Genomic DNA, 130,044 nt, shown 5'->3' on the forward strand with positions numbered 1-130,044 from the left:
ATGCTGAATCCTGGCCTCACGAGCTGACCATCTAGTGGGAGATATGCCAACTAAATAAACCTATTAAAGGAAGTATCTCGTAAGGTTCTCATTTTAGAAATTACAGCTTCACAGGTTGAGGAAGGGAAGGGAGAGCATCTTAAAATCAAAGAGCGATGGAGTGGTTTTGTCTCTAAGAATTTCTCAGGTGACACCCCTTTGGGCTTTTAGTAGACCTGGGGCCTCTGACTTCATGTCCTCAGGAAGAGTAGGTATGAGGATGTGGCCTTTACAACTCTTGGCTGTAGCTGGAGATAACAAACTTGCCTCTCATAAGGTGCCCGATCAAGAATAGTACCGTTCTGGGGCCGGCCCTGTGGCTCAGTGGTTAAGTTCATGCATTCCACTTCGGCGGCCCGGGGTGTCACTGGCTCAGATCCTGGGCGCAGACATGGCACCGCTCGTCGGGCCATGTTGAGGCAGCGTCCCACATGCCACAACTAGAAGGACCCACAACTAAAATATACAACTATGTACTGGGGGGGGATTTGGGGAGAAAAAGCAGGAAAAAAAAGATTGGCAGCAGTTGTCAGCTCAGGTGCCTGTCTTTAAAAAAAAAAAAAAAGACTAGTACCATTCAGATTGCCGCTGTTGAGGTAGAGAGCATTTTGAGGGGTATTACGGGGGCTACTGATGATTGATCTACCCTCAGGATAATCCACAGGCCAACAGAAGTGGCCTACTGTTTTAGAGGTGATCAGGAACCTAGTGACAGTTTCAGGGGTGGAGCAGAAACTTGTTCTTCCTGGGCCATTCTGACTGTGGGCTCTGAAAGGTATGCAGGTGTTGATTCATCTGTGAGCTGTTTGGATCACAGTACTTTCAGTTGCTGATCCTAGGAGCTCAAGACACAGTTTGCTGCGTTAGTATGTAGACTACTCGAGTGGCACATGAATGCTACTCACAAGTCGGGTTGAAACACAGAGGCTCACCATCTCCCAGCAAGTGCTGGCTGGACCATGTGGTAGTGGAACCTTAAAACCACCTGAAGCTTAACTAGGAGGCCCCAGAGGTGGTTGGGGCAGGCGTCTGTTACTGACCCCCTCCATCTGTGTGCAGGAGCAGTTCCTGGTCCCGGACCACACGATCAAAGACATCAGTGGTGCTTCCTTTGCCGGGTTCTACTACATCTGCTTCCAGAGGTCGGCAGCCTCCATAGAGGGCTACTATTACCACAGGAGCTCAGAATGGTATGGACCCCGAGGCCGCCGCCGAGGCTGGCTGGCCCGGCTCTCCCTCCCTCACCAAATCCAAAAGAAAATCTCCCCACCTGTCTCTGCGTAGATTTCCTGCTCTATTTGGAGAGGACTTCTTTAAATGATCTCGGTTCTTCCTGCTAGGGACTCATCCCTAGCCACAGAGCAGAGTAAACAGGGTGAAAATGGAGTACCAGATAAGGGAACTCACTGCCACGTGCTTTCAAGCAGTGCTAGACTGTCAATGATGTTTATCTCAGTCTTGCTGGTTTTGTATTTATTTCTCCCAAATTTATTCAGTAACTAAAATGTAAGATCTGTGGCAGTGAATGTTGCTGTCAGCAGCCTTTTTAATTTTGGGGTCATATTCCTCAGACGCTGGTCCCACATGTACTTGATTTCAGTCTGCTGGCCTAGGGGCTCATGGGAGCTGACAGTTGTCCCCTTTGTCTCACCAGAGGTGGAGGACTGTGTGCCACCTCAGGTGCTAGCTGTTGTCACCTTCTGGCATTCTCCTGCCCCCTCGCTGCTTGTGTGATCACCTTGCTTTACCTGAAGCGCAAACCATATCGTAAAACACCTGATTTCCTCTCTGAACGCAGAAACACTTGATTTTCTTTCAAATTTTCACACTTTGGTGACTTGTGAATGATGCTACTCTGGGCTGGCTCAAATTCCTTGTTCAGTGGCCGCAAAATGACACCCACAAGCAAATGCCCTGGGCCTCCATGTGGTCTCGGCTCCTTGAGAGCCACTTGTTAGGTTTCAGTAGCTGTTCTGTTCTCAGATGAGGTTTTAAACTTTTCATATCCTTTTTTAAATAACTTTATTGAGATATAATTCACATACCATAAAGGTCACTGATTTAAAGTGTACAAGTCAGTGAGCTTTAGTCGATTCACAGAGTTTTGCAGCCATCCCCACAATCGATTGTAGAACATTTTCATCGCCCCAAAAAGGAACCCTGTCACCCCCACCTCCCCATGCCCTCTCAGCCCTAGGCATCCACAGGTCTACTTTCTCCGTGTGTGGATTTGCCTGTTCTGGATATTTTGTGTAAGGGGAGTCGTACACTATAGGCCTTTGTGTCTGGCTTCTGTCACATGGCATAGTGCTTTGCAGGTTATGCTGGGAGAATTAGGATCCGGCTGTGTTGGCCATGGGGCTCTGAGGCTCTCACAACCTGACATTGCAGAAGGAGCTGTGATGCTGGACGGTGGGCAGACGAAGGGCGGGGTGGGCAGGGCTTCAGGAAGCTGCGTCCTGCTCCAGAGCTTGCGCAGCCTCTGCTCTAGAAGACGCCCTGTGATTGCTTCGTGGAGAGAGCAGAGGCCTGAAAGCAGCTCATCTGCTGTGTAGTTCAGGAGGAATAACCAAAGAAAGAGAAATAAACCCAAACTCAGTTCACCTGAGGCAGCCTGAGATGGATTTGCATTCCACTCTAAGAGTGTGGTGTGTCGGGAGCGCCGGTGGAGGCGGGGGGGAGTTTTCTGACACCCTCGTTGGGTCCAGGCTGCTTAGGCGACTGCCTCCCGTCTGTCTCCCGCATTGCAGGTATCAGTCTCTCAACCTAACGCATGTTCCCGAGCACAGCGCACCCATCTATGAGTTCCGGTGACAGCGGTTCAGAAGCAGCCAAATAAAACTGAACTTGGCAAAAAAGAACTTTGCCAAGAAAATTGTGTACCTGCCGGAACGGAGGACGTGTGTTCCTGTTTCTCCATGAGCAGACTCGCATCAGAAGCATGAATGTCAACCTACAGAATCCCAGGAGCATGGCCGCCCAGCAGGGCGGGGGAAGGGGGCGGCCTCCGCTCTCCCTCCCTCTCTGTGGCAGTTCGGGCTTCATCTGTTTTTCAGCTACCTTAAATGCACTTTTCCGTCCTGCACAGCTAACTTGCGTCACTGAAATGCCCCTTCCTTCCTCCAGCCGAGTAGAAGGTCAGAGCCTCGGTCACCCTCAGCCTTGGTGCTCAGTGGTCCCCACTCAGGCCCCAGGCCCCCTCGCTTCCCCAGCTGCTTAGTCTGGTAGCTCAAGAGAAGGCAGAGCCCCAGCACGTGTGTGCCCCGCAGAGCTCTGTGCAGGGATTGGCGGGCTGCAGCGGCACCTGCCAATGAGACGTGAGGCGGAGGCTAATTCCTTCACAGGGTCAGCTGGCGCTGCCTAGCCCTGTGATGTTCACGCCAAGCTAGTCAGCGGCTGGCAGGTTCCCTGGGCCTGCCGTCAGGGATCCTTAAATTTAAGGCTTCCAGATCCCTGGCAGGAACAGATTCCAGTCATGCTTACTCAGCACGTTTGCTCCAAACTTTTGAACTTGAGGGCAATACTAAACTTTAAAAAAAAAAAAAAAAAGAGTTTTTTTATTACAAAATTATTTTTATGGTTCCTTTAACAAGGACCCTATGGCAAATGCAGTTATTCAGAATTACATTTTATCGTTTTCACATTGAAAACAGCAAATGTTGACTTAGTAATTTTTATATCTATATCTATATGTAAATGTATATTTAATCAACCAGCAGTTTGAAACTCGTCATCCTGGTACAAAAGTTTTGCAGCATTGCGTAAATTATAGTGCTAAACGTGAGAACTGTTTTTGGGGCCAGTTTAGCATTTGTACCTCCTCCTTTTGCTACTCAAAACAGCAGTGCTTCACGGTGGGTGACCTTTTCCATCAGGCAGAAGGGGCCGCTCTCCTGAGATGGCGACTCGGAAATGTTGGGACGGGGAGCGGTGGGAACATGAACACGCTCAGATCACGCAAGGCTCACGTGCCAAAGTGTGTGTGTGTGGTTTTTTGTTTTGTTTTTGTTTTTTTAAAAATGTTTAAAAAGCTTAATAGGTTGGCATCGGTTGTAGCCCACAGATATGGGCAGGGTTTTCGGGGGGGGGGGGCGCGTGGCATTTTCTGGTGGTTTACGAGATTTACTCAGATACAAGAGGGAAAGCTTTAACAACAAGACAGCGTTGTAACCCACAGGAGCAAAACAAGCTGAAGGTTGCCAATCCATGGGCTTGTAAGAAAACAAAACTCTGGTCTAGATGATGGTGGGGATATCTTTTATTCTTAAAAAGTGACTTTCCTTTTAATGGCATGTACTGTGTGTTACTGAGATCGAGTGTTAGGGGACGGCTTAAAGGAGAAAGATTTAGGGAAGTAGTCAGTGGGCGTTGGGACAGCCAGGATGTGTAGTCAGGAGGCTTTGTGCAGAGGTGCAGCCTCTAGTTAGACCCTTCTAGTCAGGTCAAGGCCCTGGAACCCTAAGAAGTTGCCCTAGTGACTGCAGTGGGAATGATTCCATTCTGAGACGAGGCAGAAATGTTTTCTTGATTCTAAAACTCTGAAAGGCAACAGAATGGCTGGCTCTGGTCAAACCCAGCTGATCGCACAGTAATGAGATGACACTTGCCAGAGCTTCCCTTTAGCTGATGGGCGTCACCTAAGAGTAGAGGATTCAGTGGCACCGTGCCGGCTCTCTCTAGGCAGCACATGCCGTTTCATTTCACCTCAGTCCTCCTCTCACGCCTGCTCGTAAATATCCGCGTTTTGCAAATTCCCTGAAGGATGCGGGCCCCACTCAGAGCGCTGAGGGGTGAAGTCACCCACAGGAGCTTGTCGGGTCCTCGTGTGGCTCTGAGAGGTCGGTTGGTCAGTCCGGTGGGCAGGGAAGGACATTTGCAAATGTTGCCGGTGTTCAGCTAGCCAGATGGGCCAGGTTCTCTTGTGGGATTTCCTCCTTCCTTTTTCAGCTAGGTAATGAAGTGCACCGGTTGTATGGGGGGAGATGAGGAAGTGGTACCTTTACTGGATCTTTTGGACACATCTTGTGATGAAGATGTTCGTGTAAAAATCTGCCCATTGAGGATAGGGAAGGGATCATTTCTGCACCTCTTAGTAACTCCCAAACGATCAACATCGACTCCATTGCTTTCTCTTAGTTCCCAAAGGAACTTTGGGGATCATCCCACCTGTGGTTATCCTTTCCTGAACCTTCTCAGGGGTTTACATGCCTCTGGTACTATGTGCAATATTTTTGGTCGACACTTGTACTCATCATTAAGAAATGAGTGCAGATTGCAGATCGTCTGCTGTCTTCCTCCAGCCCAAACAAACCTGCCATGAGGAGGGGCCCTAGGGATCGGGCTCTCCTTACTCCACTGCTCACAAAGCTTCCATGCTGCAGTCCCAGGCTCATCTCTCTTCTGTGCTGGAATTTTCCCTTCCCACCCACCCATCCTTTTAAACTTTACAGCGTTTCAGCTGCAGTCCAAAAGTAACTAGGCAATGCCTCATCTGAAGTAGAGAGTCCATCTGTGTGCTGATTCTGTCGGTAACGTGGAAATCACAAACTCCAGGGGAGCAAAGGGGCTTCTCAATGTCTTTTGCTTTCAGAAACAGGGAATTTATATTCTCTATAAGGCCTTGAATTGATTTTTTTCCCTCATAAAATAGTCTGATAAGTTAATTTTTGAAAAGAAATGCCATTAAGTATGTTGCATTGTGGTTTAAAATTACTAACGAGTTCTGGGAAAGGAAAGTAATATTTGATTTTGAATCTTACCTGTTTTTAAAAATTAGATTTGAATGGGTGCAAAGTATGAATATATTGTTTCTTTAGGGAGGACATGTGGTAAGGGTTTGAGGGTTCGAGATGGGAGAAGTATTTTGCAGAGCTATCAGTGTCCAAATAATTTTTAAAAAATAATAAAGGTATTTAAGCAGTGAGTTTGTCCTATTTCTAAATCAAACCATTCTATTGGAAGAAACCAGCCCTCTCTCTGGCCTTGTGTCTATGGCGGTTTCCGGGCCGCCTGAGACCCTGAGACCCCTGTTGGCTGTGAACGGGCGAGGCCTGATTCAGTGCCATGTCCTTGCTCCCTCCTTGTTCCAGATGTTGTCAGCCACTCAACACTTATACTTGAGCTCCATTTTGTTAATTTCTGTATTCAGACGTGGAAGCATATTTTTGCATGTGTGCAGTATTTATACCTTTTTTTAACACAGAAAAAATGCAAACGGAGCTATAGGTTCACTGCCTGCTTGGTGGTCTGGTGCCGGCACAGGTGATGCGGACAGAGACTGGTCCTTGGAGGAAATGCCCGAACCCCACAGCGACTCGGCTCTGGAGCAGCTGCACCAGCAACATCCTGAAGGCGACGTCAGTGGCAAGTTCTGGCCCTTGGTTTCTCTGCACCTTGTGGCCAAGGGCCGTAACCCAGCCTGGTACGCTTGATTTTGATTTTTGACAACCGCTCTGACTAGTGTGCCAGAACACCCTGCACTCTTGTTACAGTGCTAAGTTCAGATGCCACCTCCCTAGGCAGCACCAAGGAACAGGGCTGGAAACACCATTTGAATTTTTGAGGAAATATTTTTAGTGTTGAAAAGGTTGAAATTTTAAGCAAGTTGAAATGCTAAGGGAACTTGTATCAACGACAGGGCAAAGTGGCCCCGTGTATAAACTATCATCTGATCTCACGTCATTTGAACAGTGATACTAAACTCTGTTCTCCCGAGATGTGGTGTCAATCACATCTCAAAGGAATAGACCGTTCACACTGCTGGATTTTTATGACTGAAGACACCATTTACTGGTGGTTCTGTGGAGGGGAAGGAGCTGTGGATGCCTGGGTTCTCGCTCCCAGATCCACCTCTAAGTCCTAACATGACTTCTGTGCATCAGCCAAACTCTCTGAGCCCATTTCCTCACCTGGAAAGTGGAGAGAACGACCTCTACTTGGGCAGAGAGTTGTTGAGGATTCAACGGGGTTCCGCTTGAAAGCATTTTATTAACTGGAAAAATCCTCCACACCTACAGAATGTTATTCTTGCTTGACAATACTACAAAATATTTACTATGTGTAGTGTGCCATACTAGGTGTTGGGAGTAATGCAGAAACAAGCCATGCTCCCGGCCCTGCAGGAACTAACAGTCTGGGATAGAATGGAAATTGGCATTTTCTGGTCCCCACAGCTAGCAAACCCCCCTTTCATATCTCAATTCTTAGATCCCCAGTTTTTACCATTAGCTTGCTTTTAAGCCATCCATAGAAATGGTAGAAAATGTGTAGATTATGTTAATTGTGAAACCCACTGCAAGACAGGACAAAGGGGAAATTATAAATATCAGTGCTGTCTCCATTGATGTGAACTGCACCAAGGAAAGCATTAAAATGGCTCAGTAATGACACAGGCAGGCTGGCTCTGACACAGAAAAAAGTGCCTGAAAATTGGATTCCAATTGAGCAGCTTTTCCCTCCAGATTTTTCTTCCAAAACATCTAAGGACTGAAATTCCCTATTTGTACATAGCAGGAAAAACATGTAAGGTTTTTCCTTTGTAGGGAAGCATATGCTAAAATTCAAGGTTATTTTGTCACTTTTTTCCTTCTGGTTTTTCAGCTGGCCTCATCATTCCCTACGTTTGGTCATCATTCCTCTCCAGAACTGTTCAGTTGAGGCCCCGTGCACCCATGTACCTTCTCCAGCTGGCACTGACTTGGAGCGGTGCCTCTCACACTTGGTTGTACATTCAAATCACCTGGGGGGTTATTTAAAGCTCTTCTGTCTGAGCACCCCAGACCAGTTCTATCACAACCTCCCTGTGCCTTCAAGTTCCCAGGTGACTTCAGTATGCAGGAGAGTTTGAGTGATGAAGTGAGCCTTCCCTAGCGAGATGAGAGGAAGGCTTCCAGCAACACTTTTAGCCTTAATGTTCCTACGTGACATCTGTAGTGTTACATCAAAATAGCAATGCCAGCCTGCTACACTTGGCTTGTGTGTGGACAGAGCCAGTAGAAACTTTCACCCTTTCTAGAACTTCAAGGCCTTGGAAAATAAGGAGAAAGAACAGCCGTGTCCCCTCACACGTCAGTGCTTCTCTTTATCAGGGCTTTCATTCATTCAGCAGATAGCTCTGAGCACTTACTGTGTGCTCATTGCTGTTCTGTGTTCCCGGGATGCATCCTTGCACAACAGATCCCGAGAATGGCCTGTGTTCTTGCCGGCAGGGCTGGGTAGGGTGGGTGCTGGTATGGGGATCATAACAATAGACATAATAAAGAATTCATATAATGTTAGATGTCATGTTAAGTGATAAGCATTACAGGAAAAGAAGCAGAGCCAGGGAGATGAGGAGTGCCAGACTGGGGCAGGGTGCCAGTTGCAATTGGTAAAAAGATGATCAGGCTGGGCCTCATTAAGCAGGTGACATTTGAGCAAAGACCTGGAGGTGGGGGAGTGAGCCAAGCAGATGTGTGGGGATGAGCATTCTAGGCAGAGGGGACAGCCCATGCAGAAGTCCTGAGGGAGTGAGCCAGCTGTGCTAAAGGAACAGCAAGGAGGCGAGTAGTAGTAGTTGATGACAGCATTGGGGGTATGTAGGAAAGTCAGACCCTTGTTGGTCATGATGAGGACTTTGGCTTTTACTCAGAGAGACATGAGTCATTGGAGGATGTGAGCAGAGGAGGGACATGATCTGATTTTGGTTTTACGGGATCTTGCTGGATGGGGAATAGATTGAAAGGGGCAAGTGCGCACAGGCCAGTGAGGAGGCCACGGCAAACCCAGAGAGAGGCGATGGGCACAGCAGAGAACTGAGCAGCAGTCCTCGTCTGCATGTGTTTTGAAGATAGAGCCAAGAGGATTTGCCGATGGACTAGATAGGAAGTGTAACAGCAAGAGAGTTCACAGCAATTCCAAGGTTTTTGGAAGGATGGTGTAGCCACTGTGTTAGTTAAGCTGACTGTCTCATTTGTGGAATTTTAATTTATGGAAGTGACTGAGTGAAGACACAGAGAGGCCAATGCCATTGAAAGATTTTTATTATGTAGATTTCCCAAGAGGAGGGTGCATGCCAGGCCATACAGGGCCACAGGAGGAGCGCCAGGTTTTGGCCAGGAGGTAGAAGGAGTGAGAGGAAAGCCAAGCAGAGTCTTTCCTGGGGTTCCTGAGGGGGAGGCCAGGTAGGGCAGGGCAAACAGTTTAGGATTGGCTAGTTTGAATAATTCCTTTGGGCCTTGGGGCATGAGGCTGTCCCCAGTTGTCTGGTCCCTGCTGTGGGTTGATCAGGGCAGGGAGGTGTTGGCTTGGTGTGTGTTTGATAAGGAGGTGGCTAAGGTGTGGGCTCTTGATTGGTTATTTGCATATGAAAGGCATACTGGAGAGTAGGGAGCCCTTTGCTATCTCTAAGAATTGGCTGGCTCTGGGAGGGGCAATGTCTCCCCAGTCAGGAGAGCCACAAATGCCAGGGCATCAGGAATACAGAAAATAAGAAAATAGAGTTAATATAATTGGCTCTGTGATGACTGGATGCCTAATAGACAAATCCAGAATCTAAGACAGCACAGAACAGTTATGTACACCAACTGCTAGAAAGATCCACTCTCAACTCTCAGAGGCTTGACCTAACAAGTTTATTGCTCGTTCACATCCAGTCCCGCTGGCACAAGCTGGGCTGGGGGTTCTGCTCTGCCAGTCGTGAGGGGCTCAGCTGGCGGAGGCTGCGCCATCTTTAACCCGTGTTTTCCACAACTGCCCTGAGTGGGTGGAGGATCAAGTGGTAGTTTTCTGTGGGCCAAGTCTGGAAGGAGTGACATTGCTTCTGCCCATTCACATAGCCACACCCAACTGCAAGAGGGAAATGTGGCCTAGCTGGGGGCCCAGAAGCACAGGGAGGCACATTTGGTGAACAGTGGGTCAGTGCGAGGTGCAATAGCCATGGATGGCACCAGTCTATGGGAAGAGCGGGAGCTCAGTTTCGGACATGTTAAGTCTGAGATAAATACGCATTGGACTTCTAAGTGGTGATGGATATATGGATCTGAAATTCAGGAGAAAGGCCTGGACTGGAGATAATGTGAGAGCTGTCGGCATGTAGATGGGCTATTTAAAACCATGAGATGGGATGGATCACCAAAGGAGTGAGGGTAGAGGGGCCCTCCCCAGTGAAAAGCTCATGGACAAGAAGAGGAATCAGCAACGGAGACAGAAGGAACAACCAGTGAGGCCAGAGGCAAGCCAGCAAGCTGGTGTCCTGGAAGCCCCATGATGGCAGTGCCTTCAGAAGGAGGGACCAACTGTGTCGATGACACTTAGGGTTGACCATGGGGTACAGCTATGTGAAGGTCACTTCTGACCTTGACGAGAGTGGCTTCCATGGAATGGCAGGGGCAAATCGGGATCAGAGTGGGCTTAGGAGCGAAGGGTAGAGAAAGCAGAGCCGTGAGAACAGGCAGCTTACAGTTTTTGCTGCACAGGGACAGCAAATACAGTAGGAAGTCACTGCAAGGGAAAGTGGTCGAAAGGTTTGGGGGTTTCTTTGGGTAAACTATTTTATAGGATCACATGTAATTTTTTTTAATTGTGGTAAAATATACATAATATAAAATTTACCACTAAGTGTACAATTCAGTGGCATTAGGTACATCACAATGTTGTGCCACCACCACCACTAGCCATCTTCAGAACTTTTTCATGATCCCAAACAGAAATTCTGTACTCATTAAACACTGACTCCTCCCCTCACCCCCTGGTAACCTCTAGTCTGCTTTCTGTCTCTATGAATTTGACGATTCTGGGTATCTCATATAAGTGGAATCATACAGTATTTGTCCTTTTGTGACTGGCTAGTTTCACTTAATACCCCGTGTTGTTCATCTGCTCATCTGTCTGTGGACAGCTGTGTTCATAGACCCCATGTTGTTCATCCGCTCACTTGTCTGTGGACAGTTGGGTTGCTCCCACCTTTTGGCTACTGTGAATAATGCTATGAACACGGGTGTGCAAATACCTCTTCAAGACCCTACTTTCAGTTCCTTTGGATATCTATCCAGAAGTGGAATTGCCACATCATATGGTAATTCTATTTTTAATTTTTTGAGGAACCTCCGTACTCCCTTCCATGGTGGCTGCACCATTTTCCATCCCCATCAGCAGTGCACGAGGTTCCAATTTCTCCACATCCTCACCAACGCTTGTTCTTTTCTGGGTTATTTGTTTGTTTTTATAATAGCCATCCTAATGTGTGTGATGTGGTATCTCATTGTGGTTTTGATTTGCATTTCCATAATGACTAGTGATGTGGAGCATCTCTTCATGTGCTTGTTGTCCACTTGTAACATCTTCTTTGGAGAAATGTCTATTCAAGTCCTTCATACATTTTTAAATTTGGGTTGTTTGTTTTCTTGTTATCGTCTTGTGGAACTTCTTTATAGATTTGGGATATTAACCCCTTATTAGATATATGATTTGCAAATAATTTCTCCATTCCATGGGTTGCGTTTTCACTCTGCAGATAGTATCTTTGGATGCACAAATCAAGTATTTTTACAGTTCCAGTATCAGCCTCTCCAGAAGTTTGTAAATTCTACCTGAAAGTATCCTTGGGCAAAATGAACAAGCAAGGTTCACAGTTGGTTTCTCGGGTCTGGGTTTGGAGGACCCAGACTTCCCAAGCAGGAGAGCTGACTGCCTAGAGAGCGTTGATGCGTGGGTTGTCTCCTTTGACCCTTGAAGTAGGCAGGAGTCTTATGTTATTTACAAACAAATGGAGGCCCACGGGATTGCGACTGGAGCAGACACAACAGCAGAGATGCCAGGACTCTTGGAAGGTGAGTCATATTTCAGAACATTTCTGTTTCCCCAAATGTAAACTGGAAGGGAACACACCTCCGTGGGCACAAGTGTGGTGGTAAATGAAGCCAAGGGAGCCACAAAGGAGAAATGACGTAACGGTGGCTCTGGTATTGAAGGAGAACTTCGGAGCAAGCAAACGATGTGCCAGGTGCTCAACACTGACTTCATTTTCATAGCGACCATATTATTCCCATTTTTAGGATGTAGAAACAGGTTCAGAAAGGTTAAGAAATTTAACCAAGCGCACACAGTTATGAACCTCAGATTTGAACACAAATAGTGTAATTTCAAAGGATCTGCTCCTCACCCACAACTTTTTATTAAAAACATACAGAGGGGCCGGGTGGTTGAATTTGTGTGCTCCACTCCAGTGGCCCAGGGTTTCTCTGGTTCGGCTCCTGGATGCGAGCCCGGCACCACTCATCAGGCCATGGTGAGGAGGCGTCCCACATAGCAGAGCCAGAAGGACCTACAGCTAGAAGGTGCAACTATGTACTGGGGGGCTTTGGGGGGCAGAAGAAGAAAAAAAAGACGATGACTGGCAACAGATGTTGGCTGAGGAGCCAATCTTTAAATAAATAAATAACACCATACAGAAAAGTTGAAAGAACAATTCAGTACCCACCCACATACCATCCCCCAGGTCCAACAGCTGTTAACACATCCCACATTTGCTGCAGCATGCTGTCTCTAAAGGTATACACATTTCCAACTGCTCGAAAGTAAGACGCAGACCTCATAACCTTTCACCCCTGTTAGGGACTGAACGTTTGTGTACCCCCAAATCCTTACGGTGAAGCCCTAACCCCTAACATGATGGTGTTTGGAGATGGGCCTGTGGGAGGTTATCAGGGTCAGACAGGGTGCGGAGAGGGCAGTTCTCGCAGGGGGATCAGCGCCCTCCCAGGAAGAGACACCACCGAGCCCCCCGCTGCCCTGGCCCGCTCCCCGCGCCCCCGGCCCCCCCGCTCCCAGCTCCCCCGCTGCCCCGGCCCCCCGCTCCTAGCTCCCCAGCTCCCCCGGCTCCCGGCTCCCCCGGCCCCCCGCCCCCAGCTCCCAGCTCCCCCGCTCCCCCTGCCGGCACACGCCACGCAAAGGCCCGGAGGCCAAGCAAGCAGCGCCGCCCGCCGGCAGTAACGGGGTCTCCGGGACCCAGCGGCGCCGGCGCCCCCATCCCGGGCCTCCAGCCTCCGGAGCTGGGAGCAAATTGAACGCCGCTGCCTCGGGGCGGCCGCGCAGCCCGAGACGAGCCCCGAACGCCGCGGGCCGGCTACCGTCACCCCAAGGAAATCCGACCAGCTTTCGACCAGCGTCCAGCACGGCCCACACGTTACACCCCTTTTCACCCGGAACACCCCCAGGGAGCACTGTGAGGCGCCCGGGCCACCCGGCTCGTAAAAGCGCCCCTCTCCAGGTCTGCCCGAGGTGTGCTCGTGCGCGCAGGGCAGGAGTCCCGGCGGGAGACGCCCGGGACCCCCACCGTCTTCCGCGCCTGGCGGCCCGGCCCGGCCCGGCCCGTTGTGGCGGCCTTCGCGCCCGCCGGCCCAGGGTGCGGAACCAATAGTGTCTGGCACTCCGCTCGACGTCGCCCGCCCGGACTCTGAATCCCGGAACGCCGAGCGCCAGAGGACGCAGTTCTCCGTGGGCTTCCGCCGCCGCCAAGCCGGAGTTCGCGGTGCCGCCGCGCTCTGTCGGTGCGCCCAGTTCGGCCGCCGCCATGGGGATCCTGGAGAAGATCTCTGAGATCGAGAAGGAGATCGCTCGGACGCAGAAGAACAAGGGTGAGGGTCAGCCCGGCGGGGCTCAGTTCTGCGGTAGAGCGGGAGCCGCGGAGCGGGGCCGGAGCGGTGACCAGGCGGCCCAGCGCGCCCGCGGCAGGGGGCGCCGGACGGGCCCAGGGCCCCACGCCCCGGGCTGATTGCGGGCGGCCCCTGAGGGATCTGGCCAGGCCAGGTGACCGAGTAGAGAGGCCAGCTCACAGCTAGCGTCTGACCCGCAGCGAGGCAGGGTCGGGCTTCGAACCCGGCCTCCTGGCGGCCGGGCTGGGGCGTTGGTGCGCTCCCCTTTTGTGCTGAGAAGTCCGGCGGGAGACCTCTCCCAGGTGCAGCCTCACCCAGCAGCCCGGAGCCCGCAGGTGGCGCGCAGGCAGTCGGGACTCCGGAGGCTGGCGGACTGGGCTTTGAACCCTGGCTCCACCGCTCCCTGCTGTGAAAGCTGGGAAAGTCACTTCGCCCCTTGGAGCCTCAGTGTCCTCATCTGCAAATGAGAAGAAGAATCCCCTGTCCCATCTCAGCTCACAGCTAAGTTAAACTAGGTAGTGTTTGCAAAGAACTTGGCACATGGTGAGCACTCAGTACAGAAAGCAAAGCCCCGGTGTAAACAGCACATAAGGAAGCAGTGAATCCAGACTTCAGATGGTGAGGGCTAGAGGAGCTCAGAGAAGGGCCTGGAGGAGAGGAGGCTTCCTGGAGGAACTGGGACTTGAGCTGGTTGAGGGGAGGGTATTCCAGCTGAGGGGCGCTGCTGGGGCAAAGGCAGGGGAGTCGAGGTGAGCATAGTGCATTCGTGGGACAGTGAGAACAGTCTAGACAGGAGGAATACTGGGAGATGCACTTGGCCAAGGTGGATGAGACCCGGTGCCTGGCCAGTCCTGCCGTAGGCTTGCAGGAGCCAGGAACTCGAAGTGGCTGGTCTCAGTGTCTGTCCTCCCTTGAGTCCATCTAGTTCTGAAGGCTGAGGAGTTGGGGGACTTCTTCCTTTCATTCATTCTGTAAACCTTCACTGAGCTCACACTTTGTGCTAGGCGCTGTGGTTAAAGCAGCGAACACAGCAGGCACGTCCCTGCCCTCATGGACTGACCTTCCAGTGGACGGTTTGTAAACTAGTAACCAAGTAAACAAGATAATTTCAGCCAGTGATAAATGCTGTGAAGACAAAGCAAGGTGATATAGTAAGAGTATCAGGGGTGAGGGCTGGGCCTACGAAGGTACAGTGATCAGAGAAGGCCACTGTGAGATGGGGACATTTGAGCTGAGACCAGAATGAGAAGAAGGAACCAGCTGTGCAAGGATCTGGTGGAACTGTTCCTGGTAGAGGAAACAGCTGGTGCAAAGGCCCTGAGGCAGGAACAAACTTGGCTTGTTCAGGAATTTGAAGGTCCGGGGCTGGAGTGCAGTGATGGGAAAGGAGAGGGCCAGTCACGTAGGGCCTTGTAGGTCATGGAAAACAGTCTGAGTTGTGTTCTAAGGACAGTGGGAGCTAGTGGAGGGTGTTAAGCAGTGGGGACCAGAGCTGTTTCTAATTGGCTTATAGCGAATCTAATTGTTATAGCGAAGGTTTTGTAACACCCCCTTTTCTGTCCTGAAATGCAGCTCCCCATCAACAGTGTAACTTTTTACACACAATTCAGAAAAAAATCAGCATAATACCCTAATGATCATATAAAGGAAGAGAAAAAGGGGAGTAACTTATAATTGAAATAGTGTGTGTTCCAGTGTGTAACGCGGGGGCACAGCCAAGGTGTAACGAAGGTGCAGTGCGAGGTGGGAGGCCTGCGCTCTGGGCAGAGGCCCTGGGCACGTGGCAGCCGCGGTGCAGACTGATACAGGGGCGTTGTGTTGGTGACTCAGGTACCCTACAAGAGTCGTCACTGTTGGCAGCTGGGATCCCAAGATGGTAAGCACGTCTAGGTAAAGTTTCAAACGAAACGTGTTATAGTCTTTCCTTCACACACACGCTAGTTGCGTTCCTGGAAATTTCAGTGTTTATTGACACTGCAAAAAATGCCCTGTGTTTACATGTGAAACAGAGCTGGGCTCTAGGCCCAGGTGATCCTAACCCGGGCCATCCCTCTGTGGATGTCCGGGATGTGAGGAGTCACCTGGGATGCGTGAGCCGCGCTGACTCACGCCTTGTAGGGCAGCTGGCTTCCCTGGACCCTGCTTGGTGAGTGCCAGTGAGGACTTCGCCATCACAGTGACAACAAAAAGCACCCCTGAAGCCCCGGGGAGCGGCGCTGCCTCTGCTGGGAGCTGCTGACTTGGGGTCATGAGGTCTTAGTAAGGAGACTAGCTTTTATTCTAAATGAAGTCAGAAGCCAAACGGGCATTTTAAGCAGGGAAGTGGTTTTTTCTTTCCTGGTCTCCTTGACAACGATTGCTGTCTGGTTCTGGTGTTCTGCGCCAGCGTTTGGTTATATGGAGAGGCCTGCCTGACCCACGGGGCTTGGGTACCCTGGACACTTACCCTCTGTCTTGCTTTATGTCCTTTAGCCACCGAGTATCACCTGGGCCTGCTGAAAGCAAAACTTGCCAAGTACCGGGCCCAGCTGTTGGAACCGTCCAAATCGGCCTCGTCCAAAGGGGAGGGCTTCGATGTCATGAAGTCGGGCGACGCCCGCGTGGCGCTGATTGGATTTCCCTCTGTGGGTAAGGTCAGTGATGGTCAGTGTGGGCCTTGAGGAAGGCAGGTCGTCTCCTCTCAAACATGACACTGTGCCTCCTCTCACTGCCTTTCTGAATTAGCTCCAGGGACTGAGAAGACCTGCCTCTCTAGGATCAGGGCCTACCCCTTTGTTTTCCTGACTTAGCGAACGTTGTTTCCTCTCGTCAGAAGTGGCTCCACTCGGTCTCTGACTCATCCCTCGGGCACACACCTTTGCTGGAGGCACAGCAGGGAACAGGACAGTTCTGAGCCTGCCCACACAGAACCTCCGTTCTTGGGGGAGGAGAGACATCAGCAAGTGGAGTAAAAGATGAGGTGTCTCAGGGCGAGGACTGCTCCGGATGGTGTGCGGGTTGAGGGCTGTGGTCTTGCCATTTTATGTCGTGGGTTCAGGAAGGCTGCTCTGGTGAGCAGATATTTGAGCAGAGGCCTGAAGGAAGTGTGGGAGTTTGCAGAGCCCTCGGGAGAGAACATTCTAGGCAGAGGGAATGGCGAGTGCAAAGGCCCATAAGTGGGAGCTCACTTGGTGTGTTCACGGGGGCCCAGGGCACGTGGGTCTGACTGAGCAGCGGGAAGGGCAGTAGGAGATGGGGTAGGGAGAGTGGGTGGCCTTGTGGGCTGCCATACAACTTTGGCTTTGAGTGAAGAATGAAGTGGGAGCCACTACACTTTTCTAGAAGGTTTCTTCTGTAAGCTTAATTTAGTGTAAAATCCATGTTTAATTTTTATGTGAGGAGTTAAGATAAATATCATTGCAGAGTTTTGAGCAGCAAAGGGACTGAACTGACTGGCTTTTTTTTTGTAATATACTTTACATTTTAGAATAGTCTTGGATTTACAGAAAAATTACAAAGATGGTAGAGAGAGTTCCCATGTACCCACGTCTGGTTTCCTCTACTGTTACATCTTGTACTGGGAGAATGTACTTGTTGCCGCTAATGAGTCAATAGAGACCTGTTATCATTAACTAAAGTCCATACTTTATTCAGATTTCCTTAGTCTTCCCCTAATGTCATTTTTCAGTCCCAGCATCCCACCCAGGATCCCACATTACTTTCAGTTGTCATGTCTCCTTAGGCTCCTCTAGACCTTTTCTTGGACTTGCTTTGATTTGAGGACTTTGACACTTTTGAGAAGTGCCTGTAGGCGTTTTGCAGAACACCCCCCAACTGGGATTTGTCTGATGTTTTTCTCATCGCTAGACTGGGTTGTGGGCTTTTGGGAGGAAGAGACAGAGGTGAAGCGACGTTTTTGTCACCTATCAAGGGTACATGCTCTCAACAGGACTCGTCCCTGTTGACATTGACCTTGAACGCAGGGCTGAGGTCGTGTTCCTCAGGTTTCTGCACTGTAAAGTCCCTGTTCTCCTCCCGTCCGTGCTGTCCTCTTAGGAGGAAAGTCGCTCTGGGCAGCTCACGCTTGAGGAGTGGGGAGTTAACGCCAGCCCCTCGCGGAGGGAGCAGCCGCACACGTTATTCAGGGTGTTCTGCACGGGGGATTTGTCTCTTGTCTCCCATTTGTTCTAGTCATTTACTTCTGTCAGTGTGGACTCCCAGGAGTTTATTTTGTACTTTGGGTTCTAAATGCATGCTGTGTTACTTTGTTACTCAGCTCTGGGGCTATTTCAGATGGCTTCTTTGACATGCTCCTGTTGTGTTTGTAGCGCTTCCTTACTTTCTGATACTGCATGCTTTAGCCTCGGCTTGTATATTCCTTGCCCCAGCCCTGGAATTGGCTGTTTCCCCGAGGAGCTCTGTTCTTAGTATTGGAGAATGGTATGTAGAGACCAAGATCCTGGGTGCTGACAGGCTGTGTCGCAGAGCCCCTCTGGCTGCCGTGGGAGGAGAGGCTGAGGCAAGGGTGGGGGCAGCAGGCCAGTGAAGAGGCTGCTCGGATAGAGGCCGAGTGAGCAACAGCCAAGAGGCTTCGACCAGGTGCCGGAGGAGTAGCCTTTAAATCAATTCAGCTAAAAATGTGTCTGCCCTGTTACTCTGGGCCACACGTGGGGGAGGTCGGCACCAGCCCCGTTTCTGGAGTGCTGGCTGCGGGCAGGGAGGATGCTCTGTGCCGTCCGCGCTTCCTTCCCTTTGTTCTCCCCTCTGCCTGTGGAACGGGGATGGAGTTGGTCTGCTCCCTGACTCCCTTCACACACGCGCACACAGTGAAACTGGGATCATATCTGCACTTGCCACTGGCATTTTCATTTCACCGTGGATATCTGTCATGTTCACACGTCAGAGTTCCCTCGTCTCTAAGGGCTGCCTGGAAACCGACGCTGTGGTCCTATGTCATTACCGACAGTCCGTTCCTTCCCTCCCCTGCTGATGGTAGCTCAGTAGTCCCCAGACTTTTGTCCGACCTCTCAGGGCTGCGGTGACTGTCCTGTGCTGGGACCTTTGTCCCCTGGAGCTGGGGTTTCTGGAAGAAGCACTCCTGGAAGGGAGCATGGTATTTCCCTGGTTTGTGGGTTTTAAAAATGGCCACCAGCACTGCTGGTTGCCCTCCACAGAAGCTCTGGCTGAGTCCATTTGGGGATAGTTAGGAACGTCTCCTGGTGCCTGGTCACGCACCCCCATGTGGTGCTGTGTCAGAGCGGGGCTGTGTGCTGGGGCAGGCGCAGACTGCAGTCAGACTAGTCTCTGCTTCGAGATCTGCAGGGTTCCTTCTTGATGGCATTTAAGTGCTTCTTAATCTTCGGAAACACTCACCCCAGTTGGATTTTGTTCCCAGTACCTAGCTGCAAGCTGCATCCTTGTCCTCCCTTGGGGTGGGCTCAGGAAATACTGCGACACTTTAGTTATCATCTGAGCCAGGTGGACTGAGGAAGGGAAGTCGCTGTGGAGGAAGGTTACAGAACACACTGGAAACCTGTCACTGAGCCCCTGTAGCTCCTGCTCCTCCAGGCCGCTTGCAGTCCCTCCAGCCTGTCCCTTTCACCCTTCCATAGAACGTGAGCACCCCCTTTACCTGAGGTTTCCTGACCTGAGCTCAAACACCTTTAGTCACGGGGTGCTCATGACTCCCCAACTCCACAAAAGCTGGACACAGAGTGGCTCACGGGCCTCCTGCTTCAGCCCCTCAGGAGGAGCTGCCACCCCCACTGCAGGAGCCCCTTCAGCTGAAGAGGGCTGGGACTGCCCCCAAGCGTGCCCTCTGCTGGCTGACCCCCTCACAGTCTTCAGTCCTGGTGTGGTGTCCAGATCCCTCTCTGCCTTTTTGGTCCTTTCTCATTTTTCCCAATTTTGTATAATAAAAATTTCCAAACCTGCAGAAGAGGTGGAAGAATGAGTATGATACACCCCCTATCGAGATGCATTGATTACTGGCATTTTGCCGTATTGCACTCTCTCTTTATATTTGCGTGTATGTGTGTAGGGGTTTGTTTTTGTTTTGACTGAACCATTTGAGAATAAATTGCAGACGTCATGCTTCATCACCCTTTACCCCTAAATATTTAAGCATGTATCTCCAAAGAATAAGGACATTTTCCTATTTAGCCGCAAACTGTAATATCACACCAAATAAAATGAACAGTAATCCAGTCATCATCTAGAGCCTGGGCCGTATTCTGATTTCAGCAGTTACCCCAAAAGGACTTCTGCAGCTGGTCTGTCCAAACCAGGGTCCATTCTGGGACCATGTACGGCCCCTGTGTGTTGTCTGTTTTAATCTAGACCTTTGTCAAGACCCTGGCTCTCTGAGAGACCAGAGCAGTCATCCTACAGAAGGCCCGTGCTCTGGAGTCGTCTGCTTGCTTCCTGGTGGGTGCTTTGGCTTGTTCGTCTCTTCGTTGTACTTCCTGTGAACCAAAAGTCAGATGGAGGGCCAGGTCTGTGTTGGCCGGGTTCCATGTCGGAGGTGGTGCGTACCTCATTTTCCACCATGCCAGAACCCCTGATAGCTGGTTGCATTTCCAGAACCCCTGGGTTGAAGGGAAGAACACTCTGTACCCTCTTCGTGTGGTTACCTTACCCGACCCCCTAGCGACCGGAAAGCCACCTGTAGGGAGTTACTGTGGTGGCTCACTGAACTCAGGCCCTGTCGGTGTCCTTTTAGTGACTTTGACACCAGTGATCGTGCCTGCCGGCGGTTCTTATTAGTGGTTGTAAAATGTCAATTTTCTAGTTCTCTTGTTCCTTCCTCACTTATCAGCTGACATTCCTCTGTCGAGTAGCACTTCTCTCATCACTGTGGGCTGTTTGGTTACCCTGAAAGAGTTGCATCTGGAAAGGCAGGACACATGCTTGTGTGTTGCCCTGAAATGACCAAGCAAGGTGGTGGGTTCAGAGCTGCCCGCGGGTGACAGGTGAGTATTTTCAGGCTTTAACTCTTCCGGTGTTATTATGAACTCATTAGTTTTGGCCTTTTCTTTTGATTTTACTTTCCAGCCTGCCAAGGGCTTTTTTCCCCAGGTGAAAAGCCCAGGCTGGGAGAAGCTGCTCTAGTTACCAAGGGCTATGCTCCTGGGGTCTGGACCCTGTGGCCAGATCCCACCACCCTTTTGGGAGTCTGTGCTCTCTGACCGTGGGAAGGCCCAGGCCTCTGTCCTGCAGAGGCCAGACAGCATCAGGGTGTCCTCCGGGTTGGCTTCTAGTAACTGTTGCTCAGTGTCTTGGCAGCCATTACCCTGGGGGCCCTGCGTCCACCCCACCAGGTTTCATCCTCCCTCAAGATGCCAGGAGCTCCCCAGGGCAGAGGGTCTCGACTTGAGGCCTCTGTCTCCTTCGCATGCCCATTCTGGGTTTCAGAGGCCTGAGGGGGTGTGAGTGAGACGTGCCCCCAGCCTTCCTGCTTGCCACTGAGGGGGCAGGGTCCGGATGGCACTGGCCCCTTGCCACTGCATCTCAGACTTCCTGTTCCAGGTGCCCTGCTGACTAGGATGGGGGTAGGAGGCCAGGGCTGGGTTTCTTTCCCTCCTGGCGCTGCCCACTGCTTTGCTGGCCTCTGGGCCCCAGTGTCCATCACTGTGGTCTTGCTGTGCTCTAGCTGTAGTGCACCACATCCCGTAGCATCTCCTTGAACCCCCATGCGGCCCTGTGAGGTAGGGACCAGGTGGATGGCCAGTCTACATCTGAGGACTCTGAGGTCAGAGGATGAAGTTTCTTGCCCACGGTGCCCCAGCAGAGGCAGGATCCAAGGCAGGGTCTCTCTAACTTCCGGCCAGGTCACAGCCCCATTCCCACAGGGAACTCTGATGCAAGTGTTCGCATCCAGATCCTTCCTGGCTCACTTCTCGGTTCCTTGGCAGCACATTCTTCCACATCTGGCTCCGTCTCAGACTGTAAGGTCGATACCTCCTTGCACATCTCCTTACCCCTCCCTGGGTGAGCAGCAACTTCCAGTGCCATGGGGCTATCTCTGGGGCCCAGGAGGGTCTGGAGGGTGTGTGGAGCTAGGGGAGGGCCCCTGATTTACTTGGGGAACCCACTTAGAAACCAGGTTCCTGTGTCCACCGAGACAGGCCTTGAGGCCTCCAAGGAACAGAGGGGCCTTCTGCTGCCTGAACCCCCCAGGCATGGCCAGAGGCGCCTTTTCCAGCTATTCTCTTCACACCCATCCAAATTACCAAGCCAAGTGGGGGAGACCTCTCTGCTGCCTGCACCGGTAGGCTCCTAGCCTGTGGGGAACCTCCGAAGGGGCTGGGACTGGACTTCTCACTGCAACGACCATCTGTTTCTCCTAGTCCACCTTCTTGAGTCTGATGACCTCCACAGCCAGCGAAGCTGCGTCCTATGAGTTCACAACCCTGACATGTATCCCTGGGGTCATTGAAGTGAGTTGGTGTTTACTGGGTCCAGGGGGAGGGGTGTGAGCTGGTGTCTGTGATTGTGTGTGTGTATGTTGTCTTTGGGTGTCCCTTGTGGGGAAGGCTCTAAACTGAGCTGCTTGGCCCTCAAGCACTGGCACCTCTCGGGGTTCTGGCTGCTGGGACCCCAGGATGCCTGGGCTGTCCTGGAATCCTGACTGGTTCTGCAAGGCAGGCCAGCGTACGGCAGCTCTCCCTGGTGTCCCTTCATGCACTTCTGCCCCACACCACCCCACCTCGGGTTATTCATTGCTGGTTGTCTGGATCCTTCCTTTTCCCGTGAGGCTTTGGCGCCTGTGGCAGCTGGGGTCCTGTGGCCTTGAGCCTCTCACAGTGAAGTGATTCATCTGCGAAGAGCTGTCACCATCAGTGATGCGCGTGTGGGGTTGTAAAAGCTCAAGAGCTTCCCCAGGTGGCTCTCAGCCCGCAGGCTGTGCCGGGCTGGCGCAGTGACAAGGCTTAGGCTTGACCCTGGAGGCTCACCCTGGGCTTCCCACTGCCCCTGAACCACAGGCTGTTGTAGGTGTTCTGGGTTTAGGCAGGCCCTTCCCAGCACTGACCCATCCTCACTCTACCTTCTCTTCTGCTTCCTAGTACAAAGGAGCCAACATCCAGCTCCTGGACCTTCCTGGAATCATTGAAGGCGCAGCACAAGGTGGGAGGCGGGAGCAGGTGGGGGAGACAGGGTGGAGCTCAGCGCCCAGGCGCCCTCTTCCACAGGGTCTTGGGCGTACTGGCCTCACTGTTAAAATTGGGTGTGGCTATGGAGGGTTGCTGGGTAGGGGTAGGCTTACAGCCCCTCACACTGCTCAGTGCTCTGTGCTTAAGGGACTCTGGCCTCCTATGTTCCTGGGAGGCCCCATCTCGAATCTGAGGAAACTGAGGCCCAGTGAGGTGAAATGACTTGCCAAAGGTCACACAGCTCACCAGACAGGTTTGAATTCCCACATCCGCTCTATGTGCTCCACCATGCCGCTGAGCAGACCCCTGAGAGGAATGGATACTTGTTAGCTGGCCAGCTCAGACCACACTGCTGGTCCTAGAGCCGTGTCCTTTGTTGTTTTGTCTTTGAGATGGGAACATGCCTGTGGCTTCTGGTGGCAGGTGGCCGCCTGCAGCATTTGCAGAGACGGTTACCAGCTGATGGTTATCCAGCACTTGTAAGTGCCGGGCTGGTGCTGACCGTTATCTCGCTTACTCCTCAGATAGCCCTGTGACTTAGGAAGTGTCATTATTTCCTTTTCATAGCCAGGAGGGACCTTGGGGACAGAAAGATAAAGAGTCTGCCCCACACGACTATCCACCTGCAAGTGCTGGAGCTGAGGCTGGAGCCTGCCTCTCTGGTTCCACAGCCCTGCCCTGCTGGCCTCCTCCCTAGGAGTCTCTGCCATCTCTCCTCTGTGCCCTCCCATGCCCCACTACCTCATCAGGGTGAGGTCCTGCTGCTTAAATAGGGATGGGGGGAATGGTAATGGTCCTCAGGAACCTGCTGTCTCAGTCAGCACCATAGGGCCTGGAGGTGGTCTGGCCCCTGCTGGGGAAATACACTGGTGAGAATCAGGGGCAGCTGGCCCAGAGAGATCACTTGGTCCAACCCCTTGATTCTCAGAAGGGGAGGCAGGTCACGGTTGGAACCCACAGTGTTTAGATCTGGTGTTGTGACCTCAGTCAGAACTTGCTGCGTGACCTTGGCAAGGTACCTGACTACCCTGATAATAACAGGGTCTGATCTTTGTGTGGCAGTTCCTAAAGCACCTCCTCCTGTGTTGTCTCATGTGATCCTTTCTGTAGCCCCAGGTGGGTGGGTGCTATCACCCCATTTTCCAGAAAGGGGAGACAAGTTCAGATCCTGGTACCATGCTAGCTTTGTGATCTTGGGCAAGTGACTGATTAACTCTAAGCCAAGCCTCAGTTTTCTCATCTGTAAGATGGACATGATAACACCGATGATACAGGATAGTTCTGAGGATTAAGTGAGGCAGTGTTCACGAAGCACTTAGCAGGGGCCTGCTGCACAGCAGGGGCAGGGGGAGGAAGGAACTCCTCCTAAGCTGGTGATGTCGGAGTTCCTTCTAAAACAAGTCTCCATGAGGGAAACAGCATGTGGATTAAAGAAAAATGCCAAAGAAATCACAGCCCAAGGGATGGCACATAGCAGGTCTGTAAAGGGCAGGAGTCTGGGGCGCTGGAGGCTGGGTAGGTGCCACATGGGTCTTGTCTGTGTCACTGTGTAACCATATCCCTTCCCCCTGTCCAGGGAAAGGCCGTGGCCGGCAGGTGATTGCTGTGGCACGCACAGCTGACGTTGTCATCATGATGCTGGACGCCACCAAGGGAGAGGTGCAGAGGTCCGCAGAGTGGGACAGGGGCAAGCTGGCATGTCTGGGGAGGCCCCTCAGTGCGGCAGCAGGACACTGGCTCCAGCTGATGTCTCTGAGCTCGTGGTGGACAGTCCGAGGGGCCTTGGCCCTCTCTCATGTGGGAGTAGTGGCGGGACTGTCTACAGGCTGAACGCAATGTAGTCAGCTGGAACATGCTCCCAAGGGGCTTGCGTCCAGCTCAGAGGTGTCTGGAGGCTGGGGACTGTGGCGTACCATGCCAGCTGAAGCCTGTCCTGGATGCTCCTTGACAGCACAGGCTATGCCGGCTCCGGCCCCTGCCTGCAGAGGCCTGGGTGCCCCAGTCACTGCCCATAACCTGCCAGGAGCCCAGCCTCAAGCAACCAAAGCCTTGTTCCTTCCTTGGCCTGCTGGCTGATTGGCACATCGGCCACAGACCCAGCCAGTCCCCCCTTAGACTAGGCACAGGGTCCAGAGGCTCTGTCTCATCAGCCTTGACTTGTTGAGAAGGAATGTTCTGGGTTCCTGGTGGATGGGAGGGGAGGACGTTGGTCTGTGTTTGGGTGGGCAGGGGCTTCCTGTGTAATGCAGAAGCTGCACAGCCTGCCTCTGGGCATCTCTGAAGGCTTGTGGGGGCTCTGCCCAGGTCTCTGCTGGAGAAGGAGCTGGAGTCGGTTGGCATCCGCCTCAACAAGCACAAGCCCAACATCTACTTCAAGGTGAGGCCCCTCACTAAGCAGGTTTGGGACTGCCTCTGCAGGCCGCTGAGGCGTGGGAGTGAATGCAGCTGCCCCTTTGTCAGCAGCTCTCCCTCTCTCCTCCTGCAGCCCAGGAAAGGTGGCGGCGTCTCCTTTAATTCGACAGTCACGCTGACCCAGTGCTCGGAAAAGCTGGTGCAACTGATCCTGCACGAATACAGTATCCTTCCCTAAGGAGCAGCGGCGGCGGAGGGCCTGGAGCCCACAGGGCAGGGGAGGGGCAGCCTGAGACAGGAGGCCCGTGGCCCAGGGTGACAGCACACCAACCCAAGTCGCCTCATATCCATCTGAGCAGCCTCCAGGAAAGCTGCCGCCAGCTGACACCAGGCGCTTCCTGTCCTCTGTGCCTCTGTGCTCACCAGGCTCCAGGCTGGCAGGGCTGCAGCCACGCACTCAACAGTGGCTTCCTGGCACTGTGTCAGGCAGTCACATCTGGAAAGAAGATGAGGTGGTGAGGTGGGGCTGAGGGAGACAGCCCCAGAGGACCATGGATTCCTGGCCTGGAGAAGCCTGTGTGCATACCACTGAAGTATTATCGAGGAGCTGGGTGAATCCTAGTGCCCTGGAAACCAGGGCAGGGCCCCAGGGACAGAGTCGAGCTCAGCATAGGCAGAACTCATGGTGGAACAGGCTGTGTAGCTAGGTGATGAGGCCCTCGTCACTAGGTGTGTGCACAGATGCAGGATGGCCCCAGAGGAGATTCCCACGTGGGGAAGCTGGGTCAGAACCGTGCTTCCCGCCAGTGCTCCTAGCACTGGACCTGGGCTTCCACTGAGCTGCTCTGGGGATTCTGGCAAGTGTGTTTTTTTTTCTTACTTAACAGTGAAGATTTAAACCATTGATTGAAACCTTTCCATATTGTGGTTCCTTTTGAAGAAAAATGAGGGAGCTCCCCAGACTTTAAAATCTTATGAAACCTCAAAAGCAGATAACTTCCAAGGTACCTTTGAGCATCGTATTTCCTGATGGGGGCACGAGGGGCTGCTGGCACACAGGTTGCCCTTAATCTGAGCTCCTCAGAGATCTTTAATGCAGAAGTGCTCTTCCGAGAAGACTGCTCCCCAGATGAGTTCATCGATGTCATCGTGGGCAACCGCGTGTACATGCCCTGCTTGTATGTAAGTGGTGCCAACCCTCCAGGGTGTCCCTGCATGCGGGGAGCTCTTGTCCCAGGCTGGCCCAGATGGGAGACAGCCTTCTGAGAGGAGCAGAAAGAGCCTGGAGCCATCTCCCCCCTCACCTCCCCTCTACCCCAGTGGCTGTTTGAGTCTTGCAGATGTGGTTAGCTTGACACAGGGGTTCTAGCCCAGCCTTTCCTTCTAGGGGCCAGTGGCCTCAGGCCCCTTCAGCCTTGCCCCATCCTTATGGTAGACACTTAGCATCAGCCCCCTCCCCTTGTGCCTCGGAATGCAGTGGGAGGAGCCCTGGGTAGGCCGTGGCTGCCTGGGGCCCTGTTCCTACACTGCTTTGTTCCTTTCCTTCTCTATCACCTTTTCAATCCCAGGTTTATAACAAAATCGACCAGATCTCAATGGAAGAAGTGGACCGCCTGGCCCGGAAACCCAACAGTGTGGTCATCAGGTGAGGCTCCCAGCCTCCTGCTGCCCTGCTCTCCTCTCTGTGCATGTGAGCCCGGCAGTCAGGCCTCCCAACCGTCTCGGCCAGGCAAAGCCTCCACTCACAGCCCAGGGAAGACAGTCCTGATGGCTGCTGGTCACCTTGGCCTGGTCCCACGCTGAGTTGGCCTGGGCAGGGGGGGTGATGTCGGGTGGACTCTGGTTAAGAAAATAGAAGGATTTCGTCCACCAAGGTAAATGGGTAAGAATTATTAAAAAGCTTAGTAGTTAACTGCAGACCCCCTGAAAGCCCCAGAGTGTGAGCCAGCTGCTCCTGGTGCTCTGGAAGATGTGCCTTCTGTCACTACAGTGGGAAGGGAAAAGGGAACTGAAGTCCTCAGGCAGGCAGGGCTGTCCTTGGCGGCCGTTTCCCTGCCCTTCTTTGAGGCTGTGTCGTGAGGGTGTCGCCTGGCTCTGGCTGACACCTGTGTGCTCGCTTCCCACCATTGCTGCAGGCTTCTCTTTTGGGGTGGACTGACTGGGGTGCTCCACTCTGTTAGTTTCCTAGCTCAGACAAGGGCTCTGTGGCTTCACAGTGAGGCTTGGCTTATGGGGAGCGAGATGCTCGGGGACCAAGTAGGGGTGACTGGTGCACATGATGAGTGAGGGTCTTGGACCCAAGTGTGAGGACCATTTCCTGGGCATTGCCAACTGCCACAAAGAGCAGCAGAGAGTGAGTGTCCTTCCCACAGGACAGCTTCAGTTCCTCTCCTGCTGCTGCATCCCAGGCTCCCTCCGGGGCCTCCTGAGGGCCTGGCCGTCCTCAGGGTGTGAGAGCACCCGGACACCACACCGTTACCTGCTCAGGCTCACTGCAGCTCACGGGAGGAGAGGAGACCCGCTCAGGGTCATACTACTGCAGACTGTCGAGCCAAGGGCCATGCCGTCACTGAAATCCCTGCTAGGCTGCCCTGTGCGACTCGGCAGCCCCTCCTGCTTCTGGGAAGGGGTGAGCTCTGGATTGTCATCCTCTGCCCATAGTCCCATCAGAGCCCCTCGCCAGTCTTCTAATGGCAGGTGCCAGGAGGGAAGCCCAGCCTTGAGGCGCCCTGTGTCAGAGATGCCATGTGTCCTCCCCAGAGTGCAGCTCTGAGCCCCTGGAGAGACAGCTGAGCTTTGTTTGGCGTGATCGTGGTTGGTGACTAGAGGATTGGTGACAGCATCGGCAGCTGAAGTGTCAAGCTGCAGTCAGAACTATGGGCTTGGCTCCCCACTGGCACCAGCTGGGCCACACTGGCCTTGGTGCCCATGCCCAGCCACATGGAGGTTGTCCTCTGCAGCAGTGGGAAAGCAAAGACCCCAGCCCCTAAGCCCATGGGGCTCCTCTGACTGGCTGCCTTCCTCCCTGGTAGCTGTGGCATGAAGCTGAACCTCGACTACTTGCTGGAGATGCTTTGGGAGTACTTGGCCCTGACCTGCATCTACACCAAGAAGAGAGGACGTGAGTTGGGTGGCATGTGGCCTGAGAAACAGGCTGAGCCTCATTCTCCCTAGAGGGCTGCCAGGCTCTGTATGTGGTACCCAGAGGGCCCAGTGCTCTGGCCCAGCTGGTCTTGTACATGTCTCAGCCTTTCTCCCATCTCAGAGCCTGTACTGCTCTCTACCTCAGGCTCACAGAGACCTTGGCCCAAGCCCTTATAGCAAAGAATGCCAAGCTCTGGCGCCACTGGTCTCGAGGGTGCCCGGGTGGGCTGGGTGGGCAGTGGGATACAGGCTGTCCTGGAGTTCCCCACTGGCTACAGCAGTAATCCCCTCCCAACCTCCCCTAGCAGTGGCAGACCCCACATCAGGACTGTAGCCAACTGGAATACTCAGGAGCTTTCCCCATGACCCCACCCACCCATGTATGCACACCTCACACACCCTGGGAGCCAGTGGCTGAGTTTGCATCGACCTTGACCGTGTTGGCAAGGGAAGAGATGCAGCTGCCCCCGACTGGTTACCAGCAGCTGTCACGTCTTGCCAGTTCATTCCACATGCTTCACGTGGCTCGTCTCAGTCGGGCTCTCATGGCTGATTGGGTTGCAGGCAGTTTGAATCCTGGACTTAGATTTATTTAGATTTTCTGTGTTGAGGTCAAGGTCATAGGAGACTACATGGGGACATGGGAATCTATAGCAAGGGTGTGCCAAACAGTTGGGGGAATGTTAAGCCAAGGTGGGAGGCCGGAAGGGCCTCTGCACCCATATGGTAGGGAATCACAAAGCAGCATGGGGCCGTGACTGTGACTGACTGCCCCCTGCAACCTCCACCTATGCAGAGAGGCCAGACTTCACGGACGCCATCATCCTCCGGAAAGGGGCCTCCGTGGAGCATGTGGTGAGTTGACAATACCCGTCCAGACAAGGGTGTCAGGGAGCCCTGCATCCTGTGTGAGGGGCTCTGCCTGAGCTTCTCCCAGCCCTTGGCTGGCACGCTGCAGTGGCAGAGCGGCTGAGGGTGGGCTCTGGAGTTAGGGCGGGCTCTGGAGTTAGGCCTGGGTGCATCCTGACCCCCTTGCCAGCTGCACGTCCAGCCTCTGCACCTTTCCAGTGAGGCAGCTGCGCTGTTGCCTCCCTGAGGGGCCGTGCCCGAGGCTGAGCCTGTGGGCACTTGGCCTGCTGCCTGGTGCATGGGAGATGTCCAGGAAGTAGCAGCGTCCTCACCCTGTCACATCCTTGTGCTGCAGGGTCCTCAGGGCCACGCCATTGAGGTGTTCCGTCAAGGAGAGCTGCTGCTCTGGGCACTTCTGTATTGTTACTCCCCCTTGTGCTTCCCCAGGGCTGGCCTAGGGCTCAGGTTGCCACCTTGTGTGTCCTTGGTCCCTGCTGGCTTCCTGTCCCCCCTTCAGCCCCCAGCATGACCTGCCCCTCCCTACTCTCACATCCTGCCCCCTAGCCTGGGAATGGCTTTGAATGCTTTCTGCACTCAACACGTTTATTGAGCACCAACAGTAAACAAAATAGCCCCAGTTCCTGCCAGAATTGGGGTCCTTTGGGGTCAACAGATGTGAAACTGCCAGTGCCAGAGCTAAGCACTCGCACGTAAGGTGAGTGCAGTGAAGGAAGGGGATGGGGAGCAGCAAGGGGCGGCGCCAAATCTACACAGAGAAGCCAGGCCTTGGAGGAGGGGACCTGACGGCGACGAGTGGGGGTGGGGGAGCCCCAGGCAGGGGAGCAGGTGGACGAAAGCCCTGAGGTGGAGGGGCTCTGCACAGGCTCAGCGAGGGAGGCTGCATTTCTGTCTGGAGCTTTGTGACCCTGCGCCATCTTTTATGAAGATCGTCGGGCCCTGCAGGAGCAGGTGATGCCTGAGGACCTGGGCCCATGTTCCAGGTCACACACTTGTCTTCTTGGGCTTTTGTTTTCCTCGTTTTGTTTTCCTCCAGCTCGTTTCTTCTCGGGGTCTGTGCTGTGGACACTGGTTGCTGGGGCTGCAGTTTGGCTCATACATTCATTCATTTGGCAAGGCCAGCCTGAGACCTCTGCCAGCCTAGAGGTGCTGGTACAAATGGCAGGGCTTGGCCTTGAAGACTAGCATGCTGGGCAGAAGCCAAGGAGACCCCTCCCAGATCCCTTCAGTCGCTCACAAGGAGCTCCATGTGGGAGTCCCTGTCCCTGGGCCTGTTTCAGAACCCATGATTGCAGTGTCTTCTACTGGGGCCCAGCAGACTGTTGACACTGGTGCCCATGAGTACTGGCCCTCCCTGGGGTTACCCTGCACCTTCTGTGGCCACTTTCTTCAACCCTCTCAGGCCCTTGGCCACTTACCCAAGAAGATGTGGGGCTTCAGCCACGCCCAGGAAGAAAAGCAGGAGATTGCGGAAGAAGGGCCCTGCAGGCAGTGGGAATGACAGGTGCTGAGGCCCAGAGGCAGGAGTGAGTGTGAGGACTGCTGGCTGTCTGCTGTCAGCTGGCACCAGGGTGCTGGACCCAAGGGTGAGGAGGGGCCGGCAGGAGGGGAGGAGCTTTGGAGGCCTTGCTCCAGAGTCTGGACTTTGTCCCAGAGAGGCCTGGTCTTCGGTGGTTCCTGCGTGCCCTCCCCCGCAGGTGCCTCCCTCCCAGGACATCCAACTGTCCCAAGTGCTGCGGAGCATCCGTAAAGGCTGACCTGAATGCTGACACCAGGGACCCAAGGTAGATGAACCAGGTAGACATTGCAGCCAGGCAGACCTGGGGTCTTTGGGTTGCACTCAGCCCAGGCCCCTGGTACATATTTAGTGAGAGCCGACAAAGGCCTTGCCTCCAAAAGGGTCATGGGCCATAAGCCTCAGAGGCAGAGAGGACCGTGCAGGGCTCTCAGGAGAGTGAGCAGCACAGTGAACTCTGAGGAGCAATAATCTTCCCATCCCCAAACAGTATGCTGTCTCCCATATTGAAAAAGATCACCTTGGATGACCTTCCATTCTCCCTCATCGGTAGAGACACAAGTACAGAGAAATACTTCTCTCCTGCAAACTTGGTAGTAAATGGCTTCTACTGATAATGCTTGACCTTAGTGTCAGAGACGCTAGAGCATGGTGGGGCCTGTGGCAAACTGGAGAGTACACAGCCCATCTGCCTCAAGGGTGTGAGCACCGGCCCAGTGCTCCCAAAGCTCTCAGGGTCCTAGGAGAATGCTTGTGATTGTGTGATCCTGCATTGTAAACTTTGCCAGTGGGCTTAGTTCTTTTTATTGTTGGACAAGCTGCATAAAATGTAAAATGCATGTTTGCAGGCCAGAGCTGACTACTGGGCCATCAGATTTCATTCTCTGGTCTAGAAAACAGCAAGTGTTGGAATTGATTGTGTGGGTGTCTCTGCTTGTCACTGGCAGCATGGCAGCAGTGTCCTCTCTGCCGTGGCCACCCAGAGGAGGCCCAGATCAGGCTGGCTCCCTGTATGCACTGCGGAAATGTTCTTGCAGGCCTAGCGTCCCCACAGCAGCTGGGCTGAGGCACCTGCTCCTCTGACTAGGGCCTGGAGGGCTTGTGACACGTGCACGGAGAGGCACCACCGCACCGTCTTTGCCTCCCCTGCGCCCGCCTGCTGCCGTGCAGCCAGGGGTCCACATTCTCAGGGGAAGCGCTGGCTGCCCTTCCAAGGTCTCCTCCTGCCGGCCTCCTCAGTGCTCTGGGATTCCCGTGACCTCAGCCCTACCTGGGAGTGTGAAAGGATGTGGGCTGTCCTGGGGTGGGGGGTAGATGATGTGACATGCTGGAGGCTCCAGGTCACAGCTGCGGCCAGGAGACAGTGATGAGGTGTGGTGACTCCAGGCTGAAGTGAGGTTTCCTGAAAACCACTCTTGCCCATCTGAAGGAACATTGTCAGGGCTGTTGTTCAGGCAAGGCGGGCAGAGGGCCACCCACAGCCAGATCCTGGACCTTGCTCTGTGAAGAACAGTCCTACCCGGGCACCACAGCCCTTGGACAGACCTGGGAGTGGGGGCGTCAGAACAACCTGCAGCCGTGAATAGGAGCCGGCTTGTGGATCGAGCACGTGGTGCTCCTTGACTCAAGGCCAGTGCTTATTTGAGCATCTGCCTTGGAAATTGCTACTACTTGGCACGTGCCCCGGGCTTAGGTGTGTGGCTGAGCTCGATGTGGGGTTGGGCACAGCCTCATCTTGCTGTCTGACTCTCTCATCCTCTAGTGCCACCGCATCCACCGGTCGCTGGCCAGCCAGTTCAAGTACGCCCTGGTGTGGGTGAGTCTGGGTGGAAGGTGGCTGGAGTCATGCCCAACATAGCCCCTGGGTTAGGCAGGAGCAAGGTGTTCATGCTTGTGTGCACAGTGTCCCACTGCGTGGGGTGTGCCTGCTGACCCAGGCTGGACTCGGGCCTCTCCCACCTTGGGATCCAGGGGTGGTTAGACCACTGGGGATGTCCTCTTATCTGAGGCCTGTGGGGTTTGCCAGTGCCGGGTGTTCACACACCCCAGCACAGACATGCCTTCCTCCGTGATAGCTCCATCACCTTGGGCTTGGTCAGTACAAGGCTGATGTGGCCCCCTGCCCTGTTCCCCACCCAGGGTACCAGCACCAAGTACAGCCCACAGCGGGTGGGCCTGACCCACACCATGGAGCACGAGGATGTCATCCAGATCGTCAAGAAGTAGTGGCTCCTGCCAGGCCTCCCCCACCCCCACCCCATCTCCCTGGGGAGTCGGACCCAGTGGGACACACCAAAGCCCAAACAGGAAAAATACAAATACAACTCAGGAGGGGTCTCTTAAGTCTCTGCTGTTTCCAGAAGTTTCCTCAGTAGGCAGATGATGAAGAATGTGCTGTGGCAAAGGGATGGCTGAGGTTGGGGGACTTGGCTAGGGGGCATTTCCCATGAGACTGGTCCCTCAGTTCTGAGTTTGGAACCCTGGGCCTGTGCCCCACCCCTGGCCCCTTCAGGCACTAAGGGAGCAAGTTGTCCACCTGGCCCCGGTCAGGGCCTAAAGCAGATGGCTTGCTTTGGTGCTGGGCAGGGGGCCTGGCCTACCTGCGTCCCTGGAGGCAGTAGTTACTGTTGGGGCCCCTCAGCCCCTGCCAGCTTCTCTGGCACTCAGGGAGGGGGCCTCCCAGGATACAACTCCCTCACACTACCCTACTCAGAGCTGCCCCAAGGTGGAAATGAGAGGTCAGTGGCTTTAAAGGCCCAGCTCACGCCCTCCATAGCCTGAGGGATCCTGAAGTACCGCCCCCTCCCAGGGCAGCCCCTGCTCAGCACAGAACCCCAGGAGCTGGGCCCTGCACAGACACCTAGGGTGGGGACTTTGGAGTTTGGGTTCTGTGTTTTCTCTCAGGCCCCTGACATCTCAGATCTCCTTTCTGAAATAAAGGATGAAAACAGCTCCTGTTCTGACTGAGGACAATTTTATAAATTTACTGAACCTGGTTGTCAGGTTGGGTCGGGGGCAGCAATGAGCCTGGTGATCAGAGAGTGGGTAGAGCCTGGGCCCTGGGGGAGCAAGCCCAAGTCTGGGGTGCAAGGGAGAATGTGGGGTGTTCCAGGGTGGGCTCTGCCCTGCAGAGTTGGCCAGGGGCTCTAGGCCCCAAACGTGGCCCCTCCTGAAGCCAGGCCTGGCTGCCGAGCTGGGCAGCCTCCCTAGAAGGCCCACGGAACCCTTGGGGCAGCAGGGCGGCCAGGGATGTCTCCTGTTCCTCAGAAGCTGGGGTGGAGAAGCCTCGGGGTGGTGCCAGAGGGTGGCGCAGGGGTCCCTGAGCCCCACTGGCTGCAGCGTGTTCTCCAGGGCAGCAGCCTGCCCTGGGCCGCCCAGCTCGTAAGTGCAGAGCCAGGTCTGAACCACCGTCTGAGGCTTCGGGGCAGCGGTGGGGCTTCCTGCTGGAGGCGCACCTTTAGGGGTGAATGGTAACGAGTTTGTGAGGCTGCCAGGCACTGGGCCAGCGGGAGGGACAGAGGGCTCCCCTGGGGGTCTTCAGGCCGGGCTGGAGTATGGAGCAGGCCCACTGCAGCTTCCCAGGCTGCTCCCGGCTCCTCTGTCAGCTGCTCAGGCTCCTTTCTGCAGACAAAACAGGAATAATAGACATCATTAAATATACATGAGGCCCCAGGCGGTTGGCGTGGTGGGCTGGGCCTCCTGTCCCCACACCTGGAACTGCTCTGCTAGGCCAGCCGCACTCCTGGGGCCAGCCACAGGACCCCCATTCGGCAGCATGCAGGAAGGGAGCAGGCCACGGGACTCAGGTAAGGGCCCTGGGCCTTTGGGGTCTGTCACTAGCCCCCCAGGTTTCAGGGGGGAAGCGGGGAGAGAGCAGTAGCAGAACTGGGGCTTTGCCCCTAACTCATTGTGAGGTTGTTTTATCAGCCTCAGTTTCTTCACCTGTAAAATGGGCACGAGGATGCCCATGAAATGGCCCTCTCGGCAATGGTGGAATGCCAAGACAGGTATGTGCTCAGTGGCTTACCTCAGCCCCCCTCCCCACTGCCATGAGGCCTAGCCATGAGGTCCTAAGTGAGGGTGTCTACCTGGGGAATGGTCACTGCCACTTCCTTCCTTATAGTAGGAAAGGGCCCTGTGTTCACAGGGCTTCAGATCCAGGCCTATTCTGCCCCGCAAGCTGGCTGGGAAAGGGTGGTAGATGAGGCCGGAGGTCTGGGCGTCCTCAGGCAGTGCAGGCTCGGGGCAGGCAGCATCACGGGTTCCAGCCACCGAGCCACCATGTTGCTCACTGTGGAGGCTTGTTTCCTGGGCCCGGTCTGTCTCTGTGTTGAGTCCTTGGTTCTCTGGATCTGTGGTTGCCGTGGTTACACTATCTAGGCCTGCATGCGATCCAGAGGAGCCTCCAGCTGTGCAGGCCCAGGTCAGCGTGAACTGGCTGCTCGCGGTGCCTCGTGCCGGGGGAGGAGTCCTTGGGGCTGGAGAAGCCCCCTAAGTACCCACAAAGGTCCCTGCCCCACCCCACCAGGGTGAACTCCAGGGTTGGGCCAACTTGTTCCCATCACTCACCCTCCGTGGGTCTTCTGTGCAGGGAGCCTCTGGCCAGGGTGACCCAAAGGCCCTTCCTGCTCAGACAGCCTGTTGTCTTGTGGGTAACACCCACATCCTCAGCCAGGCCCAGACCGTGGGCCACAGGGCTGCACTCCCAGAGCGCCCAGCCTGCGGCTTTGCAAGACTTGGGTGCAGAAGGGTCCCGGGTGTGAGTGTTCATCCATGTCCGTGTGTTCATCTCCATGTCCCTTCCTCTCCAGTGTAGATTCCTCAGTTCCTCATTTCAGAAACCTCCTTTGGCAAGAAACTCTACGCTCCTCTGTCCCCCTCAAGATCCTATCTGGCCTGGCCCCAGGGGGGACTTGCCCCCCGCCCCTCAGTGGTCAAGCGTCTCCCCACAGCACTGTCTCCTCAGCAACTCTTCTAAACCTGCTCTGCTCCCTGGAACCGTGGCTAGAAACCTCATCTTCTCCAGACACCTCACACTTACCTGCACCCCTGCTCCCTCCGCAGTGGAGAGGCCATGTCCAGCCCGCCTCCCCCAGGGCCTTCACACTCCATGAGGAGTCAACATCCCTGCTTCTCAATATCCACCCCTCTCTCTCTCCCCCACTCTATCCATCCATCCATCCATCCACCCATCCATCCATCTCTCCTGGATCTGTCCCACTGATCAGCCCACTAATCTGTATGAGCTTGCTCAGGCTGCCATAACAAAGTACCACAGACTGAGTGGCGTAAACAACAAACATTTATTTCCTCACAGTCTGGAGGCTGGCAGTCCCAGATCACAGTGCGAGCAGGGCTGGTTTCTCCTGAGGCCTGCCTCCTTGGCTTGCAGCCTCCTTGCTGCCTCCCTCATTGAAAAAACTACGAGCCCCCGGATGCTTCATTCCCTTGGCCACTTCCTTTTCATGATTTAGCTTCTCCAAGTCCACCCCCCGTGTCAATTCCCTCTCCTTCCTCACCCATCAGCCCTCGCCAACATGCTGCCAAAACAGCCCCTGCCACGGCCTGATGCCAACACTGCTACCCAGCAACCACTTCTAACCACGCACCGGGCCCAGCAAGCTCGCGCAGCCGGCGCAGCCCCTCCTTGCAAAGCTCCTCCTCGCCTCCTTCCTGCACAGTCACTAAGGGCCGGAGTCGGAGGCTCCCCCTTCTTGCTCTGTCCCTCTCCTAGACAGGCTCACCCCTGCCTCTGTCTCACCTGACCCGTGTGTCTAAACAGCGTCCTTCACTCTCCACCTGATGTCCCACAATCACCCCAAACCCTCCGTCTCCGGACCAAACCTGTCAGATTCCCACCTCACCCCATCTCAGAGAATGAGTCCCCCATTTGTCCTGCTGCACCAAGCCAACCCCAGGGCCCCCCATGCAGCCCCTCACCCAGTGTGCCCACTGCACTCCATCACAGCTGTCCCGGGCCAAGCTGCTGTCCTCACTCTCCCTGCCTCTACTGTGTACCCCTCCCCATCCTTCTCGACACGGTGGCCCAAGCGCTTTCCTCCAGACCACTTTCCAAGAAGCAACGTGACGCAGTGGTTGAGAGCACCAGACGCTCGAGCTTGCACCCAGTTTCAAGCTGTTTGGCCTCAGGCAGTGTACGAGATAGACCTCACTGGGCCTGTTTGCCCATCTGTGAAGTTGGAAGGATAATAGTACCCACTTCCCAAGGTTGTAGTGAGGGTTGAATGAGTCCTGCGTGGCCTGGTAGTTCTCAGCACGCCTCATCCCTCCTTCGCTGTGGGCTCTCTGCTGACGGAGCCCTTCATCTATAAAATGGGAAGAGCACCTCCCACCTTATATATTGTGAATCTAGTGAGATATTATAGGAAAGCATTCAGGACCAGGCCTGGCACTTAGTGAAACTTGGCAATGTTGGTTATTGTTATTATTTTCAAAATGCACATCTAGTCGCAGCACTTCTGACAGCTTAAAACCCTGCCATTGCTCCCCACTACCTTAGGGATGGAGACCAAAATCCTGCCCCAACCTCTACAGTCTCATGGGGCTGGTCCCTCCTGCCATCCTGGCAGTTTCTCATTCCATATGCCCCGTATCACTCTGCCCTTCTCACCATTTGGCCTTGGCAGGTGCTGTTCCATCTGCCTGGAACACTGTTCCCTCTTCCATTTGATTAGCTCCCTCTCATTCTTCAGATCGCAGCTCAGTGTCACCATCTCAGGGCAAACTCCTAGACTTTCAATGCAGTGTTCACCCACCTGGGTTGTGGCCTGGCCTTCACAGCTCTTGTCATGGCTGCATTAGTGTGGCCCTTTGCTTAACGTCTGTGTCCCCGTGCCATGGGGAGCTAGCTCCATGAGGGCAGAGACCATGCTGGTCAGCTCGACTCTGTGACCCTCCAGAAGCCAGCACAGTGCCTGGCACATAGTAGGTACACAACCAATATTGAGGAATGAGGGAATACATGAGAGACTTGTTCCCCGACACCCCCTATGTGCCTGTTGCAGAGACTGGGGATCCGAAACCCACCAGAGAAAGGGTAACCCTGGTCGACTGGAGATACTGTCCCCACAGTCTGGGGAAAGCCTGGGCCCCAGAGCCCAGAAAGGGTCATGTGAGCAGGCCCTGCTGCCAGCAATCACCCAGACCTTCACAGAGCAGACCGGAGCAGTGACCTGTAATAACAATGATAATAATAACAGCAGTTTATTCCAGGCCAGGCACTGCCTGGCTCTATTTGTCTCATTTAGTGCTTCCGTCAGCCAGGAGTAGGAGGTGCTCTTAGTGCCCACAGTTATAGTTGAGGGGATCCGAGTGCAGGAGCTGCATGACATGCTGGGGTCAGAGCTTTGAGTCACTCGGCTCCTGCTCCTCTGGGCTCCTTCTCTGAGCATGTGGGCCCTCCTATGGCCGGGTTCACCTGTCAGAACTTCAGTCTCTTCATCTGGACAATGGGGCTTTGGAGCCCAAGGATGCCTTCCAAGGACCCCCAACTTGGGGCAGGCAGAGGGTGTGGCTCTGGGAGGTGTCTTTGAGCTCAAACCCTCCCTGCCACCGCCTCCTGCCCCTGTTTCCTCAAATGTCACATGGACCTGGGGCGAGGGTTTGGACTCTGCCATCTCAGGTCCTGACATTCTTTCGGGAGCTCCTCGAAAGGGGTATTTCTGCTCACTGTCTCCAATTCCTTTTTTTCCCATTTTCTCTTTCTAAATGTTCCTTTTTTTTTGCTTGAATCAGAAGTACATTCACATGGTTCAGATAGCAAACTGATATAGAAAGGTTTACAGCGAAATAACCATTTTCATCAATTTCCTGTGTATCTTTTCCAGTATTTCTACACGTAAAAGCAAATATGAAGTTATATTCTATGTCCCCCTCCCCCTTATTACAAGGGGAATGGCCTGGGCGCATGCTATAGACAACACTGCTCTACACCCTGCTCTGCTCATTGGCATCTCCTAGGGATCAGTCCCTGTCAGGGCACAGAGCTCTTCCACGTTCTTTGTTTATAGCTGTGTAGTACTCCATCATGGAATGGACCATAGTGTACATAGCAATGAGTAGCTTGGTGTCTATGCCCTTCCGTGTGCACAAGGGGCTCTGTAAGATAGAGTCCCAGCAGTGGGCTCCTCCCTCCTCCCTCTCTCTTCCTCCCTTTTTTTTTTTTTTTTTTGAGGAAGATTAGTCCTGAGCTAACAGCTGCTGCCAATCCTCCTCTTTTTGCTGAGGAAGGTTGGCCCTGAGCTAACATCTGTGCCCATCTTCCTCTACTTTATACTGGGACGCCCACCACAGCATGGCTTGCCAAGCGGTGCCATGTCCGCACCCGGGATCCGAACCGGTGAACCCCGGGCCGCCAAAGCGGAACATGCACACTTAACCGCTGCGCCACCAGGCTGGCCCCTCTTCCTTCCTTTTTTGTAAGAGCTTTATTGAGATATAATCCACACACCATAGGGTTCACCTGCTAACGTGTGTACAATGCAGTAGGTCCTGGTATGTTCACAGGCATGCATACCCTGTGACCACCACAGTCCTTTCTTCCTTGAACCCTCTCCCAGCAGGCTGTAACTGCCCTTGCACCCACCACTCCAGCGGGACCACCCTTGTAGCTCTACGCAGCTGCATCCAGTGGTCAGCTCTCTGTCCTGAACTAACCTGACCCATGTGCCTGTTTGCTGCAGCTGCCCTGCCCTCCTCCTCAGCCACTCGCCACCTCCTTGTCCCCAGACAGTGCAGCCCCAGGGCTCATTCCTTGGGTGTCTCCTCCATCTGTACTCTCTCCCTGATGTCATCCTCCAGAACTGTGGCTTCAACACCACCTACATGCCACTGCCTCCCTAACTGATGTCGTCAGCCCCGATCTCCACGATGTACCCACCCCCCAACTCCCCGGCAAAGCCCAACGGACATCTGAAACCAACACGTCCAAAGCTGATGCCTGGCCTTTCCTCCGCTACCCGCTCTGCCCACAGCCTTCCTCATCTCAGCTAACGGCCTCTCCTCCTCCCCCTTGTGCAGTAAGGAAAACTGGGAAGTGCTCGTGACTTGCCTGTAAATCCTGTTGGCTCTACCTGCAAAATATACCAGCACTCCACCATCCCTCTCCACCTCCACTGGTGCCGCTCACCAGACCACCATGGAGATTCCATACTAGCCTCCTGCTCTTGGACTCACCCCTTGCAGTTTGTCTTTCCCGAAGCAGCCAGGGGGATCCTGTGAAGACTGAGGACCAATCCCATCCCTTCTCTCCCAAAACTCTCTCATGGCTCTGACCTGACTCGTGGTCAAAGCCGAGTTGTCACCCCTGACCTCTGACTTCACCTCCCACCTTCGCCCCTCACTGCACTCCGGTCACCCCAGCCTCACTGTTCCTCCAGCACATCTGGACCCTCGTGCTTCCCCCAAGGCTCCCTCCCTCTCCTCCTGCAGCTCTCAGCCCCAGTGTCACTTCCCAGTGTCGCCTTCCCCAGGCCCCATTAAACGTCGCACACACCCGACTTCTCAGTGCCCCTCCCCTGCTTCATTGCAATCTATAGCACTTATCACCATCTGACCAATTCTATCTTTTACTTATTTGCTTTTTTTGTTGACAGTGCTCCCATGAGGCATTGTGTGTCAGCCCCGCAAGGGCAGGGTTTTATCTGGCTCCTCCTCAGTTCTGTTCTCAGTGCTCAGACAGTGCCTGGTGCACGGCAGGCTTTCAACAAACCCTTCTGAGTGAGTGAATGAAGGAACAAGCAAATCCATGCTGGCTACAGAGCCCTGAGGGGCGGGGCCCAGGCTGACTGAGGAATCCAGGTGGGGGTCCCAAGCAGGCACCCGACCCGGGCACCTCCATCGGCATGTCAGGGATGAGTGCCGTGGAGGCCTTGCTGAGTGTCTGGCTTGCCCAGTGGCTCATGCAGGGCCCTCAGCCCCAGGACTCCCAGAAGGCCTGAGGCTCTGGGGTCAGCTTGGTTAAGGCCCCACGTGCACCCAGTGTCCTGAGCTGCCCTCCTCCAGTATGGCAGCCCAAGCACCAGGAGCCTAGCGGGCAGGAGGGCCTAGGAAGGAAGGTGGCTCCGGACCCACCCAGGCATGCGGCTGAGCCGGGTTCCGCACTCCCAAGCTGGGTGACTTTGAGCAGGTCACTTCACGTCTCTGACTTTGTTTCCTCATCTGGAGAACGGGGATGATAGTCCTCACTCCACAGGCCTGTTGTGTGAATCTCATGAGATACGAGTGGCTGAGGCCTCAATTTGAAACAGGCTCCAGGAGGGGAAGGAGTAGGTGTCGGCATCTCTGGGCTCAGAAAGAATGAACCCCCTGCCCTTTGTTTTCCCTCAGGTGGACAGCAGCCACAGCCTAGAACAAGGTGGGAGAGTGGGCAGTGTAGGAGGCAATGGGGAGAGTAGACGTGCCCTCAAGACCCCACACTGCAGGAGGCCCAGTTCCTGCATGCCCCCCAGAAGCTCCCTGATTGCTCTGGTGTCCATCAAGCACCCCTTCCACTCCCTGGGGGGCACTGCAGCAGGTACCACCAGCCCCTGGCACAAAACCCCCAGAACTGTGTCACCTGACTGGCTCTCAGTCAGAGACAAGAGGAGGAAAGAGAAAAGGCAGAGCAGGTGAGGAAAGGGAGAGAGGCCGATGGGGAGGAGACTGCACCTTTGCCGCTCAGCTCCTCGCCCCTCGTCTGAGTAGGGCTTCTCACTGTCTCCATTTCCCAGCTGAGGAAGCTGAGGCTCTGAAGCCACCTGAGGGCGTGGAGTTGGCAAGTGGCAGAACCAGGACGGAAGCCTCTCTGCTCGCAGGTCTCCCATGCAAAAGCTTCAATGACCAAAGAATTCACTTTAGGACTTGAAAACTAAACAGAAGCTCAGTGAGCGAAGAGCCTGACATCAGTTGGAGACCTGCCTCCAACCACCCTGGGCCATGTATGTCCTGATCCTTGACGCTGGGGCAAAGAGGGGAGGGAAGGTTCCGAGGCCTCAGGTCCCAGAGCTGCGCCCTACCCCCTTTGGCCAACAAGCCACAGCCCCTACCTCTCACAGTGCAGATTCTCAAAAGTGGACTGGCCACCGGCCAGACAGTGCGCACATGGCCTTGGGTCAAGTGTTCACCCGGGAGCAATGAGCTGCAGCCAGAGAGGGCAGGGTCCACATGCCCACTGCCTTCTCAGCAAGGGCAGAAACTGGGAGGATGGCCAGGGCCACATGTGGCATCTCCAGCCACTGAGGCCACCCAGCAGCTTCATCAGGTCTTGCTTCCTCCTTGTTAAGGAGACAGAGCATGGCTTGTCACTCCCATCCTACAGCTGAGGAAACAGGCCCAGAGAGGACAAAAGGCTTTCCTGAGGCCACACAGCCAGTCAGTGGCAGAGCTGGGGATCACAGCCAGGCCTGACCCACCCTCTGTTTCTACTCCCCTAGCCCGCCCACATGCAGCCTCACAGGGCGCTGCTGGAGTTCCACTGAGACGACCCCATCTTACCCCGCCTTCTGAGCCCGCAGCCTGGCTCTCCCCAATGCATTATTCAGGCTCCTGAGAGCAAGCCAGCTCCAGTTACACTGACCACAGCCCTGGGCACCTGCCCTGCCCACTCACATCCTCCCTTGCCCAAGACCTAGAGGGTCCCAGTCTCCCCTCCAAGGCAACTTGGTGGGTTTGGAACCTCCCTCCCTGGCTCAGGAGGCGCAGCTCCTTCCACCCAGTGCAGACATGCTGGGTGGTTCAGGGCAGCCGGCTCCCCTCTCTGGGGCTCAGTGTCTTCTTCTGTGAGGTGGCAATGACCTAGCCTCTCACTTCAGTGGGCTGAGCTAGCTGAGGTACAGGGAGGGCCTGACCCATGTCAGCACAGTCATCTTCCTGGCGACTGTAAGGCCAAGATGGTCCCCCAGCACAGGCCGCGGCCATGATTCGGCTGCTCTGGGTAACAACATCCACACACTTTCCACCACGGCTCAAGGGTGAAACCCAAGGCGGCGTCTGGAGGAGATGAATTATGGATCTGGCCTCTTGGAATCCTGGTCCCGGCCAGAAGAAGCTTGACTGTCCCTCCTCAGGCTACCCAGGCCAGTCCCAGCTGCTCTGAGCAGAAGGAGGCTGCCTGTCCAGCCACGGGCAGGAGACTCGGCAGGTCCCCGTGTCTCCAAGAGCCTGAGCTTGTGACACCGGCCCCAGCCCAGTGGGGAGCAGACAGCCACCATGGCAAAGGAGGAAGAAGATGAGAAGAAAGCCAAGAAAGGGAAGAAGGGGAAGAAGGCGCCGGAGCCGGAGAAGCCCAAACGGAGCTTGAAGGGGACGTCGCGGCTGTTCATGGGCTTCCGCGACCGCACGCCCAAGATCTCCAAGAAGGGCCAATTCCGCAGCGCGTCGGCCTTCTTCTGGGGCCTCCACAAGGGCCCTCAGAAGACCAAACGCAAGAAGAAGGCGCGCACCGTGCTCAAGTCGACGTCGAAGCTCATGACACAGATGCGCATGGGCAAGAAGAAGCGCGCGATGAAGGGCAAGAAGCCATCCTTCATGGTGATCCGCTTCCCCGGGAGGCGCGGCTACGGCCGCCTACGGCCGCGCGCCCAGTCGCTCAGCAAGGCGTCCACAGCCATCAACTGGCTCACCAAGAAGTTCCTCATCAAGAAGGCCGAGGAGTCCGGCAGCGAGCAGGCCACGCTGGACGCCTGGCTGAACCGCTCCGGCTCCCGCACGGGCTCCCGCAAGCTGCCCTTCCCGTCGGGCGCCGAGATCCTGCGGCACGGAGGCCGCCTCCGGAGGTTCCCCCGCAGCCGCAGCATCTACGCGTCGGGCGAGCCCGTGGGCTTCCTGCCCTTTGAGGACGAGGCCCCGTTCCGGCCCTCGGGCTCCCGCAAGTCGCTGTACGGGCTCGAGGGCTTCCAAGACCTGGGCGAGTATTATGACTACCACCGCGAGGGCGACGACTACTACGACCAGCAGTCGCTCTACCAGTACGCGGAGGAGCAGGGGCCCTACCTGGCCGGCCATGACCCCTACGGCCCGGCCTGGCCGCCCTACGGAGACCACCCCTACGGGTACCCACCCGAGGACACCTACGGCTACTACCACCCGGACTATTATGGGGGCTCCTACCACCCCACATACACCTATGGCTACGGCTACGACGATTACGAGCCCCCCTACGCGCCCCCGTCGGGGTACGCATCTCCCTACAGCTACTACGACAGCTCAGAGAGCGAGACGTACCCGCACGGCTACTACCTGGATCCTTACGCACCTTATGAGGCGCCATACCCGCCCTATGACCTCGCCTATGACCTGCCGTACGACGGACCCTACTTCAATCCCTACCGGGTGCCCTATGGCGCCCCTTATGGCGCCCCCTACGCCGAAGGCATCTATGGTGATGGGGACCAGGCCATCTACCCCCCCGCAGAGCCCTATCTTTACCCGGAGGAGTCGGCCTTCGCGTACCCGTGGCTGCCGCCGCCCATCCTGTCGCCCCACAACCCTTACGCCCACCCCATGGATGACATCGCGGAGCTGGAGGAGCCGGAGGAGGCGGGCGGGGAGCGGCCGAGCACCTCCTTCCGCCTGCCCAGCGCCGCCTTCTTCGAGCAGCAAGGCATGGACAAGCCTGCCAGGTCCAAGCTGTCCCTCATCCGCAGGTTCCGCCTCTTCCCGCGGCCCCAGGTGAAGCTGTTTGGGAAGGAGAAGTTGGAGGTGCCCCTGCCCCCCTCCCTGGACATCCCTCTGCCTTTGGGGGATGCCGATGAAGACGAGGAAGAGGAGGAGGTGCCCCCGGTGCCATACGCTCACCCCTTCTGGGGCTTCCTCACCCCGCGCCAGCGCAACCTCCAGCGCGCCCTGTCGGCCTTCGGTGCCCACCGGGGCCTGGGCTTCAGCCCCGAGCTGGGCCGCCCCCCGCCTCGCCCGGCCACCTCGCTGGCGCGGTTCCTCAAAAAGACGCTGTCGGAGAAGAAGCCCCCCTCGCGGCTCAGGGCCAGCCAGAAGGCCCGGCTGGGAGGCCCAGCGGTCAGGGAGGCGGCCTACAAGCGCTTCGGCTACAAGCTGGCCGGCATGGACGCGGAGCGGCCCGGCACGCCCATCGTGCTGCGGCGGGCCCAGGCGCGGGCTCGCAACAACAACAACTCCCACCGCGCGCCCGCGCCCGCGCCGCCCTCCCGCTGGGGCGCGCTCGGCTCCCCGCCGGCCCCCCGCCGGCCCCCCAGCCCCGGCCCGCCGCCCGCCCCGGCCTTCGCCCCGGCCCTCTCGGGCCTGCCCCGGCCCGCCTCGCCCTACGGCTCCCTGCGCCGGCATCCGCCGCCCTGGGCCGCCCCCGCTCACGTGCCCCACATCCCCCAGGCAAGTTGGTGGGCCTTCGTGGAGCCCCCTCCGGGCAGCTCCGAGGCCCCCCCCGACCTAATGCCCTTCCCCGGCCCCCGGCCCTCCTTCAGGGGCTCCCGCGGGCGAGGGGCGGCCTTCGGCTTCCCGGGGCCGTCCCCGCGGGCGTCGCGGAGGAGGGCCTGGCCGCCCCTGCCCTCGCCCCAGCCCTCGCTCAGGAGCCTGCCCGGCCCGGGCTACCGCTCGCCCGTGGCGCCCGCGTCCCCCCAGCCGTCCGTCCGCGCCGCCCTCTTCCAGCCGCCCTTCTCGCCGCCGCCCCGCCGTCCCCGCTCGTGGCGGGAGCCCGCGTCCCCGCGCCGCGCCTCTGGGCGCCTGGGCCCCCAGCGCTCGCCCGCCCTGGGCGCCCCGCGGCCGCCCTCGCCGCCCCCTCTGCTGGGCTACAGCCCGCGGCGCCGCTCCCTCCACCTGCCCTCGTGCCTCCCGCACATGTGGCGCCGCCTCAGCGAACCGCCCACCGGGGCCGTGAAGCCCAGGGTGCGCCAGCCCTTCCACCGGCCTCCCAGCGCAGGGTCTTGGTCAGCCGCTGCGGCAGCCCCTGAGCTCCGGGAGAGCCCGCGGGAGCCCGAGGACTCGGAGACGCCCTGGATGGTGCCCCCGCTGGCCCCCAGCTGGGACGTGGACATGCCTCCCACCCAGCGCCCACCCTCGCCCTGGCCAGGAGGGGTGGGCAGTCGGTGCAGCTTTTCCAGCCCACACGCTGTACCCAAAAACCCCTTCCTCCAGCACGTGGGACCTGAGCCCTCCCTTGCCCCCCAGCTGGAGGGCCCAGCCTCTGACTCAACCAGTATCTTCCTGGGTAGACACTGCGACCCTGGGTCTGGACAGCTGGCCAAATCGGCTGGCCCGCCCCCTAACAAGCCTGGAGAAGAGGCCACCCCCCGGGACTCCCAGCCGCCAGCAGAGACTGAGCCCTTGACCTTGACACCCTCCAAGGATTCCTCTCCAGAGCAGAAGACACTAAGGCTTAGTCTCTCCCACCCACTGGCCGCTTGTGACAGGAAGAGGGCCACGTGGCCACCATGGCGCCGCTGGGGTACACTGCCCAGCATCCCAGCCCCCTTGGTGTCCACTGGGGCCTCAGGGCCCCTGCCCAAGGTGGGTGAGCGGTGCCAGGCAGGCCCTGGGCGTTTTGCCGTGGTCATGCCTCAGGTTCAAAAGCTGAGCTCTTTCCAGCGACTTGGTCTTGCCACCATGCAGCCCCCCAGCAAGCCAGCCCAGGACCCAGAGCCCCGCCCCAAACCAAGAGCCTGGAGTCTGCTCTGGTCACACCTCTGGCTGCCAGTGGAGGCCCACCAACCCTGGCCACGGGTACACACCCGCCACCTGTCCTGCTGTTCCCCTGGCCCTGGAGCTGCCTACCTGCCCCATGGGGGCCCCTGGGAAGAGGTTGGCCCCAAAAGCTGGTGGAAAAAGGTATGGAGTCACAGGTTAGAGGGAGGGCTTGGGGGTTCTGTTCTGGGAAGCAGGGCAGAAGTCAGCCTCAGGACCTCAGTGAGCTGCTGCCTGCTTGGGCCTCAGTCTTCTCATCTGTAGCTTGGGGAGGACAGGCTCAGGCTCCCAGAGCCTCTGGAGGATTGAACAAGGGGATGCCCAGCACAGGCAGGCACAGGACAGCGAAGCCAGAAAGTCCCCCCGCGTCACTTTGAGGAAGGGCTTTTCTCCCAGCCCGGGCTCTGCGCAGCCCTGTCCTGTTCCAGGCTGGATGGCATGTCCATCCCCAGCTGCCCCTCTGAGGTTTTGGCTGAGTATAACGCTGCAGTAGTTGCCTGTGCACCCTGTCCCACCCCCACATTTATGTCCATGCTGTTCCTCTTGCCTCCTACTGACCCTCCCCCAAATTGGAGTCTTCTCTCTCTTTGAGGTTCCTGCTTAAGGGCAGTCCCCTTGGCTGTAGGATTCTGGACTGAGGGTGAGGGGCTCAGAAACCAAACTTCCAGCCTCTGCATTGCACAATGGGGAAACCGAGGCCCAGGAGGTCACACAGGGGATCAAGGCTGAGCCAGCAGTTTTTCTGTGGCCCATTGTGGGATGCAGGGCAGGCAGCTTGTCTGAGGGGTGCCAAACCTGTGCCTGGCTGCCACAGTCGTGGTGGAACACGAGCTTGATGCCGAGTGGCCCTCAGCGGAGGGGGGTGGTCACCGGAGCCTCCCCCGGGATGCCAGGAGTGGGCGGGGCATGCAGGGGCGGCAGGCATTTCTCAGCTTCTGCAGAAGTGCCCCTGGGAGCGGGCAGCCAACCGGCCTGGCAATGGCGACCGGGGCAGCCTGGCTGCTGGGGGGGCCCTGGCCCCGGCGGCGGGTGCCCCGTGCGGTGTGGGCCGCAGCGTTGCGGGAGCGGGGCGCAGGGCGCCCAGGGGTGAGGGGCAAGGATGCCTGGGCCCTCCTCACCCTGGAATACGTGAGTGGCTGAATTATTTAGGGTTTGCAGCCACTGGCGCACATGGGCAGAGGGGTGGGCAGGAGGCCAGAGCCTCGAGGGTGATACTCGCTATGTCCTACTTAGCAGGCAGGGCTCCCTCCTGTGTCCCCTTTCCTTGCTTGCTCAGGGAAGGATGCAGGTCGGACCTGAGAGGCCAGAAAGGGTGCACATGTGTGCATGCAGTCATGTGGTCACACCAGGCCTGTGTGCCTGGGACGTGGGCATGCTACAGCCAAACAGGGAAAGTGTGTGCGCCTGCACCATGGTCTGAGCAGACACGGCATCTGTGGGGTCACACATATGCACATAGACGGGCACAGTGGAAATTCTGCAGCCCAAAAGTGGCATCAGGACTTTCGTCTTGAGATGAAAGTCCTGGGGACTTTGTGCCCAAGTGTGGGGACAGCCCCAGCTGTCAAATGGGTAAGAGTGTGTGCCTGCATGTGTGTGCCTCCAGCCAGGCACCGCAGGCCTGCGTGCATGTCCACAGACATCTTGCATCTGTGTGTGGGAGTTGTATGAGTTGCAAGTACTGTTGTGTATAGGTCTGTGCATGTGAGTATGCATGTCTGGGCACAGGGGTATGGTGCTGAAGGGGACAGTTTTAGTCTTTGCCCTCCTGGAGGCCCCATGCAATAAGATACGGACGTTCATCAAGTTGTCACATAAGAAAAGACTTGGGGTCCGCCCTGGGGAAGGGTGTCAGCACTGGGAGAGCATGAGGTTGGGGGTGCTTCCAGCAAGACAGAGGGAGCAGTGCCTGTGTGCATGTGCTCGTCCCCCGGGAAAGGGCCCTTGGGAACACATGGGAGCACCTGCCACAGGGAAAGCGTGCACAGAGGCAGGCAGGCGGTGCTCCTGTGAGTAATGCACGCAGGCTCCATGGGCCATGGCATTCCAAGGCAGGGAGGCCTGTAGGACCCACCTGGCCTGGCTTTTGGGTTCCCTCCTCCACAACAGGAACAGGTCCCAGTCTTGTCCAAGCCAGGGGGCCATGCGTGGACACCCTCCCACTGGGCTGACCACAGACTCTCTCTGGCAGATGCACTCCATCCGCAACCTGCCGTCCTCGAGGTTCCGAGAGCAGCACCGGGAGGATGGCGTGGAGGACATGACACAGCTGGAGTGAGTGGGTGGGCTGCGGGGTCAGTGAGGGGTTGCCCCGGGGTTGCCACGCTCCCGGCCAGAGCACCTGCTTTTACCAGGGATGCCTCACCTCCTGAAATGTTTTCAGAGCCTCATTTCCCTCCTCTGCAAAGTGAGGGTCATGCAGTGTGACAAAAGCCAAATGTGTGCATATCACAGCACTGCGAGTCACACGGGGCTGGGTTCAAATCCCAGCCCCACTACTTACCAGCTGGGTGACCTTGGGCGAATCACTTTGCCTCTCTGTGCCTCGGTTTCTCATCTACGATATGGGAGTGGCGTGGCTGTTGTGAGGGTGCTGGCACAGGACTGTGCTGACGGTAGTCGGTGAGGGCTGCGCTGGTCAATATCACTATCCAGTCACGGTGACTCAGCCCTCATGTCTGCTACCTAAGAGCATCCTCCAAGCCTGTGAGGTAGGAACAGTGATTATCATACACGTTGCACAGATGCAGAAAGTGAGGCACGGAGAGATTGTCACTTGCCCAAGGCCTCATGGTTGGTGTCAGAGAAAGGCTTGAGTTCAGGCTTTTCTGACGAAGGCCCTGCACCGAGGGGGACAGTGGGCCCTGACTGCCCTCTCCTTGTCCTCCCAGAGACCTCCAAGAGACAACCTTGCTGTCCAACCTCAAGACGAGATTTGAACGGAACCTCATCTACGTACGTCCTGGAGCGGGCTCTGCCCTGGGCTTGGGTCTGGAGGCAGCCGTCTCCTGCCTCCTGGGGCCACAGTGGGAAGCACAGATCTCTCCTGCTGGACCCCAGGCTTGTGGCCTCTGGTTCGAACTCGGGGGCTTCTGTTTGAGCATAACATATTAGAGCCTGGAGTTCTAAGATCTCAAGTACTAAAACACAGAATCTTGGAGTGGTGGATGCCAGGGGCAGAGGTCTGGAGACAGGGAGCCCAGAAATGTGTGACCCCACAGGAGACCCGATGGTAAAACTTCCAGAGTCTAGAATCCATAGACGTGGATCCCAGGATGGAGGTGGCTAGGGGGTGGAAGGGAGCTACTGGCCCCAGAGTAATAGAACAGAGGCACAGAACCACAGTGCAGGTGGCAGGGCCACCCCGAAGGGCTCTGGCCACCTCAGAGTCCCCTGGGCTCCCAGCTCCCTCCCCACAGCAAGCAGTTTGACCGTGAAGCAGAGGCTCCAGGAGCCTGGCCCTGATGGTGAGTAAATGAAGTATGCAGCAGCCAACATGACCACCTCTGCAGAGTCGTGGCTGTGGGGCTTTACTCCCTCCAGACGCCTCCCAGCCTCACCCTGGTACAGTGCCTGAAATTCGGCTCCCAGAGCAGATGACACAGGAAGCTGTTAGAGGGTCCGAGGTACAAACACCAAGGCCAGGCAGCCAGGGATCTGTCCCCGGAAATGGAATCCAGGCTCCCAGGAGCAGGGGAGGGAGGGACACAGAGGGCCATGAGGAGCCACAGGCACTGAGGCCACTGTCTGCCCAGCAGACATATATCGGCAGCATCCTGGTGTCAGTGAACCCATACCGAATGTTTGGAATCTACGGGCCGGAACAGGTGCAGCAGTACAGTGGGCGGGCCCTGGGAGAGAATCCCCCGTGAGTGTCTCTGGGGCTGGGGGAGGGGACTGCCCTGGGGTCTCCTGGGTCCCTGCCTGAGCTTGGCGAGTCCCTGGCTGCCCCTCAGCCGTGGTTCAGGGCAGCCCACCTGCTTGGCTCAATAGTTTCTCCCCAAGCCTGGCCATGGCTCCTTCTGGGTTGGAGGCCACTATGGCTCAGACCAGGATGGTGAGCGTTGCAGGGAGCATTCCCCGAGGGGGTGGGGGTAGTGTAGGATTGGCTGCTTGGCTGGACAGAGATGCCCCCCCACCCCATGGGAGGTTTGGGAGCATGGAGGCAGGGGCTGGCCCCAGTGATGCCTGTGGCCTGTCTCTCTAGGCACCTCTTTGCAATTGCAAATCTCGCCTTCGCCAAAATGCTTGATGCCACACAGGACCAGTGCATAATCATCAGGTGACCAGCGGGCAGGCCGGAGACCACGCTGTGTGTGCGCGGGGGCGTGGGGGCGTCTCAGGCATCAGGTCTGCCTCCGGCCAGACCTGCAGTGAGGCTGGGGAAGTCACTCGACCTCTGGAGTGGAGTGTCCTCTGAGTCACGGCGGGGTTGGGGGAACCCAGAGGAGGCAGTGAACAGATTGAAGCTCACTCTGCTCCTTTGCCTGGTCAGTGGAGAGAGCGGCTCTGGAAAAACTGAGGCCACAAAGCTGATTCTGCGCTACCTGGCCGCCATGAACCCAAAACGGGGTGTCATGCAGCAGGTGAGTCTGTCTGTGGCATGATCTGTCTCCCTTCCCAGAGCCCTCAGCCGAGTACCCCTTGTGCTCCCCAAGAGACAAGACTCCGTGGCCCCAGGTGGAGGATGGGGAGGCTGAGCCAGGGTTGCACAGAGGGCTCACGGGACTGGGGCTCCCTGGGCCCGGCCGGAGTGGAGGCCACATGGGCAAGGGGAGTCACTCCACTTCTCCCGCCTGGCCTCACCTTCCTGGTTATGGGTCCTGGACATGAAAGAGGCCTGAATGTGGTGGAGGTTCCTGGGGGTGCGGCAGTAGATGCTGGGGCCCAGCATCTGCAAGATTGGAGGTTTGCTAAGAGTGCTAAGTCCTCCAAACCTGGGATTGTTAGAACCTCAGTAAAGGATTCCTGAGGACCTCCTGGGTGCCAGGCCCAGGCTAGGCTCTGGGGAGGCAGGCAGCAGCAACACAGACTGACAAATGTTCCTACCCTCCTGGGAATTTCATTCTAGTGGAGGATCAGAATGAAAAATAATACAGAAGTAAATTACATATACGTGAAAGGGTGGTAAGTGGTGGAGAAAAAAAGTAGGGAGGCGGATGGGGAGCGTTGAGGGGTTGTAATCTGAAGTGTGGTTGTCAGGGTAGGCCCTACTGAGAAGGCAAGGGAGTGGGCCCTGAGGATGTCTAGGGGAAGAGCAAACAGGCAGAGGGAAGAGCAAGTGCAAAGATCCTGGGGTGCCAGCAGTCTGATGTGCTCAGGGAACAGCAGAGCAGCAGTGTGGAGTCCAGATGAGGCAGGACAGTGGCTTGGGCCAGGGAGGTGGCAATGGGGTTGGTGAGCACGTCTGGATCCTGGTACAGTTCAAAGGCCAGCAAACAACTTGCTGAGGGACCAGACAGGGGTTTGAGAGAGGGAGACGGTCCAAAGGCAACCCCACGCATTCAGCCTGAGCTACAGGCAGCACAGAGATGCCATCAGCTGAGCCGGCAGGGCTGCAGAAAGAAGACACCAGTGCCCTGGAGCTGTCTTCTGGGTGTTCACGCAGGGACTGGGGGGAGGCGGTGGATGTACCACGAGCCTGGAGCTCAGGGAAGGTGGGGCTGGAGGCGAAGGCTCACCAGCTCAGACTCCAGAACCTGACTCTCAGACTCCCTGCCCTGGGCCCTCGAACGTTTGCAAGTGGCCACAGTATCCTAGCCAATAGTGATCTTGGCACGTGATCCTGGGGGCATTGGGTGGGGGCTGCTCCGCCCTCAGGCAGGAGTGGGTCGACCCAGGCTCTGTGGTCAGGTGGGGTTACTTCCTGGCAGGCCCTCTCTGATGTCTGTCTTGGCCTGCCAGCCCCTCCCATTCCAGCTTGGGTCTCCTTACAGCCAACTGGACCATCCCTTTGCTCTAGGCAGGGTTTTCACAACCTCTAAGGTTAGACTTCTGGAAGGACTGACTAGGTAGGCAGGCAGATATGTGCATCAAGCCCTTCCTGTGTGCTGGGTGCCTCCAGTTATGTCATCACAGCAGAGCCTCATAGCAGTGTTGGGGCTGGTACATTTGTGTCCATTTACAGATGGGGAAACTGAGGCCTGGGAGGGGGGATGACTTGCCCAATGTCCCACAGTCAGGGAGTGGAGGAGCTGGGATCTGAAGTTCATAGCAGAGAGCTGTCTTGACGGGTCAGGGAGGACGGTCAGAACCATGCACGTGGCTGGCCTGGGAGTTTCTGTGCTGGGCACATAGTAGGTGTGAAGATGTGCTTGTCAGCTGGGACAACCGTGGGCTCATTTTCTAGCCACTGCCCAGCTCTGCTAGCGTAATCAGACAGTCTGATCTGTGGTCAGTTTTAGGCCTGTTTGGACCCAGGGTCTTAAACAATGTCCCTTGTCTTGGCTCCATCCTCCCCCATGTATGGGCGTCATTCTCAACTTGTCTCCCACTGGTCAGCAAGATGGTGCCACAGAACCACAACCCACACCAGGAAAAGTCTCTGGGCTCCCTCTCGTTGGGCTGTTTTTGGCCCTGTGTCCTCATGGGACCCAGTTGTGCCTTGACCAGCCGAGGCCTGGGCCACAGGCTCGGCCTCTAGGCTTGGATGTGACAAGGGTTCCCAGATGGGGAGTGGCTGGATGCTGCACAGCCCAAACCATAGGCACCACCCCCCCTGGGGGCCGGGCTGGTTGTCCCCACAGGGCCAGGTGTTCACCCGCCTGGCCCACCATTCCTTGCCCCAGCCCTGGGCTGTGTGACCCACCCTGTGCTGGACACCAGGAACAGAGAAACAGCCGACTCACCTCCAGGTGCCCTCAGGGGGCTCCCAGGCTAATGGATGGCACAGGCCAAACCTCAGGCAGACCCTGACTCATTGAGCAACCCCAGGCCAGCCCCTGCGCCTCTCTGGGCCTCAGGCTACTCTTCTGTTCAGTGGGCACAGTATTTCCTGGACAAAACAGGACCACGGGAGTGAGCAGATGGAGGGAACTGGCACCGTCCTCAAGGTAGCAGTTACTATTTCTGGAGAGACTGGACTTCCCCTGCTTCTCCCCTAAGAATTTGTCCTGAGGAAGTGACTCAGCCAGAGAAGCACCGTATGCATGACAGTGCACATGCTCGTCGCACTCCTGTGGTCTCTTACAGACTCAGGAGTCCCTGGGTGTGTCGCCTCACCTCTCCAAGTCTGAGTTTCCTGATCTGTAAAGCAAGGGGGGTATGAGCACCCACCTCGTAGGACCGTTAACAACGATGTAACGAAGGCAAAGGGCCTGGCACACAGTAGGTGCTTAATGAGTGGGGGCTGTGATTAGCTATGACCTGGGCTGCTCTACTCTCATAAAACGATACTCCTTCTTGCATCCATTTAGCAGCTATGTTTTGAGGGCCTCCTCTGCACCACATCCTGTGTAGACGCTGGGGACCCAGAGGTGTTTAGACCGACAGATTCCTGCCTGTGGGGCCAACATTCTAGTTGGGGGAGACAGATGATACAAGGAAATGAGAGAGTTTGCCAATGGCGCCGAAGGCTACAGAGGGAGGGAATTCTGGTGCCCAGAGGCAGGAGCGTGCCTGGGTGTGAAGCGCACAGTCAGGAGGGCTGTGGTGCTGGGCAGAGGGAGGGAGAAGAGGAGAGATGGAGACGTAGCCAGCCGGGGCTGGGCTGGGCAGGGTCGTGGAGGTCTGCGAGGACTTGGCTTTGAGCCTGAGTGAGGTGGGCCGTGGGGAGAACATGACCCAGTGCAGGTTTGCCAAGGACCCTGGAGGGAGCAAGGCCGGGTTCGCAAGGACGCTCCTGCGGGAGCCCAGGTGATCCGTGGTGCTGTGGCTGTGGGGATGGGGAGAAGAGGACATCCCCAGAGCCTTTTGGCAGGTGGACCCAACAGATTCCCACACCCTGGGTTACACTGCAGTCCCCAGGCCCAGACACCTGGGATCTCTCACCTGGTGGTCTCCCGCCTGCCGCAGGGGCCGAAGGGGTTGGCTAGTCTCTCCATGGTCTGAGGCCCCTGGTGTCCTGGGGTGAGGTGGTCAGTCCTATGGGTGACCGCTTCTGTTCTTGCTCCTCTCTCCTTCTCCTCCCTCCTGGCTGCTCCTGAAGATAAAGGTACTTGGAGTGTTTGTGTGCATGTGCAGGCTCGTGCCCCTGTGAAATGCATGTGTGGGGTGCACGTGTGCACATACTCGTGTGTGAGGCAGGATGGGCGGGAAGAGGTGTCTGAAGGCCTGTCCAGGCAGGGGGCCTCCAGGTGAGGGCCAGGGGGCTGGAAGAGGGGTAGCTGAGGTCTGCATGTGGGGATTGGACAGCATGAGGTGGGGACACTGGGAGACCCTGGGGTTCTATGGGGAGCCCACCTCCAGTTGCCCCTTACAAAGGGGATCCTTGAGGGGTCTGTGTCTGGGGAAACCTAGGAGTGGCCCCAGCCATGCTCCCTACTCTAGGCCTCCAGAGCACTTCCCACATCTTCTTTTGGGGTCCAGATCCTAGAGGCAACACCCCTCTTGGAGTCCTTCGGTAACGCCAAAACCGTCAGGAATGACAACTCCAGCCGCTTTGGGAAGTTCGTGGAGATCTTTCTGGAAGGGTAAGTGGGACAGTGGAGGAGCCCCTGAAGGCCTGCAGCTCACTCTGTGTCCTGGCACAGCCCCTCAGAGCCGACATCAGCCGCCCCTCCCCACCCCTGCTGTGTGCTTCAGCTGACTGTGCTCCCCCACCCTAGGGGCGTGATCTCTGGTGCCATAACCTCCCAGTACCTGCTAGAGAAATCCAGGATTGTGTTTCAGGTGGGCCAGGCCCTCCCAGGCCCTTGTGTGTTGGAATGGGGTCGGGGCGGAGGTGTGTATACATGCAGGTGCTCAGAGCCTGGCCCTGGCGGGATAGCCGAATGGTGAATTAATGAACAGATCCAAGTGTGTGTGTGTGTGTGTGTGTATGTGTAAGCATGTGACCGTGTCTCCTCCCCTCCCCCACGCCCTCCAACCACATGGGCTCTTCCTTGTCCCTAAGGCACGCTGGGCTCTCTCTGCTGCCTCAGGGCCTTTCTACGTGCTCTTCCTTCTATCTGGAGCATGGCCAAACCCCTCATGTCCTCCAAGTCTTCCCCGAAATGTCGCCTGCTCAGGAAGCCACCCCATCTAAAAATGCAGCCCCTCTCCATCCTGCTGGAACTCTCCGCCCCCTTTGCTGCTTTGTTTCTCTCCAAAGCACTTCTCACTGCCTGCCAGCTTTCGTGTTTTAACCGGTGGTTTGCTGAGTATCTGTCTCCCCAGCTAGCAGGTGGCTCCATGAGGTCAGGGGTGTCTGTCTGCCCTGTTCCCCACTGTGCCCCTAGAACAGCACCCGGCACACAGTCGGTGCTCAGCCCTGGCTGAGGGAACCCTCAGGAGGCCTCGTGTGTGCACGTCTGGTCTACAGATACACGCGTATGTGCATGTATGGCCGGTACGCACGTGAGAAGGGCCACCTTTCTCTTGTTTCTCTAAACAAAGTGAAATCCTGCCCAGAGACCCCCACCCCAGCCAGCAACAGACCGGGAGCTCGCTCATCACAGAGGTGCCTGGTCTCACCTGCAGGCCCATGTATTTATACTTGTGGGCACACCTGGGCTTGTATGTGTGTCTGGGGGGCCACCTAGTTGGGCGGCTTTCCCCTCTGCACCCACCCACCCACTCTGCAGGCCAAAAACGAGAGGAACTACCACATCTTCTATGAGCTGCTGGCCGGACTGCCTGCCCAGCTCCGGCGGGCCTTCTGCCTGCAGGAGGCTGAGACCTACTATTACCTGAACCAGGTGAGCGCCAGCAGCACCTGAGGCCCCAGCCTGTGCCCCCGCCTGTGCCCCCGCCCATCAGCCCACTTGGGCCTAGGGAGTCACGTTGTGCTGTCCTAGTGGCCAGCCAAGGCAATGGGGGCTTGGGAGGGCAAGTTTGGATTTAAGGTGTTTCCTCATGAGGCAGACAGGTGTCTTTGGGATCCAAACCTAGGGTCGGGGAGGCTTACCTGACTCTTCGTTTTCCTGGAGCCCAGAACAGAACTAAGCAGCCTGGAGCTACTGCACTTCCCCTCCAGTGCCTCAGTTTCTTCATCTGTGAAATGATGAGGCACTCTTCAGGGACGTAGCGAGGAGCAGAAGGAACCACATGTCAGGCTCTTAGCACAGGGCCTGGCAACTAGCACCTGCTCAGAGCCTCCGGCCCGCGGGAATGGAACGGGGTGACCAGCTCGGCCGGGCTGCAGGTCTGGGCAGAGCAGGGACCTTGAGGGCTCCCGGCCCCCGCTCTGGGTCCCTGACCCCTGGCCCCTGCCCTCACCCAGGGTGGGAACTGTGAGATCTCGGGGAAGAGCGACGCAGATGACTTCCGCCGGCTCCTGGCTGCCATGGAGGTCCTGGGCTTCAGCAGTGAGGACCAGGACAGCATCTTTCGCATCCTGGCCTCCATCCTGCACCTGGGCAATGTCTACTTTGAGAAGTATGAGGTGAGAGGACGCCATGCCTGCCACAGGGCCCCAGCACCCTCGGGACATGAGTGTCCTTTCAGAGGCTTAGGCACCATCCGTACTTGCCTGTCAGGCTACATGGGGCACACACCGTTTGTTCTTGCCTCCACTTGGGGGTGGCTCATCTTTTCCTTAGTGATGTGTGCGAGCACTTTATATATGTATATGTTAAGGAAATTAGCCCTTTGTCTCTGATATGAATTGAAAATATATTTTCTAGTTTATCATTTATATTTTGGCTTTGTTTACAGGTTTTCTTGGTGTTTGGGGATTTTTTTCGGGCCCTGCAGATTTTTAAAATTATTTTTAGGCGTTTCATTTATCAACCTTTTCTTGTATAAGTTTTAGACATTTTGTCGTTTTTAGAGAGACCTATCTCTCTAAAATTATAACAGGCTTCTCCCATATTTTTTTCAAGACCGTTTTATGGTTTTTGTGTGTATTTTTTTTTTTAACATGTAAATATTTGGTTTATCAGGAGTTTATCCTAGTAAGGTGTGAGGTAAGGATCCAGTTTCTTTTTCCCAGATGGCTACTCAGTTACTAATGCCCCAACTTGAGAAATGCATATTGATCATGCACTGAATCCCTCTGGACATTCGTGTCCTACGCCAGGCTTTCTGTTGTGTTTCATTAGCCTATGCACATCCTCTATGCCTATCCGCAGAGGCCACTAAAGCCACACTTGTTAATGGTTGTAGCTTTATGATGTGTTTTATCATCTCGTAGGGCCCCCTGCACTCCTCTTCCATTCCAGAACGGTCCCGGCTATTCTAGCTTGTTCATGTTTTTTGGTTTTTGTTTTTCTTTTTTTTTGAGGAAGACTGGCCCTGAGCTAACATCCGTGCCCATCTTCCTCTATTTTATATGTGGGACACTTGCCACAGCCTGGCTTAACAAGCAGCCTTAGGTCCACACCCGGGATCCGAACCCACGAACCCCAGGCCGCCGAAGTGGAATGGGCAAACTTAACCGCTTGCCACTGGGCCGGCCCCTTATTTATGTTTTTTATATGAACTTTAAACTCAGCTTTCTATCTTAGAACATGCTCCTGTTGGTACTTTGTGTAGACGGATGCACAGGAGGTGGCCTCGGTGGTGAGCGCCCGGGAGATCCAGGCCGTGGCAGAGCTGCTGCAGGTCTCCCCTGAGGGCCTGCAGAAGGCCATCACCTTCAGAGTGACCGTGAGTCTGCGCTGTGAGGGTTCTAGCCCAGCCTCCTGCCAGCGCCCGCACAGAGCTGCTTCGTGCCCCATCCTGTGGGCCCTCTCTCCCTCTCCCTTCTCCTCCCCGTCCTGCCCATCTTCTGGGTTGGGCCCAGAGTAGGGTAACCTCAGACCCCAAAGGCATTAGGCATTAGACACCAACCTCCAGGCCTTTGCATAGGCTGTTCCTTCCGCCTGGAATGCCCCTCCCTTTCTCACACCTACTCATCCTTCAAGACCCAATACAGGGGCCGGCTCATGTTCTGCTTTGGTGGCCTGGGGTTCGCCAGTTCGGATCCCGGGTGTGCACATGACACCGCTTGGCAAAAGCCATGCTGCGGTAGGCATCCCACATATAAAGTAGAGGAAGATGGGCACGGATGTTAGCTCAGGGCCAGTCTTCCTCAGCAAAAGGAGGAGGATTGGCAACAGTTAGCTCAGGGCTAATCTTCCTCAAAAAAAAAAACAACAAAAAAACACAGACCCAATACAGGTATCCCCCTCCTGCAGGGAGCTATCCCTGAGCCCTGGCTGGGTGAGTACCTCCTCTGGCCCCTCCACAACCGCTGGCCCCTCCTCCCTTCCCAGATCCCCCTGTGTCTGCTCGTGCTCTTATGCTCTTAGGCTCACTCTGTCTGCGAATGCCTCTGCCTCCCCGTTAGTCCAGCGGCCCCACACCCACCAGCATAGGCGGGCAGAAGGAGGGATGAGGGTGTCCTGTTCCACACCCTGGCCAGCTGTGTGCCTGAGACCAGTCACACCATCTCTTGGACTCCGTTCCCCACACGTCCTGCCCCCACAATCCTCTGGGGACTTCTTGGAGGTGGTGGGCAGCCTGTTGTCACTCAGGGGCTATGTCCCTCCCCAGGAGACCATGCAAGAGAAGATATTCACCCCGCTGACCGTGGAGAGCGCTGTGGATGCCAGGTGAGGCCCCGTCCCTCCCTGCCTGAGCCCCCAGACCCCGAGGCGCCCCCTCAGTGCTGCCCACCCCAACACCGGGTCTGCTCCAGGGACGCCATCGCCAAGGTCTTGTATGCACTGCTGTTCAGCTGGCTCATCGCCAGGGTCAACGTGCTGGTGTCCCCACAGCAGGACGCGCTGTCCATCGCCATCCTGGACATCTACGGCTTTGAGGTGGGGCTTCACGGGAGCGAGGGGCAGGGCGGATGGCTTCAACCCTCGCGTGTCTGCCCACGGCACGCGTCGTCTGTTCAGGCCCCTCCCTCACTGTTCTCTCCTGTCTCTTACGGCCTCTTCACTCACCCACACAAGCATCCCTGAGGCCCCTGGCTGCCGGGCCCTGTGCTGAGCAACACCAGGGGCCCCGGGAAGGACCAGATCTGGGCCCTGCCCTTGGGAGCTTCCAGGAGGGCCTGGCTTGGGGTGGGGGACAGACGCCGACAAACACGGGTCAGAGCCGTAACAGAGGCAGCCTGGCAGTGGGGGAGCCTAGAGAAGACCCTTAGCTGGGCCGGGCAGGGGTCAGGGAGTCTTCCTGAAGGGGGAGGAGACACCCCCGAGCTAATTCTTTAAGAACCAGTAAAGGCACCTGAGGCAGAGGAAACAGCTTCTGCAGAGGCTGAGAGGTGTGGTGGGGCATGCTGTCTGGGAGCCGGGGCAGGCGGGGTGTGGGCACAGGGCTGTGTTGAGTGCACAGGGAGCGAAACGGTAAGAGACATGGCAGGGTCGTCACAGTGGAAGTGCTGGCTGGTACTCACCTGGCCATGTCATGTGCCAGGTACTGTTCTGAGCACTTTCTGTTTAAAGTCACTAAATCCTTCCACCCACCCTAGGATAGGTGCTGTCGTTATCCTCATTTTACAGGTGGGGAAACTGAGGCACAGAGGGATTTGCCCAAGGTCACATAGAAAGTGGCAGAGCTGGGATTGGAAGCCAGGCAGAAGGTTCCAGAGCCTGGGACTTTAACCACTACCTGTGCTGCCTCTTGTGGGGACCTGGCCTGGGCACCTGTGCACTGGGAGCCATAGAGGGTTCTGAGCAGGGTGTCTGTGATCAGGACTCCAGCTTTCTGAAGCTGTGGCCGTGAAAGGCAGGGAGGGCACTGAGCCAGAGCTTGGGGCGGGAGGACGGACAGGGCCCTAGGCAGGGACAGATGGGCTGCTGGCCACGGGGGGACCAGGGCCAGCCTCACTGCCCACCCAGCAGGACCTGAGCTTCAACAGCTTCGAGCAGCTGTGCATCAACTACGCCAATGAGAACCTTCAGTACCTTTTCAACAAGATCGTCTTCCAGGAGGAGCAGGTGTGCAGGGCCCCCGCGAGCGCTCCCGTCCCTGTCCTGACCAGCCAGCGGGCCTTGCTGTAGACAGGACATGCTGCTGCTTTAAGGGCGCATCAGTGGTTGTCAGTAAACCGAATGGCAGGAAAGGCATTCTAAGCTGGGGGCCAGCACCTGTGAAGGCCTGTGTTCTGGAGGGGAAGGTGCTGGGGTGCTGAGCCCAGAGAACAAGGATCCTCTGGCCCTCTGCAGGGCTGTCCCAGGTGGAGGGAGGAGCAGGGCCCAGAGATGGCTCATGTTGTCCTGCTAGGAAGTGAGCTCCCTGTGCTAGGAGGTGTGCAAGCAGGTGCCTCTGGCCAGGCCCATTCAGACAGATTTGGCCTGGGAGGCGAGGTGGGCAGGGCTCGGAGGCTGAGCCCCTGCTGCCCGCAGGAGGAGTACATCCGGGAGCAGATCGACTGGCAGGAGATCGCCTTTGCCGACAATCAGCCCTGCATCAACCTCATCTCACTGAAGCCCCACGGCATCCTGCGCATCCTCGACGACCAGTGTTGCTTTCCCCAGGTGAGCCGCAGTGGCTGTGTGAGCCTGGCCAGGTTGCTCAGTGTCTCTGAGCCTCATGTCCTCATTAGGCCTGAGTCCTGCAGTCTTCTCTGCTCTGACCTGGCTATGGGGGCTCAGGACACCCAGCCTGCCATTCACAACTTGGGGTAGTTGAGGTTGGACAGAGGGCTACGCGTGTGCAGAGGAGAGGCTGCCCCAGCCTGAGAAGTCACAGGAGGCTTCCTGGAAGAGGTGACCGATTGGGCCTCAGATTTTGACTGGAAGACACAAGGGTGGGATAAGTGCTCTGGGCAGTGGGACAAGAGAGTGCACAGGCAGCTTGGCTGGAGGGGAGGCAGCTGGGAGCTAATCAGACTCACCTGTCTGCAGGGGTCCGGCAGTGGGCAGTGAGGGGAAACCGTGACCCCGTGCTGGCTGGGGACCAGTCAGGGCTGGAGAATTTGCCACTAGACCAGGAACACGGTGCCCAGGCCTCCTGCCCACCCACTGGCCCCCACTTGCCCTCAGGCCACAGACCACACATTTCTGCAGAAGTGCCATTACCACCACGGCGCCCACCCCCTCTACTCTAAACCCAAGATGCCGCTGCCCGAGTTCACCATCAGGCACTACGCGGGCAAGGTCACCTACCAGGTGAGGCCTGAGACGGCTGGCTGCCAGGGCTGTGTCCCTGCCAGTGGAGACACTGAGCGCCACGTGGCCCCAGGCGTTCACACCTGGTCCAGTTCCAGCCTGCTGATCCCTGTCTGTGTGACCTTGGGCAAAGCACTTTACCTCTCTGAGCCTCAGTTTCCTCATCTGGGAAACGGGGGCAACAATAGTGTCCACATCATGGGGCGAGCGAGAGAAATCCAGGGCCAGGGTGGGTTTGATGAAGAGTGGCTGTTGTCAGTAGTGATGTCACTGTGGTCGCTGTTGTCCCTGTTGTCTCCGGCATGTCCCTGCCCTGGACGTGTCTCAGACCAGGCTTCTAAGCCTCTGTCCCTGTCTGGGCCTCCCTGTTGTCATCTGTGGAGTGGGCCCAGGGCAGGGTCCTCCACTGAGGACAGGGCTGAGACCTGGACGAGTCATGTGGAGCTGCAGCTGGTGCTCTCCTCCCCCAGGAGTGGGGAGGGTAGTGGGACTGTGAGGAGGGGGCCAGACCAGGGGGACAGGGAGACCGAGTCCTGGGGGGCAGGGCTGGGGTCACCTGGGGGCAGTGAGCCCCGACCCCCAGTAAAGAGGAAGAGAGGAGGAGGGAAGCAGGCAGACTGACACACTGGGGCAGGTCACCCCCTGCTCTTCCCCTTGAGCTGTAGCCCCTTTGCAGGTGCACAAGTTCCTGGACAAGAACCACGACCAGGTGCGCCAGGACGTGCTGGACCTGTTCATGCGGAGCCGGACACGGGTGAGCAAGCCTCGCCTCCTGCTGCCCTGGCCCTGCCCCAGAGCACCCAGCCTGTGGTCAGGCTCCTCTCCCAGTCCTGAAATGGGGAGGTAGCCTAGCCCCCACCCCTTGTCCTGCCTCTGGCTCACCCCAGCCCCGGCCACGCCCTGACCCCCGTCCCAACTGTTCTCTCTCCTTCCTTCTGTCCTGACCTTGCCCCCTGAAGGGCCACACCCCTGGCTGGCCCCACTGGATGGCCCTGTCTCTCTGCCAGCCCATCCTGACCACGCCCTCCCAGTCCTGCCCATCCCCTCGCTGCGCAGGTCTCGGCTGCTGGTGTCCTGAGCCACCCACCCATCCTCTGGACCTCCGCTTCCCCCTCTGTTAAATGGGCACCGTCCTCCGGAGGCCATTGCCAGAGTCCACAACCATGTGTGTAGCAGGCCACCTTGGGGCCAGGCACACAGCCAGTCCTGTGTGTCTCCAGACTGAAAAAAAAAGTCAGCCCAGCCACGGGATGGGTCCTGTGGAAGGTGCTGAGCACCCTGACTTGAGAGGTGTGCAAGCTGGGAGCGCAGTGGCCTTGCGGAGAGGGCAGGGGTCCAGTGGTTAGTTTTCTGATCCCTCTGGTCCAGAGATTGGCCCCTTTTATTCTCTCCCTGTTTCTCTCCCCGTTGTCTCTTGCCCCCCGCCTCTCCCTGGCCTTCGGTGCCTTGACCGCTGCCACCTCTGCAGGTGGTGGCACACCTCTTCTCCAGCCACGCCCCGCAGGCTGCCCCACAGCGCCTGGGCAAGAGCAGCTCCGTCAGCCGGCTACACAAGGCACACACAGTGGCCGCCAAGTTCCAGCAGTCGCTCCTGGATCTGGTGGAAAAAATGGAGAGGTGGGCGTGGCAGACGGGAGGGCACCCAGCCTCACCTCTGACCCACTCCATGACCCTCACGGGTAAGCACCTTTCTTTTCTGGGGCCTCACACTGCCCTCCTCCCACCCCTGCCCAGGTGTAACCCCTTGTTCGTGCGTTGCCTGAAGCCCAACCACAAGAAGGTACGTGATGACTGAGGTCTCAGGGAGAGCTAAATCCTCTTCCCCGTGCTGTGTGACCTTGGGCAAGTGGCTTTGCTTCTCTGGACCTCCATCTTCCCAGCCCACTGTGGGGACAATTCACCATTGACAGTTACCTTTGCACACGGGTGGGCGAATGTGCAGACTCCCTGTCTGGGCCTTCCCCACAGGAGCCAGGCCTCTTTGAGCCAGATGTGGTAATGGCACAGTTACGCTATTCGGGGGTGCTGGAGACTGTGCGGATCCGCAAGGAGGGCTTTCCGGTGCGGCTGCCCTTCCAGGTGTTCATTGACAGGTACCTCAGTCAGAGTGGTTCCTGATCTCCATGGACCCCTAACTAGCCCCCCAGGGCCCCAGGAATACACAACCGAAGCAGGACAGGGCTTGCCATGCACAGTTGCTCAGGTTGTACACCACACAAGACCGCCACATGCTAGCTGTTATATGGCAAATATATCTATTGTTTTGCATTTTTTTGTAGTTTCATGTTGATTCCAAAGAGGAGTAATTTTAACAGTTATTATGATAAGCTTCCAGCAGATGGCAGTAAAGCGTCTTATTCTACTGAAACCAACCAAGGATTTTCTGACACCCAGGAGTAGAGTCTTGAGGATGGAGTGCCTTTTTCTGATTAGAAGACACTGAGTAGAGCTACTGCTGGGGCTTGGGCCTCCTGGAGTCGGGGGTTGGGGTGAGCCTGTGGTCTAGCAGGCAGCCAGGGTGAGTGGCACAGCCTGGCTAAGTTTGGGCCCCTGCAGGTACCGCTGTCTAGTGGCCCTCAAGCACAGCCTGCCAGCCAGTGGGGACGCATGTGTGTCAGTGCTGAGCCGCCTGTGCACCGTCACACCGAACATGTACCGTGTCGGCATCAGCAAGGTGAGTCCTGCGCCACACTCAGCCCTAGAGGCCCCGAGTCAGGGGCTCCAGAACTGGCACCTGTATGCAGAAATGTCCCAGAGGCCACCCGGCTGAGCTTGGTAAATGGAGTGCTGACCCCACCTCCAGACCTTAGCTCGGCAGTTCCCACTGCCTGATGTACCAGCACCCTCTCTTCCACTTCTCCAAACCCAGCCCATCCTCCGCCCAGCTCCAGGAGGCCACCCTCTCTGTTCTGTCTCCATGGACTTCTGGGGGGTGGGGGGGCGCCCATCCAGCCGCCTGGCCCTTAGGGCCTCAGCCCTGCCTCCCGTCCTCAGCTGTTCCTCAAGGAGCACCTGCACCAGCTGCTGGAGAGCATGCGGGCGCGGGTCCTCAACCTGGCAGCCCTCACGCTGCAGCGCCGGCTCCGTGGCTTCCTCATCCAGCGGCGTTTCCGCTCCCTGCGCCGCAAAGTCGTCCTGCTGCAGAGCCGGGCCCGTGGCTACCTGGCCAGGTGCAGTCCAGAGAGGGCGGGACTCCCTGCAGCCCTAGGGCTGGGCTTGGGAGAGGGTATGCCCTGGTAGGAAGCTCCCTGTTCCTGGAGGCATGCAAGACGCTTCTTTCCTCCCCACCCCAGGCAACGATATCAGCAGATGAGAAGGAGGCTGGTAAAGTTCCGGTCCCTGGTGCACACGTACATGAGCCACCGGCGTTACCTCAAGGTGGGGGCCCGCCCCTCGCCCTTCTACCAGGAGCCAGGCCTGCCCCATCTGGGTCCAGGGAGCAGCAGGGGTGGGCAGGAGGCGCTTAGCACTGGAGGAGACTGTTGGTCTTGGACATTCTTGGGTTCGGCTCCCGGCTCTGCCACTCCCTGGCTGTGTGACCGTGGCCCCCCTTGCGGTTGTGGAGAGGGTAAAATGAGATGCTGCACGGGAGGGATGTGGCCTGAGCTGGGATCAAGGTGGGGTCCTCAGTGATTGGGTACGATTAGAATTTGGCGACTGAACAGCACTGACATAGATTGCTCTTACTTCGATGCCAGTCTTGGCCACTGTCGCATAAACCAGCCACTGGAAAGACACATGTACCTCCCCAAAGCCCTGCAGAACTGCGTGGCTTCCACTGGAGGCTTTGTGGGGCCCCAGGGGAGGGGCTTCTGTCACACGTCTCTTGGCTGCTTCCCCGAAATCCTCCTGTGCGGCTCCCTTTGCCGCGTCTCACTCCCTCTGCCCTCTGCCCTCTGCCCCTGCCTGTCTCTCCATTGCTCTGTCTTTCTCACTTCCCCTCCCTGTTTGTCTGGCCACACCTCTGCCTCCCCCTGTCTGTGAGGTGGGGCAGTCGCCTCCAGACAACAGGCCAGCTGATCCCCTTGCTTCTCACGCCGCTACCTTGAGCGCGCGGGCCTGGGCCTGCCGTCACCTCTGCCTGCCATTTCCCACCTTGACCATCTGCCCTTCTGCAGCTGAGGGCAGAGCAGAGGCTCCGGGTGGAGGAGGTGCGGCTACGGGAGCAGGAGGTGGGTGCGGGGGTCTGGGTGGCAGCAGGGGCCAGGAAGGGAGGCTGGCAGGTGGGGGCTATGGCAGGCCTGTCCCCTCACCATGCACTGTCCCTGCAGGAGCTGAGCAAGCGGGAGGTGGTCGCTGTGGGGCACCTGGAGGTACCAGCAGAGCTGGCCGGGCTCTTGCGAGCAGTGGCAGGTACATCAGCACTGGACTGTGTGGTTGGGGTGGGTGTGAGTGGGCAAGGGAGCCTCATGCCCTCCTCTCTCCCCAGGCCTCAGGCCGGCCCGGGAGCCCCAGGTGGCCCCCGTGCGGACTCCCCAGCTCCAGGCTGAGCCCCGTGTCACACTGCCCCTGGACATCAACAATTACCCCATGGCCAAGTTTGTCCGGTGCCACTTCAAGGTAAGGGCTGGCCTAGGCCCAAGTGGCTCTGGCCAGTGAGCACTGACCAGTTAGAACTGACACTGTCCTCAGCCCGGGGCAGGCTCTGGGCCGTGCCCTGTGGGACTGGGTGTAAGCCCTTCAGTTGCTGGCTCGTGAGGAGTCTGGGGGCTCCAGGGGCCCAGACGGCCGTGGAGGGCCCTCAGGGGCTCGGGAAGCAGCTGTTTCCACCCAGTCTGGAAATAGTTCAGAGACTGAACAACCAGTGGGCCACAGCCCGTCATTCCTGCCGTAAGTTACTGCCCTCCAGAAAGGGCCTAGGTAGGGGCTCAGGCTGTCACTACCACCAACTTGCCAAGATCGGTGCTGTCCCTTTGCCAGCCTCAGTTTCCCCATCTGCACAGTGGGGACAGGAGCCATTGCCTCCCAGACTCTTATACCCCCACCTGCAGAGAGGAGTGGATCCAGGTGTGCCCGTCTGTCTGTGCCCTGTCCCCACGTGCCTGCCCTGTGTCCCTAGGAACCTGCTTTTGGGATGCTGACGGTACCCCTGAGGATGCCGCTCACGCGGCTGCCCGTAGAGCTGCACGCGGAAGCTGTGGGCGTCTTCAAGCTGGTATGGGTCTGCCCAGACCACCTTCAAACGCACAGCCTCTACCCCTGAGGCCTGGCCGCAGGCCCCTCTTCTGGCTCTCCAGGAGCTTCCACTAGCCCAGGCTGTAAGACCAGCCTGCTCCTTGGAGGACAGACACCTGGCAGGGGCAGAGGGGACCCGGCCTCCTCTCTGTGCTGGGGTCTGGGGATTGAGGGCTTTTCTTTTCCCAGCCATCTTCCTGGCAAAAAAGTCTGCCTTGGAGCCTCTCCAGAGCTTCTGGGGGGCCCTGGGAATGCATCCAGGCCCTCTCCTCACGGACTTCCTCGTCTGAAGGGGAAGGCAGAGCAGACCCGGCTATTGGCCACCAGCATGGACAGAGGGGGTCCCACTGGGGCCCCTAATCAAGTCCTGGGCAGGGTCAGAGAAGGCTTCCTGGAGGAGGAGGCATTTGAGCTAGAGTTGAAGGAGGAGTCAGAATGTCCCAGCCAGGGCGAATGAAGAAAGCACAGAGAGAAGAGGAAATTGATGTGGTCAGAACAGAGAATCAGGAGAGTGAGGACGAGAGGGGTCACGAGGCCTTGACTGATAGACCTAGAGCTCAGATTTCATCCCAAGGGCCCTAGGGAACCAAGGAAGGTGCTTCCATGGGAGGGATGTGGTCGGATAGGAACGTTAGAAAATACGCTCTGGGGCCTGGATGGAGCAGGAGGAGGGGGCCTGCTGGAGGCCACGGCTGTGGGGAGGGGGCTGAGGCCGTATGGGGAACGATAGAAGGTTTGTGAGCAGGAGAGAAAGTCAGTATGTACTTTAGATCTTGGCTTCTCCCCTAGTTGGGGTGAACTGCCTGGGTTTTGCCATAGGATACAGCTATTATATTGTGTTAGGGAGGACTTTTATATGGGCGGGGGGACACATGAGAAGGACATGAGAGGGATGTGTGTTGGGGGTGGGGATCCTGTGGGAACAACCTTCGAGAGGCCCAAGGAGTCTGTTTGTGGCCCAGATCCTGCGTTTCATGGGCGACCCCCACCTGCACGGTGCCCAGGAAAACATCTTCGGGAACTACATTGTGCAGAAAGGGCTGGCAGTGCCCGAACTGCGGGACGAGATCCTGGCACAGCTGGCCAACCAGGTGTGGCACAACCCCAGTGCCCACAATGCCGAGCGGGGCTGGCTCTTGCTGGCTGCCTGTCTCAGTGGCTTTGCACCTTCCTCCAGCCTCAGCAAGTACCTGCTCAAGTGAGTGGAACCAGGTCGGGCCGGGCCGTGAGGACAGTGACACTGGCATTAGGCCCTGGGTGGGATGTTAAAAGTCAGGACAGGAGTGAGGTCTCTGTGCTTGGGAGCTGGAGCATGGAGGCAAGCCAGGGACTGCTCTCCGTCTCCGCTGGGATCAGAGCAAGAATGAAGGGCACATATTCACTGCGGAGGGTGGGAGTCAGGTGAGACTGCATAAAGGACTTCTAGAACTCAGAGGGTGATAAGACCAGGGTATGGGGAATTTGGAAGAGAGACATTGACCTTTCACGTCATGGGGGTATAGTGGGGTGGTTAGGAGTATAGATCCTGACAGTGTGTTCAAATTCCAGCTCAACCATGTATAGCGGTGTGACCTTGGGCAAATTACTTAACCTCTCTGAGCCTCGGTTTCCTCATCTATGAAATAGGGATAATGAGAGTACCTGTTGCAGAGGTTGTGTGAGGATTAAATGTGTAAACACATTTGAAGTACTAGACCAGAGCGTGTGGCATGTCAGCATAGCCATCGTCAACATCCTGATAATGACTGATGATGGTATCACCTTGCTGGGTGAGAAGGCTGATTTGCAAGGAAAAGAGCTCCAGCAGGCCCTGGGTGCGAATCCCAGCTCCGACACTTACCTGCTATGTGACCTAGGGCAAGTCACTGCCCCTTTCTGAACCTCTTTCCTTACCTATAACTTAGGAATGGTAACAGAACCTACCTTGCAGGCTGGCTGTGAGCTACAGAGTGTACAGAGCTTCACCCAGGCCTCGTGCAGTCCGTGGGCAGCTTGCTTGGCCAGGCTTGTGAATCTGTGGCAGGAGGGGAGGGCCACTGCCTGCCTGTCCGGAGCTTCCTGTGGGCACAGCTCCAGGTTCCCTCTTGTAGCCACGAGGGCTGCTCCACGGCTGCTCCTGGCCGGGCCCAGCGGCAGGTGGGAGGGGGACAGGGAGGGGCATGAGGAGCACCTGCTGCTGGCAGGGATCAGGCCCCTTGGTTCTGGGTCAAGTTGAACCCTCAGGGCCATCTCTAGTATAGATGAGAACCTGGAGAAAGGCTCAGAGGGGCCAGAGAAGCAGCCAGAGTTGCCTGACAGATGGAGGGCAGAGTCCTCTGAGTCCACTTGTTTGCCCACCCCCTACTGCAGACCACCACCCCCACCCCCCCCCGCCCCACCAGTGACATTTGCTTCAACAAGCTTAGGTGGGCCAACCTGGAATCTCTTTGGCGTACCTTTGGACCCCTCTGCTGGCTTAAGATACTTCTGGGCTAGCCTGGGATCCTTTCAGCTTAGCGCTGGACCTCTGGGCTAGCCTGAGATATTTTTTAGCCTAGTCTCAGACTCTGGGTTAGTCTGGGGGCCTTTTCAGCCTCACCTTAGTGCTCTGGGCTAGCTTGGGCCTCCCTCAGACTAGCCTCAGAGTCTTTCCCCACCCCAGGCTAGCCTCATCCCTCTTCGTCCTGACTCCAACTCCTACCCATCAGGTTTGTGTCTGATTATGGGCGGAATGGCTTCCAGGCTGTGTGTCAACATCGCCTCATGCAGGCCATGGGCCGGGCCCAACAGCAGGGCCCTGGGGCTGCCCGCACCTTCCCTCCAACCCAGCTCGAGTGGATAGCAACCCAGGAGAAGGCTGCCATGGCGCTGGATGTGGGCTGCTTCAACGGTGAGCTGCCTTCTCCCACCTCCCTCATGGAGAGGTAGCTGGAGTTACCAGTCCCCAGTGTGCCCTGGGGTCAGGAAAGCCACGGAAGCTTCTAGAGCTGGGGAGGGGCTTGCTGGACATGGCCCTGGAAAGAGGTGAACATGTGGATGTGGGGGCTGGACCTGGAATGGGGAGGGGAGCCGGGGCAGTGAGGGTGCTGTTCCAGGGTCCAGGACGAAAGTGGGGAGGCCTCAAAGCAGGAGGCAGGTGTGGAAGCAGCAGGACTGGACCCCAGGTGTACCCGGGCTGAGCCCGGCACCTGCTGCTGCCCCAGGTGACCAGTTCTCCTGTCCGGTGCACTCCTGGAGCACAGGGGAAGAGGTGGCTGGAGACATGCTGAGGCACAGGTCAGTTCCTGGAAGGCTCTGTCTAGCACAGCCTTGTGGACCTGGGAAGGAGGAGGCGGGGGAGGAGGCCGGATCCCCCAAAGGGCCCATAGGGCCCACTCTGGTCATGCTTGGGGTCTGGCTCATATCCCAGGGTCTCCCGAGGTGGCACCATCCCTCATTTCCATCCTTCCGCATGCTGTCACCAGGGGACTGGCAGATGGCTGGCGGGGCTGGACAGTGGCCATGAAGAATGGGGTCCAGTGGGCAGAGCTGGCAGGCCATGACTACGTGCTGGACCTCGTGTCAGACCTCGAGCTGCTCAGGGACTTCCCGCGACAGAAGTCTTACTTCATCGTGGGTGCAGAAGGGCCCATGGCCGGCAGGGGAGGCTCCAGAGTGTAGGTGGCTACCCAGCCTGCACACAGAGGGCCTCTGCCAGCCCAAGGCTCCTCCCAGCTGCTGGGAGAGGCTGAGTTCTGAATTAAGCTTCTTGTGGAGGTGGGCTTGCCAAAGGATCCTGCCTTTAGCGGGAGACAGTCACCCAATTCCAGGGCACAGAAGAGAATCGAGGGCTGGTTCTGGGAGGGCCGTGGGTCTCCCGCTGGGGGTCAGCTGCTCCGTGTTCCCCTCCCCCACAGGGTGTTTGGGAACAGCTGGGACTCGGATGAGGAGACGCCCACTAGGCCCCAGCCCCAGGGGCACATGCCCAAAGGGGCTGATTCTGATGGGTACTGCAGCCACAACGAGGACAGTACAAATGGGGAGACTGAGGCACAGAGAGGGACAGCAACCCACCAAGGTCAACCAGCAGTGGCCACCGTGTCTGGTGGGGAAGGGAACCTGGGGGCTGTGGGAGGTGATCAGCGGGAGAAAAGAGCTTGACTTTTGGGGTTTCTCTCCTGCCCCACCAGACTTGGACAGCCTTCGAGAACCTGTTGTGCCCCACAGGGGACTGGACCACTACCTGGACAGCCTCTTCGACCCCGTGCTGTTCCACGGGGACGCGGTACGGATCGGGTGGGGCGTTTGCAGTCAGCAGGCACAGTATGTATACACCAAGTCACACGTGCCCACAGGGTAACACCCCAGCCAGAGCTGTGGGGTGACCTGTCTCAAGTCTCTGCTGGGAGCCGGGCAAAGGATGAGGGTGTCCTCCTGGTTAGAGAGGCTAGCGATGCTCCTGGCTGACGGCAGAAAGAGCCACAGCGAGAGGTCCAGGACCCCTCCTCCATCTCCTTTGGGCGCCAGCCCCCGTCAGGCACCCTTGCTCACCCTGGGAACTCCCAGGAGCCCCTCCATGGCGTGATGTGCGGCCTGAGCAGGGTACAGCCCCTCTCTGAGCCTCAGTTTACTCCTCTGTGAGAGAGGGTGGGCTGGGAGCTCACAGGTTGCGGGAGGACTGGCTGGGATGCCGCATGGACAGAGGCTGGGCAGAGAGCAGATACTGGGCCGTCAGGAGGCCCTGGGGTGGAGAAGATGGCTGGTATCAGGTACCCGTTGCCTTGGAAACTTGGGTGTGTGGCATTGAGATGGTCACTTGAGCCACATGCTTCCTCCAGGACCTAGAGAAGCCAACGGCCATTGCCTACCGCATGAAAGGGGGAGGCCATCCTGGCAGAGGTGGCGGTAGCAGCACCGAAGACTCCCCCAGGAGTCCCCCAGAGCCAAAGCCAAAACCAAGTCAGTGCCTGCACCTGGGTGGGTTCCAGGCTGGGTGGGGCCCGCATGGTTCTGGGGCTCCTCCCTGTGCTAGAGTGGAGGCAGCCATGGGCGTGGCAGGGTAAGACTCTGGGGGGGGCGTCGTAGGGAGTTTCTGCTTCCCCCCCGTCTCCCACGCCTGGGACCCACTCCTGGGACCCATGCCCTCCAACTTGGCTCCCCAGTCCCAGGCCTGGACGCTTCCACGCTGGCTCTTCAGCAAGCCTTCATCCACAAGCAGGCCGTGCTGCTGGTGAGTGCGGGAGGGGCTCCCGGGGCCCCGGCCATGAGCCTGCCTGGTTACCACCACCCCCTCTCCTCAGGCTCGGGAGATGACCCTGCAGGCCATGGCGCTCCAGCAGCAGCCCCTGGGGCCCACCCCAAGGCCCTTGCTGCCCGAGGTGAGCCTGGCCCACCCAGGGAAGTGCTGTGCTGCTCCAGGGCATCACTGCGCCTCTCTGAGCTAGGAGCCCCACAGCCCATGCTGGGCAGACACGGGGACCCTGAGAACAGGCTGGTGTGTCCTAGGAAGCCTGTCTCGTACCTTGTTTTCCACAGAAAGCTCCAGCGCCAGAGGCATGGCCGAAGTCTGTAGGCACTGGACCCCCAGCCAAACCCGTGCTCCTGCGCCCTGCTCCAAAGCCTTTGGCCCCAGCCCCTCTGGCCAAGGCCCCCAGGCCCCTCACCAAGCCCGTGGCTGCCCCCATTCTAGCTCTGGACCGGGCTTCTCTAGAAACCAGTGGGTATCCTACCCTGCTGGGGTGGGGCTCCCAGGACAGGGCCGGGAGTGGAGTCTCAGCCTGTCCCCCCATCTCACGCCTCGCCCACAGCTTTGCCCTGCTCAGAGCTGGTCCGGCACTCACCACTCAACTCGGAACACTTCCCGCAGCCCACGCAGCAGATCAAGAGCATCATCAGGCAGTACCAGCAGCCACCTCGGGGAGGCCAGCCCGGGGCCCGCAGGTCAGCCCTGCCTCGACCCCAGCCCTCCAGCCCTCCAGCCCTCCAGAGAGGGACCTCCTCACCGACCCTGAGCACCTGCCCTCCACGTGCCCATCCACTGGGTCAACAGCGCCCTGCGCAGCAACCCTTAGGGAGTGAGTCCCATAATGCAGGTGGCCCAGATGAGCCCCGGGAGCAAAAGGAGGCCCATGCTGCTCTGTAGGCTGTGCTGTGCCCCCTCAGGCCTGTCCCTGGTCCTCTCTGGGTTCTCATTTATAATGATGGGGGGCGGAGGAAGGAGTTCCCTGTTGTAGGAATTTGTAGCTGGGAGGAGGAGACTGAGTGTCCAACCCACCAGGAAGGACGGTGGAAGGGTGTTCGTGAAGCAGGCAGACCCCCATGAGGAGGCCCTGATGATCCTGAAGGGGCAGATGAGCCACCCGGCGGTGGCACCTGGCACCCAGGTGAGGGGCACGGTCGGGCTGGGTCCAGGCAGAACAGAAGACAAAGTGGGGCCTCCGGGAGCCTCAGGAGCCAGCTGCCCCTGTGAGCGCTGGCCCTGCCGCTGCCCCTGGGGCCCGCCCTGCCGGCTGAGCACTTTCTTTTGGGGGGACAGGTGCCCAGAGAGGATGTGGCCCTGGTGAAGCCAGTGACCAGTGCACCGAGGCCATCTATGGGGCCCACTCCAGGTGAGGGGCCACGAGGGCGCGGGGAGGGGCCAAGGGCAGGTGTCCAAGTGTCCAAGTGAGTCTCTGTGAGCACAGGTGAGTCTCGGTCTGTGTGTCAGTGGGGAGCGTGTGTGTCCCTGAGCCTGTGTGGACCTCCTGTATGGGCATTTGTGTAATTATATCAGCACCTCAATAACAGCGATTGCAGGCCAGGCCCACCCTGGCCTCAATAAATCCCTACTAAAATCCTTCAACGCCTACATCTGTGCCTACAGATGTTACCGGTAGGGAAAGAGGCACAGAGAGCTTATGTGACTTGCCCAAGATTACACAGCTCAAAAGTGTCAGACCAAGGATATAAACCCAGGCCTCCTGGCATCATGATTGGAGCCCTGACCTCTATATCCTCTGCCTCATGGCAGTTACAATGATCTTAAGAGATATAAATCAACTCATATAATATCCTTGCCAAAAATGATCCAAAGGCTCCTAGGATAAACTTCAGACTCCTCACTGTGGCCTGTGAGACCCTGCACGATCTGCTCACCTCCCCAAACTCATCTCCTCCTCCTCTCCTCTTAGCATACTCTGTTCCTCACTTTTCCTAGAACACACCAAGCCCACTCCTGCCTCGGGGCCTTTGCACTTGCTGTTCCCGCTGCCTAGAATGCTCTTCCCCAAAAGATCTTTGCATGCCTGGCCTCTTATCATTTGGGTCTCAAATGTCACCTCCTCAGAGAGTTCTGCCAGACCACCCAGACTGAAAGACCCTCACAGACCAGCCCTCCAGACTCTTTCCTAAATTATGCAGTTCTATTTCCACCCCAGCTTGCAGCACTAAGAGCTTTGTCGTTTCCACAGTGTCTGTTCCACCCACACCTGCAAGGTGACTAAATTCCAGACAGCGCCTTGTCTATGCTGTTTGCTGGCGCCCTCAGCCCTTGGCACAGGCCCCCATGCGCTAGATGCTCTCTGTATGTGTCGAATGAAGGGTTGGGCCTTATGAGTGTGCACATGCCCCCACAGGAGCAGGTGTGTCTGCGCCAAGGGCGTGGGGGCCCGCTCTGCCCTAGCCCTTTCCCCGGCGCAAGGTGGCCCCCAGTCTACTCCCCCGCCAGCCCCACCTCTGCCACTCACGTGCCCCACCCGCTGCGCCCCCAGTGCTGCCCTCAAGGTCGCTGGAGCCTGCGGAGGAACCAGTACAGACGCGGCTGCACCGCCTTCTCAGCCCCCACGTCTATGGCTACCGCGACGCCCCGTGGCGGATCTTCCTGCGCAAAGAGGTGCCCAGTGCGGAGGGAGGGGTTGAGGGGGACAGAGGGGCCCCATCGGGTCAGGGCAGAGGTGAACTAGGGGTCTGTCAGAACTGGCAGGCGGGTCTAGAGCAGGCTGTATCGAGGGGCGGGGCTGGGCGTGGAGTCAGGAGAGGGCCTGGAAGGGCCTCACTGAAGCCCCACCCCCACAGGTGTTCTACCCCAAGGACAGCTACAGCCACCCTGTGCAGCTGGACCTCCTGTTCCGGCAGGTGAGGCGCTCCCTGCCCCCTGCCTCACTGCACTCAGCAGGGCAATGGGCAGTAGACTAGCCGTCTGCAAGTTCTGCTTCTGTGCTCTTGGATTTGGGGTCCCTGACCACAGTGAGCACAGGAAGCTGTCCTACTGAATCCCCCTCGCCCATGGGTGGGGCTGGTGAGCCCACAGTTCATCTCCCCGGAGTCACAGTTTATTGGAGCTGGACAGCACCCAGAAGTCAAATGCACACCCGCTGTAGAGGTTAGGAAGCTGGGACCTGGGAAGGAGGCATGGTGAGGAAGGAGGGTGTCCTTGGAGGTGGGCTCTGATTTACACAGATGACCCCTGCTGCAGAGATGGGACCCCCACATTCCCACTCACTCACCAACAGTCCAGCCTGGGTTCCCAGTGGAGGGAGTTCCAGGGGCTGCCGCATCCTGGCTCATCCCACAGATCCTGCATGACACGCTCTCCGAGGCCTGCCTGCGCATCTCCGAGGACGAGAGGCTCAAGATGAAGGCCCTGTTTGGTACCACGGGGGGAGGGAAGGGACATTGATGGGGCAGCCCTTTCCCTGAGGGAGATTGGGTCTGAGGGCCCAGCCCCGTTTGCTTCCCGGACACCCCTCCTTGCTTTGCTTCCGGTCTCTCTCATAGCTAGGCTACAGGTCTGGGTTCGGCTCTGCCTGACAGGCTGTGTGGCCTCAGCCATCCTGTCTGCCTCTGGATGTCAGTTTCCTAGTAGGGACACTGAGAACACAATGATCTGATACCTTCTTGCTGAGCGTCAGCGGCCCTCCCTGCACTGTGGCCCGGCAGGGGGCAGGGAGCCGTCCTGACCCGGCCTGGTGTCCCCTAGCCCAGAACCAGCTGGACACGCAGAGGCCCCTGGTGACGGAGAGCGTGAAGCGGGCTGTGGTCAGCACCGCACGCGACAGCTGGGAGGTCTACTTCTCTCGCCTCTTCCCCGCCACGGTTCGAGCCCCCTTCCCACCTCCCACCCACCCAGGGGCTTTCGGGATGAGGCTGGAAGACCCTCACAAGTCCATTATCCCCACTCCAGGGCAGCGTGGGCACTGGTGTACAGATGCTAGCTGTGTCCCACACAGGCATCAAACTCTTGCGGATGGTCAAGGGCAGCCGAGAGGCCGGTGGGCAGCTGCGGGTCCTGCGCACATACAGGTGACTGGCAGGCGGGCCAGAATGGGATAGCTGGACACTGGGCCATGAACTGGCTTCAGTGTTTCCTCATGACTTCCCACAGCCAATTACTGAGCACCTCCAGTGTGCTGGGCTCTGTGCCGAGCACTTTGATGGAGCCCATTTTACAGATGGGGAGACAAGCTCAGAGAGAGAAGTTGCTTGTCTCAGGTCACACAGCCAGGAAGTGGATGAGCTAGGAGCTCACCACCCCATGCTGCCTCCCGGACCACACCCCAGCCCTGCCCTCACAGAGTCACTGTGTGGTGGGGACAACTGTGTTGTGAACAACCAAGTTGTGGTGCAACCCGGCAGGGAAAGGATGCTCAGTGTGAGACCTCACTGAGTCCTCAGACCCTTCCCTGCCCGCAGCCCCTTTTGTCCTTTATAACAACAGTGCAGGAATCTCTATTCTTCACTCACCGCTTGGGTGAAAGCTCCTAGCCTTGAAAGATGGAGAGAATTTGGTCAGTGAGTGAAAGAGAGAGATTTGTGTGGGCAGAATCTGGGAGGCTGGATCAAGAGGCAAAAGAAGAAAAATAAAAGGCAAAGGGAGGGAGGAGCTGGAATGTTGTCAGTTCAAAGAGTGGTGGGCAATGAGCTGGGGGCATGGGGGGGGGGGTAGGGGAGGCCGGTCTCAGGAGGAGCAGGACAGATGGGGTGGAGGGCATCCCTCTGGCCATGGGGTCCTCCCCTCATGCCACCTTCCTATCCTCCAGCTTTGCAGATATCCTGTTTGTGGCCATCCCCTCCCAGAACATGCTAGAGTTCAACTTGGCCAGCGAGAAGGTCATCCTCTTCTCAGCCCGGGCTCACCAGGTCAAGACTCTGGTGGACGACTTCATCCTGGAGTTGAAGAAGGTCAGGGTCCTCCTAGAGATGCATCCCCCTACCCCCAGGGCTGAGGGCCAAAGGATAGGGCTCTCTCACCCCAGATATCTACGAGCCACGCCTGCCTGGGAAGTATGGATGCACGTGTGTGTCAGTGGCTGTGTCTGTAGACTTTTGTAGGTCCTCAGGCCTTTGCATAGCCTGCGCCTGGGATCCCCGCCTGGGACGCCCCTTTCTGCCTTTTGCGTGCTCCTTCAAAAACCTTTACTAATGCCCTTGGCAGGGGTGTCACAGCCCCTCCATGAGCTCCACGGCACTTGCATTCCTTTCCCTGCTACAGTGACACACTGTCTGCCACTGCCCACTGCGGGGGCAATGTTTCCCGCCCCCCAGACTGGGCAGCCCCCACCCAGAGCAGGTCCTCTCTGCTTCAGGCCCAGCCTGGCCTCGATGGGGAAGCTTTGCCAAGCGATGGAGTGGGTAGGGCATGTGCACAGGCACTAACATGGGTCTGTGTTCAGCGCTCAGGCCTCCAGCCCTTTGGGGGGCCATCCTTTCCACCTGGAAGGCCTTTCCCTCTGACCTCAGGAATGGTCCCTTCCTGATGAATCAGGAGGGATGTTTGTGGGTGTGAGGGGCAGTGGGAGGAGGAGCATGGGACTGCAGCCCCTCACCCTGCCCCTGGCTGACCCAGGACTCAGACTACGTGGTCGCCGTGAGGAATTTCCTGCCTGAAGACCCGGCACTGCTGGCCTTCCACAAGGGCGATATCATCCACCTGCAGCCCATGGAGCCACCTCGAATGGGTCAGCGCCACGGGGTGGGGTGGGTGCCGGAGGGGCACAAGGGGCCACCCAGCAGGTGCTGACAGATGCTGACCCACAGGCTACAGTGCTGGCTGTGTTGTCCGCAAGAAGGTCGTATACCTGGAGGAGCTGCGGCGCAGAGGCCCCGACTTCGGTGGGTGCTATGGCCTCCCCTGTCCGGCCTCCACTGCTCCGAGAGCTGGAAACTCCAAGCAGAGCTCACCCATTTCATGCACTCACACTGCGGATGCACAATGAGGGTTCTGGACCCACAGGCGTCTGGCCTGGCCAGGTCTCCTAAGTGCCTGCCATGGCCTCTCAGTGCCTCCTGGTGGCCATCCAGCCCAGCCCCCTGCCTGCATACCTGGCTGAAGGGTCTTGGTGGGCATTAATGTTTCCATCTTTGTGGCTGAGTCTCTGTGTGGGCCTGAGGCTCCACAAAGGCAGCGTTATTTTCTGCTGCACTTCCACTGAGGGAACGCCGTCTCTTCCCTGAGCCTGTTTCCTCATCTGTAACTAGGCTCCATGGCATGCCTCCCTCCCAGAGCTCTAGGGAGGGGCCAAGAAGCTGCTCCATCTCTCTAGAGGGCCCCCTTAGTCCCAAGACGAGACCCTCTGTTTGCCTCAGACTCCTTCCCCGGCTCCTAGGTTGGAGGTTCGGGACCATCCATGGGCGTGTGGGCCGCTTTCCCTCTGAGCTGGTGCAACCCGCGGCCGCCCCTGACTTCCTGCAGCTGCCCACAGAGCCGGGCCGGGGCCGGGCCGCTGCTGTGGCCGCTGCTGTGGCCTCCACCACTGCTGCACGGGAGGTGGGCCGCAGGAGGGAGGTGAGACTGATGTGGCCGGGCCGATGGGGCAGAGACAGCAAGGGGCGTCAACCTGACTGTGGAGGTGGATGGGAGCAAGGTCATCCAAGGGCGTGAGCACTCTGGGGATAGGGCAGATCTGGTAGGGGCAGCTGGATGTGTGACCTGTCGGATGTGATCAGAGATGGTTGGAGGTGTGGCCAAATGGCATAGATAAGGGAGGGTCAGAGGAAGGGTTGTGACCAGGCCATGGGGCAGGACCAGCCTGGGCCCATCAGTAGGTGAAGTCAACCTGGGACAGGACGGGGCCAGTCGAGTGGGGTGGGATCAGGCATGTGAAGTGCGGGGAGCCACTGAGGGGTGGAGTGAGGTAAAACTAAGTAGGTAGTGAGGAGCTAGGTCAGCCAAGACCAGGCAGTTGGGGTGGCCAACTCGGGCAGGGGGAGATCTGGTGCTGGGGTGTGGCCAAGTAGGGCACGGGGTGGGGTCAGCTGGGCATGTGCTGGGTGTGACTGGGCCAAGAAGGCGAGGTCAGCTGACCGCAGCAGGCCGTATGGGTTGGGGGAGGGGCAGCCTGAGAGGGTCTGGGCACAGTTAGCCTGCAGTTGCATTGAGTCAGCTGTGACATGGGTGGGTGGGGTGTGGCGGGACAAACCCTCCTAGCTCTGGCCCTTCTGCAGGGTCCCCCAGTAAGGGCTGGCTCCACTGACCGTGGGGAGGATGGCCTGGCTCTCCCACCATACACAATGCTCGAGTTTGCCCAGAAGTACTTCCGAGACCCTCAGAGGAGACCCCAGTAAGTGGTGGCCCCACCCCTCCTCTGCACCCTGGGGAAGGTCCTTTTGGGGCTTCTTGCAGCCGTTCAAGTAGGGAAGCCCCACTTGTGGAGGGGGGGTGAGAAACCACCCAGGTGGGAGGCCCACCTGCAGCCTCAGCTCCTGGGTGCCTTCCTGCCTGGTTGACTGACATCAGGTCATGAACATTCCCATGTGGGGAAAGGGTGGGGCCATAGGCTCCTATGCAAGACTGGTCAGTAGCATCCACTTCCTGTTGCAGGGATGGCCTCAGGCTGAAACCCAAGGAGGGACGGGAGTCCAGAACCTTGGAGGACATGCTCTGCTTCACCAAGGTGTCCATCCCCAGGCCTCAGTTTCCCCCTCTGTAAAACGGTGATACAAGAGCCCCTCCCAGGCCCCTGGGGCTAACAGCCTTGTCTTCAGTGGGGCCTCCTAGTCCTCAGCACCCTGAGGGCCTGGATTCTTTCCTGGGGTGGCATCTGTCCCCAGTGGTGGCCTGGCTCCCTTTTTGTTATGTGATCCTCCTTTTGTAAGACAGGAAGAATCATGTGGCCTCTTCTGTTCTGACATGTTCCTCCTCCATCATGACACAGCTTCTCCCTCCCTCACAGACCCCACTGCAGGAGTCCCTCATCGACCTCAGCGACAGCAGCCTCAACCAGATGGCCACAGACATGTTCCTAGGTGTGGGGGGGACTGTGGCCGGGGCCCTGGACTGGGTGGCGTCCAGCGCTGTGTGACCCCTGCTCGTCACCACTCCTCTGGTCCTCAGATCCTTCCTCTTCCGCCAACTCAGACATGGGGCTCCTTTAAGAGACAAGAAGCCCTCATTGGCCCCTGGCCACAGCCTCCCAGGGAGGGGCCCAATTCTGGGGTCCCTGGTGGCCGGGGGGTCTGGTGGCCTGAGTAGGACAGGTGTTTCCTACAGCTGTGATGCGGTTCATGGGGGATGCCCCAGCGAAGGGCCAGAGTGAACTGGATGTGCTTTGCGCCCTCCTGAAGGTCAGTCCAGCCAGCTTTGCCAGATACTCCCTTTCCTGTTCTGTGGCTCAGTTTCCCCATCTGTCAACCAGAGTTGCAGGACTTTGGGGTGGGGAGCTTCTTGTGTGGCCCAAGGAGGAATGCATCCCGCCGGTGGGGAGGGGCCTGAGAATGGGACACCAGGCCTATCTCCGAGTGCCCACTCTGTTCTTATGTGCCTGGTCTGTGACATGGCCCTGGCCTGCCCTCCCACAGCTGTGCGGAGACCATGAGGTCATGCGGGATGAGTGTTACTGCCAAGTTGTGAAGCAGATCACAGACAATACCAGCACCAAGCAGTGAGTGTGCCGCGCCTTTACCTCTCTTCCCTCCCCCCGCACTGTGTCTGTGCTCCAGGAGAGGCCAGTGCAGCCTGCCACCTCCCAGGCCTGTCCCCTCTCGGTTTCTTTCTCTCTCATCCTCTTCCTCATTCAATAGATACGGCAAGTGTATTTGGAATGGCTTGGTCTGGGACAAGCCATTTCTGCTCTCTGAGCTTCAGTTTACTCATCGGTAAAATGGCGATGACAACTTGTGAGTCCAGGTTCTTGGCGCAAGTGACAGACCCAATCCAAGCTGGTTTAAGCTGGTTTTACCAGCTTGCCTCAAGCTGGTTAAGTCCAGCTTTTGATAATTCCAACATTTGAACCCAAGTTAAATCCAACATTTGGATTCAGGCTTACTGGATCCAGGGGTCATCAGGAAGCAGGCTTTCTCTATATTCTGGCTCTGCTTTCCTCTGTGTTCGTGTTCTTACCAAGCAACATCTCCCATAGACGGGCAAGATGGTAGCTCTGGGGGAACATTTCCCAGCTCAGCAATCCCAGGTAAACCAAGATTAACCCAATATTTGCAGCAAAAATTCCAAATCCAGTCTTACTGGCCTGCCTTCATCATGTACCCATCCCTGAACCAACCACAATGGCTGGAGGATACAGAGCTCTGGTTGGCTAGATCCCCAAACCAGTCACCATAGCCAAAGGGAGGCTGAACTCTAATTGGCTGGACCTGGCTCCCATACCCATCTCCAAACCACAGGGACCTAGGGAGGGGTGGGTGGTTTCCCAAAGGGGGCCCAAGTGCCGTCCCAGACACCAGAGCTCCCCACAAGTGAAACTGTTGCCCCAGGGCAGTGTGACGGTGAATTGCCACGTCTTGCACAGGACCCGCACACAGCAGGCGCCCAAAGTGTGTGCTGTTTTTATTAGCACTGGGCCCCCTCCTATCCCCCTCTGCTCCATCTCCTGCACTAACTCTCCATCCCCCGGGGACTCTAGACCCGCTCAGCACGTCCTGCTGCCCCTCCAGGCCAGGCCTCACCTGCCCTACCTCCGCACAGCCCCAGCATGCTCCCCCTCATCCTCCTTCAAGGATCTTCACCTGGAAGCTTCTCCAGAGAGATTCTGTCCAGGGAAGCTTGTTTCTTTGTGCATGTCGGGGGCCTCATGCCCTTCCTCTCCTGCCTCCCACCCTGGCTTCCCAAGCTGAACATGCCTCCTGCATGGCTTTGGGGCCTCCCTCCCCTGTGCTCACCGGGCAGGAAGGAACATCCTCATGAGACAGGGGCTGCCTCAGAGCTGCAGACCTCCAGCCCAATCCCAGGAGACTCCTGGAGTGGCACTCCACTGCTGTGGCTGCCTATGCTGTGGTCCTATGTGTGTGCCCTTGCAGGGACAGTTGCCAGCGAGGCTGGAGGCTGCTATACATTGTGGCCGCCTACCATAGCTGCTCTGAGGTCCTCCAGCCACACCTCGTTCGCTTCCTCCAAGATGTGAGCCGGACCCCAGGCCTGCCCTTCCAGGGTGAGGAGCCAGCAAGTGGGGACCCAGGGCCGAGGGCCTGTCTGCATGGGGACTGGCTGGGCAGTGAGCAGGAGGGGAAACTCAGAGGGCCTGGCCCTTCACAGGTGGCAGGCAATGTTTACTAATATTAATTCACTCCCCAGACACTTGCGAAGGTCCTGCAGGGGCTGACGCGGCAGGTTGTCTGATCAGTGAGGAGGGCTGCGTGTCAGGGAAGGAAGTGGAGGAAGTGTTGCTCTGGGTAGTGAGCACGTGGGAGGGATTTCTATGGGGGCTGAGTGGCAGGACCAGAGGCTGGGGGTGGAGATGTGTGGCCTGTGGGAGAAGAGGAGAAGGAGGTGGCAAGGGCCCGGAGGCCTGGGCTGAGGCCCTGCTTCTCTGGTCTTTGGGAACCAGCAAGGCTCTGGAGTGGTCCAGGCAGGGGTGGGCCTAAAGCTGGTGGCAGGGTCTCAGCCTTTCCCTCCTTGGGGTAGGGAGGAAAGGGGCCACTCCTCAGCCTCTCCCCCAGCCTCGTTTCCATAGCAACCGGTGGGTCCCCCTAAGAAAGAGACTAGGGCCCCTGTGGTCACCACGGCAGCCATGCAGGTGATAGGGGACCTCACTCTCTCCACCTCGGAATCCTCCTCTTTGATTCAGTTAACAAACATTCCCAGACTCAGAGGTGAATAGACCCAGCTCCAGGGAAGGGCGCTTCGATCCGTGAAGGCAGCAGAGTGTGCCCTAGAATTCTTGACCCTACCCCTCCCTAGAGCAGGGTGAGGACCCTGCTTTACCCAGAGAAATGGAGAAACAGGCGGTGGGGTCCTGCACTGGGACACTGGGTGAGGGAGGGCGGTTGGCACAGGGCCCGTCTGGCAGGGGCACAGCCACATCACCATGGCCATCATCCAGTCAACAGCTCCAGAGGACAGGTATTTCCAGGGCTCCTAGGGAGCCAAGGGGACCACATGGAGTGCTGGTTCATCCCCAGATGCTGTACTCCAGCTCTTGACCTTGGGCGGTTGACTCCCCTCTCTGAGCTCTTTCCTCAGCTATCAAGTGGGAGAGTAAATGCCTACCCCAGGGGTGTGGAGAGAATGCAGTGGGCTCCTGGCCGGTGGCCAGAGGGGCCCCTTTTTCCCACCACCTACCCTGGGCAAGGCCTTGACTCCCTGTCTCTCGCAGGGATTGCCAAGGCCTGTGAGCAGAACCTGCAGAAAACCTTGCGCTTTGGCGGCCGTCTGGAACTCCCCAGCAGCATGGAGCTTCGGGCCATGTTGGTGAGTGTGGGGTGGGAGTGGGGGTCAGGATGAGCCCTGAGCCCTGTCCCAGAGACCCTGTCATGTGCACTCACCGCTCAGAGATGTGCAGACTGGTCCAGGTGCCCTCTGCCTGCATGGAACCCCTCAGCTTGGGAACTCCCATGGCAGGGGACAACGGCTGGCCAGATCCCAGGACCCAGCCTCCTCGTCTCCTCACCTCTCCTTTTTGTAGGCGGGCCGCAGTTCCAAGAGGCAGCTCTTTCTTCTCCCCGGAGGCCTCGAACGCCATCTCAAAATCAAGACGTGCACTGTAAGTGAAGGGCAGCCTCCAGCCAGCAGGCGTGGAGGGGCAGGGATACCCCGGCCTCCAGAGTGAGTCCCCAGGGGTACTGAGCCCTCCCCGCCTCTCCCACAGCCCCGTAAGGAAGGACTTATTTCTTAGAAGAACAAACAGCCTCCGAGGCTCAGGGTTGTACTGCAGACAAGGGACAGAGGCAGAATTTGAGCCGGAGTCACTCAGACTCCAAAAGCTGTGTTCCTTCCCTGCATGAGGCTGATTCTCAGAGACCTGGAGGATCCTCGCCTCTGCGCAGAGGGCCTGAGGAACTCTGCTCAGCCTCCTGGGGCCTGAGCGGGCTGGGAAGACGGAGGTTGCCTGGCTGGCCAGCACAGCCTCACTCTTTGCTCACCCAGGTGGCCCTGGATGTGGTGGAGGAAATCTGTGCTGAGATGGCTCTGACGCGCCCTGAGGCCTTTGACGAGTATGTCATCTTTGTTGTCACTAACCGAGGTAAGTGACCAGGAGGACCGTGCATGCCGGACTCATGCTCACCACTTGGCCTGGAAGGCCCGGGTCAGATGCCACTTCCTCCAGGAAGTCCTTCAACCCCCATGTGGAAGGACCTCTCTGAGCACCGAACACCCCCTAGCCGTCTGTCCGCCCCTCTCTGCTTCATTTTGTGTAAGTTTGTCTTGCCCACCAGACTTGGGTTTTGTGGAGGACAGGGCCCTCCCTGATTCCTCCCTCTGCTCCAGGCCCTGGCCTCAAGGAGCTTCCATCCTAGGAAAGTTTCCCTTAATAGGCCCTGATTCCTGGAACCCACAAGCACAAGCATTTTTTCCTGCCTTTTATGCCTTAATAGTGGCCATAAGAGCACCCTCCCTTTGTCTCACCAGGCCCTTCTCATGCGGCCCAAAGCCCCTTCCATCTGGTACCCACCCACTCAAGACCATGGTCTGGTCTCTTGCCACCGGCTTGTTGGCTCCATCCAGCTCTCCCCGCTGCTGCCTCTGCCCTGAGCCATGTGTGCTCAGCCCTGTTTGCCCCAAGTCCAGCCAGGATGTGGGAGGAGGAGAAGGTGGTAACAAAACGGTCCCAATAACTGACGTGGATGGAGCAGATACTGTGTCCCAGGCACCGTTCAAAGCATTTAATTCTGTGAACTCCTTTATTGCCCACAACAACTCTGTGAAATGGAGACTATTATCATCCCCATTTACAGATGGGGGGACTGAGGCCCAGGGAGGCTATATTAGTTTCCTGTTGCTGCTATAAGAAATCACATGTACTTAGTGGCTTAAAATAAGACACGCTTGTCATCTTATAGTTCTTAAGGTCGGAAGTCCCGACATCAGAGTGTCATCAGGGCAGGCTCCTCCTGGAGGCTTGAGGGGAGAATGGTTTTTTGCCTTTTCTAGCTTCCAGAGGCTGCCTGTATTCCTTGGCTCGTGGCCCCTTTCTCCATCTTCAAAGTGAGCAGTGTAGAATCTTCAAATCTGTCTCTTTCTCTCTCTGACCCTCCCGCCTCCTTCTTATAAGGACCCTTGGGATTACATTGGGCTCACTTGGAGCCCAGGATCCTCTCCCATCGCAAGCTCATTAACTTAACCTTGTCTGCAAAGCCCCTTTGCCACGAAGGTAACGTATTCACAGGCTCCGGGGAGTAGGGTGTGACATCTTTGCGGAGGGGCCATTATTCAGCCCACCATGGAGGTTAAGGGACTTACCCAGGGTCACACAGGTGGGATTTGAGCCCAAGCAGTCTGGCCTCAAGAGTCTGGGCTTTATCATCGTGCCATACCCCCTCTCTTTGGTAAAGTTTTACTGAAGGTGTGGGATGGGGAGCAGAAATGTCAGTGCAGGAAATAAAAACTTAAGCTTCTCCTATGAGCTCAGTGCCAGGCCCCAGTCTTCCCTACCCGCCCCTCCAGGAACTCGGTAGTGGGTCTTTCCTGAAGGAGTTCTGCAGAAAGGCACCCACTAGGTCTCATGATCTGAGGCCTAGTATGCTTCTCCTTGTCCGCAGCCTCCTCTGGAAAGGGGCTGGGCTTCCTCTGAGCCTAATCCATGGCACTTTCCTAGACCTAACTGGGCTGTAGCTTTGAATTGGAGCTATGCCCACCTGTGGCCATCAACATTCCACAAACACAGGGCACCCTGTTCCATAAGCATGCTCTCCTTTACGGAGGAGGCCGTGTCCCAGAGCAGCGGGGGGCTTGCCTGAGGCCGTGCTGCGCCTGGTGGCAGGTTGGGGTCTCACATGTGCTCTGCACAGGTGCACACACATGCACACGCATGTCCCCGGCTTTCTTCAGGCCAGCACGTGTGCCCGCTCAGCCGCCGTGCCTACATCCTGGACGTGGCCTCAGAGATGGAGCACGTGGACGGTGGCTACATGCTCTGGTTCCGGCGTGTGCTCTGGGATCAGCCACTCAAGTTCGAGAACGAGCTATACGTGACCATGCACTATAACCAGGTCAGCACACGTGGGCCACTCTGATGCTCTGGAACCTTCCAGGCTTCCCCAGGCCCTTGAGCTCAGACTCCATGGCCTTAGCATTTGAGGCCTTCGTGATTTGGGCCCCACTGACATTTCTAGCCATAATGCCTCTGCTCCCCTGCTTGATCTCCTTGGAGGAGTCAAATGAGGTCCCCCTCGCTACCTAATTGTTGGGCCTTTGCACGTACTGCCACTCTCTCTGGCCTGCCCTTCCTGAGTCTCTGCTTATCTAAGTCCTCCCCTGCAAGGCTGCCCCCAACAGCACCTCTATCAGCCGCTCTGACTTCCCCTTTCCTCCTGATTTTCTCCTCAGTGCTTGGCCTGTCCCTCAGTCAAAGGCCTGAGCACGCTTTGGCTAGACTGTTACTTTTGTCTTTCTGTTATTCTTCTTTGAGACTTGATTCTCTAAGTGAGGATCAAGGAATTTACAAAATCTGGCTCCCCCCTGCTGTGCTGGCATTTGTGGAAGTGCTGGGACAAATCGCGTGTGATTTTTGTGGAAATGGTACCAAAGCTTCAGCAATTCCGAGTACAAAATACGGTCACGTAGCTTTTGCGGCCACGTGGTGTTGCTGTTGACAACTGCCCTGAGCACTCCAGTGCAGTGCCCGTCATGGTGTGCCTCGCGGGCCAGCAGCATCCCTTGGGAACTCGTTAAAATGCGGATCCTCAAGTCCTGGAGCTAGTGACTCAGAGTCGGGGGTGCAGCCCAGCGGTCTGTTTTAGGGACTCAGGCGCATGCTCAGTTTTCAGAAACCCCAGCTCAACAGACAGTCCTGCGTGCCACAGTGTGGGTGCCTGCACTGTCCCGGGTCCCTGTGGGGGTTCCCATGTGGGCTTCAAGGCCACAGCCCTCACAGCTCACCTTCGTGTGCCTCCTTCATCTTTCCCCAAAACCCAGGAGAGTGGCGGGCCACCCCAGCCCCAGAAGCACATGGGACTGGAACCACTAAAACCGTGTGTCTGCCCAGCCTGCAGGTGTGCACCTGAGCGCGCCCGCCTGCAGCCCCTCACCCGAACGCTGCCCGCAGGTCCTGCCCGACTACCTGAAAGGCCTCTTCAGCAGCGTGCCGGCCAGCCGGCCCAGCGAGCAGCAGCTTCAGCAGGCGTCCAAGCTGGCTTCGCTGCAGCACCGGGCCAAGGGCCACCTCTACCTGCCCAGCGTGTGAGCGCCTGCCCACTGCCAGCCCCCACCCCGGCCCCCGCCTTCCTCAGACTGGCCGTCCCTGGCTCCCAGGCTCCCCTCTTGCACCAGGGAGGATGTGTGGAGAGGAGTTGTCCTGGCTGGGAGCTGAAGTTTCCAACTCGCCTACGAGCTGGGACCCCACCTCTTTGCACAACAGGTTGCTTCTGGCTGATATTAACAGCTCAGAGCCAATTTAATGATAAAAACCTTTCAGGACACACAGTCCCTGTGGTCTAGGAAATACACGTGGCCATGCAGAAAGATTTGGCCACAAAAACGTTCACTGCAGTGTCACCTACAACAGCAACCTCAATCTCCAACAACAGGGGATTCCTTAAATAAATTCTGGGGCGTTAGGCAGCCTTTACTATTTTTTTTTTTTTTTTGAGGAAGATTAGCCCTGAGCTAACTACTGCCAATCCTCCTCCCTTTGCCGAGGAAGACCGGCCCTGAGCCAACATCCATGCCCATTCCCCTTTACCCCATACGTGGGATGCCCACCACAGCACGGCCTTTGCCAAGCAGCGCCATGTCCACACGCAGATCTGAATCGGCGAACCCTGGGCTGCTGAGAAGAGGAACGTGTGAACTTAACAGCTGTGCCACCAGGCCGGCCCCTAGGCAGCCTTTAAAATGATGTTCTTAAAGAGGTGATCAGTTGTTCTCCAACTTTTGGTCTCAGGACCTTTTTAGCGGCTTGAAAATAGGACGCCAAAGAGCTTTTGTTTATGTGGGTTTTATCTTTTGATATATTTACCTTATTCAAAATTAAAACTGGAGGGGCCGGCCCAGTGGCACAGCGGTTAAGTTAGCACGTTCCTCTTTGGCGGCCCAGGGTTCGCTGGTTTGGATCCTGAGTGCGGACATGGCACCACTTGGCACACCGTGCCGTGTGGTAGGCGTCCCACATATAAAGTAGAGGGAGGTGGGCACGGATGTTAGCTCAGGGCCACTCTTCCTCAGCAAAAAGAGGAGGATTGGCAGCGGATGTTAGCTCAGGGCTAATCTTCCTCAAAACAAATAAACAAACAAACAAAATTAAAACTGGAAAACAACTTAAAAGTACTGACTTGTTAATTAATTTAAAATAAGGATAATACATGTTAATATAAATAACTATATAATAACTATAATTATAATAATATATAATAATCATAATACAAATAATATAAATTAACATTACATGTTAATATAAATAACTTATGAAAAAACAACTATATTTTCCAAAAGAATTCAGTCAGAAGAGTGGCACTATTTTACATCTTGCTCATCTCTTTACCATCTGGCTTGATAGAAGACAGCAGGACCATCCTGTGTGCTGTAGTCTCACGTGGTGCGCAGCCTCTGCGAGCCCCACGGTGCCCTCGTGAGAGGAGAGACGGAGAGGTGGATAGCGTCCCAGTGTCATTATGGGTGTCCCCTTGACCTCTCAGACCCTCCCTGTACCGCGAGAATTCCTGGAGTGAATAATAGTGAGGTGATGTGTGTACAGTGCATGTGCCAGTGCCCATAGCGCAGTAAGGCCTCAACATGTAAAGCTCTTTTTATGTTGTAATTTTAAGCAAAAAACACAAGAAGCACACAAAAGTATAATCCCCATCCTTTATAAAAATAATCGAGGGGCTGGCCCCGTGGTGCAGCGGTTAAGTGCGCACATTCTGCTTCGGTGGCCCGGGGTTCTCCAGTTCGAATCCCGGGTGTGGACATGGCACTGATTGGCAAGCCATGCTGTGGTAGGCGTCCCACGTATAAAGCAGAGGAAGATGGGCACAGATGTGAGCTCAAGGCCAGTCTTCCTCAGCAAAAAGAGGAGGATCAGCAGATGTTAGCTCAGGGCTAGTCTTCCTCAAAAAAAAAATAATAATCGAGTTCTTAACTTTTTGTCGTGCGCTCTGCACACATTATCTCAGCTAATCTTCCCAAGGGCATTTTGTTTTCCCCTTTCACAGATAAGGAAACTGAGGCCCAGAGAGGTTATATGACCTACCAAAGTTTACCCAGCTAATAGGTGGGGGAACCAGGATCCAGACTTGGGGAGGCTGTGTCCAGATGCCAGGTTCTTATCCCGGCAGTGCAGAGACGGAAAGCTGTCGCCTGGGGGCTCTTTTAGGGGAAGGGGGTTCCCCTGACTTTCTCCCAGCCCTTCCCTAGTCTGTGGCCCAGGGCAGCTCGTCGGCCCGGACTGCTGTTGGTATTCTTCAGATGTCCTGAGAGGCAAAGGGGCTACCCTGAGGGAGCCAGCGTGTGACAGAGACTGGAGCAGCTGGGGGTGCCTATGGCCCTGGGGGCCAGCCGGGGGCCAGTGCTCCTCAGCCCCACCCTCCGACCAGCCAGTGGCGGCTGCTTTGCCCACCCTGATATGGTCCCCATCCGTGTTTCTCAGCCCTCTCGCCTAGGTTTCTCCTTGGAGGCAGGGGCTACGAAGGACGAACCCACCTTGGGTTCAAGTCTCAGCCCCCGACTCACTCAGTCACTGTGTGACCCGAGGTTAGTTGGTGAACCCCTCAGAGCCTCAATTCCCTCATTTTCAAACAGGGAGCCTAGTGGTACTGGCCAGTGGCTACTGAGCGCCAAGGCCCTGTGAGCACTTTACACCCATCTTCAACCCGTCTGCACGCCCCAGCATTTAGTCTTCCAAGGGGATGCAAAGATCACATCCGTTTTGCATAACACCTGCCTCATGGTGAGGATTGAATGAGACTGCGTGTGCAGAGCGCGTGCGGCAGCGGCGCTCAGGACCACTTTTCCCTGCACACGCAGGCGGGAGGTCCAGGAGTACATTCCGGCCCAGCTCTACTGCACCACGGCCGGCTCGGCTTGGCTCAACCTGGTCAGCCAGCACCGGCAGCAGACCCAGGCACTCAGCCCCCACCAGGCCCGCACCCAGTTTCTGGGTAAGAGTCCTACTCGGGGAGAGAACCGTGGCGGCTTTGCTCAGGAGGGATCCCGGAGCGCGGGGATGGAGGCACTTTTTTCTTTGCACAAAGGCATTTTCAGTGCTAGCCAGGCTGAGCACCAGCCTGGAGAAAACACCTTTTTAAAATCAGCTAGGCTTAGGATGGCCCTGGGCGGAGAGAGCTGGCGGTGAGGGAGGCAGGTGCCAAGAGGAAACGGGGAGGCTGCAGAAGTAGGAGGAGAACCGGATGCAGCTGAGGGAGGGCACGCACTTCAGGCCTGTGGCTGTCCCTGCTGAGCTGTGCTGTCACGCTGACCACCTGCTTCCCACCCCAGGCCTCCTCAGCGCCTTGCCCATGTTCGGCTCTTCCTTCTTCTTCGTCCAGAGCTGCAGCAGCGTTGCTGTGCCGGCCCCCTGCATCCTGGCTGTCAACCAGAATGGCCTAAACTTCCTCAGCACGGAGACCCATGTGAGTGGCCTCAGCCTGGCGTGGCCCCTAGCCCCCTCTCCTCCAAGAGGCCAAGGTTCGCAACGGTGGAAGCACAGCTCCACACTTACCACCTGTGTGACCCTCGGCAAGTCTCTTGCCCTCTCTGAGCCTCACTTCCTCATGTGGAATATGGGCATAGCAATAGAAGCCAACCCATGGAGCTGTGCGAAGGTGAGATGAGGTAGCGCACACGCCAAGCGCTCCGTGTCTGCGTCTGCGTGGGCTGCCGTGCCAGGAGACCACAGGCTGGGGACTTGAGCAGCAGAAAGTTATTTCTCACAGTCTGGAGGCTGGAAGTCCAAGATCAGGGTGCTGGCAGGGTGGGTTTCCTCAGAGGCCTCCCTCCTTGGCTTGTGGATGCTGTCGTCTCCCTCTGTCCTCACATGGCCTTTTCTCAGCGTGCATGTCCCTGGTGTCTTTGTTGTGTCCAAATCTCGTCTTCTCATAAGGACCCCAGTCAGACTGGATAAGCGCCTGTCCCAACAGCCCCGCCTCCACTTCACCCCCTCTGTGAAGGCCCTGCCTCCTGTTATAGTCACGTTCCGAGGCACTGGGGTCAGGGCTTCAGCAGATGGATTAGGGGAGGGGACACAATTCAGTCCATAAAAAGAGGACTTTTTTGTCAGTTGTTCCCCCAGAAGTGGAGCCCGAGATGAGGACTCGGGGCAGGGGTTCTTTGGAGTGATTCTGGGATACGCTGGAGTGAGGAGGCGAGACCTGGGAGGGACGCCTCACCGTCTAGGGGAGGGCGTGTGAGCAAGCAAGTTTCCACTGTGGGAGCTGGTGCTCAGTCCGGCTGGGAGCCCAGGGAGCCAGCATGGAACACCCCCTTAGAGGATGCCCTCTGTTCTGGGGGCGAGGGAGCTGCAGTGTCACTCCGCCCTGTCCCCATCTGTCATTCATCGAGGCATTAACTGTCATCGCTCTGGCTTTCCCTGCACGTGCTCCGAGTTTGCTCCTGGGGCCGAATAAAGAGGTGCAGGTGTTAAGCAGCTTTGATGTGAAGGTCGGCACCCCCAGCATCTTCTGCATCCCTCAGTCCCAACATTTAGAACAGTGCCTAGCACAGTGTAGATGTGTGCATCGGTATTTGTTGAATCAATTTCACAAGTGAGGAAACTGAGGTCCCGAGAAGTCAAGCAACTTGCTCCAGGTCACACAGCAAGTCACTGGGTCACTGGTACTCGAACCAGGGTGTCCTGCCTCCTACTGATCTGATCTACAGCGGAGGGGTAAGGGTAGATGAGACTGTCCCATCCACAGGCCTGTCTGCCCTCTTCCCCCCAGGAGCTGATGGTCAAGTTCCCCCTGAAGGAGATCCAGTCGACGCGGACCCAGCGGCCCACAGCCAGCTCCAGCTACCCCTATGTGGAGATCACACTGGGGGACGTGGCAGCCCAGCGCACCATGCAGCTGCAGCTGGAGCAGGTGGGCCCTGACCTGCCACCCAGGCCTTGTCAACCAGCCTCTCCCTCCCTCATTGAACTCACCAGGCTCTTCTCTGGGCGGGCCTGCCTCCAAGATTGGTCAGGTCCTGGCCATGCGTCAGGGAGTATCCAGCCCGGTGCAGGGGACAGAAGTAACCCAACACTGCACAGCACTGTGGACCATTACAGTGGCCTCCCAGTGAAGCATCTTGGTGGTGGGCTGGTGGGAAAAGGCCCTGGTTGTTTGCAGAATAGTGAGGAGTTTGATGGGGAACTGGGGAGACACACCCAGGGCAGGGGAGGTCTTGAAGGTCCCTGAATGTCAAGCTAAGAATTTGGGGCTTTCTCCTGAGGGTACTGGGTAGCTATAGAAAGTTGGTGAGAGGGCAGGGCATGGGAATTCTGAGGAAGTTCACCTGGGCTGAAGCTCAGAAGACAGGTTGTGGGGCTGGGATCAGGGGTTGGCAGGGGTCCCCCTGTGACAGCAGGCCCACCCTGTCCCTTCTCATATTTGTAGCAATTGTGACTGCTTTTAACAGGCGTGGGTGAGCTCTAGGCTCCTGTTCAGTGTCATGGCCCCCTGCAGGTGGGGCAGGACCAGAGTTCTTATCCCATTGGAGAGAGAGGATTGAGGCTCACAGAACGGGCAGAACCGGGGCTGCAGCCCACACGTCTGCCCTTTCCAGCCCACCACATCCCTCCTCAAGATCTGGGCCCAGGACCACCCCCTATGCCAGGGCCTGCCTTGAAGAGGTTAATTACCCAGGGCAAGAAAGCGGGGCTTCCACTGGTCCAGCCCTGCCTCTGAGAGACAGGGCCGGAACAGAGCTCCTGCCCCTCTGCCCCTGGGAGAACCTGCACCTCCAGACCAGGCTCCCAGTCCTCTTCCCACTGTGCCCCAGGCCTGCTCCTGGCCTTCCCCACTGATCCTGCCCTGATCCCAGAACCCTGCTCCCAGAGCTCTCCCTGCAGCACACCACCTTGTCCCTGCACCTGCCCCCCGCTCCCTCTCACCTCCTTTCCTGGGGCCTCCTCCCCTGGGTGACCACTAAATGTTGCTGTCTCCCCTCTTCCCAGCACCCTCTCTGGCCCTGAGGCTTTCAAAACTGTCTCTGCCCTGACAGCCCCCAGACTCCTGTCTCCTGCCCTGACCCCTCACAACTCCCTTGGAGACCAGCAGGCCTCTCCACCTCACTCGCAGGATCCTTCTCACCCCTCCCCTCCTCTCACTGTCTCTGTGGCGTCTGCTCTCACCCCTCTCTTCTCTTGCTGGCTTGCTGGCAGCCCTGGCCTCTCGCAGCTCTCGGATGAGCTTGCCCTCCCCTGCCTGACCCAGACCTTTTGCACTCATTGTCCCCTCTCCCTGGAACACTGGCCCCTGGGTCATCACAGGGCTCCCTCCCTTTCTTCAGGTTTCAGCACAAACATCATCTTCTGGAAGCCTTCCTGACGCCCCTCCGGATAATCCACTCTCTCTGCCTCCATAGCCCTCACTATGGCTTGCAAACTACTTAGTGATTTGTTTGTTTGCCTATTGTCTGTCTCAGCCCCAAGAGAGCAGGGCTGTGTCCATGGCACAGTGCCCGGCACGGAGCAGATGCTCAGGAAGCGGATGGACGGAGGCCTTTTTGGCTCCTCTGTTTCCTCGCAGCCCTGTGCCCTCTTTATGCTGCCACCTCTGCCTCTGGCATGTATGTGTGGGGCACACATTTATTCATTCATTCCCCACCACAACCGGGAGCCCTGAGGCTGGGACCCGGCTTAGTCTAGGTTGTGGGTGCCAGGTGGTAACCATGGCAACACGTAGTTAGAAACTGTTACCAGTTATTGACTGAACTAATATTTTTAAAATCTAAAGCATTTACGGTAATAAAATCTTATGGAATCCTCACCACAGCTCTGTGAGGCAGGCTCTTGTAAATTGAGACCCTACAAATGAGGCCACTTAGGCTCAGAGAGGTGAAGTAACTGGCCCAGAGTCACACGGTTCTTGTGTAGCAAAGCCAGCAGATGCGCTTGGTCTCCTGCTTGCTCACCCCTTCCAGCCTGCAGCCCAGCATTCCTCCTTCAGCTTCTCATGTCCTCCCAGTGCCAGGAAAGGTGGGCTCGCTAGTCCTGGCCCCGCCTCTCTCCCATCCACATCTTGCCCCAAGGCGAGTTGGGGAGGTGATGGGTGGTGTGGACACTCATTGTCTCTCTGCAGGGACTGGAGTTGTGTCGTGTGGTGGCTGTGCATGTGGAGAGCCTGCTCAATGCCCGGGAGAGGCGGCTCACGCTGCCCCCCAGTGAGATCACGTTGCTCTGACCCAGCCCCCGCCCTCTGGCTGCCCTCTGCCAGAAGGCTTGCTGTATGCCTCCAGGGGAGTTACTGGGCCTCTCTGGGCCAGTAACCCCTGTAACAGGCCAGAACACTGCGGACACCAAGAGGAGAAAGGAGGAGAACCCAAGTCCCCAGAACTCAGGAAGACCGATCCAGAGTTGGGATGGAATTGGAGCCTGGAAACTTGGGTCAGATAGCAAGAGGAACTTCCAAAGCCTGGTCAGTGGGGCCTCCTGACATGTCCCCCTGTGGGCCCTGCCCCTAACTTCCACTTGTGGCAGGGAAGCCCCACACCAGGGCCTGGACGAGCTGGAATTTGCCTGTGGTGCATCCGGGTCTGACACTCAGATCTGCTCCAGCTCCACATCCTGGCCCCTCATGTGTCCTCCGTGGGGGCCCCTGCAGTGCTGCTCAGCTTGGATTTGGGACCCTTGGTCATTTCTGTGCAGCTAAAAGGTGCGGCTGGCAGCCATTCTTCCATGGAGTTGCTGAGTGGCTGGAAAACAAGCTGGAGGGAGGAGGCAGGAGTTGGAAGTCTGGTTGTACCCCTGGGCACTGCCCATGAACAGAGCTTCCAGTAGACATCTGTTCTTACCTCTCCCTGCATACTCCTGTGCCCCCACTCCACACTCCTTAGGTAGCTCCAATCCTAGTCCCCCATCACTGTCCGGGCCACACAAGGTTCGAGAGTGGCACGGTGGAGGAAGAGAGAATTTTTGTGTTACGGGCTGGGGAGGGAGAAGTCTGGGAAACAGCTTCCCAGAGAGTGGGACATTGGAGTTGGGTTTTGAAGGATGAGTAGGAGTTTGCTAGGAATAGATGGAAATGTTTCTCCAAACAGAGAAAATGATATTTTTTCCCTAGAACAGTGTTTAACACAAAGTAAGCATTTAAGAAATATTCGTCACATGAATGAAAGAATAAATAAATGAATGAATGTTGATGGAAAGTACTGGTGCTTTGGGGAACTTGTTGGGGAGGCGAGCAGAAGGCTGGATAGGTATGTGGGGGCATAATTGGCTGGAGCCGTGGTGTCAGAGGAAGGATTTATTGTCTCATTCAGTACCTACTAAGCACCTACTGTGTGCTAGGCACATGCCAGGCACTGGGAGTTGCTCACTTTTAAATAACTATAAATCAGGACAAGACTTGTGAGAGAGAGTTCGCTAGGTGATGAGAGGAGGGAACAGCATTCCAGACAGAAGGAACAGCATGTGCAGGGACTCTGAATAGGACATTCCTAGTGGCAGGACTGGAGACTGAAGAAGCTGGCCAGGATGGGCTGGGGAAGGCTTGGCAGGCTGCACTAAGGATTTAGGATTTCATCCTAAGAGCCATGAGGAGCCTTCAAAGGTTTCTCAGTGGGAGGTGGGGGTGGGGCAATCTGCAGGTTGTACTTTCATAGTTCATTTTGACCACAGAGCAGAGTGAATATAGGCAGCAGGAGACCAGAGGAGAGGCTGCTGGAGCATCCCCCAGGAAACTGTGGTGTGGACCCTGGTGGTGATGAGAGGTGGGGAGAAGCTGACAACTTGGGAGAGATTTAGGAAGTCCTGCAGGCAAGACTAGGGGATCAACTGAACTGTCCTGAGACAGGGACGGTTAAGGAAGAGCCCATTATACATACACCATGGGGCTGTCCCACTTTTACTGATGCCTTAGGTTGGCTTCCTCCAGGGGCCGACTGTGCCCGTAGCTGATTTGGGAGGTGAAGGAAGTGGAGAAGGATCCAGAGGGTGTGTTACCATCGTTACCCCTGCTGCAGTAGCTCTGCCCAGGTGAGAGGTGAGCGCTTTTTGGGTTTCAGAGCACAAGAGGGCTGTGTGAGCGAGGCCGCTTGGAAGGAGGTCCTCCAGGGTGAGCTGCCCCAGCTGATGCGCTGGGGCCTGAGAGGAGCCCCAGGTGAACCCTGGCCGATCTGTGAGCAGATAAGTGACTGAGGTCTCGGTTTGGGATGGTTCGTTGCACAACACTGGATGACCAGAACACCAGGGCTTTTGGATTTCAGGACCTGGGCCTTAAGACACAAGGTTTTAACAGCTGTTCTGGTGACTCTGGGGTGTCATCAGAGAGCCAAGCCCTCCTAAGAGGGGGTAACAACACTCATGAAGCAGAGCGGCAAGAGTCAGGGGTGGGAGGAGAGTCAGACCCTGCTATGGCCCCCAGGCACTCTAGGGGTACCACACTGGGCCCCGCTACCTGGGCCAGGACCCAGAAAGACAGGAACTGCAGGTCGACGTGGGGAGATCCAGAGGAGAGGGGACCAAACCCCAGGGTTCCTAGCCCAGCACGGGGAGAGAACCGTGCAAATATCTAGGTGGCACCGGGGCTTGAGACAGTCAACTGCCGAAGCCCTGGGATCTCAGAGGGGTGTGGCAGGATGGACCATCATATCTGGGTGCTGAAAAGTAATCAGAAGGATCTCATTGCTGCCCCCATGTGGGATGGGGCCTGGACTTGGCCAGGTTCCAGTGTCCACATACCCCTCTGGTCTCCCCCTGCCCAGGGATTCCTCCTCTTGCTCAGGACCCACAAGCCTCTTAAGAGAATCTTAGCTTGGTAGTTGAGGACCCAGGCTGTGGAGCCAGAGAGGCCTGTGTTCAAATTCCACATCTGTTTGTTGATTAGCTGTGTGGCCTTCTGCAAGTTGCTTGCCCTTTCTGAGCTTTTGCTTCCTTCTTTGTAAACTGGAAGATTGACAGAAGCTTTAGGGCAAGTGCTTTCTAAGTGGTCATTATAATGTCTAGCATGGAGTACGAATGGATGTTTGGAGTCAGGAAACTTTGTTTTTAAAGCTAATTCTTACCAAGTTTTACTATGCACCAGGCACTGTACATGTACTAGCCACTCAAGCCTCAAAATACCCCAATGAGATGGGTACTAAGACCACCATTTCATATATGGGGAAACTGAGGCCCAGAGAGGTGAAGCAAGTAACCACTAAGTGGCCTAGCAAAGATTCAAATGCAGGCAGGCTGACTCCAGAGTCCATGCTGTCTCTCCGAGGCTCAGAGAGGGGAGGGCCCTAGCCCCTAGCACAGTCAGGGAGGAGCCCATGGAAGCTTCTGATGGAATGTGTGGGATGGCAGGGGCTGTAGGGAGCTAGAGCAGAGAGAATTCCAACTTTTGCCTTGGTGAGTGGAGCCAGGCTCCATGGGGAGTCTGCGGGAGGACTTTCTGATTACTGAAGTAGTGAGCGCCCTGTCAAGCAGGTGTGAGAGCAGAGTCTGATGCCACCCTGTTGGAGGGCAGTTCAGAGGTGAGCGCTGGGCTTCCGAAGGGCCTGAGCCGTCAGAGCTGAACCGCCCATTATGCAGGCAAAGGGCCCTGCCCAGGTGTTCACATGGTAGGCTCGGACCGCCTGGCCGCCTTGCCCGCTGGCCACCTTCTCACTGCCTGCAGCTGCCTTCTCATCCCCGCCACCACCCACACCCCACCAGGCTGTGGCGAAGGGGCAGGGGCCAAATTTACTATAGGCTGCATGCCTGCCTCACTTTTTCCCATGTGCCTGCTGCTGCTGCTGCTTCTTGGGAGGGAGGGTGGCCCGGTCACTACACAACAACCCCCACCTCCCAACAGAGATGGTAGGACCCTCAGCTGACAGATGCGGAACACTGAGCCCCAGTCTCAAGGTCAGCAATCCCGTCTGCTTAACATACAGGACTGTATTTCATCCTTACAACCATCTGAGGTGGGTCTTGACCTTACTCCCATTTTACAGACCAGAAGACTGAAGTCCAGAGAAGTCACATGCCCAGGGCCACACAGCCTGTCATGAGGTCAAGATTCAAACCCCTGTGTGTCAGATTCCAGAGTCTGTACTTATGCTCTGGCAAGCTGGCGTGAGGGCAGGGAGCAAAATGGTCAGGGAGGCGAAGCTGAAGGCAGACCCAGAGGCCAGATCGTGTGGGCTAAGATGCATTTCATTTCAGGGAAAATCTGGGCAGGCTGCTAGAAAGACGCGAGCTGAGCCTCCAAAAATCAAAATGCAGGAGATGGGTGGAAAGGAACTGCATTCCAGGTGGAAGGCCCAGCTTGGGCAAAGTCCAGGAGGTGTGACAGGTTGTTTGCAGACCTGGCGGTGCCAGGACGACGCTGGGGCTCAGTGTCCGCGGAGGGGAGATGAGGCAAAGCCAGAAGGGTCTTGAACGCCAAGCAAAGCAGGTGAACTTCATCCTGGGGAGCCCCGGGAGCTCTTCGATCAGAAGCGCCCGCCTGTGGCCCCGCCGCCGCGCCCCGCGCCGCCGAGCCCGGCCCCAGAACTTCTGAGTTGCCTGCAGTCATCATCCACACTTTTGCCTTATCCGTGCGCCTGCTCGTCCCCTGGAGCCTTCTGCCGCTCGGGAAGACGCGCCCCGACACCGACATCCACCCCCAGGGAAGCGCTACACCAGCCCCGGCGCGTGCCCGCGGGTGCGCACGCGCCCGCTGCCACCAGGACGTGACTCGCGGAACGTCAGCTCCCGGCGGCGGCAGCGGCGGCCGCGGGGGAAGGGGGGACAGGGAGGTGCCCCGACAATGCGTCCAGCTTCTGCAGCCGTCATCGTCTGGGTTGGGAGCTGTGACCCAGTGCTCTCGGTCCGGCAGTTTGAGAAGTTTCCGCCGGTTTCAGAAGTTTCCTCAAGCGCCTGAGGGCGTTCCTCCTGTGGGGTCTCCACTCAGGCACTTACTTAGCCACCCGTTCACCCTTCAGGGGTCCTCACCACCCTCCCTCCAGCTAATTAAGTGACGGACGCAGTAACCTAGGCGACCGCCTGATTGACAGGCATGATTACCAACCAACTTCAGGAATATCCCACCTGGGCCCGCCTGGCGCGTCGCCGGTGGCCCAATGAAAGACGAGGAAGCGCCGAAGGGGCGGTAACGGGGCAGCCTAGGTTGTGGCGGTTCCTTGGTGATTGCGCGCTGGGGCTGAGGCGTTTGCAGGTATTCGAACGATGCCGTGACGCAGCATGGCGACAGCGTTGACAGCGTGAGCGCATCCCGGTGGAGGGAGCCCTTCGGTCGCGGAGGTGGCGCGGCGTGGAGGCAGATTGCTATTTGAGGGTGCTCCCTCGAAGCCCTTCAGTGGGTGGGGGAGGGGCGGCGGACGATGAGCGGTCCCCGTCTGCGCTTGCGCCGGCACCTCTGCTGACCCGGCCAGCACGCGCGCGCATGCTCGCTGCGCGCGGAGCCGCGGTGGCTGGCCGCACTGCGCGTGCGCGCTGAAGAGCCCGCTGAGGAGCGGCGCTGGCGGACGTCGGGCGGGCGGCCCGTGACGTCGTGAGAAGCGCTTTAAAGTGCGGGCCGGGCCGGGCGTCCGAGGGTCTGGCCCGGAGACAGGCCGAGCCTTCGCGGCAGCCCTCCGAGGCATGAGGCGCTGCCGGCGCCCCTGCCCCTCGGGACGTGGAGAAGGTGGAGGAGGAGGAAGCCCCGTTGCCACCACCGCTGCATGACCTGCCGCCCCTGAGTGCCGACCCCACGCCCGCCCCTTGACGCCCCTCGCCAGGTCCTCCGGCCGCGCATGGGGGCCTGGCACTGAGGACCTCCCTCCCTCCGGGGCCCCGGGGCGTCCCCCGAGAGCCATGCCCGCCCGCCCCGGAGGACCCTAGAGCAGCGTCGCGGGGGCCATGGCGGCCGCCAGCGGTTACACGGACCTGCGTGAGAAGCTCAAGTCCATGACGTCCCGGGACAACTACAAGGCGGGCAGTCGGGAGGCAGCGGCCGCCGCCGCCGCCGCCGTGGCCGCCGCCGCCGCCGCTGCCGCCGCCGCCGAACCGTACCCGGTGTCCGGGGCCAAGCGCAAGTACCAGGAGGACTCGGACCCCGAGCGCAGCGACTACGAGGAGCAGCAGCTGCAGAAGGAGGAGGAGGCGCGCAAGGTGAAGAGCGGCATCCGCCAGATGCGCCTCTTCAGCCAGGATGAGTGCGCCAAGATCGAGGCCCGCATCGACGAGGTGGTGTCCCGCGCCGAGAAGGGCCTGTACAACGAGCACACGGTGGACCGGGCCCCGCTGCGCAACAAGTACTTCTTCGGCGAGGGCTACACGTACGGCGCCCAGCTGCAGAAGCGCGGGCCCGGCCAGGAGCGCCTCTACCCGCCGGGCGACGTGGACGAGATCCCCGAGTGGGTGCACCAGCTGGTGATCCAGAAGCTGGTGGAGCACCGCGTCATCCCCGAGGGCTTCGTCAACAGCGCCGTCATCAACGACTACCAGCCCGGCGGCTGCATTGTGTCTCACGTGGACCCCATCCACATCTTCGAGCGCCCCATCGTGTCTGTGTCCTTCTTCAGCGACTCCGCGCTCTGCTTCGGCTGCAAGTTCCAGTTCAAGCCTATCCGGGTGTCAGAACCTGTGCTTTCCCTGCCGGTGCGCAGGGGGAGCGTGACTGTGCTCAGGTAACCCACCTGGGAGGAGGGGGCCGCCCTGCATCCTGCTGCCTTAGGCTGCCCACCCTGGTTCTGGAGGCAGTAGCCAATAGGAGTCCGCGCTCTTTACGGTTCATCCCCCATTCTCCTGTTTGTAGGAGGGGCGGGGAGGGGGAGGGAGTCTGCGTTTAAAACGTGTACTAGTAAGAAAGCGGGGAGGGGTCGGAACCGATCTAGAATTCTGTATCCCAAAGGCATGATCACGGACTTGACTGTGAATTATCTAAAGGCATCTTTTGAGAAAGCTAAGATTTTAGGAGTCTCTTTCTCTTTGTGATTTTAGCAAGTCGCTTTTCCCTTTTGTGCCTCCATTTCTAAATCTGTGTTTAAAAAGAAATGAGTAGAATTTAGTATTTGAGTCTTTCCAACTCTGCCATTCTTGGTTTCCTTAACAGAGAAAATGTTGATGGATTCATTAAGAGAGAAAATACTCACCGAGGAAGGCTCCTGAGTGTACTTAATTGATACACAGTTCTCCGTTCCTAAGAGGAAGAGTGACTTCCCTGGAATTGAACATGTCAGTGATTGGGCCAGGAATAGAGGGCAGCACACTCTTAAAATTTAGCTCTTGTTGGCTGCAAAGGATCCCTTTTGGTCCTTTGTAGGAACATGTTACCTGTTATCAGGACCAAATGAAACAAAATAAAACTCATCTCTTTACCTGGAATTTGGCCCGTGGTTATGTCAGCAGCAGAACTTAGGTTCTTGGCCTATTTTGGGTCCCAGATCCTGCTGAGAATTAGCTCAGTGCCCTGGCCCCCAAAGAAGAGTGCCTGCTGGAACACCTTTGCTGTTTATATGAAGCAGAAGATTTATTTGGAAACCGCCTCCTTCCAGCCCTGAAATAAGTATATCTAGCAATGTACTTCAGTAATCCCCACAACCTCTTAGGAGATCCAGACTGCAGCTGTTCAGAGCGGCTTGGTTGACCACCGAATTCTTGTACAGGATCAGGACACTCGGAGGTTTTGTTGTGAGCAGCTTAATCTCTCAAGTGCAGTCAGTGCCGTAGGCCTCGGTCTTGGGCAAAAGTGGGGTCCCTGGAGCCCTCTTAATACCATGAGCAGGTCATCTGTCTCATTTGAGTTGAGTAGCTGAGGCTGCTTCTGTATCTGGGGATGACGGTAGAGCCTTGGAATATCCAGGGTCTCCTGATGGGAAAGTTTGGGAAGTCACTAGTAGCAGAAGCAGTACTTTGGCTTCCTTATGTGTCTCAAACTTAGACGACCACTTATCTGTCAGATGCCCCTTTGTCGTTTAGGCTTCTGAGCTTCTCAGGTCTGCACATGGTGCTCCCAGATTGATGTCTTAGCAGAGCCCTTTAAGATGGGATTTCCAGAGCATACCCTCCCGAGTGGCTTGCTGTGTGAGACAGCTTGGTGTCTGACTTCACTGAAGGGCGCTTGGTGCTAAAAGGATCTCACACAAGGGCCATTTGGTCTCTTAATGGGATACTGGTTTTCCACATGGTCACAGGCCCTCAGGGTTGTCGTCAGGAGGTCTAGCACTGGTTGGGTGTGTGATGGAGATCACAAGAGGCACTTTGCCACTTTGAGGCTCTCCCTCCCCCTGTATGCATGCACACCCCTGTATTGAAGAGCACAAGTTCCAAGTTCTTAAAATGCAGGTCTGTTAGTGATCAGCAACGGGATTGCATCATCAGGAAAATTCTCTTCATCTTTTCCTTAGAATAGTAAAACCCTAAAGCTGTCCCAGTCCCTCCCAACCCCTCCTGGTTCTGACTTGGCCGTGGAGTTAGTGTGGGCGGCTCAGCCATGTCCTGAAAAGTGCTGCCCCAGGCTTTGAATCCAGCTCTCCTCTCATTTGATTTGGGATCTTGTGGGTGTTCTTTGAGCTGCTTTCCCATCTATAAAGTGGGGGCTATGCCAGCTTTTTTTTTTTTGAGGAACATCAGCCCTGAGCTAACTACTGCCAATCCTCCTCTTTTTGCTGAGGAAGACTGGCCCTGAGCTCACATGCATGCCCATCTTCTTCTACTTTCTATGTGGGACGCCTACCACAGCACAGTTTGCCAAGCGGTGCCGTGTCCGCACCCGGGATCCGAACCAGTGAACCCCTGGCCACTGAGAAGCGGAACGTGCAAACTTAACGGCTGCGCCACTGGGCCGGCCCCTATGCCAGCTTCTAAAGCTTATTAGAATTAAATGTGATTTGGTGTCTGACATAGGCTAGGGCCTGGCACAGGGTAGGCCCTTAAATGGGTGCTTGCTTTCGTACACAACCATTTAATCATCCTGTGGTCTCTCACTGCTGATGGGGCTAGGGATTTGGTGGAGCCTAAAACATGGCTTTTCCCTTCCTAGAGTTCACAGCCCAGGAAGGCAACTGCAGGAGTACATTGAGGGGGGACATCTTAACGGGCTCTGGAGTGTTGGAAGTTTTTGAGAGGAAGTAAGCTGGAACTTGAAGGGTAACTAGGAGTTAGCCAAGCAAAGAAGGGGGTGGGGTGGGAGCACACAGCAGCTTTCGTGGCAGTAGGGGGTGTCGGGGTGGGGGCAGGTAGATGCTGACTTGAGGCAGATGGAGTTCAGTATTAGTCCTCAGATCCAAGCTGGACCTGAAGTCGAGGTTCCGGTGAGGCATGCCTTGGCGAAGCTCTTGACCTTTGGGGCTGGCTAATTGTTGTGAGGGGGCTGTCCTGTGCTTTGTAGAATGTTTAGCAGCATTCTTGGCCTCTGTCCACTAGATGCTGGTAGCACCTTCTGTGACAACCCAGAATGTCTCCAGACATTGCCAAATATTCCTTGGGGAGCAAAATCGTCCCTAGTTGACAGCCACTGCCCTAGCAGTCTGGATACCCCTGCTAATTTAAATCTTCTAGCACCTGCTCCCTTAGCACTCTCAGCATACTTGGTGTGCAGGTGGGTGAAAATCTGTCTGATAGTATTGCCTCTCTTAAAATCCTGCTTGGGCTCATCCCCAAGCTGGTGAGAGGCCTTGCTTGCTTTTAATTCCTGGTGTGTATCCCCGGCTGGAGGTGATGAGCTGTACAGTTGCAAACTGGAAAGTAGGGCTGATGAAAAGAGTGGTTCTCTGCAGATGGGGAGGGGATCTAGTAGTTCTCATCTGACTCAGACTTCACTTGTTGGTAGCGGTGGTGACTATAGCCGTCCAAGGCCACATGGCAGGAATTCAGTTTTATATTTAATAATTGTTAGTGTGTGGCAAACATTGACTCAGCAGTGTCCAAACGTGGGCATTTGGAGCAAGCCCTCACAGACCCTTCTGGAAGTGCTTCAAACTTTGTCCAAACCCAGTTGGCAGTTGTTTTCTTGTTACCTTCCTGTGTTAGGCCTGGGTGGGTTTCCTCTTAATGCTGTTCTCCAGGGAAATAAATATCTTTTACTGCCTCTTCATGTCACTTCATCCCACATTCCTTCTCCTGTTCCCTGTAGGATGAATGGGCAGATTAAAACAGATTTCAGTTGGATTAATTAGAATAATTACCTCAAGGCTAATTGCTTACTTGCTGCGACTTTTAATCACTGCTGCATGGTCTGAGGTTGTGGTGGCTACGTGCCCAGAGACCCAGGCTTTAGCCACCTGTCTGGAAATGATGTATTACCCAGCCATGGGACACGCAGAGGTGAGCTTAGCCTGTGACTTGCAGTTAACAGTTGATATTGGGTGGAGTGGGCACCCCTGTCAGTTCTGGGCTAAGGGCTGATCTTGTTCAGCTGGTTGAAAGCAAAATTTAGCTTTCTGGCTTAAAATAGTTGGGAAAGTAGGGCAGATAGGTCCTAGGCCACGTCTCTTGTGTAGAATCTTCTGATTCCAGAGGAGGGGGAGGAACCTCAGGAAGAAGTCAGGGCTGTGCATTCTCAGGAGGAGCTCTGGGCCGGGGGTTGGCTAGCCTCTGTTCTGCCAGGCCTGACAAGAAGGCAGAGGGCAACAAAGGAAAGGAAGCTAGCAGGCGAGCCATGAGCTTAATCATGAAGCTCAGAGCAAGCAGAAAATAAATAGGCCATAAAAATTTCAGGGCGAGCTGGCCATTTTTGGCTGGGCAGTTGGTGTGCAGCCGTCACTAAGATATGGTGCTATCTTTCTGGGGCCATGGGTTCATCTTTGCGGACTTCTTCCGTGGGGGTGGTGAGTATGCATGTGTCCTTTGTTGAGGCCAGCAAGATCCCGAGGACAGATTGGACCTTGTCACCAGGAAACACAGGTGGGCTTTTCTTCCTACCCCTCAATACCTACTTTCCCACCAAAAAACAAAAACCAGTGTAGCATAGACACTGAACCCAAGAGTTTGATTGGAGTTCCACTGTCAGCACTTAGCTGTTTGACCTTGGGCAAGTTATTTAACCTCTCCAGGCCTTAGTTTTCCTCTGCAGAGTGGGGCTCTTGATGCCATAGAGTTGTTAGAGAAGAGTGGATCTCTTTCACACTACTGAATGCTTGAAGTTTGGGTAAAACGTTTCTGGAAATGAGTTGCCTTCCACGCTCAGCTACTCTTTTTTTTTTTTAAGATTTTATTTTTCCTTTTTCTCCCCAAAGCCCCCCAGTACATAGTTGTATATTTTAGTTGTGGATCCTTCTAGTTGTGGCATGTGGGATGCCACCTCAGCATGGCTTGATGAGTGGTGCCATGTCCGTGCCCAGGATCCGAACCGGTCAAACCCTGGGCCGCTGAAGCGGAGTGTGCGAACTTAACCACTCGGCCACAGGGCTGGCCCCTCAGCTATTCTTTATACCTTGATGTGTATAGAACTGGGACTTGGAGCAGGTTGACTCTCTTCCCTCTGGATTCAGAAAGCCCCAGGGCTTCTCATAAAATTAGACAATCTGTCTTGGAGTTTCGGGTCTGGTTCTAGCTTGAGTCTGAGCTCACAGTTCTACCCCTGTGTCCAGGTGGCTTGCCTGCTGCCCCCCAAAGCCTCAGCTGCTCAGTGCTGCGGGCTTCTCAGTAGTGAGGCAGGCTTGTGGGGGCTGCCCAAAGCAGGTAGCCCCAGCCGGAGGGAGCTGCCACGAGGCGGATATCTTGGCCAGTCTCTCCATTTCTGGTTCTGTACTGTCCTGGGCAAGGCACGGAGTAGATGGGGAATGGTGGCCATCTTAGAAATGTGCCTTAACAACTCAGTCTCCAAGACTGTCCTCTAGGGGAGAGAGGTCCAGTCCTGCTCAGTCCCTCATAGAGAGTTTTTCCAGTTCCTCATTTAGCCTGTACCTTATCCTCTGAGGAGGGACTTGGTGCAGTCTCTGTCTTGCAGATGTAGAAACAGAGACTTCAAAGCAGTAGAACAGTTGAGCTCAGCACACGTTTCATTTAGTGTCCGCTGTGTGCAGAGATGAGTTAGGCCTTGGTGGACCTTTGTCTTGTAGGGAAGACACAGTTTCCTCAAGGCCAGATGTGGTAGTCCAGAGGCATGGGTGGGCGGTGCCGGGAGTTGAGGAAAGCTTCCCAGGGGAGGAGAAAAACTCTCGGGAGTCCCTCTCAGGCATAGAGCTGGTGGACAACAGAGCTGGGTCTGTTGGTCTTGATGACTGCAGCATACTAGTCACTGCTGCGTAGCGTCGGGGGTCTCAAGGGGGCTCAGCCCAGGCAGGGAGCGGGCAGGCTGACCAGCATGAGGTATTTCCTCCGCTCCCTTCCTTGTGAAAACAAAAGAGTGGGAGGCACTGGAACTTTTCTTCATGCCAAGGGTAGGGCTGGACCCAGGGCGTATTAAGTTTCAAGCTGGTAGACTGGACTTTCAGTTTCTTGTAGCAAGTAGGTTCCTTAGCAGTAAATAATCCTCCGTGGTCTCTGGTAGACACTTTCTGCTCAAGTTTGGCCAGAAGAGCTTTCCTTGGTTGGGACTTTGAGCCTCCTGCTCCCAGAGGAGCCCGATACTCTGAGGAGGTTGTCAGTAGGCTGTGTCACACCTTCCAGGAGGATCTAGAAGACCAGTGTTAATGAGCTCTTCAGGTGGAGTTAGTGCCACAGTCATTTCTGTGGACCTGTGCAGGTCTGCCTCTGTGCTAGTTCTTCTGAGGCCGCAACCTGGCATGGCTTGTTCTTTATTCTAGAGCCCTTTGGGGGGCATTTAAGATTTGACCACCGTCTGGATTTGCTCCAGAATTACATTAAGAGAAGTGGTTCCTTTTTGGAGATAGGAAGTCAGCACCCTTAGTAGTGCCTGTTGCCATGTCAAACAGATTGATAATACTTGTTAATAGTAGGGAAGGTTACCTGTAGCCAGTACTGCAGATTCAGGCCTTAGAAATGTGCCTTGGAGTGCTTTCAGGGAATTGGACTTAGCTCTTTGGGGAAGTTCTGTGTTGATATGGGACTGCCTTGCCGCCCAGACCTGCGCTCACCCCAGTGTGGAATGGGACAAGAGATGGGAAGAGACCTAGAGCACCTAGCCCTGAGAAAGGGGCCCAGGAGTCCCTTCTCTGCTGGCAGATCCCTGCAGGGGGCACCCTGGATCACATTGCCTTGACGGTGCTGGACCCAAGGTTCTCATTTGCCCCAGGGTGGTCCTGGGCCCTGTGGCTTGTGGCAAGTGCTTTGTAACTGGGAGTGGGGTTCCAGGCACATTGTGTTACCTAGCTTGATTCTCACAACAGCCCTACTGGTAGGCCTCCCACTGCCCCTTTCCAGGGGTGCCAACCACGTAGTCACATAACTCTGTAATCCTGTCTGGAAGGGAGGGGGCACTGTCTCCCTTTTAGAATCTTAATTCATTAGTGGCCGGAAAAGAAGACCTGAGTTATAAAGCATAGCAAAATGAACACCCAAGAACCTGCTGTTGTCTGTATTACAGATGAAGAAACTGAGGTTTAAGCCCAGCAAATGACTTAGCCAGGATCGCAAAGTTAGTAGTTAATAAAGCTCGGGTTCGAACCCAGGTCTCTTCAACTCCTCAAACTCTAGGTGGCATTTCTTACTGTGGGCCTACAGATATTAATAGGGGTTATTTGAGAGAAGGTTCTTTGGTCAGTGCTCAGTTAAATAAAGTCAGCAGATTCTTTTGCATAGTAATTGTCAGATCCTTTAACATATAATCCTTTTTTAAGATTTTATTTTTCCTTTTTCTCCCAAAGTCCCCCAGTACATAGTTGTGTATTTTTAGTTGTGGATCCTTCTAGTTGTGGCATGTAGAACGCTGCCACAGCATGGCTTGACGAGCGGTGCCGTGTCCGTGCCCAGGGTTCGAACTGGCAAAACCGCCAAAGCAGAGCGTGCGAACTCAACCGCTCGGCCACAGGGCTGGCCCCTATAATCCTTTTTTAAAGTCTTCAATATTTTGCAAATTGATTTGACTGTGGACATTTGTCCGCAGTTTCTCGTGGGACTGGTGTTCACAGAGAAAACTGAAAAACTCTAGTCTAGGAGCAGCTCTGAGGGGAAATCCCTAAAATAAAGGTTCTTTTCTCTGCCCTCAGTGTGGCCTCAAATCAGGTTTCCAAATCAGAGGTGTTTCCCTCTTGGGATTTTTATTTTTTATTCATTCTTGCATCCAGTTCTTGCCCATAGTTGAGGGAGCCTGGCTGTTTTGAGGAGTCCTTCTTGGGCCTGGAGTGTTTCTGACAGTTAAGCTTGTGTCTTTCCCGCTGCCCCTGAGAAAGTTGCTGATTCGCAGCCATGTAGAGGGAGATTTGTGGTCCAGGGTCAGTCAAGGGGATCCGAAACAGAAGGAGAAGGCACTCACCTCCCACTAGGCCGTGGCTGTGTCTCTGGCTGTGTCAAACTGCCTCAGCTCAGTGGAGGAACTTGGGATGGGGTGCCTCTTCGATGCCATACTCCCAGTGAGGGCATGTGAGGGGAGCTGAGTTTTCTTCCAGAATTTCCAGTCGGGAAGACATTAGCTGTGAAGAGGACAGTCATCTACCCGTGCTCATAGGTCTGTGAGCAGTTTTAAAAATTATGTAACTTGATGAAAATAAATAGATGTTTGAGTGTGATGGAAATTCTTAAAATATTCCAAACACAGCTGTCTTCAAGATTTTGGATCCCCCCAAATGGTGGTTTTTGAAAGCTTTTTTTTTCAAGTAGGCAAATTCTCTTTTTGAACATTGCAGTCTTAGTTCTCTCTGGTGACTCAGTGCTGTCAGCGTCTGCCTTGGCTTCCTCTGCGTGCCAAAGGGTGGGGGAAAGGAGGGAAGAAGGAGGAGGAGATGGGCTTCTTGTCTTCTCTCCAAGGCCGCTAAAAGTGTACCCTCTTGAGGGCCTTTTAAAAGAAGGGCTCCTGGCCTGAGCAGGGAGATTCCTGCTTCAGTTTCTGCCTTAAAGGCCCTCTTTTGCCTCATCCCAGGTTTTTCCTTGAGGGGTTTCTGGGCAGAAGTGTTCTGGAGCTTAACATGTTATTTCCCTTCCATGTAGATCCTTGAACATCTCGAATAATGGGGCAGAGGGCAGCCTTCAGACCTGAACCGTATTTCTTTTTCCTCACCCCTCAGGAGCTTTGGTTGTCTGTTCACTCTCCATGCTCACTTGCCCTGTGTTTATTTTCAGTGGATATGCTGCTGATGAAATCACTCACTGCATACGGCCTCAGGACATCAAGGAGCGCAGAGCGGTCATCATCCTCAGGAAGTAAGTGCCCTGGTGTCTAGCACCTGCAGGCCTGTCTGGAGATGGAGGTCGGGGTTCTCTGTAGCAGTAGCATAGTAGCGTGAAGCCTGGGAGAGAGGTCTCCTACTTTTTGATTTGAATTCTGTGAGGATAAAGTTGTTTTTTCTTTCCTTCATCAAAAAATTAAGCTCTATGGCTGTTTAGGAAGTTTAGGGCTGAGCAAATGCACATGCTCCCGGTGTTTATGGTCACAGTCTTGAGATAAGATTTGGGGAACAGTTCCAGATGCCCCTCTTCTTTTCCCCACCTCCTAGGTTCTGATTTGTCACATGTTCTCTTGCTGATTATTTTTAGACTGTGCCTTAGTGGCCTGCTTTAAAAATCCCTGGATTTTCACTTCTGGAAGGATGAGGGAATAAGAAGAGGAAATGAAGATGGGAGGTTAGGCTGCAGTGTTCTGCGGACACATGGCTTGTGGCTGTCCCTCCTCTCTGGCCAGAGAGTCAGGGGTATACTGACCGACATCACCAAACCCGGCCTTAGCAGTGCTGCTTTTTGTCTGCCCATGGGGTGAGTGGACTGAGCCATGCAGACACTGGGTCAAGACAAGCCTGCCTTACAATGGAGTTTCAAGAGGCTAGGTGATTGCCCAGGGTTGTATAGATAGATGTCCAGAGTTGTATAGATAGATGTCAGTGAGTAGAGCAGGACCAGTCCCTAGACCCAGGCTGGAGCAGGGTGTCCTGTAGCTTGCCATCTTTTTTTTTAATTAAACTTTATTTCTCAGTATAGTTTTGGATTTTCAGAAAATTGTGATGATAGGACATAGAGTTCCCATGTATCCAACACCCCATTTCCCTTACTAATGCCTTACACTAGTGTGGTACATTTATTACAATTAATGGACCAATAGTGATCTGTGATTATAAACTGAAGTCCATATTTTCTTCAGGTTTCCTTAGTTTTTTCCTAATGTACCGTTTTTGTTCCAGGATCCCACATTACATTCAGTGGTCTCCTCTTGGCTGTGACAATTTCTCTGACTAGCCTTATTCGTGATAACATTGACTAGTCTGGTGTTTTGCAGAACATTTCTCGATTGGGGTTTATCTGAGGTTTTTCTCACGGTTATTAGGTTTTCTCATGGAGTTAGAGGTTTGGGGGAGGAAGACCACAGAGGTAAAGCACATTTCTCCTCATGTCCTATCTAGAGCCCAGGACTCGTCCCTGTTGACGTTGACCTTGAACGCAGGGCTGAGGTCGTGTTCATCAGGTTTCTGCACTGTAAAGCCCCTGTTTTCCTCCCGTCCTCTTAGGAGGGAATTTGCTGTGGGCAGCTCACGCTTGAGGAGTGGGGAGTTAGCGCCAGCCCCTCGAGGAGGGAGCAGCTGCACAGCTTATTTGGAATTCTTCGGCACAGGAGGTTGTTTCTTCTCTCCCATTTGCTCATTTCTGTATTCAGTCATTTACTTGGTATGTATTTTATGCTCAACTTGTTCCAACTTTGGCCATTGAGAGCCCTCTCTTTTTTAAAGTACATCTTTACCTTCTGGCTTGCCATCTTTTAAATTTCAGTCAGTAACTTTGGCGTCTTGGCCATTTGGGTCCAGAACTCGAATAATGTGGTGGTGAAGTCTCTGGCATGGCTCTTCCAGTTTGTCAAGTCACAACTTTGAGTGTCTATTTTATCATCTGTAGAATGGAGGTGATGCAGACATGTGGGTAATCTCATGGTGCAGGCAGAGCACTGGACACATTTGGGAGCTTCAGACAGGGATCATCTTGGCAGTTGGAAGCTTCTCTCCTCTGGCCTAAGAATATGCCAAGAATTCATCAGAAGAAAGGTTTTTATCTGCCTTTCCACTTTCTTTTCCACTGGTTCCAGCACAGCCAAAAACCTGGAACCTGGAAGTGATGGAGCCAAGAATGTAGCTCCCCTCTGGCCTCTTTTCCCATTTCTTCTCAGGCTATAGCTGGCATCTCCAGCGGCAGCCAGGGACAGGTGGCCCACCTAAGCTAGGAACCTGGAGAGGAATTCTCACGGTAATATAGAACCAGAGCTACAACTTCCCAGGTGTTCCCTCCAAGCCTCTCATGGTAGCTTATCCCAGGGAAATCTTCACTGGAGGTGCAAATGGAGGTGGCCATAGCCAGAGTGTCAGGTCACTCTTCCAGCTGTTTCCTTCCCCTTGAATGGTGGCTCCCATACTTGGCTGCCCAGGCTGGCTGAATCAGATGCTCTTTGGTGGAGCTAGGAGTCTACATGGTTAACAAGCTCCCTCGGGAAGCTCTTTGGCCAACGGGGCCCCTGGCTTTGGAGGCAACAGAGGAGGACAATTCAGGCTGATGAGGAGCAGCTCCAGAGTAGGTAGCTTGTGTTGAGGCATGTGTTGGAAAAGAACAAGCTGATGACAAGATGAAAAGATAAGCATCCTGGCCCAGGTGCTGCCTAGATCTTGGGGATATGGAGTTGGTGCATACCTGGCTGACTTGGTGTCTTCTGGTGAAGCCGAGTCCAGATGGGTGGAATTTGGCCATTGAGTCTGGTCCTGCTCCTCATTGGCAGAGGGCGTAGAGCCAGTCCTGCCTTCTTTTAAATTCAGATAAGGATTGCACATGCTGCTGAGCTCTCTGACCAGCTCTGATCAGTCAGAATTGGGATGGTCTTTCTAAAGGCCTCAGGGTGGGAAAGGGGTGGGCGGCTGCCAAGTGCTTTCTGGTTCAACAAAATTTGGCTCCTTTGAATGTGGGTGGTGCTGAGTCTTCACACACGTGGTGCTAACATTTCTCACAGGGAGGACTAGGAGGCTGGAAGTGACCTTCTGAGAGCTTCCACAGGAGTGGAATCCTCAGGCTGCAGCTTAGTGTTATTATCTGTGTCGGTTAAACAGTAAATGGCTGAGTGAGGCCTTGAACCTGGGTCTCCTGGTGCTGGATCTTGTTATCCATTGGTGGTTTGCACAGTGGAGCACCCCAAGCCCTGCTCCTGCCCCAGTGTGTCATTGGGGTGGATTCCGTGAGTTTAAGAAACAAGCTCACGGATGGAAGAGCTTTCTTGCCTCTGCTGTGCAGGTAGAGAGCTGATTGGTGAGTGTTTTAAGAGGCAGGGGGGCTACTCTACAGAGAGTGCAGTGAGGCAGCGGCTGCAGGTTGGTCAGCTCCTCGGCATCTGCCGACTTCCCTGAATGTCACTGTTTCTCAGCCCACCCAGGGCAAGCTGCCCAACATGCGTCTTTGTCAATCATTGGCACCCCTGGCAGGGAAAGTGGACCTAACTTTTTTGAAGGTGTGGTTAAATTTTGAAATTGCTGGTTAGAGAACAAAGAGGCTAACCAATTATTGGGGCGTAGCAATTCATTGGGGCCAATGCGAGGGTGAGGGATGTTCTGTTTTTTTCTAGAGTTCCCTAATGTGCAACCTTCTGAAGAACCTTGTGTGCTGCCCCATGCCAAGTAGCCACCTACTAGATGCCAGACACTGGGTAGAGTGCTACCTACACGTTAACCCTCAGAGTAGAGAGTGTGAACTCTGTTTGGAAAGAGGCTCAGGTAGGAAATGAGCTGCCTCAGGTCATCTAGCTAGTTTGGAGTGATCTTTGAGCAAGGATTCCTGACTTGGAAGTATCAAGCATCTACCATACACAAAGCACCCGAGGCAGGTGTGCAGGAGACTTAGCGCTCCCTTGGTGCTTGGTATTTCATAGGCTGGCACTTTGCATGCCAGTACAGCACAAGCAGAGTGAGCTCTGTCTTAAAAGTGCAGGGTGTGTCCCTTGGGGCCCCGCAAAAGTAACAGTACATCCAGCTTGTGTAAGCCGGGAGCAGAGTTTAAGGTAAAGACGGGCTTAGTAGATCTGGCTCCTGAGCTAGAGATGCTGGCCAGGTAGAAATGGTAAGCTCAAAGGCTGGAAGGTGGGAAGTATAGAGGACCTCTGTAGTGAGGGGTGTTGGGGGAGGAGGCCTTGGATCAACACCTGCTCATTAGGGGATGGCTTGTGGGCCCTCAGGCCTTCCAGTTGGTGGAACGCCCAGGACGCCCAAACCCTTGGTCTTCAGGAGGGCCTCAGGGCTGCACTCGTTCTGCCTACAAGACTTTATTCCAGCATGTTAGCCTCTCCCGTTCACCAAGTAAAGTGGCTCAAGACAGTGTAAATAGCCCACTTCTTGGTCAAGTTGTGCTCAGCTAAGAGTGGGCTGAAGCTAGGAAAAGCAGCTAGAGATTCATTTGCCAAATGTTAACCAAGGCTAGTGTGTGCTAGGCTCTGTGCTAGGGCCAGGAATGGTTAGTATACTAGTCTCTTATTCCCTTTGTCCTTGGGGAGAAGGCAGACGTTTAGCACCTTACCAGGGACCGGGCAAGGAAGGCTTTCCAGAGAAGTGCCACCTGAAGGTGGTCAGGGATGTGTGGGCTTCAGGCATGCATAGGAACGGCTCAGGGGCAAAACCAGGTCAGGCAGAAGAGATGCTCTTTACAGAGACTCAGAGTCTGGGGACTCTGAGGAAGTCCATTCTGGAATACAGAGTAGAGATGGAATGCAGCGCTTGATACAATCTAAGCTAGTCAGAGAAGACTTTGTGTTGTGCCAGAGAAATCGGGAGGGCACCGGAGCCATTGAGGCATGTGAGCAGTAGGCTGGTGAGGGATTTGCATGGGAAAGATTGTTTGTAGGTGGTTGAGCTAAATGGCTTATTTGGTCATTGAGGCTTAAGGGTCCCAGAGGTCAGAGGGAGACCCTCCCTGAAAGCAGAGCAGCCCAAATGTAGTCTGTATGTGTGGATGAGTGGAGGGTGAGAATGGAGGGTGTGCTCTGGGCTTCGTCCCTCGGGGGAGTGCAGAGGAGTGGCTGGCTCTTGGTTTCCCTGACCAGGCCTAAGACATTGCCCCCACCGAGACCCTTGCCATTGCTTCTGTCTCCATGATTCTTGTCTCCTGTGCCAAGGGTTAGGTTAGCCCACCTTTCTTCCCTGGTCCAGTGAATGTGTGTGTCAGCATGCATACGCTCTGCTCATTTGGCAGCCTGACCAGCCTAATATGTGCACAATCTGCCCAAGGAATAAGGGGGCAATGAAATCACCAGGGGATGTGACTGGCTTGGGCTCCTGGCCTGGCTCTGCCTCCTCCTCACTGAATACCAGTCAGTTACCTGATCCCTATGTTCTCGCCTGTAAATTGGGGCAGTTGTAGTGCTGGGGATGGTTAAACTCAAGAATGCTGTGTGTGCTTCTCCTAGCTCCCTCCTCACCATACCTCCCCTCTGAGCTTGAGGGGTCAGGGGTGGGAGATGAGGAAGGCTGTGCCCAGTTGAGGTACAGTGTGAGCAGAGGTACACAGAGTGGGAGGAAAGGGGGACCCAGAGGTGGCATTCAGTGACCCAGGTGGAGGGAAGGTAAGCTTGGTGTCTTGGAGAGGCTCCCCTTGGGACCTGAGTATCTTGCAGGGTATGTATGGGTGGAAGTCTGCTGGAAGCCCAGGACCATGTGCTTGGGGTGCCCTCTCTTTGTGTGATACCCATCATGTGCCTTATAGGCTCTTCTGACTATGGCAGTCTTCTACATCTGTCTCAGAACTGCCTTGTGGGAGAGCAGGGCAGGAGTTGGAGAGGGTGATGTTGGAGGGAGGTTGATGGGGGGCGGTGCCAGGAGGGGGTAGGTACTATTGCAGGAGAGACAGCAGCACAGCTCTGGGCTTTGTGGGAGTCTGATACTCAGAAGTGCTGGAGCCTAAGTCACTCAGTAGACAAGGGGGTGCTCAGCATGCCCCCTGCACTACTCCCTGCCTCCTGGCTCCTTCGGGAAAGCCAGGCTTTGTAGCACAAGGGAGCTTGGTGAGGGTGGAGCCAGAAGTTGAGGGAGTGGTTGCCAGCAGGACCTGAAGTGCACCGTCTCCCAGAAACGGTGGTCCGGTGGTCTGCCTGACAGCTCTCTGCTGCAGTGAAGAGAGCCCACCTGGGCTTCAGAGGCCGTTATGGGGTCGTAGCTGTGTGACTTAGGCCAGTGATTGGTCTCTGAAGTAGCGTTTCTTCCTACCCCCGCAGTGGGAATAATCTTACTCACAACTTCAATCGAGGATTCTATGAATGATGAAGGAATAGGAGGGGAGCATCTGGGACAGGGTCAACTCCCTTTTTTTCCCCAAGTAATTTTGTTGAGATCATAATAGTTTATAACATTTGGTCGTTCTCCCTTTGTTCTGGCTTCCCCTGTACCTAGGCCCAGTCCCTGCTTTGTCCTGGGGGCTGTCCTGACACCCTGAGTGACCTTTCTGGGTATAGTGGTCTGCCTGATTAACCCTCACCTCATATGCCTGCGGTGCCTTGCTGTGACCCTGGATGTTGATTCAAATCTGTAACACAGGTCTTGGTTCCTGTTGCTACCTGAGGAGGCCCAGGCTCAGACCTTGTTGCTGGAACTGGGCTTCCTTACTCCAAATTTGTGGCCCTGTCCGCTGAACCCTGAGGGCCTGGCCTGCTCCATGGGAGTTGGCTGCCTTTTAAGAGGGGCGTGCTCTGAAGTTAAGCTGCTGGTGAGCTCTGGGCTGGGCATCTGGCTTTAGTCTGGCCTCCTGCAGCTTAGTGGCTTTTGGGAAGTGGAGGGAGAGCAGGAACTTCTCCGGCAGTTCCGAGATGTTCTTGTAACAGCTCCAGGGGATATGTCAGGAGCCCTTTGGGCCCCAGAGCTCATACTGTCTGCAAAGTGGGTATAGGAGGCTGACTATCTGGTAGGGCCACCTCTGATCATCCCCCTTCTGCGGGCTGCCCCCTGATGACAGCAAAGCTGCCATGGCAGAGAACAGCACCCTTCTCTTCCTTTAGGCAGCTAGAGAGAAACAGCCAGTCCGTGTCCCTGGCCTGTCTGTCTAGTCTCAACTTGTCCCACCTGTCTCCCCAGCCTCTTGAGCAGTCCTAGACCCATGGTGAGGGGCCACTACCACTGTCCCCGAGCTGTGGGGACACACCAGGGCTAGGCATGTGCCAGCTTTGCCTGTGTGGCAGAATATGTTCCTGTTTTCCAGTCTTGGAGGTGGGTAAGCCAGGCTCTCCTCTTGGTGGCTCCATTGTTCTCTTGCCATCTGTCAGTCACCTGAGGAAACAATTCCAGGGTGGTAGGCCTTGCCCTCCAGGGCTTAATTGAAGCTTCTTCGGTAAACGGGCTTTCCTGTCCTGAGTGTGTGATCCCTGGCACCTGTGGGGTATTAGTGTCAGACTTAGCTCCACAGTGCCAGAGGGGAACGTGTTGGACTTAGCTCTGTGGTTGCAGAGGGGGCTTTCCTCCATGGGGCTTCAGACCCTTGGAGTCTCTGTGTCAAGCTTAATGGCCTTTGTCTCATTTGGTGTGATTTCTGCCACCTGGACCTTTCAGCGCAGGGCTAGGAGGCCTGTCCAGGTAAAGATGAGGTCCTTGGGGCTCAGGTGATTCTAATAACCACCCTCATGTTGGCTGTTGCCCAGCACCACTTCTTCCTGGTGCCCCTCTAAAGAATCGTAGCCTTGAAGGAGGTGACTTGTCTTCAATTTCTAGACCCTCAGAACTGAAAGAGGCTTTAGAGCCAGTCCACATTTCTCCCTCCTTTACTTAGGTGGGGAAACTGAGGTCCCGAGAGGGATGGTGACTAGGTTGGATTCTGAGTGGCAGCATCAGGGCTGGATCTTCTCCTTTGCTGCTAGGGCCTGCTTCCCTGAACTTGGAGTGCCCAGAGTGGAGGCTCAGACTGGTGGGCCAGACTGTACAGCTGGGCCCCTCTGACCTCCTTGTCTTTGAGGCCAAAGCAAAGGGGCAGGGACCGGCTACCCTTCCTGCCTGCCCACCAGTTTGAGCCTGAGGGCATCAAAACATTGGTTTCCAACCAGAAGGCACCCTCTGCTAGCCTCAGGATAAAGACCTCTGTGGCTCCTGCCTGTCTGGCTTAGAGTCTCACCTGGGCTTCAGCCTTTCTCCCATGACTTCCAGGGCACGTGACTTACCGCCTTTCTGACCCAGTTTTCCCCATGTATTTACAGCAGGCCAGCCAGTAGGGGTGGGGGGGATCTGTGAGGACTGGATGCAGTTGTTACCAAGACTGCCAAGCAGCCTAGGCCAAGGCAGCTCTCGGATTTCCCTCCTGCTCTCTTCCCCTCATCATTCTCATGAGGATGTCCTTTGAGTCCTGCCCTGACTACAGCACCTTATTCCTCAGAACTGAGTTAGTACTTTGTAGACAGCAGCCTATGAGAAAGATGCCTTCAGCACTTCTCCGGCTGTGCCCCCATTGCTCCCCACCCCAGGCCTCACTCCTGCCCCTTGCTGCCACTGGCCTGATTTGCCAGCCTTCTGTGTACTCTGTATACAAGAAGCCTCAGGGCTTCTTTGAACTTTCCCAGGCCAGCTTCCTCCTGGCCTGGCTTCAGAAAGGACTCTGATCACTGTCTAGGCTACCTCCCTGCCCAGCTTCTCCATCCCCCCTCTGTACTTGCATGTTTTCCCTTTACTAGGTGCTCTGTTCCTTGAAACTCACTCCCAGTGCTAGGTGAGGACTTTGCCTTCAAAAGCCCTCTGGCCCTGGCTCGGTTAGCATCCTGGAACGAGCAGAAGCTGCCAGGTAGCTGTGGTGGGACCAGAGCCAAGTGTGTGAATGTGGAGTTGGTCCTGGGCTCTCTTGGCTCTGCACAGCCTCAGTCTCCCTGTGTGAGAGTAGGGAATCTCTTACTCTGTTCCCCTCAGCCCTTCCACAAGACTGGACCAGGGGAGCCTTCCTGTCTTGATATTTCAGGCAAAGATGGAGGTATCTATTGGAATATGTTGGGGCCCTCAGTCCTCTGGTAGGTGGAGTAAATGCCCCTGGAGAACCTGAGTCGGGTGTGGTGGGGCTGCCTCGTCCAGCTGGGAGAGAGCCCTGGGATCTTCCCCCTGGAGCAACAGATCTCTATCATTGGAAGTTTCATAAGGAAGTGTCCGAATAGAAGTATTCCTATTCCTTGCTCCTAAGCCTGAACTTAAGACAGAGGGTCTTTGGAAGTCAGCTAGACCAATCTCTAGTTGAACCATGTGGAGGCTGAGGCACGGAGCAGAGACTGCTAGCATCCTCATTCAGCCTGGCCAGAGAGAGAATTGATCTGTGGGGCCCACACCTTCACCAGAAGCTCACTGGCGACCCCATGTGTGTTCCCTTTGCAGGACAAGATTAGATGCGCCCCGGTTGGAAACAAAGTCCCTGAGCAGTTCCGTGTTACCACCCAGCTATGCTTCAGATCGCCTATCAGGAAACAACAGGGACCCCGCTCTGAAACCCAAGCGGTCCCACCGCAAAGCAGACCCTGATGCTGCCCACAGGTACTCAGCTTAGGACCCTCAACAAAGGGCAGCAAAGTAGCCTCATGGCCTGGCTGCAGGGGAGATGGGTGGGGAAGCCTGGGGTAGGTGGTTAGGAACCTGACATTGCCCACCTTTCGAAAGCCTTACGTCTGGTTCCCCTGGGTTGGTGACATTGATGGCATTCTCACCTAACCTCTGACTGACTGCCTGTCCCCCACAGAGAGAAGGAGTTGGGCTGAGACTCTGACAAGTGGGAATGCTTTGTGTTCTGTCCATGACTTCCCTTGTTCAGTCCACCCAGACACTCTTGTGGGTTATACTTAAATGTTAGGAGATAAGCTTGAGACTTGGAAGATATCGGACCAGGGACCCATTTCAGAAGGGTTGGGAAGGTTTCTGAGGAAGTATTGTTTAAGCTGAGACCAGAAGGATGAGGAAGATGTGCGGCAAGGGCATTCTAGACAGGAGGTACTATATGGGCTGAAACCCTGAGGCCGGAAGAGCTTGGTGGTTTCATGCTCTAGTAGGGTTGGTGAGCAGAGGTGGGGTGGGCAGAGAGAGAAAGTGGGAGTAGAGGGCATGGTTGAGAAATAGAGGTAGACAGCGGGATCTTGAGGCTGTGAGAGGGAAGGCCTCTTTCTGTGTGGCAGCCTTGGCAGTATGGGGCCCTGGGCTCCAGAGCCAAGCAGACCCCTCAGGGTAATTGGGAAGTGTCTCAAAGACTAGGAGTGCCGCTAGTGGGCAAAGAGTACCATGCCAGTGCGTCTGCTAACATCTCTCCTTGTGGAGAACCATCGAGCTGAGTAAGCCAGGTGAGGGTCAGACCCTGGCACAGAGGTGGGAGGCCAGGCCCCTTGGCCAGCCTCTCAGGTAATTCCCCACCCCTTTCCTTGCAGGCCTCGGATCCTGGAGATGGACAAGGAGGAGAACCGGCGCTCAGTGCTGCTGCCCACACACCGTCGGAGGGGTAGCTTCAGCTCTGAGAACTACTGGCGCAAGTCCTATGAGTCCGGGGAGGACTGCTCAGAGGTGGCAGGCGGCCCCGCCCGAAAGGTGAAGATGCGGAGGCACTGAGGCGGCCGCACCTCCAGGGAACTCTGGTTAACCCTCATGTAGCTGCCCCTCCTTTTGTTTCGTTTCGAGGGTTTTTGTTTCTGTTTCTTTTTTGTTTGTTTTTTTATCTTTATATTTTTCCCTTGGTTTGTTGCCTGTTAAGGCTGAAGAACAGAGTTTGTCGGGACCTGGTTATTGTGTTCTTGCTTTTTCTCCTGCACCGAGAAAGGCTGTTGGCATCTATAGGGGACAGAAGCTCATGCTGGAGTGGCCAGTAGAGGTGTGGGGGGCAGCTGTCCTCAAGTGGGGCTCTGTCAGGCTGGGTTTATTTAAAAGCAACAAAATGTTTTGGTTAAGAAAATTCTTGTTTTACTTTAAATGTAAATCTTCTTAGTGTTGTAAATGAAGTTCAGTCTCCTGTCCCCACTCCCCCAGCGATGTCTGTGCTGGCTTGAAGTCTTCTGGGCCTTGCCAGCTCCATGGGGGCCTGCTCTCCTCCCACCTCTCACTTCTCCAGGCCCCGGCAGCTCATGCAAACACCCTCCTCCTCCTGCAGCGGTCGTTCAGGGTGGCTGGGCAGGGGCTTAAATAATGCCAGCCCCTGTAGCCCAGAGCTATTGGCTGAGCGCCGCCCCCCCCCCCCCCCCCCCCCCCCCCCCCCCCCGGTGTTGTTGGGGCCCCCCCCCCCCCCCCCACCCCCGCACTGGTCTGCTCTGCCCATGGGTCAGTCCCAGGGCTGCTGAGGGCCTGGCTGCAGTGGTCCTGACCTCTCTTGCCAAGAGCACGCCTCTTTACTGTGTTGCTCCTTTCAAGCATATGCGTGTGATTGTATGCAACAGTTAGACTTGCCATGTTGGGGCACTTGTAGGAATTGTTTCTAGCTAGAGGGACTGGTGTCCTTCCAAGTCTAGCATTTGGGGTATGGAAAATTGTTGTGGTGTATGGTAGAGTTTTTGTTTTCTTTTGTTTTGAGGTTTTATTTTTTCCTTTGGTCTCCTGGCTTTTTCCTTTCCCTTTCCTTTCTCCTACATTGGCCAGCTTAGGCCTTCTCCCCGTGTCATCCCCATAGGAAGGCGCCTGCCCCCTCTGTACGCCTGCAGCATGCATCCAAGGCCAGAGCTCAGGCCTGTAGACTGGGTTGGTGCCTCCTCAGCCTCAGGGGCGTGGGAGCTGAGGAAGGGGCTTTTAAAAAATAGTAATAAAAGGAAAAAAAAGGTAAAGTCTTTGGCAGTTTCTGTCTACTCAGATTCTCAAAGGCTGCAAGGTTTTGCTGATCTAGATTTGTTAGAAATGTCTCCTTGCCAGCCAGGGCCAAGACCCCAGCCTGCTGAGAGTAGAGACCCTCCCAGTCACCAGGCTGCCACCACCCCAGAGGGCCTTGTCTTACAGAGGCCCAGGCCTGAGGCTGCAGAAGTCTGGGGCAGTCACCATCAAGGAGCCCCTCTCAGGGGCCAGAACTCCTTTGCCAGCGTGGACTCCTCACATCGGGACTGCATAACTAAAGCAGTTGCAGTTTTATTTTTTTTACAGCTTTTTTCCCAAAAATGATTTGTAGTTGTGTGTGCAGCACTTTGCCCTGATATGTGTGCTCTACAATAAAAACCAAATCTAATATATTTTGAAACAGTTGTCTGATGCTGTTGTAAGAGAGGGCTCGCCTTTTGTGCTTCCTTCATCCCTTTATTTTCTCCTTAAACTCTGAACGGGGCAGGGGGCAGGAAGCAGAGCTCATTGCCCACCAGAGCCCCAGAGGAGTCGCTGATCCAGGGTTGAAGGCTAAAGGTGGACTTGCTTACTGCCGTCTCTTCCGTTCCAAGGATTTCATAAACTGAGTCTCTGGGTGCCCAGGGCACCATGGGCCCACAGGGGCCAGGATAACACCCTGCTGAGTTGTGGAAGCCCCTCTTCTGGGAGTGATCAGAGAGGCTGCATGCCAGTGGAAGGACAGCATGAGCAAAGGTAGGGGAGGGCCTTTGTAGAAGATAGGCAAATGGTTTTTCTTATTAAACAAATTCTTGAGTTCCTACTGTAAGCTGGCCAAGCCTTCACTGTGGCCCCAATAGTGAGCAAACTCTTCTGGTCCCTGCTTTTTAAGATGTGTGCACTAGAGGTGTGGGATACGGATATAGGCGTGAAGCAGACGTTTTGGGGTGGAGACGATCGGGACCCAGAGGGTTTTAGTTCCTCTAGATCCTGGACCTGGCTCCCAGCTTCTGGTCAAGGGCTTTGGTTGAGAATCTCCTTCATTTGCTTCCAGTGACCAGAACAAGTGTGCTTGGCCAAATTCTTACTGTGGAAACCTGGCAAGCCACTTAACTGCCCGTTTAACAGACGAGAAGAAAGAGTCCAGAGAGAGCAAGTGACCAGCCAGGGCTCAGTCCTGCAAATTGGTGACAGGATATGAAGAGGGGGGCCAGAGCCTCCATGTGGTCTGTAGCCAGTTGAGCCTGCAGGGGTAGCCACTGGGCTGGGCAGACTGGTCCTGGATGCCCCAGAGAGGACACATTGGAACTGAGAGGAAAGTGATTTGCCAAAGATCATCCAGACTGTACATGGCATAGGTGGGCACCCCCCACCCTATGCCTGGGCCCCTGACACTGGGAGTGTAGGATGGGGTCTCTTGTGGAGAGCTGGGAGGAACTCTCTTCTGTAGCTGTGACAAAGCCAGACCTAGGCTTTTCCTAGGCCCCTGGGCAAAAGAGGCCCTTCACCCTGCAGGAGTGAGGGACAGGAGAAGTTAGAGCAAGGAGCTCCAGCCCCAGCAGGTCCTGCTGTGTCACTGGCTTCAGTCTCTGCACCTTTACAGTGGTTCTGTGGCACCCATCTCTGGGACTGTGATAATCCTCTGAGCAGTCCCCAAGCCTGTAGAGGCCTTAAGAGAATGTGGGGGTCCCATACCTGACTCCCTGAATCTGACTGTTCCCAGTCATCTCCTGGGGCACCAACTATTTGGGCCAGGTGCTGAGTACCATCAGTTTCTGACCCCAGCCCAGTCTTGCCCACAGTAGGTGCTCTAACATCATTTGCACCAGCCCTGCCCACCTGGGGAACCCATCCCATTCCTCCAACTCTGTTGTGTGGTGAGGGAAACTAAGGCCCCAAGTCATGTTCATTCATTCAAAATTTGAATGCCCTACTGTGTGCCAAGCTCTGTACTGGCTGCTGAGGATGCAAGACAGACCTGGTATATGTCACATACACACATACATGAAAGGTTATTATAAATTGTACTGATATAAAAGATGTGTAGCACATAAATTGCAAATAATAAAATATTCAATATTCTTTATTATAAATTCTGTATAGCCACTTGTTTCTCACGGAATGCTTTGTTGATTTTTTTTTGCTGAGTTCTCATATCTGTAGCCTACTGTGGTTGTAATTCAACCACAACATGGCTAATGGAGTTGCATCCCGTCTGCTTGCGTTAGTTTCCTAGGCTGCTGTAACAAATGACCACAAACTTGGTGGCTTCAAACCATAGAGATTTATTTTCTCACAGTTCTGGAGGTCAACAGTCCAGAATCACTATCACTGGGCCGAAGTCACAGTGTGTGCAGGGCCACGTTCCTTCCGGAGGCTCTAGTCCTTGCCTCTGACAGCTTCTGGTGGCTGTTGACATTCCTTGACTTGTGGCCACGTAACTCCCGTCTCTGCCTCTGTGGTCAAGTGGCCTCCCCTTGTCTGTGTCTCCTGCCTCACTCCTTAGGACACTTGTTGGATTTAGGGCCCTGGAGAATCAAAAATAATCTCCCGTCTAAAGATCTTTAATAATATCTGCAAGGTAAAAAAATGTAAAAATGTACAAAATTTTTTCAAGTTCCAGGGATTAGGACCTGCTGTATTTGGGAGTCCCTGTGTAGCCTACTATGCTGCTCTTCTCCCAATAAATTTATCGTCATTAAATCTGACATAGGACCTACTGATTTCTCATCGTTGAACAAATTATGTTAATTGGATTGAAATTTCTCAGCCTCAGCACTACTTTTAAATTTAATCTGCATCATTAGTATCTTCTCCATCGATTTCTTAAATCTAGACCTGTGCTGTCCAATATGGCAGTTGCTGGACAATTTGGCTGCTGAGCACTTGAAATGTGGCTAGTTTGAATTGAGATATGCTTTAAGTATAAAATACACAGCAGAATTTGAAGAGTTAATATGAAAAAAGATTGTAAAATATATCATTAGTTTATATTGATTACTTGTTGAAATGACAATATTTTGGACATTCTGGGTTAAATAAAATATGCTATTTAAATTAATTTCACCTGTTTCCTGTTACTGTTTTAAATCTGGCTACTCGAGAATTTAAAATTACATGTGTGGCTTGCATTGTATTTCTATTGGATGGCACTGGTCTAGAAAGTCAACAAAAAATCCAGCCTGATATGTGGTGCTTGCCAGTTTCCATGGTGTAAGTGCTCCCATCGTGGCTGATTTTAAGCAGTCGACATACGGTCACTGAACATGGAGTTGTGAAGAGATGGCCAGAAGCACACCATTACACAGTGCTTCCGCCGTAGAGATCAGTAGATGTAGTTAAAGAAAAATATAGGAAAATACGAAGTGCTTAGTTTTGAACATTACTTTTGTTTTTAATATAATTTAATTTTAATTTTATATAATTTATTAATGTCTGTGTTTAACAACTGACTCACAAAAATTCTTTAAATCTGACAGTTGGCTCTTGTGAGTGGCTTCCCATGGGAGGGTTTTGAGCAGAGGAGGACGTGATCAGACTTAGGATCCTTTGGGCTGCTGTGTTGAGGACAGTCAAAGTCAATAAGGTGATTGTGCACTGGTGAGAGAGTCAGGGGCTCCAAATCGAGGGGCTGAGGCCCCAGGCGAGGTGTGGTTGGAGCCACTGGGTGTTATGGGGGCTGGGGTCCCCAGCTGGGTGTCAGGGTGCTCAGTGGTGCAGTTCCCCCCTGTGCCCACAGTGCGGCAGCACAGTCCAAGTGGCGGTGCCTCAGAGTGGGGCAGGGTACTGCTGTCTCTTGGTTGGGATGGGGAACTGAGGCCCCAGACACAGGGACTTAGGTTCCCCACGGCTTCTGCCCTGCTCGGCCAAGGCCCTCAGGGTTAGTGAGTGTGCACAGGGGCCCCAATTCACCAGGGCATTCTCCCCTGTGAGTCTTTGCCCATGCCAGTGCCCTTTGCCTTAGGTGGCTCCTGCTGGAAGCCACCACCTCTGCCCTCCAGCCAGTCTCCTCAGGGCTGCCCCTGGGCTGCCCAGACCCCTGGGTTCCCTCAGCACAGCCCCGAGTGTACTGTGTGGTCCCGTGCTTCTGCTGCAGGCTGGGAGACTAGAACTGAACTTCTCCCCTCTCCCAGACTCATTGTGAGTGAGGCCCTGTACGAATTGTCTCATTTAATTCTCTCCACAACCTCTTAATAGCTTACTTGGGGCCTGGGCTCACATCCTGACTCTGCCACATACTAGCTGTGTGACTAGCACAGTACTTAACCTCTCTGACCTTGGTTTCTTCCTAGGATTAAAGGAATGACGGTAGTGCCTGGCACAGACTAAGCACTCGGTGTTAATAAGTGGTAGGAATTAGTATTCGCCCTAATTTTGCGGATCAGTAGACTGAGGGCCAGAAAGATGAAGTGGCCGAGGTAGGATTAGCACTTGGAGCCACGGAGAGGAATGAAGCACAGAACTCCACCTTCCAGCAGGCCTGTGACAGTGTCCACCTACCCAGCTCCTGGAGTCTCAAACAATCCACTCCCAGCAGGGGCTGGCGCCCCTGAATCCCTAGGTCCTGTGGCCCAGCTCAGCATGCAGGCTCAGGGCCGGTGTCAGGGCTGAGTCCTGCACCCGGACAAGGAGCACTGGGCTGGAGGTCCAGAGACCCGTGCATCATCCCCCCTGTGACCCTGGGCAGGTCATGTCTCTCTGAGCCTCAGTTTCCTCCCTTGTAAAATGAGGACAGGCTGGGTCTACCCCACCACTCCCCCTACCTGCCTGGCCTTTCACTGAGGCCTCGGACACTGCTCACCCTCTGAGGACTGGGGGCCGCAGATCCACTGCCCTCTCCCCTATCTTGGCCCTAAAGAAGGCCCTTAGAGCCAGCTCGATTTTGCACACCATGCAGGATGAGGTGCTCACTCCTTCCTGGCTTGGGCTCCCCAGTGGTCTCCCAGTTTGACCCCCACCTTGCTTTCTCCCTCATCTCCTCCTACCCCAGGTCCCACCCACCCCCATCCCCAGCCAACTCCACTCCAGGAATCTTCCAGCCAGGCCCCTGGGGGAGCCTCCAGGAAGAAGCTGTGTGTGTGGTTTGGGCAGCAGAGGAGGGTCGTGGCCTCAGCTGGGATCTGGGCCAGCTCCTGGAAGGCAGGGTCCGCCTCCCTCAGCCAGGCTATCCTGGTTTTCCTCCCACTCCCTTGCTGCCCCTCCTCTGTCTCCATCTGGGGCTTTCCCCGTCACCCCTTCCTCCCTCTTTCCCTCCACAGGCGGCTATGGGCAAGTCACTTCTCTACCCTTCCATTCACTGTCTGTAAGGTGGAATCATCTTTGTACCCACCTCCAGCATCACTGCAAGGATTTGAGCAGATGACGCACAGATACAGCATTTACTGGGGCACCTGCCTCTGAAGACGCCCTTGATGCACATCAGCCTGGCTCAGGGACATCCCTGCTCTCCACCTGCCTCCCCAGATCCCAGCAACCACCATTTCCTGTGGACTTGACTCCTAAACAGTGTAGATTATTATTTGCTTTTTGGGGGGATTTTTTCGTGAGAAGATTGGCCCTGAGCTAACATCTGTGCCAATTTCCCTCTATTTTGTATGTGTGACATTGCCACAGCCTGGCTTGATGAGCGGTGCGTAGGTCTGTGCCCGGGATCCAAACCTGCGAACCCCGGGCTGCCGAAGCAGAGTGCGTGCACTTAACCACTATGCCACCAGGCCGGCCTCCTGGATTATTATTTGTGTTTTATTTTTTTTAACAAAATATTTCAAACACACTGAAAAATACTTAGAATAACAGAGAAGCCACAGAAGTACCCACCACCCACACACATTAACATTTTGTCATATTTGCTTCAGATCTTTTTTATTCAAATATATTTCTAAAAATGTGTTGAGCACCTACTGTGTGCCAGGCAGTAGGGACACTGCAGTGAACAACAGCATTAAAAGCTCAGCCCCAAGGGAGCTCAAGCTGGGAAGACAAGTAATACAAATAAAAGGAAGTTAAAGTAGGTGGTGGGTGAGAAGAAGGAGTCAGAGGAGGGCATTCGGAGGGGGGAGTAGGTCAGGGAGGCTTCTTTGAGCAGGTGTCACTTAAGTCAAGATTAAAAGGAGGTGAGGGATTTGCCTAAGTGAAAACTTGGGGGGCAAAGCATTCCAGGCAAGGAAACAGTAAGTGCAAGGGTCCTGAGGCAGAAGCTCATCTGGTACATTTGAAGAATGGTAAGGCAACCAGCATGTCTTGGAGCAAGAGTTCTAAAAACAGCTGGCTCACTAGGTAATAGACCCTGCCAGGCCCTGTGCTCAACTCCTGTTTTGAATCATCTCATTTAGTCCTCACTAAATTTTACAGAGGAGGAATTGAAGCCCAAGGTGGACAAAGGGCTTCTCTGAGGTCACCCAGCTAGCAAAAGGATGTCTTGGAATTTGGAGCCAGACCTGAGTCCCACCTCAGAGCTGGGCTAGGGTCCTGGGGTGGCCTAGGAGGAGGAGAGAGGAGAGAGAAGCCACCCCACCCAGTAAATGCCGAGAAACCAGCAGCCGCTCCCTGACCTGGGGTTGACCAGAGGCTGGGAGGCTAGAGGAGGGACCAGCTTTCCCTTCCAGTGCTGCTGACTCAGGTGCCCTCCTGCCTCCCCCAACTCCTGGGACAGGTGCCAGGGCACCTGAGATCCCTGAAGACCCTGCGTTCACACCCTTGCCTGCGCTCCCCGGAGCCACAGCCTCAGCCGCAGCCGCAGCCACAGTTTCCTGCTGTGAGCAATGAGCAGCCTGGCCCTGTGGCCTGTTGCTGGTGATAATCCTAGGCCGCGGGCTCTCTCCTTCGGGGGAGGGGAGAGACAGACAGTCATCAATGCCCTAGACCCTCCCAGCTGAGGGATGGTACCCTCCCCAATGCCATTCCTAAGCCCTGTCCCGTAGGTATGCAGATGGGCTGGGCCTGTCTGCCCAGGTCTCAGTTTACCCATTTGTACCTCAGTGTACCCATTTAACTCCTTTCAACCTGATCGCATGGGGCCAAGCTGGCTGGTTTAAAATCCAGACTCTAGAGCCCCACTCGACCGGCATTTGCGTTTGATGGACCTGGAATCTGTGTTGTTAACAGGTGTGTGGGGGAGTTGTGACACTTTGAGAACCTCTGCCTGCCATGCCACCCTTCTCTGTCTGCCCTCAGCCCTCTCTCTCCCTGTTAAACTCTTCACCCATTACAGCACAGCTTGGACTGTGCCCTCTCCCTCCAGGACCTGCCCCAGGTCAGTTGCCTCTTCTGGGCCCCCACAGCCCCGGTGTGTCCCCCGTCACAGCACAGCAGACTCCTGATGGTTGTGGTCTCTACTCAGCTCTGTCCCCACCAGACTGTGAGCTGGGCATGTGTGGCGGGGAGGCATGGCCGCTTACTGCCTGATGACTAAGTCCCATTTCAAAGACAGAGAAATGGAGACTGAGGAAAGGCAGGGACTTACCCAGGGTGATAGAGAAGAGTTCTAATAGCAATTAGCAAGAACTCTAATAACAGCGAACACTCACACGGCTCTTCCTGTCTACCTGGCACATTCTAAAGGGCTTTACGAGTACAAATTCATTTCATCTTCACAAAAACCCTTTGAGGTAGGGACTAGTACTATCCACATTTTTACAGATGAGGAAACTGAGGCACAGAGAGCTTAAGTAACTTGCTCCAGGCTGCACAGCTTCTAAACGGGGAAGTTTGGATGTGAATTAACAAATTCCTAACACTTCCCTGTGTCCCTGTGCCAGGCCCTCATTTCATGGAAGAAGCAACCTGGACTCAGGCCTCATCACTCAGCCAGTGGGTGGCAGAGCAGGGACCAGAACCCAGGCCTCGGAGATGCCTGTGCTGGGCATGAGGTGGGCAGTGGCCAGAGGGATCTGACCTTCTCAGTCCAGTCAGCTCTGCCGAAGGCTCAGGTCACAGGCCCTCGTGCCTCTGCCCATCTGTCCCAGCCTCCTCACAGTAACCTGGATCCTGCTGCCGCCCCCTCACAGGACCCCTGAGAGCACTGTCAGCGGTACAGGGAGGGGGAGTGGTGCGCACACAGTAGGCACTCCCAGTCTTTGTTGCCATCGGCATCTTCCTTTCTCCCGCAGCGCCCCCAGCCGGCTGCCAGATCCAGCCCCACGCATGGAGGCACTTAGGAGGGGGCAGGCGTGGAAGAGGGTGGTCAAGCCCCTGTGGGTGGGGGTCAGAATTCAGGCCCACCTCTCTTGACACAGCCGCTGGCCTTGGGGCCTGGGTCCACCTGCCCACCTCGAACCTGTCCAGCCCCGAGCCCGGGGCAGCCTATCCTGAGCCTGCAAGGAACAGTTCAGCCTCCAGGCCGCCGTCCAGATGAGAAAAAGAGGCCTGGGAGGTGGGTGGGGACAGGCCCAGTCGCTCTCAGAGGGCGGAGGCGGGGCACGGCTTTGTTTATACACGGTTCCCCCGCGCCTGGGAGGCCCTTCCCCCATCTCTGTAAAGCCCAAACCCATTCTCAGGACTGTCCCAAATGCCACCTCCTGAAGAAAGATCTCTTCTCTCTGCTAGGTCTCTGTCTCTCTCTTTGGCTGATGGCACTCCTAAGAATCCCCTGTGCTGCCACACAGAGCCTTTTGCGTTGGGTCCTGGAGGGTGTGTAGGAGTTCCCCGGGGGCTGAGGAGGGCATTCCTGGCTGACTACACAGCCAGGGCAAAAGCATGGCGATGGGACGTGTTCTGGCACACTGGAGAACAATCGAAGTGGTGTCCCGCGAAACTGGTAAAATATAACTTGGCTATCATCGGGCCAATGGCATGGATGGGGAAACTGAGGTTGAGGGGCCAGGGAGTTGCTCCAGTCCCTGGCTTTCGGGACAGGACTCCCTCACTACCTGAACATGTACGTCCCTTGCTCGTTGGAGGAAGGAAAAAGCCTCCAAGTTGAGGAGCACGCGCTGGCCCCTACCAGAGCTGGTCCCCAGCCGCCCACACTGGAGCCTTGGCCCGCGGACTACAAGTCCCGGCAGGCCGCGCGCCGCAGCGCATGCTCGGCGGGCGTCCCTTCGCGAGCCCGGCCGAGCCCGAAGGCCCTGTCTTCCCCATTGTCTGGCCGGCGGGGGCGGGGCGGGCGGGGTAAGGGCGCGCTCATTGGCCGGGCGGCGCGTCAATCACGCCCCGCGCCCACCCCTATGCAGGCCCCGCCCCGCGCGCCCGCGCCCGGCCGCCTGGCGCCCCGCCCGCGCCTCAGGAC

General features: G+C 56.0%; 4 protein-coding genes across 11 annotated transcripts in view; all 4 read left to right on the top strand.

Annotated features, from left to right (window-relative positions):
* The window catches only part of GID4 (GID complex subunit 4 homolog), a 25,517-nt gene extending 21,511 nt beyond the window's left edge, over positions 1–4,006 (top strand). Inside the window, exons 5-6 of the mRNA XM_046676269.1 lie at positions 1,099–1,229; positions 2,790–4,006. Of these exons, the coding sequence (XP_046532225.1) occupies positions 1,099–1,229; positions 2,790–2,853 (195 nt within the window). The 3' untranslated portion in view covers positions 2,854–4,006. The remainder of the gene's footprint in view (positions 1–1,098; positions 1,230–2,789) is intronic.
* Positions 4,007–13,504: 9,498 nt separating this feature from the next.
* On the top strand, positions 13,505–33,632 carry DRG2 (developmentally regulated GTP binding protein 2). 8 transcript variants are annotated; one of them, XR_006890626.1, is made up of 16 exons: positions 13,505–13,652; positions 16,143–16,303; positions 21,500–21,638; positions 21,776–21,918; positions 21,998–22,087; positions 22,715–22,775; positions 24,378–24,468; positions 25,106–25,178; positions 25,287–25,377; positions 26,238–26,335; positions 26,722–26,798; positions 28,186–28,274; positions 29,094–29,152; positions 29,502–30,948; positions 32,443–32,496; positions 32,820–32,902. XR_006890626.1 is itself a non-coding variant. In XM_046675670.1 (13 exons), exons 1-13 carry the CDS (start codon positions 13,589–13,591, stop codon positions 32,904–32,906), a joined length of 1,095 nt encoding a protein of 364 aa, XP_046531626.1. In that variant the 5' UTR covers positions 13,505–13,588; the 3' UTR covers positions 32,907–33,632. The 8 variants fall into 8 exon arrangements, 1 of the variants encoding a protein (XP_046531626.1); XR_006890625.1 differs by having other exon boundaries at positions 16,143–16,298; positions 21,747–21,918; XR_006890627.1 differs by having other exon boundaries at positions 16,143–16,298; positions 21,500–21,595.
* Positions 33,633–42,887: 9,255 nt separating this feature from the next.
* Positions 42,888–95,257, top strand: MYO15A (myosin XVA). The gene is made up of 65 exons (XM_046677899.1): positions 42,888–46,472; positions 48,520–48,602; positions 49,220–49,283; positions 50,087–50,196; positions 50,536–50,610; positions 50,824–50,914; positions 54,475–54,480; positions 54,855–54,958; positions 55,094–55,157; positions 56,051–56,164; positions 56,689–56,850; positions 57,942–58,055; positions 58,944–59,002; positions 59,089–59,212; positions 60,245–60,340; positions 60,749–60,880; positions 61,388–61,513; positions 62,190–62,267; positions 62,982–63,130; positions 63,248–63,293; positions 63,482–63,606; positions 64,070–64,187; positions 64,508–64,683; positions 64,807–64,891; positions 65,632–65,685; positions 65,785–65,866; positions 65,943–66,073; positions 66,573–66,668; positions 67,651–67,886; positions 69,376–69,557; positions 69,871–69,943; positions 70,132–70,323; positions 70,564–70,724; positions 70,837–70,931; positions 71,485–71,605; positions 71,809–71,876; positions 71,947–72,024; positions 72,182–72,362; positions 72,454–72,586; positions 72,924–73,029; positions 73,182–73,254; positions 74,395–74,516; positions 74,699–74,758; positions 75,198–75,273; positions 75,603–75,718; positions 75,807–75,925; positions 76,663–76,804; positions 77,469–77,580; positions 77,660–77,734; positions 78,229–78,407; positions 79,067–79,182; positions 79,443–79,515; positions 79,795–79,867; positions 80,112–80,185; positions 80,420–80,502; positions 81,875–82,005; positions 83,170–83,264; positions 83,479–83,556; positions 83,940–84,036; positions 85,842–86,002; positions 87,058–87,191; positions 89,973–90,106; positions 90,444–90,577; positions 91,886–92,026; positions 94,229–95,257. Exons 1-65 carry the CDS (start codon positions 42,888–42,890, stop codon positions 94,328–94,330), a joined length of 10,575 nt encoding a protein of 3,524 aa, XP_046533855.1. The 3' UTR covers positions 94,331–95,257.
* Positions 95,258–99,951: 4,694 nt separating this feature from the next.
* On the top strand, positions 99,952–119,872 carry ALKBH5 (alkB homolog 5, RNA demethylase). Its single transcript, XM_046675132.1, has 4 exons — positions 99,952–100,724; positions 109,216–109,296; positions 118,425–118,580; positions 119,459–119,872. The coding sequence occupies exons 1-4, from the start codon at positions 99,955–99,957 to the stop codon at positions 119,634–119,636; spliced, it is 1,185 nt and encodes a 394-aa protein (XP_046531088.1). The 5' UTR covers positions 99,952–99,954; the 3' UTR covers positions 119,637–119,872.
* Positions 119,873–130,044: the final 10,172 nt, after the last annotated feature.

Source organism: Equus quagga, chromosome 11 (assembly GCF_021613505.1).
Source record: "Equus quagga isolate Etosha38 chromosome 11, UCLA_HA_Equagga_1.0, whole genome shotgun sequence".
NCBI classification, from domain to species: Eukaryota; Metazoa; Chordata; class Mammalia; order Perissodactyla; family Equidae; genus Equus; species Equus quagga.

What these genes read in the sequence shown, in the direction of transcription:
- DRG2 (XM_046675670.1), top strand. Translation starts at nt 13,589, where the DNA reads ATGGGGATCCTGGAGAAGATCTCTGAGATCGAGAAGGAGATCGCTCGG. An exon ending in TCGGACGCAGAAGAACAAGG is followed by an intron (nt 13,653 to 16,142) that starts GTGAGGGTCAGC and finishes TATGTCCTTTAG; the next exon opens with CCACCGAGTATCACCTGGGC. An exon ending in GATTTCCCTCTGTGGGTAAG is followed by an intron (nt 16,304 to 21,997) that starts GTCAGTGATGGT and finishes TGTTTCTCCTAG; the next exon opens with TCCACCTTCTTGAGTCTGAT.
- MYO15A (XM_046677899.1), top strand. Translation starts at nt 42,888, where the DNA reads ATGGCAAAGGAGGAAGAAGATGAGAAGAAAGCCAAGAAAGGGAAGAAG. An exon ending in AGAGCCAAAGCCAAAACCAA is followed by an intron (nt 71,606 to 71,808) that starts GTCAGTGCCTGC and finishes TTGGCTCCCCAG; the next exon opens with TCCCAGGCCTGGACGCTTCC. An exon ending in GACAATACCAGCACCAAGCA is followed by an intron (nt 80,503 to 81,874) that starts GTGAGTGTGCCG and finishes GTGCCCTTGCAG; the next exon opens with GGACAGTTGCCAGCGAGGCT.
- ALKBH5 (XM_046675132.1), top strand. Translation starts at nt 99,955, where the DNA reads ATGGCGGCCGCCAGCGGTTACACGGACCTGCGTGAGAAGCTCAAGTCC. An exon ending in GCGGTCATCATCCTCAGGAA is followed by an intron (nt 109,297 to 118,424) that starts GTAAGTGCCCTG and finishes TTCCCTTTGCAG; the next exon opens with GACAAGATTAGATGCGCCCC. An exon ending in GACCCTGATGCTGCCCACAG is followed by an intron (nt 118,581 to 119,458) that starts GTACTCAGCTTA and finishes CTTTCCTTGCAG; the next exon opens with GCCTCGGATCCTGGAGATGG.